The sequence below is a fragment of the Gastrolobium bilobum genome, unplaced genomic scaffold (assembly GCF_033153095.1).
Source record: "Gastrolobium bilobum isolate Gb01-03AN ecotype WA unplaced genomic scaffold, APGP_CSIRO_Gbil_v1 utg30690, whole genome shotgun sequence".
Lineage (NCBI taxonomy): Eukaryota > Viridiplantae > Streptophyta > Magnoliopsida > Fabales > Fabaceae > Gastrolobium > Gastrolobium bilobum.
In genome coordinates, this window is record NW_026896631.1 from 8042 (window position 1) to 152220 (window position 144179).

The window sequence follows — 144179 nt, forward strand, 5'->3', positions numbered from 1 at the left end:
AAGCAATAAATAAAGTGAACCAAAAACTTGATATATTGAAGACAACTATGCAAAAATGTTAGATAGCCTTTCTACCAAATTAATGTCTATGAAATATGGTTTTAATTGATGAGTAAAACACACAATACTATCCATTTACTAATATAATTGATCTCAAAATATAGCCCAATGAAGCTCAATAATCACAAGTATGAGCAGAGATAAAGGGAAAACGAATTCACACCAGAGATTTATAGGAGTTCATAACCCTTAAGTGCAATCGGGTCATTATGTTCACTCCCTAGGAATTGAAGCACAAGGTATTTGTTACCACTAACTTTTATCAAAATGTTTTTACAACCAAACAACTTTCAAACAAAAGCCTAGTGATAACCTATCAATTACCCTATATCAAAACTGGTTCCACCGAACCCTACACCAGCTCCAAGAGCTCACTTTCAAGCCAAGCAAGGAATCATGGTAGTGTGTGTGAAGAAAAGATGGTTAAAACAATCACACAAGAAGGGGGTGAATTGTGTGTTCCTTCTTTTGCAATAAAATGCATGACACAAACATAGATGCAGGACTTGTCCGATTGTCAGAGAATCGTCCTTGGGAAACAAACGGCAAAGGAGACAGCTCAACTACAATCTTATCGCCTTAAAATTAAAGTCCGTCGTAGGATTGAAGAAAGGAAGACACATCAACGATCCAATGGTGCAAGGAATGACTTTAAGTAATCACAAGAATGCCATTGGTCTTTCCCAGCCTATACATAAAAGATCATATAAAGGCACAAAAAGCTTTAGCATGTGGGTGTAACCTTGGAGCAACACTCTTCTCTTTTATATTCTTCCCTTGAGACTCCTAACGATCAAACTACCATCTTCTCCATTTTCTATTTTATCACTGTATTTAGTTAATGTGCTATTTCATTTTTTTGAGTTTGTAAACTACTTTTCTATCATTTTGTCTTCATCAGCTTGAATCTCAGGTCTATAGGATCTTAAGTTGTTAAGATTATGTTTTTATTTTTAGCCAAGTCTTCAAGCATGAGCTAACTTCTTTTTGGAATGGAATAACTGTGAACCTGTTAAATCTCTATGGCTAAATATCTCGTATCTATTTCAATAGGGTTTATGTTGTTTGAGTGAATTAATATCTTATATCAACAGAACTTGAACATGACTAAGAAAGGAATTTCCTTAAGGAAGGAATTTTAGACAGCTGAACAATAGGAGGAAGGTGAAAAGTGTGGAAACACTTTCATTGGTTGCTTTAGGAATAAGGAATCCCCTCGTTCACTAAGGTTCTTCCCAGATTAAACGTTGGGAATGAAGTCACCATAGGAATATGGGGCTTTGTATACCATTTAGCCCATGAGCTGAGGAATCAGAGTTGGCATCAAAGAGACCTGAACAAATCCTTTGGATGAGGTCTTGAGCCTAGGCTATAGCTGGTTTAATAGTGGATCAGTGTATCCATTCTTTTTCTTTAAATCGTCATCTTGTTTATCGTCCACTGTGTTAATCCTATTATTACTGCTTGCAACTGCTCATTTTATTTTATGCACATTTTATTTCGAAACCACACCACAACCAATATTTTTTTCTATGACTTGTCGCTCCTCCTTGAATTAGGAAGGACTTGAAAGATACAATGACGTGAGGAATAATTTTAAGGTGCTCTGCACCTTTTGTTACTGAGAGACATCACTAGGATATTGAGGAATGACCGACCAGAATAATTCAATATTGTTAACCCATTCTTTTATCCTTTAACATAGCTTGAAATTTAGTTTAACATACTTTCTCTGTGGGGACGATAATCTGGGACTTAAACACACCCATTTGCTACTTGATGCGTGCACTTACGCAATTAGTCTTCATTCGTGGGAATAAATGTTTCCCTTGACTGAACAGAAAAGAAATCATAATGTCATAATCTTGAGAACGAATACGCTTTCTTTGATAGGCTACAAGAAGACCAACAATACTTGTCAACAAAGGGTATTACAACTGAACACAATCTTGAGGGTATGGGTGTAAATAGACTAGGTTAGGCTAGACTTTGGCTTAAATAGGTCAGTCCTGTGTAAAAAATATTGGGTCTAGTATGGCCTGTTAGCCTTTTTAAGCCTATTAAACATTCAATAATTAAAAGAATAACTAAAATAATATTACTTTATTATTCAAAATTATTAAAATAATAATTTTATTTATTTTATTTAAAATAAATAATATGATATATGCAGACCTGTATGTTTATAGGCCCGAAATGTACAAAAAAATCTATGACATGTTTTCTAAATAGATTTTTTTAAAAGTCTAGGCATGTTCTACTTTATTATTTTTTGTAATAGATCAAGTTTGGCCTAATATAGACTAAGTCGTAGGCTCCTGAAGGCCGACTAACTCATTTACACCCATACTTGAGGGCAATGTACTCTTTCACCCACCGTTATCTTTTAAAAAATATTTTTATGTGTTTATTTTCACCCATCACTAAAATCGGAGTCAAATCTCTTCTTCTTTTTTAATAACTAAATGATTATAATTTATATCAACAAATTAACATCATAAATTTCAAGGAATTTACTGTGATATTTTTTTTTAAAAAAATACGATCCTATTTTTTTATTTTTTATGCAAATAATATAGCATTTTAAGTAACATAATCTTTTTAATGAATTTATAATTTTTAAGAAATAAGGATGATGAAAAAAAAAATAAATTGATGAAGAGAGAGCGAAATTGATACAATAAAATAGTATAAACTCATAGAGAAAAATTATAAATTTTTTAAAAATTACAAGAATTTTTAAAAAATTCATAAAAAATAACCATATTTAAAAATAAAAAAATAAGAAGGAAAAGAAGAATGAATGAAAGAATGAATAGCAAAGTCTATCCCAAAATTTTATCAGTCTCGTAGCCTGGTTAGAGAGTCAGAATTTATGAGGATTCTTAGGACCGACAAGAAAAAAATTAAGATTGGTATAATTTCGCGGGAAAAAAAGTGGGACTTGCTAGAAATTTTCGTGGAAATGGGACGCTCCGAGAAGAACGAGGGAAATGGGGAACGTGGCAAGTGGGTCTATTGTTCCCACTGCACCAAATATCAATTTGTCGTATATGGTCCAGTTTCATATATTCTATATTTTACAATGACTGTTCAGTTGTACCCACTCTTTCCTTGACCATAATAATTTATAATTCTTCTATAAAAATACTGGCCAATCTTCATTTTTGGACTAAATTTACATCGAAAGCGACATGAATTTTGAAGTCAAGGTCAGCAGTAACTCGGAAGATTCACTCGTGACTCTTTCATGGTTGTTGAGACTTGAGCGCATCATTTTGTTGGTTGTGTTAAGAAATTATTTTATCTATAAATATATAACAGTTCCATAGACCATAACTCCTAAGTCAAATATATGATACTAAACAATTTGCTTTGTACAATAATGACCATTAATTTTATGTATAATAGTTTTATTCTTAGTTTTATAACTTTCTTTAGATTGTATTTTAAATGGGGAAGAACTATTTTATACAAGAATAATAAATTTATATCCAATCTTAAATATTAATTTACTTATATTTAATGCCTCTAATTTACTATAATCTCACTAAACACTAGAGGCAAATGGAATTAGTGAGTAAAATTAAGATTAAAAATATAATTTAAATTTATACTAGTGGATATTATCATACCCATAATTTTTATCAACAATCATTAGAATTAAAAAAATTAATTTTTCGACTACTAAAAAATAATAATTATGAATTTTAGGTACTTTAGATATTTATTAATTAGCAGGACACGAGTAACGAAGTCATTTTTTTGGGTACAAAGTAACCAAGTCATTGATTGAAGTCAACTGATACTAGTATTCGAGAAATTATAGCGCAAAACATTATTAATTTTTTTTAAAAAATAACAAGATAACGTATTTATAGTTTTTTTTTTAAATGTTTATATTTTTAAATAATTAATTAACAATAATAGTTTTAAAACATATAAGTTAAAGATTAAAGTAGAAAATAATATAGATTAAACAATTTAAGAGACAAAAAAATATAAATCAAGTAATAAGCAAATTTAAATGTAACAGTTGAAGAAAATTTTATTTATTTATTTATTTATTTCATAAGACTAATTATCCCTTTAGGCGAGTCAAGTCACCCGATATCCCCAATGTCCATGTAGAGAAAATAGTCCGAATAAGTAAGAAACTAATCATAAATCAAAAGTTGTGATAATTATTCAGCTCTAAGTCTCTAACCCTAAATGTTCTCTCTAGGATTTGAATCCCTGTTTGGCAGTTTTTTGTTTAGGAGCTAATATTACCATTTCAGGGAACTCTCATGGTTGTTGAAGAACTACTCTAATGTGAAGGATTCAAACCTGTTGGAAAATTAGGCTATGCTAATTCAATTATGCATAAAATTAGGCGACTATTAATTAAGTAATTTCGTATCCTGTGCGTTTAATCACATGGATCAGGCAGATAGAACGTTATTTGGGTCCTTAGTTTAAGTATGAAAACTACATCGCACCAAACATAACTGACGTTGGCTTCACACTGGACCATTACTTTTATATAATTATGACCATTCAATTCAATACAAATCAAGTTACACAATCAGCAAATACTTTATCAAATTTAGTAATAATTTTATAAGCTAAAATGATAAAAATCACTTATTTATCTAAGAATGTATTATTAATAACATCAACTTATTTTAACCGAAATTCTAACAAAGATAATTTTATTAGAATTTTACTTTATTGTTGGAGATTATATGTAACAGTATATTGTTTGAATTCTTTGTAACGTATATTGTTTGAATTCTTTGTAATCGTAGGACTGTTTAGATAGAGTATTCATTTGTTTTAGTTTGTTACGTTGTTAGCTGTTAGCAAATCGCTGATCTTGTGCTAACCATTTATTGTATGTTCGCCTATTTGAAGGCTACCAATGAATGAGATAAACACACAGTTGAAATATCAAGTTTATCTTGGTATCAAAGCAATCCTAGTATACACGTTTCCGCATTCCCTTTCAGTGCGAAAGCTGGTTCATTTAACATGGCACCAGGTGGTGCCAGCAAGTCCAAAACAACTGATTCTAGTTCGCCATTTTACTTGGCTGGATCCGACAGTCCAGGTCTCTTGTTAACGACTGTCATGCTGCGTGGTGAGGCCAACTATGACAACTGGGCCAAGCTCATGAAAAACGCATTGAAGGCGAAAAACAAATTGGGTTTTGTGACTGGTTCAGTCAAGAAACCAGGAGAGGATGATGCCGAAGAGTGGCGCGCCTGGGAGATGTGCAATTCAATGCTCAATGGTTGGATTCACAACACCATTGATGCAAAACTTCAACCATTCATCAAGTGCTTTGATGACGTCAAGGACTTATGGAATGACCTAGAGGAAAGGTATGCAGTGCAAAACTTTCCAAGACAGTATCAACTGAAATCCAGTTTAGCCGATATCAAGCAACATGGAGATAGTGTTGGTGATTATTACACCAAACTCAGGGCTGTATGGGACGATCTGGAAGGCAGCAAAACTCGCAAGTCTTGCGATTGTGGTGATAAGTGTGCCATTGCCAAAGCAATCGAGGAGGAGCAAGAGCATGATCACGTTTATCAATTTTTGATGGGGCTGGATGAATCTACATTTGGCAATCTGAGATCCCATATCCTCAACACTTCTCCTCTTCCTAGTGTCAACAAAGTGTACGCAATTGTCACTCAAGAGGAGACCCATCGTAGTATTTCTTGCGTTCAAGATGAGAGGAGTCAGGTAGTGGGATACTCAGCCCAAACCGATTCCATGAAGCAGTCAGACACGTCCATGCAGCAGCGGATGGTTCCTAACAAACCACAAGACAGAATACCTTGCCCTCATTGTGGCAGGACCAATCACGACCCTTCCAAATGCTGGAACGTTCGTGGTTTTCCACCAAACAGGAGTGCTGGTCGCGGACGAGGAAGGGGAGGACGTTCGGCAGGACGTTATACGCATGCTCATGCGACGTTTGCAATGGATGCCTCACACCCAGTTGCTGCTAACTCTCTTCCTCCAGACGTCTCCCATTCTGCCTCTTCTCAAGTTGCTGCACACTCCGTTTTGACCCCAGAAATTGTGAACAAACTGTTAACATTGGTAGACCAGCCTCAGTCACATGAAAAATTATCTGGTAAGCGTATTCATTCTCAATGGCTCATTGATAGTGGGGCCTCACGTCATATGACAGGCACTTTGGCTTTATTAGCTGACATTACACATATTCCCCCTCTATCTGTGACTCTACCAAATGGTTCTATTACTTATGTTGCAAAACAAGGCTCGATGGTGTTTAATACAAACTTCAGCTTGTCAAATATTTTATATGTGCCTAACTTACGCTGCAATCTCATCTCTGTTTCCCAATTGCTTCACTCCAAGAGCAGTAGCGTTACATTTACTGATAAAAAGTGCATTTTGCAGGACCAAGTGCTGAAGAGGGAGATTGGTTTGGGTGAACTTCATGAAGGAGTCTATGTGTTTCAGCCTTCATGTGCTTCAGCTTCGGCAGTTCAAGCAGGAGAGTCAATTGACTTGTGGCACAACAGGCTAGGCCATGCATCCTATGATATCTTATCTCTGGTTCCAGAATTTAAAGCTTTGCAAAATAAAGTAGTATGTAAGGCATGTGAAGTTTGTCATCGTGCCAAGCAAACTAGATCAATGTTTCCTATAAGTTTTTCTCGCAGCAAAGAATGTTTTGATTTAATCCATTGTGACACTTGGGGTCCTTATCAACATTCTTCTTCTTCTGGTGCACGTTATTTCTTAACTGTGGTGGATGACTATAGTAGGCATGTATGGGTTTTTATGTTGGCCGATAAAAGTGAAACTTATGATCGGATGTGCAAATTTCTTGCTATGGTTCTGAACCAATTTGGTAAAACCGTAAAAATAATAAGGTCTGATAATGGTACTGAGTTCAAATCTAATAACATGGTGAAACTCTTGAATGAAAAAGGTATTTTGCAACAAACAACTTGTGTTTATACGCCTGAATAGAATGAGAGAGTCGAAAGGAGGCATAGACACATCCTTAATGTATCACGTGCCTTACTGTTTCATGCAAATCTCCCTGTTGATTTTTGGGAGGAGGGTATTCTTGCTGCTGTTCATATAATTAATAAAACACCTACAAGAGTTCTCCAAGGCAGGTCACCACATGAAGAATTGCATGGAGTTAAACCAGATTATACATACTTGTGCACGTTCGGTTGTCCGTCATTTGCTAATACAAGACCGAAACCAACTGACAAGTTTGCTCCACATTCGCGACGATGTGTTTTCATCAGATATGCAATAGGGCAGAAAGGTTGGAGATTGTTTGATATAGAAGCGCAACAAAGCTTTGTGTCCAGGGATGTAAAAATTTTTGAAAATATATTTCCTTTTCGCGAAGCTCCGGTACAATCTGTTTCTGCACCAAATTCTCGTGTGCTTACAAAGCCAAATTACTTTGACGAAGGCCAAATTGTCCATGACGGTTCTGATGCATCAAATGACAGCCCAACGCCTAGTGGATCATGTGTTCCTCTGGACGATAAGGGGAGTGTTTCGCTGGAAGTAACACCAACTAACGAAGTTTCCGCTAGGGAGTCCTCCTTACCAGAAAGAAGTTCGAGTTCTAGTGATGCATCAACCCAACAGCAGTTGCTGGAAGCAAATCTGCGTCAAACAGTCACACGCCAGCACCGTACCAGGAAGCAGCCATCTTATTTACAGGACTATGCATGTCAAGTAGCTGAAACACACACTCCTTCATCTCTCCCTACTCAAACCAATGTCACCTCAGGTACTCGGTATCCTATGTGCAATTATCTTAGCCTCACTAACTTTTCTAAGCAACATCAAGATTTTGTTGCAGCTATTGACACAGGTCATGAACCACGTACATTTCAAGATGCTATGGGAGACTCCCGATGGGTGGAAGCCATGAGGGCTGAAATCACAGCCTTAGAAGACAACCATACATGGTGCCTCACGGATTTACCTCCAGGGAAGCGTGCTCTTCCAAGCAAGTGGGTGTTTAAAATAAAATATCGTTCTGATGAAATGGTGGAACAGTATAAGGCAAGATTGGTGATTGCAGGTAATTATCATATTGCCGGAGAAGATTACAGTGAGACTTATGCACCAGTGGCAAAGATAGTGAGTGTACGTACATTGCTTGCAGTGGATGCAACAAGAAACTGGGAGTTGCACCAGCTTGATGTTCATAACGCATTCTTGAATGGAGAAATAAGTGAGGAAGTTTACATGAGATTCCCCCCTGGATTCAGTACTGGGTCTAAGCATAAAGTATGTCGTCTTACAAAGTCATTGTATGGTTTGCGCCAATCACCCCGAAACTAGTTTTCCAAACTCAGTAGTTCGTTGACGGCATATGGATTTGTTCAGTCAAAAGCTGATTACATGCTCTTTACTATGCAAAAAGGGGAGGTGTCTCTTACACTTTTAGTTTATGTCGACGACATCATCTTAGCAGGTAATAATTCACATGCTTGTCTTGCAGTCAAGGAGTATCTGAATCAGTGTTTTAAAATAAAAGACCTGGGTAGTCTGAAATATTTTTTGGGTATTGGAATTGCCCGCAGCAAGAAAGGAATATTTTTATGTCAGCGTAAGTATGCCCTGGACATTCTTTCTGATTCCGGGCTCAGTGGATGTAAACCGGCGATTTCCCCCATAGAACAAAATCATCGTCTTGCCTTGGATGACAGACCAGTATATGAGAACCCTGAACGGTATAGAAAACTCATTGGTAAGTTGATTTACCTCACTATCACAAGACCCGACCTGAGCTATGTTGTTCATATCCTTTCTCAATTCATGCATTCACCGCGCCTAGCTCATTATGAGGCTGTTCTCTGGGTTCTTCGATATGTAAAGAGAGATCTTGGTCAAGGACTTATCCTTAAATCGGATTGTGACCTAAAAATCCATGCCTATTGTGATTCGGATTGGGCTTCATGTCCTCTTACCAGACGATCTCTCACTGGTTTCTTTATTATGTTGGGTTCTTCACCCGTATCCTGGAAGACCAAGAAACAAGTAACAGTGTCTCGCTCTTCTGCAGAAGCAGAGTATAGATCAATGGCTGCAGCTACAGCAGAGATTGTGTGGCTCAAGTCGTTTCTCACTTCTCTTGGGGTCACTCACTCAAGTCCTATGGAATTGTTTTGTGATAACCAAGCTGCTTTACACATTGCAGCGAATCCGGTGTTTCACGAGCGTACCAAGCATATTGAGTTATATTGCCACTTTGTACGTGAACATATTCTAGCCAAGCATATTACAACAGCTCATGTGCCTTCTCGTTCCCAACTTGCTGATTTGTTTACTAAAGCCTTAGGACAACGCGAGCTTCTTAGTTTTCTTTCCAAGTTGGGCATTGCATCCTTACATACTCCAACTTGAGGGGGAGTGTTAGATATTATATGTAACAGTATATTGTTTGAATTCTTTGTAACGTATATTGTTTGAATTCTTTGTAACCGTAGGACTGTTTAGATAGAGTATTTATTTGTTTTAGTTTGTTACGTTGTTAGCTGTTAGCAAATCGCTGATCTTGTGCTAACCATTTATTGTATGTTCGCCTATTTGAAAGCTACCAATGAATGAGATAAACACACAGTTGAAATATCAAATTTATCTTTTATATTCATTTGTATTAATTTTATTCTTAGCTATACGTAATTAGTGACCAAGATATTTTTCACAATGTAGCGTGTGTAATCGTTCGTTCCAACACAATTTTTCATCGAGTGGTTCAAGTCTTGAGGTATCTGTGTTAAAAATTTAGTAAGAAAATTTTTGTCTCTCTTATAATTTGACTCGGTTTAACCGAATTAATCAATTAACCGATATATCAATGGGAAAAGAAAAATGTTTAAAAAACCATGTTGTGTTTTTGCTCTGTCAGATCTCCTTTTTTATTTGAGTAAATACCGTTTTAGATTTCTAAACAAAAAACACCATCCTCTATTTAGTTCTTTTCAAAAAAAATTGTAATTAAGAAATTTAAAGTGGACTCATTTTAATCTTTTTAAGAGATTAATGTGGGTCTTTTTTTGAATTTGTGAGGGACCACGATTTCAACTAACTGAGTCCACTTTAAATTTTTTAAAGACCTCGAGACTAATTTTTTGTGTAAGAGACTAAAAAAGAGATCATATTTTTTTTATTAAGAACCCAAAAAGTTATTTAATCTTTTTATTTTTTATTTTTTTCATGATGAACATAAAAAAAGCGGATGTGGGTCATCCCATTATAGGATGGCGCACTATATATGTGAGCTTGTAGCTTTAGGATCACACAGCATCTGCCAACCATTCTAAAACTGGCATTTTCCCTCTCATCCCTCTCTGTTTTGGTATGGCCCAATCACATGCCTCTCTGTTCTTTACAGTACGGAGGCATAAGCCAGAGCTGGTAGCTCCGGCGAAACCCACGCCTCGCGAACTGAAACTACTCTCAGACATTGACGACCAAGATGGTCTACGTTTCCAAATTCCAGTGATACAGTTCTATCGCTATGATCCAAAAATGGCAGGGAAAGACCCTGTTGAGGTCATTAGAAAAGCACTGGCGAAAACGCTTGTGTTTTATTATCCTTTTGCAGGTAGGCTTAGGGAAGGTGCTGGTAGAAAACTCATGGTGGATTGTACTGGAGAGGGTGTTATATTCATTGAGGCTGATGCTGATGTCACGCTTCAGCAATTTGGTGATGCTCTTCAACCTCCATTCCCATGCTGGGAGGAGCTCCTTTACGATGTTCCTGGTTCTGGAGAAGTACTTAACACTCCCCTTCTGCTTATACAGGTTAAACTTTTTTCCCATGATTCCAATCCTTTCATTCATTATAAAAAGTTGGTGGTTATAAACTTTAATGTTTATGAAAAAAAAATATTTATTCTTTTAATTGACACAACTTGTGTCATTTTCCTCTCTTAAGAAGGTGAGACCTATATCTTTATTATTTTTTTGTCAACTTTTTCTTTCTTTATCTATATCTTTTTTTTCTCTTAGAATGACACAACTATACCAAATGATGGTAGCTCAGTTGGCGCATGAGAGCTAAGCAGGTGAGGTGATAGCATGTATTCAAATATTCCCAGTATCACTTTTGGGAGGAGTTTAAAACCTTAATCCTGAATCCGTCCTGAATCGGATTAGTTGCAAAGCAATGAACCAATTGCAATATTTTCAAAAAAAAATGACACACTTTTACATCCTTTAAAATGACACACACGTTTCTCATCTTTTATATATGTATAAAAGTATAGAGGACTCTTTTTTTTGAGTAAATACCATTTTCGGTCCTCAACAAATTTTACGATGTCCGCTTTAGTCCTTAGCAAATAAAAAGGCTATTCGTGGTCTCTAAGAAATTCAAAGTAGACCCATTTTAGTCATTTTGAGGGACTAATGTGGGTCTTTTTTAATTTGTGAGGGACCACAATTTCAATTAAATGAGTTCATTTTGAATTTCTTAGGGACTACAAATAACCTTTTTATTTGCTAAGGACTAAAGCAGGTATGATGAAATTTGTTGAGGACCAAAAAAAATATTTACTTTCTTTTTCTCTCTCTTTCTTCTTTTCATATGACCTCATATGAGCTCTATATATTTTTATACGTGTATAAGATATAATTTCTCTTATACTACATAAGAAACATCATACTTTTATAACATATTTGTGAGTTCTAAAAAGTATTAATTGTAATGTCATTTTTTTTACCCTTCTTATGCAAAATCAAGATATATTATTGTTTAATTTTTTTAGCAAATTATTTATTAATTTAATGCAAATGAAACATGTACAAGAGTATGAACGTTTAAGTCGCGCATCAATCCTATGTGCAACTTATGCAAAAGGCAAATTGTGTTCGTCACGTATTGCGTCTTGCAAGACTTGCGCTGGTATGTGCGCGATTTGAACACGCGCTGTGAAGATGAATGCCTTTTATTACATTGATTTTTGCTCGTTCTGTGCTATATAGCACGGACACGGTCTTTTTCTGAAAATTTGCGTGTCGGACACGTGTCCGACATGGACACGCTCCGACACGCTCGAACACGCGTCCGACACGCGGTCAACATTTGGGGAGACACGGTTAATTCTCGGACACGTTCCGATAAGTTTTTCCGACACGCAGTCAACTTTTTCGACCAAACGGTCAACGCTCGGACACGCTCGAACACGTTTTTTATTTTTTTTTAAATCTTAATTTTACTTTGTTAACTAAATATAAAAGATATAATTTATAAATTAATTTTTTTCTGTTATGAAATTTGACATGAAAAATTAACAAAGTACGAAAAATTATTTATATTTATATTTATGTTATGAAATTTATATATTTGATTGGTTATATGACTTATTATGGACTTTTATATGTATTAAATATAAATTATATTATATATATTAAATTATATTATATATATTAAATTTTTTATTTAATATCAAAACGTGTCCCAACGTGTCGAAATATGACATTTTTTAGAATTAACGTGTCGGCGTGTCGTGTCGTGTCCGTGTCCGTGGATCATAGGATCTGTGTATAGAGCAAAATTTGGTAAATAATGCGCGACTTAAATGAATTCAGTCCCATACATATTTTACTCACATTAAATTAGAAAATAATTTCGCAAAAGAATTGTGTTTTTGTTTTCGTAATCATAAAGTTATACAAATTTGAATTGACAAAGAATAAAGTTCTTCCTGTCGTTTATATTAAACGTCGAATTAAAATATCTCTGTCGAAAGTACTAGTTTGGGGACCACGATTAGAGCAAAAAAAAAATTGGGAACAATTAAATCCTTTTTCGGTAGATAGAAAATGTGTTCTTAAAATTAATCATGACTTCTTGGTGGTCCTTCACCCGCTAATCGTTTTTATTTTTTATATGTCATCCCATATTTTATATAATTAGTATAATTAGTATAATCAGTAATGTTTTTGTTTGTTTGTCTATTAACGTCTTTTGAGATTTAAACTTAAATACAATTAATTATTCGATACAATTATTACTGATTTATTTTCAAATAAATCAAAATATACCATCACACACAACTATAAATATTTCACTACAAAATTAAATATTTTTCTTTCGTAAAAGAACAATTGTATTGGTAGAAACATATTTGGCCTTTTGATCCATTTAATGTCAAAAAGAAAACATTTTATCTCAGTTGATTCAAAAACTAAATATTTTGTCTTAATAATGCGGTGAGACACAAATGAGGTGTGCACATTCAAATCGTATCGGGGTGATACATGGTGTGTGAAAAAGTCAGGGCACTGCAAGATGCACACAATGTTATGGGTGTTCAAGTTATATATAGGGTGATACACACCTTGCAGCAGCAAGAGACACATGACATGCATGTGCTATTTTTTTTTCGCACAAGTCGCTCATCTCCCTCATACGTAACTTGAACATAAACAATTTCAATGTATTCTTTGTTTTGAGTCTCCTCAACCAGTTATCATTCGGACTAATCTACTTCGATTACTGTCAGACCCTAAGCGAGGGTGACTCTCCCAAAACTATTTTTAATGCATATTTGATTACATTATTTTGATAAAATATAAGACTTTTGAATAAGGACAAAAAATGTTCCGGTTTCACCTTAAATGGGTCTAAGGGCCAATAGTATTAATTTATCATTGATTATAGTAGTTGGGTTGGGTAGGTTCATGAAAAAATAACTGTGTTTTACAAACTATAATTGAAATGACAGGTAACACGGCTCAAATGCGGTGGTTTCATCTTCGCTCTCCGGTTGAACCACACCATGAGCGACGCAGCTGGTTTAGTCCAATTCATGACTGCTTTAGGCGAGATAGCTCGTGGAATGCACAAACCTTCAATCCTTCCAGTATGGTGCAGGGAGATTCTAAATGCAAGGGACCCACCAAGAGTGACATGTACCCATCGCGAATATGAACAAATACCAGACACCAAAGGAACCATAATCCCCTTAGACGATATGGCACATCGCTCTTTCTTCTTTGGTCCTACTGAGGTATCTTCCATTCGTCGTCTTATTCCTCATCATCAACAACAATGTTCCAATTTCGAAATCCTCACTGCATGTCTTTGGCGTTGTCGCACAATAGCATTACAACCAGACAATGATGAAGAGGTTCGCATATTATGCATTGTTAATGCACGTGGCAAATTTGACCCTCCATTACCAATTGGTTACTATGGAAACGCTTTTGCATTTTCTCCCGCGGTTACAACCGCAGGGAAGTTATGTGAAAATCCATTGGGGTATGCACTTGCATTAGTGGGGAAAGCAAAAACTGATGTTACTCAAGAGTATATGCATTCATTGGCAGATTTAATGGTCATCAAGGGAAGACCACATTTCACTGTGGTGAGATCATATCTTGTGTCGGATGTGACACGTGCCGGGTTTGGAGATGTTGATTTTGGTTGGGGAAATGCTGTTTACGGAGGACCAGCTAAAGGAGGTGTTGGAGCTATACCTGGTGTGGCAAGCTTTTACATACCCTTTAAAAATACGAAAGGAGAGGAAGGTTTAGTTATACCTGTTTGTTTACCATCTGAAGCTATGGAGAGGTTTGTAAAAGTCTTGGATAGCACACTCAACAACCATGTCGAACCTACTATGAGTGTTCCAATTATCAATTCTCCTTTATAGCTTTATAAGATTAGTGTGAGTATAGCATGTTGCAAGAGAAGAATCACAATAAACTAAGCTAAATTAAGCATCTACAAATGTACTACTGGTTGTGTTGCTTGATTTGTTAGCAGCTTGTGTGTCTAAATACTATTTTGAAGCTCTTTTTTTTTGAATCTTTGACCAAACCACTATATGTATATACTTTAATGATATGGCTAGTTTGTTGTTACTTAATTGTTGGAGTTGAAAATGAATTTTATTAATTGGCATGTGTGGGAAATATTAATACATGAGAATATGTGATATGCGGTAGTATTGAAGATGCGAAAGGGTAAACAAAAACAAATGACATTGATGGATATACAAAAAACAAAGAGATGATATTGATGGGAAATATTTATGTATGTATATAGGATAATATTAAAGTCACCTTAATTCTGGAAGGAAACTTGTGTAAGAGTTATAATATATAAAAAAAAAAAACTAATAAAAAGATACAACTTGTTGGTAGTTATTGAAGCTATATAAAAAGATTGTTTTAAAGTTATTTCAACTATTAAAAGAGATATTATTAATAGTCTCATATTGGTACAAGTTGTCTGAAAAGTTGATGTAAACAAAGATATTACGAACAACTAATTATAAAGGGATTAAAGTTTTTGATGATGTAGGATATATATATATATATATATATATATATATATATATATATATATATATATAAAAGTATATGAAGTTCATGTTTTATTTTTCTCTCTTTTTTATTCATATGGCCCCACACACTTATGTTGCACCGACTCCGACGCAGGACATATGACACGACACTCCGATACATTAATTCTAAAAAAATATTAGATTTTGACACGTTAGGACACATTTTGATATTAAATGATATTTTTAATTTACGTAGTGTATATTATATTTAATATTAAATAATTTAACAAAAAAATGAAACTAAACTTATTATCCATCAATTTTGCAAAGAAACATAATATGTAAATATTTACTATTATATTTTTGAAATGAAAATCTCTTATGCACTCCAACGAGATTCATTCAGTTTCCATTTTTATTTTTTATTATACCAATTTGGTAAAATATCAATCAATTTTTTCATGATATGTAATGAAATTTCAACCGTTTTGCATATACATATATTTATTTATTTTTTAGTCCTTTTCCCCTTCATTTCCCCCACTTCTTCTTGTCCTTTTCTTTTTTACTTTTATTTATTTATATATACAGGTATTTTTTTTTTTTATTTGTTTTTTTTTTTTTTTTTTGCTTTTTTACTTTTTTTCAACCATTTTATATCTTCCATGTGGGTTCATCTACCACCGACCCCAATTAATTTGGGATAAAGGTGTTGTTGATGTTGATGTAATGAAATTTCAAATATTATAGATGTCGAAACGTGTCAGAGTATCAAAAAGTTTCGGGGTGTCGGGAAGTGTGGAACACGATACTTCAGATTTTTTGAAGTGTCAGTGCAACATAGCCACATACTTATATATGTGTGTAAATAAAATTATTTCCTATAATTTGAAAAATAATAATCCCAATTATAAAATGTGCATAGTAATAATAATAAAGTTGTTGTAAAAGTGTTTATAAGCATAAGATTTCCTTGTAAATGACCATGAAAGCTGCATAGTGGCAGTTTGATATTGTTGATAAGAACTTAATAAAATTTAACAGTTGGAAATCAGAAAAGATTTTTTTTTTCTGTATATTGGGGATATTATCAAATCCCTAATTTTTTATAATAAGTTTTTTTTTTTCTATTTTTTTTTGGATATTTTTTTTTTTGGATATTAAAACAATTAAAAGAAGCTTTATTTTCTTTTATTAGGGGATTTTATTATTATTATTATTATTGAACCCGAATAGGGTATGTTTATATATGTGTAACCTATCATTGTTGATACAAAATTAACAATTCATATTCCTTTTTACTCTTTAACATTAACTCAAATAAGTAAATTGCAAATGCAAGTATGAACTTTGATATGATTTATGATCAATAATGTGCAATCCAACATAGGATTGAATGTTGACAAATTAGCTGAATTAGAGTGCTAAAATGATGAAAATCACTTATTTATCTAAGAATATATTATTAATAACATCAACTTATTTTAACCTAAATGCTAACAAAGAAAATTTGATTAAAAATTTTCATTATATTCATTTGTAGCAATTTTATTCTTTTTTTTATATATAGTAATTTTATTCTTAGCTATACTTAATTAGTGACTAACCTATTATAAATATAAATTTATATAAAAATTAAGGTTAATTCACTTAACACTTGCTCTACATTTTAAGGGAGGGGCGGTGAGGTGATCAACCCTAATCCCCTCCCTAGGTTCGCCAATGGCTAAGAGTTGCGCATAATGTTATGGGTGTTCAAGTCACGTATAGGATTATACACAATTTGTAGGCAACACTAGACATGTGACAAGCATGCGCTACCTTTTTGCATAAGTCGCTCAATGATTAGTTTTTATGATAATAAAGCACAACAAAAAAGCTCAAAGCTACACAAGCAAGTAAGTCAATGGAGAAATGAAAGAAAGGTACAAGCTACTGCAACAAGACCTAAATGATGATACAAAGGCAAGGCAACATGCAAAAGATAGCCAAGATGAAGACTTAGATTGGTATCTTACATAGGCTTGAATGTAAAAATCTAGAATTGATGACTTATTGAACTCTCATCTCAAGAGGATGCATACATGCCATATAAAATGTATATATGAACTCACATACCTTAAGGAAATAACATACAAACTCAAGAATTTATTCACTTTTGCTACAATTTAGTTTGGTAAAACTTCCACCACCCCCTCCCTTGGAATTGTGGAATGAAATTCTGAGTTTCAAGATATGGCCTCTCTTAAGTGTATCTCGATGAACTTAGGTTGGCGCTATATAGCATGTTTGCGACATTCACAATGTTTTTCTTTTCGAAACTTGCATTATAAATATAGTGGGCAGTTATTGGTGGATTAAGATGCAGTTTTAATTTTTCCAAAACTTGAGAGGATTGGTAGATGAACAACTTGAGAGGATACTCTGTCACTGCTAGGATCTAAGATAGAAAGAAAATTAAGAGGGAAAGAATGAAAACTGATTTATTTCATTGCATAATTCTTCTTAACAACAATGTGTTCCCCTTGTATACTTCAATATTCATATTCCCTTAACAACCTTTCCAACTCAATATAACATAATGACTAACTTCTAACTTGTAACCAATATGGTTGTACCATGTTCCCATCCAACTACAACCTACATGGAGAAATTAAATACGGGAAAACTATTTATGCTTTAAAATTAAGGACGTAAGCGGTGTCTTTTTAGTTTTTTTTACTCTATGTACTTCAGTAGTACATAGTTATAACATGAAAATTTATCTATTTTATCTCTTTCCTCAGTTACACGTGAAAAGTGAAAAGTGAAAAGTGAAAAAAAAATATAACTTCTCATGTTATAACAACTGTATGGACACAACTTACGTCCTTCCTTTGAAAGGACACACACTAAACTCATAAACTAATTGATAAATCAATGGAAAAAGTAAAAAAAAAAAACAATAAATGTTTAAAAAATCATGTTGTGTTTTGCTCTGTCAGATATGCTTTTTTATTTTTTTTCACGATGAACATAGTGGGTCATCCCATTATAGGATGGCGCGCTATTTATGTGAGCTTGTAGCTTTAGGATCAGACATAGCATCTGCCAACCATTCTAAATCAGGCATTTTCCCTCTCATCCCTCTCTGTTTAGGTATGGCCCAATCACATGCCTCTCTGTTCTTTACAGTGCGGAGGAATAAGCCAGAGCTGGTAGCTCCGGCGAAACCCACACCTCGCGAACTGAAACTACTCTCAGACATTGACGACCAAGATGGTCTACGTTTCCAAATTCCGGCGATACAGTTCTATCGCTATGATCCAAAAATGGCAGGGAAAGACCCTGTTGAGGTCATTAGAAAAGCACTGGCGAAAACGCTTGTGTTTTATTATCCTTTTGCAGGTAGGCTTAGGGAAGGTGCTGGTAGAAAACTCATGGTGGATTGTACTGGAGAGGGGGTTATATTCATTGAGGCTGATGCTGATGTCACGCTTCAGCAATTTGGTGATGCTCTTCAACCTCCATTCCCATGCTGGGAGCAGCTCCTTTACGATGTTCCTGGTTCTGGAGAAGTACTTAACACTCCCCTTCTGCTTATACAGGTTAAACTTTTTTCCTTTGATTCCAATCCTTTCATTCATTATAAAAAGTTGGTAGTTATAAACTTTAATCACTATCTTTTATATATGTATAAAAGTACACGGCATTTTTTTTTTTCTTTCTTTCTTCTTTTTATATGAACTCACATGAATTCTATATATTTTTATATTTGTATAAGAGATAATTTCATCTTATACTACATAAGAAATATCAAATTCTTATAAAATATTTGTGAGTTCTAAAAAGTATTAATTGTAATGTCATTTTTTTTTTACCCTTCCTATGCAAAATCAAGATATATTATTGTTTAATTTTTTTAGCAAATTATTTATTAATTTAATGCAAATGAAACATGTATGAAGAGTCTGAACGTTTAAGTCGCGCATCAATCCTATGTGCAACTTATGCAAAAGGCAAATTGTGTTCGTCACGTATTACGTCTTGCAAGACTTGCGGTTAGGGGTGATAAACGAGTCAGGGGCCTTTGGCTCGGCTCGTGAAGGCCTGAGCTTACATGCCTAATATTGGTTGTTAGAACTAGGCTTGGACTTGTATAAAAGCTCGTTTAGTAAAAAGGCATCAGGCTCTAATTCAAAAGTTCGGCCTTGGAGCCTCTCAGGCTGGCCTAGTATATTAATTTTTATTTTTATTTATATTTTTTATACTATTTGTAATAGCTTTATCTCTCCTCTCAATCCATTTCACCCCTATTTTATTAGTTAAACAGACTTTTTGAATGATTTTGTTCTATATTATGCTGTTTGGATATACATTGAATTTATGAATATTTATGGAATTACTAGTGTTGTTGATTGTATATTCTGTTTGGATAAATTTTTGTTGTCTTATTTTTTCTAATAGGCTAAATCAGGCTTTTATAATTTTTGTAAATAAAGCAGGACACAAGCCGATAATTATATTCGTAACAGGTAACAGGTAACAGGTAACGGGCTTGGTAAGGCCGACACATTTAAACACAGACTTAACCTTTTAAGACTAAAGTTCGACTCGACTCGACTCGTTAACACCTCTACTTGCGGTGGTATGTGCGCGATTTGAACACGCGCTGTGAAGATGAATGCCTTTTATTACATTGATTTTTGCTCGATCTGTGTATAGAGCAAAATTTGGTAAATAATGCGCGACTTACATGAATTCACTCCCATACATATTTTACTCACATTAAATTAGAAAATAATTTCGCAAAAGAATTGTGTTTTTGTTTTCGTAATCATAAAGTTATACAAATTTGAATTGACAAAGAATAAAGTTCTTCCTGTCGTTTATATTAAACGTCAAATTAAAATATCTCTGTCGAAAGTACTAGTTTCGGGACCACGATTAAAGCAAAAAAAATTGCACTACAAGAAAAAATCTTATCAGTAACAAAATTTTAGAAAATTTCGTCACTAATTCTTACGTCACAAGTAAATTTTGTCACAAATTCCTGTGTCGCAAATGTATTTGTGACGAAATTTGATTATTTGTGTCAAAAATTATCATTTGTGACAATATTTGTGACGAAAAAATTTCGTCACAAATAAACTTTTTTCTTGTAATGTTGGGAACAATTAAATCTCTTTTTTGGTAGATAGAAAATGTATTCTTAAAATTAATCATGACTTCTTGGTGGTCCTTCACCCGCTGATCGTTTTCATTTTGTTATATGTCATCGCATATTTTATATAATTAGTATAATCAGTAATGTTTTTGTTTGTTTGTCTATTAACGTCTTTTTGAGATTTAAACTTAAATACAATTAATTACTCGATGCAATTATTACTGATTTATTTTCAAATAAATCAAAATATACCATTACACACCACTATAAATATTTCAGTACAAAATTAAATATTTTTCTTTCGCAAAAAAACAATTGTATCGTAAAAACATATTTGGCCTTTTGACCCATTTAATGTCAAAAAGAAAATATTTTATCTCGTTGATTCAAAACAAAATATTTTGTCATAATAATGCGGTGAGACACAAATGAGGTGTGCACATTCAAATTGTACCGGAGTGATGCGTGGTGTGTGCAAAAGTCAGGGCACTGCAAGGTGCACACAATGTTATGGGTGTTCAAGTTACATATAGGGTGATACACACCTTGCAGTAGCAAGAGACACATGACATGCATGTGCTATTTTTTTGCACAAGTCGCTCATCACTCTCATACATAACTTGAACATAAACACTTTCAATGTATTTCTTTTCTGTTTTTGAGTCTCCTCAACCAGTTATCATTCGGACTAATCTAGTTCGATCACTGTTAGACCCTAAGCGAGGGCGGCTCTCCCAAGACCATTTTTAATGCATATTTGATTACATTATTTTGATAAAATATAAGACTTTTGAATAAGGACAAAAAAATGTTCTATTTTCACCTTAAATGGGTCTAAGGGCCAATAGTATCAATTTATCATTTATTATAGTAGTTGGGTTGGGTAGGTTCATGAAAAACTAACAATGTTTTACAAACTGTAAATGAAATGACAGGTAACACGGCTCAAGTGCGGTGGTTTCATCTTCGCTCTCCGGTTAAACCACACTATGAGCGACGCAGCTGGTTTAGTCCAATTCATGACTGCTTTAGGCAAAATAGCTTGTGGAATGCACAAACCTTCAATCCTTCCAGTATGGTGCAGAGAGATTCTAAATGCAAGGGACCCACCAAGAGTGACATGTACCCATAGCGAATACGAACAAATACCAGACACCAAAGGGACCATAATCCCCTTAGACGATATGGCACATCGCTCTTTCTTCTTTGGTCCTACTGAGGTGTCTGCCATTCGTCGTCTTATCCCTCATCATCAATAACAATGTTCCAATTTTGAAATCCTCACTGCATGCCTTTGGCGTTGTCGCACAATAGCATTACAACCAGACAATGATGAAGAGGTTCGCATATTATGCATTGTTAATGCGCGTGGCAAATTTGACCCTCCATTACCAATTGGTTACTATGGAAACGCTTTTTCATTTTCTCCTGCGATTACAACCGCAGGGAAGTTATGTGAAAATCCATTGGGGTATGCACTTGCATTAGTAGGGAAAGCAAAAACTGATGTTACTCAAGAGTATATGCATTCATTGGCAGATTTAATGGTCATTAAGGGAAGACCACATTTCACTGTAGTGAGATCATATCTTGTGTCGGATGTGACACATGTCGGGTTCGGAGATGTTGATTTTGGTTGGGGAAATGCTGTTTACGGAGGACCAGCTAAAGGAGGTGTATGAGTTATACCTGGTGTGGCAAGCTTTTACATACCCTTTAAAAATACTAAAGGAGAGGAAGGTTTAGTTATACCTGTTTGTTTACCATCTGAAGCTATGGAGAGGTTTGTAAAAGTCTTGGATAGCACACTCAAGAACCATGTCGAACCTACTATGACTGTTCCAATTATCAATTCTCCTTTATAGCTTTATAAGATTACTGTGAGTATAGCATGTTGCAAGAGAAGAATCACAATAAACTAAGCTAAATTAAGCATCTACAAATGTACTACTGGTTGTTTTGCTTGATTTATTAGCAGCTTGTGTGTCTAAATACTATTTTGAAGCTTTTTTTTTTGGGTAAACAATACTATTTTCAAGCTTTGACCAAATCACTATATGTATATACTTTAATGATATGGCTAGTTTGTTGCTACTTAATTATTGGAGTTAAAAATGAATTTTATTAATTGGCATGCGTGGGAAATATTAATACATGAGAATATGTGATATGCGGTAGTATTGAAGATGCAAAAGGTTAAACAAACAAACAAATGCCATTGATGGATATATCACAAACAAAGAGATGATATTGATGGGAAATATTTATGTATGTATATAGGATAATATTAAAGTCACCTTAATTCGAGAAGGAAACTTGTGTAAGAGTTATAATATATAAAAAAAAAAAAAGATACAACTTTTTGGTAGTTATTGAAGCTATATAAAAAGATTGTTTTAAAGTTATTTCAACTATTAGAAGAGATATTATTAATAGTCTCATATTGGTACAAGTTGTCTGAAAAGTTGATGTAAACAAAGATATTACGAATAGCTAATTATAAAGGGATTAAAGTACTTGATAATGTAGGATACGATTTTATCATATATATATATATATATATACGAGTAAATACCCTTTTTAGTCCCTGACAATATCCACGAAGCCCTTTTCAGTCCCTAGCAATAAAAAAGGGACAAATTGGCCCCTGAAATAACAAAAAAGAGGCCACATTCATCCTTCTGTTAACTCTCACCTAACGGCCCAACTAACGGTGCATAGTTAGCACGTTAGTTTGCTGACGCGGCTTGGATGTGGTACACCGTGGAAGACGAGACGACGACATTTTGTGAATGGCATGCATCTCCATGGTCGTGTTGCAACTCTAACGCTTGGGGGTAAAGTGGGAACCCTAAATCCCCCAAATTGCTCAAATGAACCCTAAATAGAAAAATCCCCCAAATTCTTCGGACGTTGATGACTGAAAATCGACGACAGTAGAAGACCTCTACCAGATTTGCTGGGGCGTAGGAGAAGATGAGTCTTTCTTCTGGCATGAGGGGATCAAGTAGGAGTACTTCAATAGGGGGAAGAACACTGACAAGGACTGCCGATCGTAGGTGCAAATGTGGGAGACAAAATATCGTCTATACCTCCAAAACTGAGAGAAACCCAAACAGGGCTTTCTTTGGGTGCCCTAATTTCAAGGTATACATGTGTAATCTGCCCTTTTATGAAGTTGAAACACTTGCTCATCGTGGTTTGTTATTTTGGCAGGAGAAGAAGTTGTTTTGTGATTTTTTGAGATGGGTAGATGACGTCTGTAATGAACGGATGGAGCTGGAAGATGAAAGAATACACAATGTGGAGTTGGATGTTGCTGAAATTAATTTCAAGTTGAAGTATGTGGATATGATGATGACAGAGCAGGATGTGAAGATTACTGAGCACGAACTGAAGCTTAATGAGCAGGAAAGAAAGCTGAATGATCTATACTTGAAGATGGTGGAGGAGTTAGATAGGATGGACAAAGAAATTAGGAATGTTAGTAGGTCAGCTAGGGTCTTAGTTGCTGCTTGTGTAGGTGTGATCATCATGTGTATTTTTGTTTTTAGTGTGGTAACAATCAAAACAAGTGACCCCAATGTATTTTTCCTTCAATGAAGTGTAATTAGTACTCAGTACTCCTGTTATCCAAATTAATGAAGAAGCTTTTATTATACGGCCTATTATGTGTTGGTTCGAATCTGTCTGCATCATATGCATCATATATTTGTGTATCCAATGTCATCTCAATGCTATTATTGTTGTAGTAGGGTATACTACATACTTAGGCATGGAATGAATGTGTCAGTTTGCTGCATTGTATCACAAACCACAATGTACATATATATGCCTAAATCAAGAAATTACTGTAACAGAAGTTCCATGTTGGACTGGATATTTGTTAATCATGTCAAAACATCGAGGGCCATTTTGGTCCCTGTAAAAATGCTCGAGGGCCTTTTTGGTCCCTGACAAAAATCTCGAGGCCCTTATTGGCCCCTAACCAAAGAAAAATAGGCACATGGCTTCAAAGGGTTTCTATGCAGTCCAATTTTGTAAAACCAGAAAATTTGTATGCAGTCCAAATTTGTTAAACCATAAGACAACACAGGATTTGTATACAGTCCAAATTGTTAAACCAGAAGACATGGATGTATAACAACTACAACTACATATATTAGCTAAAAAACATCAGAAATGGTAAACTTAAACATTCATCAACCCTGCCAAACATCAAGTTGGAACATGATATGAGTATCATTATATTTGAAGACATAGCATGGATGTACAGTAGTGCATTACAAAATAAAGCCAACTGCCATGAATTAAAAGAAAGGCCTCTAATACAAAATGACCTTTGTATCACTGTTGAGTACAATTCAAAAGGGTACAACAAATTGTTCCCAAAAAACATTGACATAATAAGGCCTCCAAATACATAATGGCCAGAATTTACAAAAAAAAGTCATTCACATAATTATAAACCTTTCTCAGTTGGCTCATACACTACTCCCAGGTCATATACAGCAACAGCTCATTTTTTTGAGGCAGGCCTTGGTGGCCTAAAACCAGGTGTGCTCATGAAGGCCAATAGTCTGCTTCGTGTGCCACTGGTTGCTGCGTTCATTGTTTCATTACTCAACAGTTCATTTTCCTGATGTGGATTTGATGGAGGTGGGCTGCTTCCTCTCAAGTTGCCTTCATGTGGCTGAGAACTACCAACTGCTGCAGGGCCTCCTTGACATAATGGGATTTCATCTACTGAGCTGGATCCAATCCTTACATTCATTGCTTTTTCTCGTCTTGCTTGTCTCTTCCCTTTGTTGGTAGTTGGTGGTCCCTTACATGTCTTTGCATAGTGTCCAGTCTGACCACATTTAGGACACTTGGCTGCATAGGTCCTTTTCACTTTCTTTGTACTGCTCCCTTGCTCTTCACTTGGGTCCTTCCTCTTGTGTTTCTTGGGACACCCAATTGGCCTTTTCAGTTTTGGAGGAAGAGGTTTGGGTTCATCAGATGAAGGCCAATATTTGTCTGAATTTATTGGGTTCAAGGTGTGTGCATAAGTGGCATGCAAAGCATCCACTGTAAGCCATTGATGGACATAATTCTCAAGAGGTTCATTTTTGTGACAAATGGCTGCTATTGCATGCTCACATGGCAGTCCAGTCAACTGCCATGCATTGCATGCACAAGTATGTGTTGTTAAATTAACTCCAACTCTCTCACCCTTCCCATTGACTTCATACATATCTTGGTGCAGATTCCCTGTCCAAGTTGGTGTCCATGAATTGCTCAGAACCTTTATTTGATCTAGTTTCTTTTGTTAAGCATGAGCTATTTTACCCCTGATAGTTCCTAGAACCCTTTGATGTGCTGCCATCCTCCTCATAATGTAGCAGCTCAATTCCTCTAAGAGAGTTATTATTGGTTTGGACCTATAACCAACAATCTTGGCATTCCATATCTCTGCCATGTTGTTTGTTATGTTATCACATTTGGGCCAGTGACTGAAATAAGCCTTTACCCAACTTGAGGGATCAATGTTATCCAAATACTTCCATGCTGCCTCATTCAAACCTTTCAAACGTGCCATTGACTTCTGGAACTGTAGGACAGTGTTGCATCTTGAACACTCTCAAACAATGCCTCTGATTGCCTTATCTTTCCACTGTTTTATAAAGTTCTTCTAGACATGTTGCACACAAAAACGATGATGTGCACCACGCATGACCTCTTGCAGTGCTGGAATCAACCCCTTCGCACAGACACCAAAGAACCAAAAAAACCATGACTAATATAAGGACCATTGTCAAATAAATAGAGTAAAAAATAAATTACTAACAATTGAATAAGCAATACATACCTTCTGTTGATCAGAAATAAAATTTCACCCATAGACTGAATAGTTGCCAATGTCTTCTTGTATCAGAGTTAAAAACCACTTCCAGTTCTCTTTTGTTTCACTATCCACCACTGCATATGCAAAGACATAGAAGCTCTTGTTCGCATCCTCCCCAACTGCACTTAACAATTGTCCTCCATAATATCCTTTTAAAAAACATCCATCCAGACTAATTAATGGCCTACAACTAGCTTTGAACCTTCTCTTACATGCATCAAGACAAATGTACAATCTGGAAAATATTGGTGGGGCTTGTGGGTCAGGTTGTGGTATGACTTGCATTTGACAAGTAGAGCTCGGATTGCTTCTCAAAAGCTCTCCTATTTGTTTCACTTTTTTTCCAGTGGCCTTAGCTATACACTCTAACTCTTCTTCACTCTCTGTTTGTTCTTCATAACCTGGTGGAGGAGGCTTATATGGCTCATCCTCCACACTATCATATGAGTCAGTAGAAAACTCATCACCATTTCCACTATCATATCCATCACCAGAGAAAATGTGATCAGATCCACTTCCAAATGAATCACCATGTTTCTCCTCATCATCACCACTCTCACATTCGAACCCATCACTCCCTTCTACAGGTGCAAGTGCTATAATATCAGGGATTGCAATGCAATCTTCAAAATATATTTCTATGAAGTTACCATTACATAAAGCAGCCTTAACCATCTCCACAATATCAGAGTCTGTACTCAGAGGCCTTAAACCTACGTCTAAATCCATTTCATTTGGCATGAGCCACAACATCTGTTTACAACTGTCATACCCATAACCCTTGAACAGAGTTTCAAGGTCACGCATGTTCACAAAATCAGCATCCATCTCAGGTAAATCAACTACTTTTCCATTTACATAGGTTAGGACCCCTTCATAATCTCTGACTAACACACCCCCCCCATGATGATACCTTATCACTATATATTCATCCATCTGTAAAAATAAAAGACCACATGACATTTACTTCACACTACCAAAAGGCTATTGCAATTTTATTTCACAACGTTAACAACTAATCAGTTTTTACAACAATATGAATTTGCATATATAACTCAACACTCAGGGAGAAACATACAGGGCAGTCACTGCCAAAAATATGTCACATTTACAAAATATGCATGCAATACAGGGACTAACATCAGGGTCCACAAAGCACTAAAAAATGGCAAAACACTACTGACACCGGGACCACATACATAAAAGGGTTTGTTTTTTCTAAACCCTAACAAAAAAAAAAAGGACCACACATGGGGGACCATATCCAACATAAAATACACAACAATTGTGAGGGGGGACCACATATATGGAAGGACTTCTGACAACATGTACCTTAGTGCATGTAATACAACACCCACAATCGAACTTTCCTGAACCACCAAAGAATCAGTCGTTCCAAATCCTTCACTGTCCACGCTTGATTGCCTTACCAGAAACCACCCCAATTGACCTGAGTAAAGCCCATATCCTTGAAGGCCCAGATGACTTAAGTCCTAAGGTAAACTCTATAAATAGAGGCTAAAGCCCACAGGTATGACTAATCTCTCTTTAACCTATTTATGCAATCACAGAGCACACACACCACTCCCTCTTTGGCTAAGGCCGTTATATCGTGTGTTGTGATTCGCTACCCCCAAGATACCTTATTCATAGGTATCTAAAGAGAGCATCAGATCCTACATCAATCAACTAACCTACGGTTAGACATCTCTGTCATTCAGGAAGAACAATATATATATATATATATATATATATATATATAAATATGTAAGGTTCATGTTTTATTTTTCTCTCTTTTTTATTCATATGGCCCTACACACCTATGTTGCACTGACTCCGACGCAGGACACATGACACGACACTCCGACACATTAATTCTAAAACATATTAGATTTTGACTCGTTAGGACACATTTTGATATTAAATGATATTTTTAATTTATGTAGTATATATTATATTTAATATTAAATAATTTAACAAGAAAATGAAACTAAACTTATTATCCATCAATTTTGCAAAGAAACATAAGATGTAAATATTTACTATTATATTTTCGAAATGAAAATCTCTTATGCACTCCAATGAGATTTATTTGGTATCCATTTTTAATTTTTATTATACCAATTTGGTAAAACACCAATCAATTTTTTCATGATATGTAATGAAATTTCTAATATTATAGATGTTGAAGCGTGTCACAGTGTCAGAAAGTTTCGGGGTGTCGGAAAGTGTGAAACACCATACTTTAGATTTTTGAAGTGTCTTTGTACAAAAAAAAAGATTTTTGAAGTGTCAGTGCAACATAGCCACATACTTATATATGTGTAAATAAAATTATTTCCTACAATATGAAAAATAATAATCCCAATTATAAAATGTGCATAGTAATAATAATAAAGTTGTTGTAAAAGTGTTTATAAGCATAAGATTTCCTTGTAAATGACCATGAAAGCTCCATAGTGGCAATTTGATATTGTTGATAAGAACTTAATAAAATTTAACAGTTGGAAATCAAAAGAGATTTGGGGATATTATCAAATCCCTAATTTTTTTATAATAAGTTTTTATTTTCTTTTATGAGGGGATTTTTTTATATTATTATTGAACTCGAATAGGGTATGTTTATATATGTGTAACCTATCATTGTGAATACAAAATTAACAATTCATATTCCATTTTACTCTTTAACATTAACTCAAATAAGTAAATTGCAAATGCAAGTATGAACTTTGATATGATTTATGATCAATAATTTGCAATCCAACATAGGATTGAATGTTGACACATTAGCTGACTTAGAGTGCTAAAATGATGAAAATCACTTATTTATCTAAGAATATATTATTAATAACATCAACTTATTTTAACCTAAATGCTAACAAAGAGGATTTGATTAGAATTTTTCATTATATTCATTTGTAGTAATTTTATTCTCTTTTTGTATATATAGTAATTTTATTCTTAGCTATACTTAATTAGTGACTAACCTATAATAAATAAAAATTTATATAAAAGTTAAGGCCAATTCACTTAACACTTGTTTTACATTTTAAGGATGGGGCGGTGGTCAACCCTAGCCCCTCCCTAGGTTCTCGCATAGGATTATACACAACTTGTAGGCAACAGAGACGTGTGACAGGCATGCGCTACCTTTTTGCATAAGTCGCTCAATGATTAGTTTTTATGATAATAAAGCCCAACAAAAAAGCTCAAAGCCACACAAGCAAGCATGTCAATGGAGAAATGAAAGAAAGGTACAAGCTACTGCAACAAGACCTAAATGATGATACAAAGGCAAGGCAACATGCAAAAGATAGCCACGATGAAGACTGAGATTGGTATATTACATAGGCTTGAATGTAAAAATCTAGAATTGATGACTTATTGAACTCTCATCTCAAGAGGATGCATACATGCAATATAAAATGTATATATGAACTCACATACCTTGAGGAAATAACATACAAACTCAAGAATTTATTCACTTTTGCTACAATTTAGTTTGGTAAAACTTCCACCACCCCTTCCCTTGGAAGTGTGGACTGAAATTCTGAGTTTGAAGATATGGCCTCTCTTAAGTGTATCTCGATGAACTTAGGTTGGCGCTATATATCATGTTTGCGACATTCACAATGTTTTTCTTTTAATTTCGAAACTTGCATTATAAATATACTGGGCAGTTATTGGTGGACTAAGATGCAGTTTTAATTTTTCCAAAACTTGAGAGGATTGGTAGATGAAAAACTTCAGAGGATCCTCTGTCACTGCTCGGATCTAAGATAGAAAGAAAATCAAGAAGGAAGGAATGAAAACTGATTTATTTCATTGCATAATTCTTCTTAACGACAATGTGTTCCCCTTGTATACTTCAATATTCATATTCCCTTAACAACCTTTCCAACTCAATATAACATAATGACTAACTTCTAACTTGTAACCAATATGGTTGTACCATATTCCCATCCAACTACAACCTACATGGAGAAACTAAATATGGGAAAACTATTTATCCTTTAAAATTAAGGATGTAAGTTGTGTTCTTTTAATTTTTTTAATTCTATGTACTTCGGTAGTATATGATTATAACATGAAAAGTTTTTTTTTTTTTCTCTCTTCTCAGTCATATCAGCTGACGTGAAAAGTGAAGAAAAAAATAACTTATCATATTATAACTATGTGCTGCGGAGAGTATATAGAGTAAAAAATTAAAAGGACACAACTTACTTCCTTTGAAAGGACATACACTAAACCCGTAAACTAATTGATAAATCAATGCAAAAATTAAAAAAAAAAAAAAACAATAAATGTTTAAAAAATCATGTTGTGTTTTGTTCTGTCAGATCTGCTTTTTTATTTTTCTTTTTTCTTTTCTTCATGCTGAACATAGTGGGTCATCGCATTATAGGATGTCGCGCTATTTATGTGAGCTAGTAGATTTGGGATCAGACATAGCATCTGCCAACCATTCTAAATCAGGCATTTTCCCTCTCATCCTCTCTGTTTAGGTATGGCCCAATCACATCCCTCTCTGTTCTTTACAGTGTGGAGGAATAAGCCAGAGCTGGTAGCTCCGGCGAAACCCACGCCTCGCGAACTGAAACTACTCTCAGACATTGATGACCAAGATGGTCTACGTTTCCAAATTCCGGTGATACAGTTCTATCGCTATGATCCAAAAATGGCAGGGAAAGACCCTGTTGAGATCATTAGAAAAGCACTGGCGAAAACGCTTGTGTTTTATTATCCTTTTGCAGGTAGGCTTAGGGAAGGTGCTGGTAGAAAACTCATGGTGGATTGTACTGGAGAGGGTGTTATATTCATTGAGGCTGATGCTGATGTCACGCTTGAACAATTTGGTGATGCTCTTCAACCCCCATTCCCATGCTGGGAAGAGCTCCTTTACGATGTTCCTGGTTCTGGGGAAGTCCTTAACACTCCCCTTATGCTAATACAGGTTAAACTTTTCCCTTTGATTTCAATTCTTCCATTTGTTATAAAAAGTTGGTAATTATAACATGGGTTTAACGATGGTAGAAGATAAAATTATTTTCTATACATAATTAAAATGTTTAAGGTTTGTATTTTCTTTTTCTCTCTCTTCTCTATATATGGTATCACCCGCACACTTTTATGTATGTGGATGATATAATTTTATCTTCGTCAAATCCTTATAACACATTTGTGAGTTGTAAAAAGTATTATTCCTAAGGTCTTTTTTTTTTTTACCCTTACGCAAAATCAAGACATTATTGTTTTAATTTTTTTAATAAATTATTTATCAATTTAATGTGAATGAAACATACATGAAAATTGTGGATATTTAAGTCGCTCGTCACCCATACGTGCAACTTATGCAAAAGCCAAATTGTGCTTGCCACATGTCGTGTCCTGAAAGACACGCAAGAGATGCGTGTGCGACTTGAATGCGCACTGTCGAGATGAATATCTTGCATTACACTGATTTTTGCTCAATCACGTATAGAGAAAAAATTAATAAATAATGTGCAATTTAAATGAACATACTCCCTCAAATATATTTCACTCACATTAAATTAGTAAATAATTTCGCTAAAAAATTATGTTTTTGTTGTTGGCAAAAAAAAAAGCCTAATCATAAAGTTATACAAATTTTAATTGACAAAAGAATAAAGTTCTTCTTATGGTTTATATTAAACGTCAAATTAAAATATCTAAGTCAAAAGTGCTAGATTGGGGACCACGATTAGAGAAAGAAAAAAAATAATAAATGGTAAATCTCTTTTTTGGTAGAATGAAAGTGTATTGTTAAAATTAACGGCTTTAGATTCATCATGCAATATAATTATATTTATTTTTCCTACAAAGAAAAGACAAGTTAAATAATAATAAAAAAAGTTAAAAAGACACACTATTCAATGACTTTACTTTGTCTTAAGTAGTTGCATGACCCTAATTTTGTACATGCAACATGATTCTTATTTATCCCTAAAATTAATCATGACTTCTTGGGGATCGATCCTTCACCCGCTAATCGTTTTCGTTTTTTTATGTCATCCCAGTTTTTATATAATTAGTATAACTTTTTGTTTGTTTGTCTATTAACGTTTGTTGAGATTTAAACTTAAATACAAATTACTCAATGCACTTATTACTAATTTATTTTCAAATAAATCAAAATATACCATCACTCACAACTATAAATATTTCACTACAAAATTAAATAATTTTCTTTTGTAAAAGAACAATTGTACCGAAACATAATATTTTGTCTTTGTCAAAAGGGAAACAATTTATCTCATTGATTCAAAAACTAAACATTTTGTCATAATAATGTGGTAAGACCCAAATGAGATGTCAGGTTGAAATCTTGTCGGGATGATGTGTGGCGTGTGCAAAAGCTAGCACATTGCAAGTTGCACAGTGTTATAAGTGTTCAAGTCGCCTATGACGTGATGCACAACCTGCAGCAGCACGAGACATATGACATGCATATGCTATCTTTTGCACAAGTCACTCATCACCCATACGTAACTTGAACATACATATGCACATTTCATTACATTATTTTGATAAAATATTTGATAGGTAACACGGTTGAAGTGTGGTGGTTACATCAACGCTCTCAGGGTGAACCACACCATGAGCGACGCAGCTGGTTTGGTCCAATTCATGACCGCTTTGGGTGAAATAGCTCGCGGGATGCGGGAACCTTCAATCCCACCAGTATGGCAAAGAGAGATTCTAAATGCAAGGGACCCACCAAGAGTGACATGTACTCATCGTGAATACGAACAAATACCTGACACCAAAGGAACGATTATCCCCTTAGATGACATGGCACATCGCTCTTTCTTCTTTGGTCCCTCTGAGGTTTCAGCCATTCGTCGTCTCATTCCACATCATCAACAACAATGCTCCAATTTTGAAATCCTCACTGCATGCCTTTGGCGTTGTCGCACAATAGCATTAAAACTAGACACTGATGAAGAGGTTCGCATCTTATGCATTGTTAATGCACGTGGCAAATTTGACCCTCCATTACCAACTGGATACTATGGCAACGCTTTTGCATTTTCTCCTGCGGTTACTACCGCAGGAAAGTTATGTGAAAATCTATTGGGTTATGCACTTACATTAGTGAGGAAAGCAAAAGCTGATGTTACTCAAGAGTATATGCATTCACTGGCAGATTTAATGGTCGTTAAGGGAAGACCACATTTTACTGTAGTGAGATCATATCTTGTGTCGGATGTGACACGTGCCGGGTTTGGAGATGTTGATTTTGGTTGGGGAAATGCTGTTTACGGAGGACCAGCTAAGGGAGGTGTTGGAGCTATACCTGGTGTGGCAAGCTTTTACATACCCTTTAAAAATGCTAAAGGAGAGGAAGGTTTAGTTATACCTGTTTGTTTACCATCTGAAGCCATGGAGAGGTTTGTAAAAGTCTTGGATAACACACTCAACAACCACTTCCAACCTACTATGGGTGTTCCATTTATCAATTCTCCTATATAGCTTTATAAGATTGAAGTGAGTATAGCATGTTGCAAGAGAAGAATCACAATAAACTAAGCTAAATTAAGCATCTACAAATGCATTACTAGTAGTGTTGCTTGATTTATTAGCAGCTTGCGTGTCTAAATAAAACTTTGAAGCTTTAACCAAACCACTATATGTATGTATATACTTTAATGATACGGCTAGTTTGTTGTTACTTAATTGTTGGAGTTAAAAAATGAATTTTATTAATTGAAATGTGTGGGAAATATTAATACATGAGAATATGTGATGTGTGGTAGTATTGAAGTCGCAAAAGGGTAAAAATAACAAAGAAATTACTTTGATGGATATATCAAAAACAAAGAGATGACATTGATGAAAAGTACTTATGTTGTGTGTATAGGATAATATTAAAATCACCTTATTTTTGGAAGAAAACTAGTGTAAAAGTTATAATATATATATATATATATGGAAAAAAAAGTATCTAATATTATTTTATATAACTTTGTCTATTGTTCACCGAAAAGACGTCGTTTTGGATTGAAAAATTAAAATTATAATAATAAAGACTATTATAACCCTGAAATACATTAAAATTTCAAACACACCACGATTTTCGCCTCAAAGCAACGTCATTTTCGTGAACATTTGACAGTTATCTAAAGTAACTTTAGAAAAAACGAATCATATATATATAATATATATATATATATATAAGGGAAAACATTTCTACAGCCACTTTAGATAATGTTGTCTACAGCTACCCCTTTTTAACTAAGTATTACCGGTCATACATTAAAATTTCATTTTCTCTCTCCACCACATCAGCCGACAGTGTCTGAGGAAAGAGAAAAAAAGAACAGCGTTATTGTTATAACTAAGTATGACCGGTCATACTTAGTTAAAAAGAGATAGCGGTAGATAACCTTATCTAAAGTGGTTGTAGAAATACTTTACTCATATATATATATATATATATATATATATATATATATATATATATATATATATATATATATGGGGGAGGATCATTTGACACCGGTGTCAAATTTTGAAATTTGACACCAAATCCTAACCGTTAATTTTCGTCAATCAACGATTATTATTTATTGGGAATTAATAATTAATTAATAAATTTGATTCCCAGTAAATGATAACCGTTGATTGACGGAAATCAATGATTAGGATTTGGTGTCAAATTTCAATGTTTGACACCGGTGTCAAAGGATCCTGCCCCATATATATATATATATATATATATATATATATATATATATATATATATATATATATATATACATATATATACTTTCTACAGCCACTTTAGATAAAATTGTCTACAACTACCCTTGACCAGTAAGACATAAAAATTACATTTTCTCTTTATGTCTTATTGGTCAGACTTAGTTAAAAAGGGATGGTTATCTCTAACATTCTCTCACATTAGCAAACATTATCTTAGTACATGAGACTCACATACACTATTAGAAAATCAATGACTAGTGACAGAAGTTAGCAATGAAAAATATTTTGTCTCTAATAAGATGGATTAAAAGACAAAAATATGTACTGTTATTTAACAACGAAATTACTCATTGCAAAAAACAATTATTTATAATTTTATCAATAATCAATGGGTGCATGGATGTCCTGTTATAGGTCATCGTGCAACAATTTTTAATTATATATGTACTCCCAAAAGTACATAATTAAAAAATAATTGCAAGAAAAAAAAACTCATTCTTATATCATGACAAACTGATTCCCATAATCAATACAATCAAGGCGCACAACTTTGATAAAACATACTTCTTTGTTGCAGTTCTGTAACTAATTTTGTTTCTAAATTGGGAAGTATAGTTATATATAGACGGATTTAAAGAATAAGTAGGTTTCATTGCTACTTTCTTCTCTAAATTATGAAACTACTGCTTAATTTAAGTCTGGCCAACTTCAACGATGGAGTAAATTTTGTTTCTACTTTCATCGCTAAATTATGAAGCTCTAGCTTAATTTAAGTCTGGCCTACTCCAACCGAGAACCTAGGATTTAATTTTCTGAAAAGGGATTAATTGGATCCAGAATCTCTCTGCCAAACAGTGTGTTTGATATACTCTTAGTAAACTCAAGGATGTTTCCACTACACACATCCACGTATCTGGTGTATGAATGGTGATTGGATCTAAACTTATATAGGGATATATCAATGGAAACTATTTGGATGTTTGAAAACATAGGTTGTTGTAGCGATCTAGATAATTGCTTTAAGATGCTATAATTAACAGAGGTTGAGTATTATGATTTAGTTTGATGTCTTTGGGGAAATCGAGACCTAATCCATTTTTAACACTGATAGTCTCCTTTTATTTTACCTTTTGTTATCGCTTTTAGATTTCTATCATTTTACTTACGCAAGCTACCATTAATTTCTAATTCACAACCGATCAATGGTTATTTCCTTGCATTCACTAGGAAGCTTTACATAGTCTTCCGCTATATTATCTCAGACTGATGAACTTAGATTGGCGCTATATAGCATGTTTGCAACGTGCACAATGCTTTTCTTTTCGAAACTTGCATTATAAATAGGGGCAGGTTATATTTATAAACTTTTCTGTTTACAAACTTTTACAAACTACATTATGTAGGACCGGTCCTACATTAATCACACAGTGTACGACCGGTCCTACATTAGTGTAATTGCAAAAAAAATTTGTAAACGGATTATGTTCCTTATAAATATACTGGGTAGTTGTTGGTGGATTAAGATGGCAGTTTCAATTTTCCATAAAGCCTTGGCTGACATTTTAATTTTAGCGGTCGGTAGATGAACAATTTGAGAGGATCCTCTGTCAGAGCTAGGATCTAAGATAAAAAGGAAAACAAGAAGTAAAGAATGAAAACTGATTTATTTCTTTGCATAATTCTTCGTAACAACGTTGTGTTTCCTTTTATACTTCAATATTTATATTCATTATCAAATGATGATAATTCAGTTGATAGTAAGAAAGTTGAATAAATGAAAAGAAAAGGGTCTCGATTCGATTTCCACATACAGAGGGATTTAACCTGCCTCACACTCTAGATTAGTCTTATAGCCAGTTCAAAGAGTGAAAATTTGTGAAAATATCAAGAAGAGTCAACTCACCTCAAAAAGACAATTAAAATTGGATTAAGTCAAAAAAAAATCATATTGCTTTAAGAACCTTCCAACTCAATATAACATAGTGACTAACTTTTAACTAATGTGATAGCACAATATTCCTAACCAAGTACAACATGGAGAAATTAGATACATGATATAAATTAAGGGGAAAATGTGTATCATTTTGAAAGATATAAAGTTGTGTCATTTTAAGTGAGAGAAAGAGATAGATAAAGGAGGAGAGAGAGTGGACAAAAAATATAAAGGAGTAGGTTCCACCTCTTTATGAGAGTCAAATGACACAAATACAAATTGTGTTGTTTAAGAGGACAAACATTTTTTTCATAAACGAATCGACAAATCGATGGAAAAAGAACAATAAAAGTTTAAAAAAAAACATGTTGTGTTTTGCTCTGTCAGATCTGGTTTTTTATTTTTGACTTTTCTTCCTGATGAACATAAACAAAGCAGGACGATGTGGGTCATCCCATTAGAGGATGGCACACTGCATATATGTGAGCTTGTAGCTTTAGGAATTCACACATAGCATCTGCCAACCATTCTCGATCAGGCATTTTCCTTCTCATCCTCTCTGTTTAGGTATGGCCCAATCACATCCCTCTCTGTTGTTTACAGTGCGGAGGAATAAGCCAGAGCTGGTGGCTCCAGCGAAACCCACACCTCGCGAACTGAAACTACTCTCAGACATATTACATATTACACATCATAAAACATAAATCAATCCTAGAATAGGCATATTGTCCTTTCATCATATTACATACTTCATGATTACATCAATTCATGTACAAATTACAATTCTTCTAAATGACATATTACACTTTACAAATTATAACCTTCAAATGACATAATACATAACCCAAAATAAACATGGTACACAAGACTAAACTTAGACAAAATATAAATCATGAACAAAATGATAATAACTCTCCTAATCATATGCATTGTTCATGACCTAAGTCTAGTCTAAGCCCAACGGCCACCAAAATGCAAAAACATATGTAAATCCTCCAGCTAGCCTACGGGCTTCTTGCCCGCCGCTCCGACTCCACTGCTACCTCCTGAAATAAAGCCCCCAAGATGGGGTGAGATATACGAATATATCTCAGTAACCCAGAGGTTCTGGAGAATACTCCGCCCAATGGCTCACTTCAATGCATATAAATAACATAACATAACATCCAAAAACGGGATAAAGCAAGGGATTTAGAGAAATAGGGGAGCATAAGGATACAAAATACGACGAAGCTGGAATGGTCGATGCCAAAATCACGCAACGTCCATCCTATTGGCTCGGCATATAAGCCTACGGGTCTCAACCAAGGCGTGTTCCCAGAACATCAAACCAAGGCACCCTCCATCCATATCCACCCGAGACTTCCTAGTGTGCTCCTATCCGGATCACACACCACGACCCCAAGTCAACTGGAACTCCCTCTCAGAGACCTATCCAGTGGAAGTCTGTAACGCCGGAAGGCAAAACGTCCACTGGCCAAAGACACGGTACATCATATGTACCAACACACATACTATATGCATGAATATGTTATCCTATATTACTTACATACACTTCCTATCATCACCTTCAACGGGCATGGTGGAACACACAAGGGGATCAAGCCCCAGTACCAAGAGGTTACCTGTATAATCCTATCCACGTAGCTCCAATGCAATATATTTACCGAGCTCGTCACACAACAGAAATGCCTACACAGAGGACATTCCCAATTAATTATCATTCATACTAACACATGCAAGTTACTAATTCTACAAGCATGGTTCCATAATACTCACCACAATCCCACTTGGTCCGAGACCAAGGGCAACCCACCGAGCTCACGGTATGGGGTTCAAATCCACGTACGGCAACCTACAATGACCATGTATAGATCATCAACACACGTTAAATCTATCAAAATCCAAAAACGTCAAATTCATCCCCTACACCTAGGTAGGTTCGACCATTATAGTGTTAATTTACAAATTATTTTTCTAAATTTTCTTTTCATTTTTCTAAGGCATCCCAAGGTTACCCCAACATCATTTTAGGTGCCAATTTGCATCCTACATCATTCAAACATCATTTTTCCAATTAATTTGCTCTAGGATCAATTATACAATTCCACACTATCCAATATTTTTCCATTGATTTTCCAACCTTCCAACCATCACACAACCCTTCTAATTACCATTTAACACACAACACATCGTCCAAATAATTTTACAACATCATATTCATCATTTTTCCCATTAAGGCCGAATTCACCATAGATATATACCAAGGGATTTTTAATCCAATTCAACTACTCCACACCTCATACAATCCTATTATTAACTCATACAACAATCCAATTACACAATCCTAACAACAATCTCCAACACAAAGTCATGACATTTCATCCAAATTTTCCTAAGTTATGAGCACATTTTCTCAATAATTTTTATTGCATTTATAGCTCCAACACATCATTCTAAGACATAATCATCTAATACACAATCTCAATTTGAGCTCTCTAACTCCATGAATCAAGCATACAAGCCCTAGGTTTCCATGAAAATAAATCATCAATTCAATCCATGAAAGGTGTTGAAACTTACCCACAATTAAGTCACAAGGCTCCTCTAATTGATCTCCAAGCAATGGCTTGAGCAAACAACTCCAAAATCACACAATTCCTCCAAATTTTCGTGGCTGATTTCTCCACTTTTCTCTCAATTGAGAGTTTTTCAAGGGAAACTAATCGGTGGAATGGGTTCGGGTGGTGGTTTCCATCAAATTTGATCACAAACTTTGGTTGATTTGGTGGTGTATGGAGGAAGTTAGAAGCAATTGAATTTTCAAGAACTCCCCCCTTATTCCATGGAGAAACTCAGCCCTAGGAGAGAGAAGAAGAAATAAAGTGATGATGAATAGTCCCTTGGACATGTGGCTTAAGTGGTTTAAGTGGGATGGGTCCCCCCGCCACCTCACGCGATTTCAAAATAATTCAAATTTCCCTCCGATTCCACTAAACGTCCATAAATTCATAACCTATTTAGAAACTCTAATTTTTAACATTAAACATTGTCCTTTAATTATCCTTGATCAGATGAATCCGGAATTTTCCGGTCGTTTGGAGAAAATGCAGATTTAAGCTGTTGCGCGCGTCGTAGGCACGCTTCCCCAAACTCACTAATTTCCGTCAAATTTCATCAGAAATCATATTTCCTAGTTCTATACACCATTTATAACTTATATTCAAAACCTAGAGCTCAAAGCTCAATCGGCACGTTTTACGGTGCAATCGTACCATAGAATTTTTTATCCGGTAAAAACACTATTCATTGAATTTTCTGAAACTTGCCTATCCACTCATTTTTTCGTTCTGAATCCATTTCCAGGGTTATTTTTATCATCCGAGACCTTCTACTTAGGGGTGTTCATAAACCGATCCAAACCGCAAAAACCGAACCGAAAAACCAAAAACCGAAATAACCGAAAACCGAAAAACCGAAAATCGAAAAAAACCGAAAATTTTTACTGGATTGGATCGGTTTTCGGTTTGGATGTTGAAAACCGATCCAATCCAAACTTATTTTCTACCAAATTGGGCTTATCCAAATAATAGTCCAAAGTTATAAACCCACCCATTAGCCCATCAGCTTTGAAGTGAAACCCAAAAAAATTCTAAACCTAATTCATCAAAACTTACTCTCTGGCAGTGCAGTTGCATATGTGGGTGAGGGTCTTCCCGTCGTTTTGCTCTCTCAGTCTCTCACCACCATATCATTTGCATCTTCCTGTCTATTTCGCTGTCCTCAGTCGTCGCTTCCTCAACATTGCTGCACTTATGTTCTTCCATAACTAAGGTCATTGCCCATTGGTCTTCACCGTTTGTTTTTGTATTTCATCTATGTTGAGAGCTTTATTAAAAATAAAAAAAATAAAATTCATTCTAAGCGTTCGTTTTTCGTTGTATATATATACAGAGCAAAATAAAAGAAAGTCATTGCACATTGATTTATTTTGCTCTGCACTTATATTTAAAATGTTGTATATACAACTCTACAACTGTATTTTTCGTTGTTTCGCTCTGATTCATTTTTTGGGTTCGTTTTTTCTTTCTTCTATTATACAAATCTTATGGTGGTGAATAATATAAATTGCATCTTTCATATTCTATTTGTAATCGTTATTAACATATGATTTCTAAAAGATTTTAGTGGTTTGCCACTAATTGTTTAGTCCCCCAAGTTTTGTTCTTCCACTAATCAGTTAAGTACGTTTGAAATGTTTTGAAACATCCTCATTTTTTCTAAAAATAATTCTTATAAGTTTTGTTTTTTTGGCTTTTCAAAAAATCGAAAACCGATCCAATCCAAACCGAAAAAAATTGGATCGGATCGGATCGGATTTGAAAAAAATATCAAACCGATCGGATGATGTAATGACCAAACCGAAGGAATTGGATCAGATGGTTTTTTGTTTCAAAACCGATCCAATCCAGACCGCGAACACCCCTACTTCTACTCAATTTTACTTCCCTAGGGTTGTGTGTTTGGCTAATTACTGTTTTACCCTTTCTTTTGTATTTTAGCCTAATTTCCAGGATTTGCATTAATCCTTCCCTTTAATCCTCATTTAATATATTAACATATAATTTAGAAATGCGAGGTGTTATATATATATATATATATATATATATATATATATATATATATGGTTATATTTATCTTATGTTGCATAAGATAAACAAGCATCCTACACACACAAAGTGGAGGTGGGTCCCACATTTACATGTGGGTCTCATTTGTAATTTTATGTCCTTAACATGAGACAACTATTTTCCTACAACATAAGATAAATATAACCCATATACGTATATATATAGGGCTTATCATTTCTCAAGCTGCTTGAGATAACTTTATCTCTGGCCACTAAATCATAATCGTACAAAGTTGGATCAATGGTGATAAAGAAAGAGAGAGAAAAAGAGAATCATAACCATTCTAAGGTGAATCAATTAATATAAGAAAATAAATAAACAAAACGACGTAATTTTGGGGTGACCAGAGATAAATATATTTCAAACAGCTTGAGAAATATTTTTCTCATATATATATATATATATATATATATATATATATATATACATATATATATATGGGAGATGTTATATTTACAAACTTTTTTGTTTACAAACTCGTACAAACTACATTGTGTTCTCCCGGGAGAACAGAGTGTAAATTGTAAAGCTTTTCAAAAAAAATTTGTAAACGGATTCGTCCCCTATATATATATATATATATATATATATATATATATATATATATATATATATATCGTCAATTACTACCAACAAATTGTATCTTTTATTAGTTAATATATAAAAAAGATGGGAAAAGTGTGTGTCATTTTAAATGATATAAAGTTGTGTCATTTTAAGTGAGCGAAATAGATAAATAAAGGAGGGGAGAACGGACCAAAAAAAATAAAGGTGTGGGTCCTACCTCTTTGTGAGAGTGAAATGACATAAGTTGTGTCATTTAAAAAGAAAAATATTTCCCCAAAAAAGATAATGCCAATGGTGTGATATTGGTACAAGTTGGCAGATCAAGAAAAGTTGATATCAACAAATTAAAGATATCAGGAATAGCAAATAATAATAATAATAATAATAAAGTTGTAAAAGGCTTTATTAAGATTTCCTTATAAATGGACATGAAAGCTGCACTGTGACAATATTGATATGGTTGATAAGAACTCAACACAATTTAACTCAAATAACTAATTGCCAAATGCAAGTATGGACTATAGTATGAGGTATGATCAATATGTGCAATTTTGCAGAAGATTGAATGTTAATAGATAAGCCAACTTAGAGGTTCAGGTCGTGATATAAAAATGATCAATACTCTGAGATCGACGGTAGGCGTGAGTAGGGTTGACAAAAATGAGCCAACACGTCGGGTTGGCTCGTAACCCTTTAAAAATGAGCCGGGTTGGGTTGGCAAAAATGTGCTACCAACCCGAGCCAACCCGACCCGAGCCAGCTCGGGAAGAAATGAGCAAACCCGCAGGTCAAACGGGCCAGCTCGCAGGTTGAGTTTTTTTTTAATAAAAAAATACAAAATGTAATATACAAAAATGGACAAAACCCATCACATGTTGTCATCGTCTTTCTTCCTTCTCTAAACCTAAGTCTCTAATCTTCTTACATCCCTACCATTTTTATATTGTTAGGTTGTACTGGCTCTATTTGGTTCAAATATCGCATTAATACTCCTGGTTCATTTAAATAGGCTGAAAATGAGCCAACACGCGAGCAATTTTCGAGCTAACCCGCGAGCCAACTTGCGAGCTATTTTTTCAAGCCAATCCATGAGCCATATTTTTGAGCCAACCCGCGAGCCAAGCCTAACTCGACCCGGGTCGGGTTGGGTTCAGTTTTCTAACTCTCTCTTTTTCAAGCCAACCCTAACCCGACTCGTTTTTTTCGAGTTGTATGCAGGTTGGGCTGGGTCGAGTCGGGTTGACCCGTTTTGCCCACCCCAAGCGTGAGACAATGGATTCCTTCGTGTGTACGTAATGAAGTAAAAGGGTGTTGTGTGGGTGTTGTGAGGCCTCAAGCGTGAAAGTAAGAAGGTTTGATCATAGTTTTGTAGAGTAATGATATGTAATATGGATGAAAAGTCCTTGAATCATTTGAATCATGTATGAACGTGTCTCTTATAGGCTGTCACGGTGCACATGCCAGAGGGTGTGAGGTGGAAGGTGAATCCCGTAAGTGTGAGGAAAATAAATTCCTTGGTCCCCTTCTCTCTCCTCCTCCTCCTTCCTCTCTCTCTCTCTCCTCCTCCTCGTTCCTCTCTCTCTCCTCTCTTCTCTCTCTCGCTGGGTGCATTGGTCCGGGAGCGTGGAATATTTGCTCAAGTGTGAGAGTGGTGTTAGGGGAATATATATCCTGCCAGAAGTTGTTATTTAGCATGATTTTTGACATATTTGTGAGAATGACATTTTGTCTTGGAGTAGGAAATTAGAATTGGGCTTGAATAGAGCCCAATGACGTTCAGAACAACTTTTTGGAGGGTAGGAATTGAGTTGTGCCTTGCATATAAGAATAGATGATTATCTGCTGGCCATATACCTCATTAGCTGTTTGATTCTATATTAAAAGTGGGATGATAGTATGTATTCAATCCTTTCAAGTATTACTTTTGGAAGGATTTAAAACCTTAATTCTAGACTTGTCCCGAACAAAATTGTCTCCCGTGGAGAATATTTGTGGTTTATCCAAAAAAAAAAATATAAGAAAAGAGATTGATTATCTCTAACAGTCTCTCGCAGTAGCAAACATTATCTTAGTCCACGAGACTCACATACACTATTAGAAAATCATTGACTAATGACAGAACTCAGAAGTTAGCGATGAAAAATATTTTGTCTTTAATAAGATGGATTAAAAGACAAAAATATGTATTGTTATTTAATAATTAAATTACTCATTGCAAAAAAAATTATTTAAATTACTCAGAAGTTATCTTCGTTGTTGCAGTTCTGTAACTAATTTTGTTTCTAAATTGGGAAGTATAGGTATATATAGATGGATTTAAAGAATAAGTAGGTTTCATTGCTACTTTCTTCTCTAAATTATGAATCTATTGCTTAATTTAAGTCTAGCCAACTTCAACGATGGAGTAAATTTTGTTGCTACTTTCATCGATGGAGTTAATGTAAGTCTGGCCTACTCCAACCGAGAACATAAGGGGGTGTATTGGATTCAGATTTCAAACGATTTTAATGGATTGTTTTTGGACAAAAACTCCGTTGGTATTCGATTAGGATTTTAATAGATTGAAAAAAAGTCACATGGTATTCGATTAGGATTTTAAAAGATTATTTTAGAATCCGTCCTAATCCGTTGGTATTTATAACACCTCGCAATTCTAAAACATGTAATTGTATATTAAATGTGGATTAAAGGGTAGGATTAGTGAAAATCCTGAAGTTAAGGCCAAAATACAAAGGAAGGGTAAAACAGTAATTAGCCAAACATGTAACCCTAGGAAGGTAAAATTGAGTAGGAGGTCTCAAATGATAAAAATAACCCTAAAAATGGATTCATAACGAAAAATTGAGTGGTTAGGCAAGTTTCAGAAAATTTAGTGAATAGTGTTTATACCGGGTAAAAATATCGCAGTACAGTTGCACCGTAAAGTGTGTCGATTGAATTTTGAGCTTTAGGTTTTGAATACAAGTTATAAATGATATATAGGACTAGAAAATATGATTTCTGATGGAAATTGATGGAAATTAGTAAGTTTGGGGAAGCGTGCCTACGGCGCGCGTAACAGCTTAAAATTGCAATTTCTCCGAACGACCGGAAAACTCTAGATTCATCTGATCAAGGGTAATTAAAGGACAATGGTTAATGTTAAAAATTAGAGTTTCTAAATAGGTTATGAAATTATGGACGTTTAGTGGAATCGGAGGGAGATTTGAATTATTTTGAAATCGCCTGAGGTGGTGGTGGGACCCACCCCACTTAAGTGAACCTTGCCACATGGCAAAGCCACCATTACATCATCATCTTCCTCCCCTCACTCCTCTCAAACTCGCAGCCATCACTATAGGAGGGCAAGTTTGCTTTCAAATTTTCCTTCCTCCATTACTCACTCAATACTCAACCAAATCAAGTGAAGTTTATCTTGAAACTTGTTGGAAATCACCTCCCAAACACAATGGTAGTAGTCTTGAGCCATGAAACTCATTAGATTTTGAGAACCCCCCCCCCCCCCAAACCCGCAGCCATTGTGTGTAGATTTGCACTCATGGAGTTGTTTGGTTCCCCAACGGTTTAGTATGATGTGGAGGAGTCCTAGGCCAAGCTATTGAGTAAGTTTCATCACATTTTATTGGTTGGATTAGTTGATTTAATTCATGAGCCCTAGATTTTATTTGTATGATTGATGTAGTTAGAGAGCTCAAATGAAAAATGTATATTAGATAAATATGTCTTAGAATGATGTGTTGGAGCTATAAATGCAATAAAAATTATTGGTGAAAATTATGATAACTTAGTGAAAATTTGGATGATGACATGAACTTCATGATTTGAATTGTGTTAGGATTGTGTAAGTGAGTTGTTGTATGGTTGTATGATGTAATAATGGGATTGTATGAGGTGTGGAATAGTGGAATTGAATTGAATCACCTTTGGTATGAGGCTTGGGACAATTCGGCCTTAATGGGAAAAATAAGGATTTGATGTTGTTAAATTATATGGTTGATGTCTTGTGTTGTTAAATGATGATTAGAAGGGTTGTGTGATGGTTGGAAGCTTTGAAAATCAATGGAAAAATATTGGATGGTGTTGGATTGTGTATTGAACCTAGAGCGAATTAATTGGTAAAATGATGTTTGAATGATGTAGGATGCAAATTTGCATATAAAATGGCATTGTAGTAGCCTTAGGAGGCTTAAGAAAAATAAAATAAAATTAAAGAAAATATTTTGTGTTTTTGCACTATAATGGCCGAACCTCACTAGTGGGGGGGAGGAAAAATTGATGTTTTGTGAAATTGATGATTTACCGAGTTCTGACGATCCGTATATGGTCGTTGTAGGTTGCCTTTCGTGGATTTGAACCCTGAACCGTGAGCTCGGTGGTTTGCCCTTGGTCCTGGACCAAAGGGGATTGTGGCATTTCTGTTGTGTACCTAGCTCGGGAAATATACTGCATTGGAGCTGTGGGAGAGGATTATATAGGTAACCTCTTGGTACTGGGGCTTAATCCCCTTGTGTGTTCCAATCCCCGTTGAGGGTGATGGTAGGAAGTGTATGTAAATAATATAGGATAACATGTTCATGCATATCGTATGTGCGTTGGTACATAGGATGTACCATGTCTCTGGCCAGTAAACTGTTTGCCTTCGGACGTTACGGACTTCCACTGGATAGGTCTCTGTGAGGGAGTTCCAGTTGACCTGGGGTCGTGGTGTGTGATCCGGATAGGAGCACACTAGGAAGTCTCGGGTGGATATGGATGGAGGGTGCCTTGGTTTGATGTTCTGGGAACACGCCTTGGTTTGAAACCCGTAGGCTTATATGTCGAGCCAATAGGATGGACGTTGCGTGGTTTTGGCATCGACCATTCCAACTTCGTCATATTTTGTATCCTTATGCTCCCCTATTTCACTAAATCCCTTGCTTTATCCCATTTTCAGAAGTTATGTTGTATTATTTATATGCATCGAAGTGAGCCATTGGGCAGAGTATTCTCCGGAACCTCTGGATTACTGAAATATATTCGTATATCTCACCCCGCTTTGGGGGCTTTATTTCAGGAGGTAGCAGTGGAGTTGGAGCGGCGGGGAAGAAGCCCGTATGATGTTTTGGACGTAGGACTACGTATTTTGCTTTTTGTTGGCCATTGTGCCTAGGCTAGACTTAGGTCATGAACAATGCATATGATTAGGAGATGATTATCATTTTGTTCATGATGTATTTTGTCTAAGTTTAATCTTGAATTACCATGTTTATTTTGGAGTATTTATTATGTTTTACTTGGAGGTTATGGTTTGTAAATTATATTATGTCATTTGGAAGATTTGTAATTTGTACATGAAGACTTGATGTAATATGAAAGTATGTAATATGATGAAAGGGAAATAGGCGTATTCTAGGATTGATTTATGTTTTATGTTGCAAGAAGCATGCAAATGAATATTGTGATTGAAATAAGTTAATTTGAGAAAGTAAGCATGAATGATGTATATTGATTGAATTGGATATAAACTGTGAAGGGTTGTAAGAGCACCAAGAAATTGCTGGTCCTTGTGTGCCACCCAATGATTTATTAGTAACAATTGTGGTTAGAGAACACATTGGCAAATTTGGGATTTATTGAAAAAACAAAGGAAACTCTCGCGAATTTTCTAGAAATGGACAGAATTTAGGAGAAATTTGGGAGAGCATATATCCCTCCACAGAGGTCCGATAGGGACGTTCCATACGCCATTTTTAAGCTTGAGATGTCCTCTATCCCGTGTCAAAATTTAAGGAAATTCTGGGTTGGGCATCGGCCTGTAGAAGGCAGGGAGCATGGACTTTCCATGTTGCCACTGCACATGTGGCAGTTCTGGAACGAGATTGGGAAAATTATTCCCGCTTCGTTTTTGGTCAAATTAGGTGTATGATATATCAAATTGAAGCTTGAGGTGTCTAGTGTGTTGTATGAAAATTTGAGAGCAATTGGTTGATTGGATTGTCCAGAATAATTGATTGAGTGAAGGCTGTTTGGAGCTGTTTTGGGGTTGGCTGGCAAATTTGCTTGTCCAACTTCAAACGGCGATATCCGGAGCAAACGAGAACTTTATGACTCGTGTGATAGCTTCCTAGAAATTTAATTAAGTCTAGAATAACATACTAAAAGATGGAAGGCGTGTAGAATGCGGTTTGTCCGCAGTAATTCAAAGACCGAACCATGTTCGGATAGGTAGAAAACGTAAAAGTGAGACTTTAACTAAGTGAGTTTATGGGAACCCCTTAGTGACTTGAGGGAAGTATTATATGGTATAAAAGTAGTTTAAGTAATTATTCCGCAAAGAGTTTACAGTTACGGTCACAGCTTTTATTTATTACACTTTTTATTGTTTTAAATGCTCGCGTAATAAACGGAAAAAGTTTACTCGCATTTTTTTTTTTTTTTTGATAACAACTCGCATTTTTATAAATGAATTGTTGTGATTGTAACTGCGCTTAATATCATAATTAATGTTAACAGTACCGGTGTACAATGGGCTGTTACAGTATTCAATCAGGATCTTAAACAGTGGAATCACAATCTCGTGGTATTCAAAAATCCGACGATTTTAATGGATTTTCTATTGGATTGGATTTCGTGAAAAATATAAATAGGATGTCTGTCTCACAATCTCACCCCAACCCCTAGGATTTCTTGCGATTCTTCTATTGCAGTGTTTTCTTCTTCCTTTGGTAGGTTGATTGCTCGAAATTGGGTTCCGCCATGGGAGCTTTGTCAAAACTAAAAAAAAAAAAATATTTTTGAGCGATTTTCATCACAAAACAACCCAGAAACAACAAATCAACAAGATTTTAATATAACTTATCTCAAAAATAACATATTTTTGAGCCATTTTTGAGAAATTTTGAAAGTTTAAAAAGTGATTTTTCAAGCTATGCGTCGCGGTTTTTCTTAGCACAAAAATGTGATTTTTGTATTAAAAACAACATAAAACAGTGAAAAAATAACAGGGGAACTAAAACCCTCAAACCAATTTTCGTTTTACATCAATGAAACAATATCAATTTAAAGAAAGAATGAAACTTTCATAATATGAACCCTATATTTCGTAACAATACATTAATGAACGAAATTTCTTCATTATAGGAAACGATTTCAAACTATTTTTGTGTCAATAGATAACTGAAAGCTTGTTTCTCAAAAGTCCCAAAGGAATTTAAGGTTTCTATGTATCGATTGAAAAAAAATTGAGAAATTTTCTAAACTTTCATGTAATTAAACCCAAAATTTCAGATTCATATGGTTAGAAAATTCCAAAAACCCCAAAATTTTCAAGATCAATTGCAAAAAATTTCAAACCAAATTTTATCATGAACTTTAGGTTCTATATGCAAGTTTAGAATTATTTTTATAATTAAAAAATGGGTCTTATAATCATATATGCGTAGCTTTGATACCGAATGAAGAAGATAATTTTCAACCCATTAGATATGTGAAAAGCTGTTATTTGGTAATTTTGAATGTTTGTTAAAAATTATATTATATTTTACAAATTGAGAAAATTATATTAGGTTTTACTTTTTTTATTAATTTCATTGCATTTCTTTGTTATTTTTTATGGGGAAGGTTATACTTACAGCCTATTTTTGTTTACAACCTTTTACAACCATATCTCAGCCGTTGATTTCCGTCAATCAATGGTTATTATTTTTGCAAATCAAACTCATTAATTAATATTTAATTTGCAATGAATGATAACCGTTTATTGACGGAAATCAACGGTTAAGATATGGTTGCAAAATAATGTAAACAAAAATAGGTTGTAAGTATAACCTTTCCCTTTTGTATTGAATCTTGTAATTTTGAATGTTTGTTAAAAATTCATATGATTTTTTAAAATCTTATAAATCCATATTGTCCTTTCAAATCTTATAAATTCTATTAAAATCCAATCTTATGAAATCTTGATTGTAAAAAAAGTCTTTAAAGTCTCTCTAATTCTAAAATGTCTTTTAAAATCTGTAGGATTTTTTATCTCAAAAAAGTCTTTTAAAATCCTAATCCAATACACCCCCCCTAAGATTTAATTTTCTAAAAACTAAGGGATTAGATCCATAATCTCTGCCAAACAGTGTGTTAGATATACTCTTAGGCTTTGTTTGGGAGTTTGGAGAAAAAGGGAAGGAGGGGGATCCAAGGGGGAGGGAGGGGGAGGGAATGAAGGAAATTGAAGGGTATTTCTTCCCTTGTTTAGGAGTAAAAAAAGTGATAAGGGAGAAAAACAGAGGGTTAATGATATATTTTTACCATTTTACCCCATTTTAAAAATTAATATAATTATTATATTTTACAAATTAAATTTAATTTAAAATTTCTAACAAAATTATTTACCTACTTTTTAGTATACTGAAAAATATCATATTTTCAACGAAATTTCTACGTTGCAAACGACAAAAATTTCATCACAAAATTATTTTTTTAGTTGGAATACTTTTCGTCGAAAAGCGAAGGAATTTTTTCTCCGATGAAAACTTTTACAAAAAAAAAATTCAATCAAAATTTTCGATGAAATTTAGTTTTCGTCAAAAGTTTTGATGAACATAATTTCCTCCATCAAATGTTTTAAACGAAAAAAGAATTTCGTCAAAAATTTTGACGAAATGTTTTCCGTTCAAAATTTCGATAGAAATGTGTTCTGACAAAAATTTCGACGACAATTGTTTTGCCAAAAAATTTGAAAGAATATTTTTTTCGTCAAAATTTTTTATCGAAATATTTTTCGTCAAAAATTTTACGAAAATATTTTTTGTCGAAAATTTTTGACAGAAATGTGTTCCGTTGAAATTTTGATGGAAATGCTTTTTATGAAAAAACTTGATGGAAATATTTTTCATCGAAAATTTTTTATGGAAATGTGTTTCGTTAAAAAATTTGATGGAATTTTTTTTGTCAAAAAGTTTAACGAAAATGTTATCGTCGAAAACTTTCGACGAATTTAAATTCTGTAAAGAGTTTTGATCCAATTTTTGTTCGTAAAAAATTTTCGATGGAAATGTGTTTCGTTAAAAATTTTGATGGAAATTTTTTTCGTCACAAATTTCGATGAATATGTTTTTTTATGAAATATTTTGAGGAAATTTAGATTCCGTAAAGAATTTTGACAAAAAAAATTTCCGTCAAAATTTTTTACAGAATGTTTTTAGTCACAAATTTTGATGGAAATATTTTTCTTCAAAATTTTTTGCGGAAAAATTTGATGGAAATATTTTCCGTAAAATATTTTGATGTAATTGTTTTACGTTAAAACTTTTCGATGGAAATGTGTTTCATCAAAATTTTGGTCGGAAATATTTTCGTGGAAAGTTTTGACGGAATTTAGATTCTATCAATAGTTTTGACTGAATTTTTTTTTCCGTAAAAAATTTATGTTTGTGATTATAACAAAATTTGGTTCTGTCTCTAATTTCGTCTTTAGTTTTAATGGAAATTTTTTGACATATATGATTTTCATCAAAAATTTCATCACTATTTTGGACGAAATATTTTTTCTGTCGATAAATTTTGTCAGTATTTAAGACTTTTCTAATAATGTCATGTTTAAAAATGATTCACGTTTATGTAGTTTTCACATTTTAATGCTAAGGGTAGATAAGTAATTTTAAGTATTTCCCCTTCAAACTCCTAATTTGGGGAAACTTTAATTTTAAAAAGAATGAGGGTTTTGGAGAGTTTAGTAAAAATTACCAATTTCTTCCCCTCGTTTTCTTAAACTCATAAACAAGTGAAGTACTCACTAAAATTCTCAATTTTCTTTCCTTTCTTTCTTAAAACCAACTCCCAAACAAAGCCTTAGTAAACTCAAGGATGTTTCCACTACACACATCCACGTATCTGGTGTATGAATGGTGATTGGATATAAACTTATATAGGGATATATCAATGGAAACTATTTGGATGTTTGAAAACATAGGTTGTTGTAGCGATCTAGATAATTGCTTTAAGATGCTATAATTAACAGAGGTTGAGTATTATGATTTAGTTTGATGTCTTTGGGGAAATCGAGACCTAATCCATTTTTAACACTGATAGTCTCCTTTTATTTTACCTTTTGTTATCGCTATTAGATTTCTATCATTTTACTCACGCAAGTTACCATTAATTTCTAATTCACAACCGATCAATGGTTATTTCCTTGCATTCACTAGGAAGCTTTACATAGTCTTCCGCTATCTAATTTTTTACATGGTAATGATATCCTTTCTCCTTCTGTATTATTTGTTGGATCGTGTGTACTTGTATGAGCGTTCATTTATTAAATTTACATACACACACTCCGAGCATATTTTAGCCTACCAAATAATTTTTTAGTATTTCTCAAAAATTCAGTTTCCTACCATATTATCCGAAATCATGATTTTAGGACGAAAAAAAAAAAATTCTCCCTGACCAAACTCTCTTAAATGTATCTCAGAGAGAGAATGGTGAACTTAGATTGGCGCTATATAGCATGTTTGCAGCAACGTGCACAATGTTTTTCTTTTGGAAACTTGCATTATAAATTTAGTGGGTAGATGTTGGTGGATTAAGATGCAGTTTTAATTTTCCTAAAAGCCTTGGCTAACATTTTAATTTTAGCGGTTGGTAGATGAACAATTTGAGAGGATCCTCTGTCTAGGATCTAAGATAAAAAGAAAAACAAGAAGGAAAGAATGAAAACTGATTTATTTCTTTGCATAATTCTTCGTAACAACATTGTGTTTCCTTTTATATTTCAATATTTATATTTAGGGGAGGTTATATTTACAAACTTTTTTATTTACAAATTCTTACAAACTACACTATGTAGGACCGGTCCTACATTAGTGTAATTGCAAAAAAAAAATTTGTAAACGGATCCTGTCCCTTATATTTATTATCAAATGATGGTAATTCAGTTAATAGCAAGAGAGTTGAATAAATGAAAAGAAGAGGGTCTCGATTTGATTTTCACATGCCACTTTGGAGAGGGGTTTAACCTGTCTCACATTCTATATTAGTCTTATAGCCAGCTCAAAAATTAAAAGTTGGTGAAAATATCAAAAAGAGTCAACTCATCTCAAAAAGACAATTAAAATTGGATTAACTCAAAAAAAAAAAATCATATTCCTTTAACAACCCTTCCAACTCAATATAACATAATGACTAACTTCTAACTTCTAACTAATATGATAGCACAATATTCCTAACCAAGTACGATACGGAGAAACTAGATACATGATATAAAATATGGGTTTTATTAATATAATGTTAAAGGAGATAAGTTATCTCATGTTTTAGAGACAAATTTGTGGGCTCCAACACCTGAAAAAAAATAAATAAGATGGCACAGTTGTCGAAGGGTGTGTCGGAAGAAAAACTTATCTCATATAAAGAATAGTTTTTCCCATAAACTAATCGATAAATCAATGGAAAAAAAAAAACAATAAAAGTTTAAAAAAAAACAGGTTGTGTTTTGCTGTGTCAGATCTGGTTTTTTACTTTTGACTTTTCTTCCTGATGAACATAAACAAAGCAGGACGATGTGGGTCATCCCATTAGAGGATGGCACACTGCATATATGTGAGCTTGTAGCTTTAGGAATTCAGACATAGCATCTGCCAACCATTCTCGATCAGGCATTTTCCCTCTCATCCTCTCTGTTTAGGTATGGCCCAATCACTTCCCTCTCTGTTGTTTACAGTGCGGAGGAATAAGCCAGAGCTGGTAGCTCCGGCGAAACCCACACCTCGCGAACTGAAACTACTCTCAGACATTGACGACCAAGATGGTCTACGTTTCCAAATTCCGGCGATACAGTTCTATCGCTATGATCCAAAAATGGCAGGGAAAGACCCTGTTGAGGTCATTAGAAAAGCACTGGCGAAAACGCTTGTGTTTTATTATCCTTTTGCAGGTAGGCTTAGGGAAGGTGCTGGTAGAAAACTCATGGTGGATTGTACTGGAGAGGGTGTTATATTCATTGAGGCTGATGCTGATGTCACGCTTGAACAATTTGGTGATGCTCTTCAACCACCATTCCCATGCTGGGAGGAGCTCCTTTACGATGTTCCTGGTTCTGGAGAAGTACTTAACACTCCCCTTCTGCTTATACAGGTTATACTTTTTTCCTTTGATTCCAATCCTTATATTCAGTATAAAAAGTTGTTAATTTATAACATATTTGTGATTTCTAAAAAGTATTAAACCTAAGGTTATTTTTCTTTTACCCTTCTTATGCAAAATTAAGATATATTATTGTTTTAATTTTTTTGATAATAATATCCATGTGCACGACGAGTATGTGTGTTTAAATCACGCATTTTCCCAATGTGCGATTTATGCAGAAGTCAAATTGTGCTCGCCAAGTGTTGCATCTTGCAAGACTTGCAGGTGATGTGTGCGCTATCCCTGTCAAAATGAATGTCTTGCATTACAAATTACAATGCTCAATCGCGCATAGAGCAAAAATTGGTAAATAATGCACACTTAAATGAACACATTCTCATATTTCACTCCCATTAAATTAGTAATTGAGTATTTTGGCAAAAGAATTATGTTTTTGTTTTTGCCAAAAAGCCTAATCATAAAGTTATTCAAATTTCAATTTACAAAGAATAAAGTTCTTCGTGGATTTACCTAACTTAAAAAAATGTTCCAACACACACATTCAAGAGGAGAGAGAAAGTGAAATGATGAAAAAGAAAAATAAATCATGTGAGTCCTACCTCATGAATATGTGTGTAGGAACATCTTTTTAGGTCATGAAATATGACAAATATAAAACCCTTATATTAAATGTAAAATATCTTGGTCAAAAGTATTAATTTGGGGATGATTAGAGAAAGAAAGAAAAAAAAATGGAAACATTCTTTGTGTTTCTTTTTTAGTATAACTCAGTCACTATCAACGTGCTTGTAGGACCCAACTATTTACCAATTGTGTCTGGTTTTATTGGTTAATACTCTTTTTTTGGTAGAATGAAGATGTGTTCTTAAAATTAATCATGACTTTTTGGTGGTCCTTCACCCGCTAATCGTTTTCATTTTTTACATGTCACTCCACTTTTTATATAATTGGTATGATCAGTAATGTATTTGTCTGTTTGTCTATTAACGTCTTTTGAAATTAAAACGTAAAAACAAATTACACAATGCACTTATTACTAATTTATTTACAAATAAATCAAAATATACCATCACACACAACTATAAATATTTCACTACAAAATTAGTATTCTTCTTTCATAAAAGAACAATTGTATGATAGAAATATAATATTTGGCTTTTGACCCATTTATTGTCAAGAGGGAAACATTTTATGTCATTGATTCAAAAACCGAACATTTTATCATAATAATGCGGTGAGGCACGGATGAGGTGTGCACATTCAAATCGTACCGGGATGATGTGTGGCATGTGCAAAAGTTAGTGCACTGCAAGCAGTGACGAACCTAGGATATTTTATGGTAGGGGGCGAAAATTAAAAAAAAAATTATAAATAAACATACTTACAATAAAATATGAACCTAATATAAAAAGCATAAAAAGATTTATATAAAAATCAATACGAGTTCACTTAACTCTTACTCTACGCTTTAACTTTTAAGAGAGGGGCAGTGGCCAACCCTAACCCCTTTCTAGGTCCGCCTATGGCTGAATGGGGTGATGCACAACCTGTAGGCAACATGAGACATATGACAGGTATGCGCTACCTTTGTGCACAAGTCAGCTTGTCACCCCATGCATAACTTAACATATATACACCCTTTAATGCATGCTTTGTAACATTATTTTGATAAAATTTTTGACTTTTGAATCAAGAAAAAAATGTTTCATTTTCACCTTAGATGGGTCACAGGGCCAATAATACCAATTTATCATTTATCATAGTAGTTGGGTTGCGTAAGTTCATAAAGAACTAACTTTTTTTCAAAGTCCAATTGAAATGACAGGTAACACGGTTGAAGTGTGGTGGTTTCATCACCGCTCTCAGGTTGAACCACACCATGAGTGACGCAGCTGGTTTCGTCCAATTCATGACTGCTTTGGGCGAAATAGCTTGTGGGCTGCACGAACCTTCAATCCTACCAATATGGCGCAGAGAGATTCTAAATGCAAGGGACCCACCAAGAGTGACATGTACCCATCGCGAATACGAACAAATACCAGACACCAAAGGGACCATAATCCCCTTAGACGACATGGCACATCGCTCTTTCTTCTTTGGTCCCACTGAGGTATTTGCCATTCGTCGTCTCATTCCACATCATCAACAACAATGCTCCAATTTTGAAATCCTCACTGCATGCCTTTGGCGTTGTCGCACAATAGCATTGCAACCAGACAGTGATGAAGACGTTCGCATATTATGCATTGTTAATGCACGAGGCAAGTTTGACCCTCCATTACCAATTGGTTACTATGGTAATGCTTTTGCATTTTCTCCTGCGATTACAACCGCAGGGAAGTTGTGTGAAAATCCATTGGGGTATGCACTTGAATTAGTGAGGAAAGCAAAAGTTGATGTTACTCAAGAGTATATGCATTCATTGACAGATTTAATGTTCATTAAGGGAAGACCACATTTTACCGTGATAAGATCATATCTTGTGTCGGATGTGACACGTGCCGGGTTCGGAGAGGTTGATTTTGGTTGGGGAAATGCTGTTTACGGAGGACCGGCTAAGGGAGGTGTTGGAGCTATACCTGGTGTGGCAAGTTTTTACATACCCTTTAAAAATGCTAAAGGAGAGAAAGGTTTGGTTATTCCTATTTGTTTACAATCTGAAGCCATGGAGCGGTTTGTAAAAGTCTTGGATGGCACACTTAAGAACCATATCCAACCTAATATGGGTGTTCCAATTATCGATTCTTCTTTATAGCTTTATAAGATTGATGTGAGTATAGCATGTTAAGATAAGAATCACAATAAACTAAGCTAAATTAACAATCTATATATGTATTACATGTTGTGTTGCTTGATTTATTAGCAGCTTGTGTGTCTAAATAATATTTTGGAGCTTTGACCAAATCTTATTATATGTATATATACTTTAATGATATGGCTAGTTTGTTATTACTTAATTGTTGGAGTTAAAAATGAATTTAATTAATTGACATGTGTGAGAAATATTAATACATGAGATTATGTGATATGCAGTAGTATTGAAGCTGCAAAAGGGTACAAAAATAAAGAAATGATATTGATGGTTATATCTATATAGGATAATATTAAAATCACCTTAATTCTGGAAGGAAACTCTTGTAAGAGTTACTATATATATATATATATATATATATATGGAAAACATTTTCTCCTTTTAAAGGAGAAAAATTTTCTCATGTTAGTGACACATTGTATAAGTGGGTCCCACAAAATAGTGGAAAGAGAAAAAAAATTAAAGGTGGGACCCACATATGCTTTGAGTCACTAACATGAGAAAAATTTTCTCCTTTAAAAGGAGAAAATGTTTTCCCATATATATATAGGATTTTATAAGAGTTATGTTGTAGGAAAAGTATTGTGTAATGTTATAGAGATTCGTTTTACGTGCCGTAATTTTCTTTTTCTTTTTTCTTCAAAAAGTTTGGGCCCCACAAAATGTTGTTTGTGTAGGAAAGTTTGTTGTGTCATATTAAATGACAAATGCAAACCTCGTGTATATATATATATATATATATATATATATATATATATATATATATATATAACTAATAAAAAAGATACAATTTGTTGGTAGCTATTGAAGCTATATAAAAAGACTATACTAAAGTTATTTCAACTATTGAAAGAGAGAATGCTGATAGTCTCGTATTGGTATAAGTTGGCCGGTCAGGAAAAGTAGATGTCAACCAATATATACTACAAAAATACAAAAATTCAGGCATTTTGTAGGGTAGCTATTGAATTTTCATATCGTGGGGTCTTTGACTCCCACAAAGTATATTGTGGCATCCACATCAACTTCTAGTTTTGCCTGCGCCACAACATATTTTGTGGCGTTTTTATGTGCAGCGCCACAATTTGTTGAAATATTTTTTGGAGGCTCCAGACCCCCACAAATGTTTCACTTTCTGAAGATTTAAGACCCCCACAAATGTTGTATTATTTTTGGAGGTTTATAACCTCCACAATACTTGACTTTTTGTCTTGAATAAACCCTTATCACTTCTGGAGGGCATAGACGGCTACAAAGTATATATTGAATTTTCATATTGTGGGGGTCTTTGACTCCCACAAAGTATATTGTGGCATCCACATCAACTCCTAGTTTTGCCTGCGCCACAACATATTTTGTGGCGTTTTTATGTGCAGCGCCACAATTTGTTGAAATATTTTTTGAAGGCTCCAGACCCCCACAAATGTTTCACTTTCTGAAGATTTAAGACTCCCACAAATATTGTATTATTTTTGGAGGTTTATAACCTCCACAATACTTGACTTTTTGTCTTGAATAAACCCCTATCACTTCTGGAGAGCATAGACGGCTACAATTTATTTATTATTTTGACAGGTTTAATCCCCACTAAATACTAGTTATCCAAATTTGAAAAGTTTATATAACATAATTTTGAATTGGACCCGTCACTTGATTTGTTAGCCAATTTATTATTTAATTTTTTGATATCTTAACATTTTCTTAAAAACAATTACTAAATATTAGTTATCCAAAAGCAACATTATAGCACACCAATCATAGTTCATATTCATGCTCGCACTTGGTTAATACTTTTTAAAATAAGTAAAAGTATAAATACACTTTAATATCCATATACTATAATATAAAGTTGAATTAATGTCTAACATAAAACAAAAATTTACATATTATTCTCTTATCTAATGGAGGATATAAAGGCAGTTATGGTTGAGTATGTCTCACTGTAATTGTACACATTTATAAAATATATAAGGTTGATTCAATATTGTATAAATGAGAAAGAGTAGGAAATTTACAATTATCCACAACAAACAAGAACACTTTAATACTCAAAAAACAAAAATTATTTCTCCCCATCTGTATATACAAAACTAATTACATAATAAACGACTGGTAAACTAAAATCACCATCAATGGTTTCAGGGCATCCAATCACACGTGTTTTCAAGTTTTTGCTCCTGCATAAATCCATATTAAACTAGTAAACAAACATTAGTTAAACAAACAGGAACACTTTACATACTCAAAAAACAGACACTGCGATACACATGCTTTTACCTTAATACTCTTTACCTTCTCAGCCGCATCATTGATTCAATGTTCTTATCTCTTAATGACTGAATATCCTTACTATATTTTATTACTAAACAGGTGTATTATATAATATCATTATTTATCTTATTCAATGCATACTTGGTGAAATAGAGACTTACTCTAAATTTTAATCCGAACAAAACTCAAGCCTCATCATCAATCACTGCACGTATTGGAAATATTATAAGAATAAGTTTGATTAATTCAAGCAGTAGTTTCCCTGACCAATTAAAATGAAATACATTATGTACCAAAATAATAAATAAAAAAGGAAATACATTATGTATTGGAATCCATGACATGGATGCTCTAACTGTACATAAAGGAACAAACTGTAGATATCAGCAAGAAGGATGTATGTTTTTTCAGCTTGTATATTATTTTTGACGTTGATCTTTTTTTGTTGTTGGTATTGAGTTTTAATTTATCTTATTTATCTTATTCAATGCATAATTAGTAACAAGAAATCACTAATTTATCCACGATGCCAAGTGCAATAAATATTGTACGTGGCAACCTTATTGCTAGATTAAGTATCTTATATCGTTTTTACAAATTCAACCTGATGCCAAACCGGTAGCTCCTCCTCCTGCAATTTCTCCAACTTAATATCAGGTCACATTTATGTGATCAATCAATTAAAATCAAGCATTGAAAATTAAAAACTGTGCCCAAGATAAGAAAAGCCAATTAAAAGTGGTATACTGTAGAACATTGACACGTTCAAAAAATTAAATAATATGTAACTGCTCTACAATATATCCCAAATTATCGGTTCAACTAATGTACTGCATCTGGCTGGTTATCTGGTAAAGCCATTCGGGAATCAGCTTTTTTTTTCTTAATCATTGCACGCAACCCTATATTCTCGCTAGTCAATATTTAATGCAATGGTAACAAGGGACCTAGAGAAGAAAAGAAGTAAATAAATACCATAAAAATAACATGAAGTTATAAGTCTAAACAAAAATGGAACAGAGCAAAATTCAAGACAAAGGAACTTGAAGGTAATTATATCAATAATTTGTAAACAAATTAAAATAGGTAATTCCAGAAAAAGATAGTAACAGACTAACAGTAACAACAAAGAGTGAGTGAGTTGTTGTAGTGGTGGGGTCAGGCAGAGAAAATCTGCTTCTCTCGCCTCATCACTTCTTTGAATCTGCAAAATAAAAATAAAAAAACAGATACCCCTCATTTTCACTAAGATAGATAAATAAGCAAAGAGACAAAGAGAGATAAAGAGAGGAATGCAATGCTAATGTTTCCTCCGTCACACTTTGTGAACGGACATCCAGAGAAGAACAACATAACGCTCCTCTTCCCAAATTTGAGGTTGCGCTTCATCACTCACTTCACTCCTTTACAATTTTATCGTTTTTCCAATCCTATTCCTGTTGACTTCGATTCTAGCTTTCATTGCATGTGTTTCATCGGAATTTGCTAAGTTCATCAATGATCATAATTCTGATGATCCAAAGCTGACAAGAATTTGCCAAATTGGTCAAGGGACAAAAGAAGAGAGAGAGAGGGGAGGGGGGGGGGGGGGGGGGGGGGGGTGTAATGAGCAACAGATGGGGGAGAATTTGATTACCAACTTCAATTTTTTTTTAATTTTAATTTGTAATCAGCACTTGTTTGCCATTATTTTTGCTCGTACCCCATGTCATAATTACAATAATTACTACAAGTTCTTGTTCGTCAAGGATGAGAATTTGATTACCAAGACCGCATAGCATAGAAAGAAATTAGCTACCTACATGAAAATTATCCCAATTGACAAAAAAAAAGGAGTAAAAAGTCACAATTGGATACACAAAACAAGTAACATTTGTAATAGTTACTGCAAATTTGAACCAGTTGAAGGATTTTACTTGAATTTTGATTGCCCTTGGAGTTTAAATGATGAGAGACTGCAAGAAATTAATAATTTATAAGATTTTGGAGAGAGGCGTATTTGCTACAAACATAGCATAGGCCCCAAACGAAACATAGCAGATATACTTATGGTATGTTTGGTATTCATGAAATATAAAAAAAAAACCTTCCTTTTTCAACGCAACTTTAACTAGGGATAAGAAAGAAGAATAAAGACCAAAACAAGACCTCGTGGTTCGCTCTGTGATGTGGAAAAAAGCTTGTGGCAAGCACCTTTGTTTGGTGATCATAGCCATAACGAAACACAGTTTGATACTCTTTTTCTATTCAATTTCAGATTTAAGACTCGTAAACATAGTCCTTAACTCAAACGATCCAAGTTTTACTTTTTAAAGGATTAAACAAGCTTAAATCATAAAAATGACAAAGAGGTGATCATGGTATACCTCCAAGGCTCAAAACTCCAAAAATGACACAGATTAGGAGTCCTTTACATAGCACTATGGTTCTGCCACTTCAAGACCACAAAAATCAACTACAAGCTTAGACCTTTCATCATTAAAATGGCTTCTTAAAGCCTTCAATGATAAGAAAATGGCTCCCACCAATGAGAACCACCAACTCAGCAACACAACCCCACAAACAGATGCTACAACTCAGAAATGAAGCATTACACACCCTCACAAGACCAACGCACACATAGCTATGGTGTTTAGGTGAAGGAACAATGAAGAAAAATGGTCTCTTGGTTGAGTTTTACCAAGAAAAGGGAGAGTGGCAAGGGGAGGCTCAAGGCTGCTGAAGCACCACCAGAAAACTCACGTAACAATGTAAACAAATAAGCCTAGGGTTTAGTGTTAAGCCTATTTATAGGCACATTAAGTTTTAATCACACTGTATTAGCACTAATAGTTACGCTTATCATTTTAATCCAAACTTAGGATTCTAAACCTAGACATTTTTCTAGGATTTGTCATATTTTTATATTAGAGTAAATATCATTTTTGGTCCCTGGCAATATCTACGAAATCCTTTTTAGTCCCTGGCAATAAAAAAGGACCAAATTGGTCCCTAACAACATGCAAAAAGGGTCACGTTAGTGACGGAGGAGTTGACATAAGGACTAATGTGGCCCCTTTTTTTATAATTTTAGGGACCAATTTGGTCTTTTTTTATTGCCAGGGACTAAAAAGGATTTCGTAGATATTGCCAGGGACCAAAAAAGATGTTTACTCTTTATATTATTTTTCGCAGTACTTTGCCGGTACGCGCTTTTACAAAGCCGATATCAGTTATAACACCAGTTCTCATTATTTTGACCTGAAACTTGTTATGCTAGTCCTATATATTATTCTAGTGACATATACACACTTTTCATAATTTTTTGGGATACTTCATCGGTACGCATTTATACCGTGGAGCAGAACCGGTATCTACACTTTTCGTAAGAAAAACGACTTTCAACATTATTAAACCCTTACTATAATTATTTAAGCCTTCTCATAATTATTAGGGTCAATTATGGAATTATCTCATAATTAATTAATTAAATTCCTAAATTAACGGTGCGGGTTCTTACACGGACCAGAAGAGCTATTATGATGTTAAGCATCGTCCACTGGAGTTCAGTGAGGGTGAGCACGTGTTTGTGAGACTTTCACCTGTCACCGGTGTTGGTCGGGCCCTTGGAGTGAGGAAGCTGAGCCCGGGATTCATAGGGCCATACCAGATTCTTGGTAGAGTAGGACCTGTTGCCTACCGGCTTGCCTTGCCTCCAAACTTGGCCAACATCCACGACGTGTTTTACGTGTCTCAGCTTCGAAAGTATGTAGCGGATCCTTCGCACGTGGTGCAACCGGATGATGTGGAGGTTCGGGAGAACTTGAAAACTCCCGTCGGACCACTAAAGATTCTCGATCGTGGCGAGAAGAAGCTTAGGATCAAGATCATTTCGATGGTCAAAGTGCACTGAACGAGAAGAACTCCTGAGGAGTGTACTTGGGAGCGAAAGGACGAGCTTCTCCGGCAATACCCCGAGTTTCGGGACAGGTATGATTCTAATTTTGCGGACAAAATTCTTAAAAGGAGGGGTGAATGTAAGAACACGCACCATTAAATCAGGAATTTAATGAATTAATTATGAGATTAATGAAATAATTCTATAATTGACCCTAATAATTATGATAAGGCTTAAATAATTATGGTAAGTAATTAATAATGTTGAAAGTCATTTTTCTGACGTAAAGTGCAGATACCAGTTCTGCTCCACGGTATAAATGTGTACCGAGGAAGTATCCCAGAAAATTATGAAAAGTATGTATATGTCACTAGAATAATATACAGGACTAGCATAACAAGTTTCAGGTCAAAATAATGAGAACTGATGTTAGTGAAAGAAACTGACCTTGAAGGTCGAGGCATGTGAGAGGGAAAAACAAAATTTTTCGAGCGGAATAACACATACCATATCAAGAAACATGCTTTAGGGCATGTATGTTACCTTGTTTGCTTTCCAAAACTGGAGGATGATCAAGATGAGGCTTGAAGATGCAAGTCCTCTAATGTTGATCCACATCACCCTTTGTCAAGACGGAAGAACTCTTCTTCAAGGCCACCAACGAAAACACCAATGGAGGCAAGCTATGCGCCCAATGTGTGAAGGAGGAGGCTAGGTCAAGGTATTTAGAAGAGTGTATATTCAGCAAGAATAGACACAAAAGTGGCGCATGGTTTTCTTTTAAAAAGGCTAGGTTATTTCGAAACTCTCTTAAGAAAAACCTCACAAAAGGAACCCATAAGGAGATGAGAGAATGAGTTAATTAAAATCAAATTTTTTTTCACTCAAATAAGGCCCTATATATAGCGCACACTAGGGGGGATGAGTGGAGTTGTTGCAAAATTCAAATCTTGTCAACAACCTCCTCTCACATCCTCATGATATCAAGTGAATATCTCAACAAGAATCTGACTCAACAACCATCATATGGCCAGCCATATGGTGCGCCCCACTTGGCCTCATAACAGTCCAGATACGTTGACCAGTTGCATTCAAACTTGAACCAACTGTCTCACTTATTCTCTCAACAAACCAAATCATCTCATGATCTCTTTTACTATGCATAGATTCCCGAGTCCTTGTAAATGTCATCCTGATTTCTCCAGTTTACAGATAACCTAATCTCTCACAGAGATTTGACGAATTCCTTCAGCTTATCACCCTAGCCATGTGCTCTTTCAGGACAAGCCCAACAGTATACCTATGAGTCTCCATGTTTCAGGAAGACGAGGTATACAGTCAAAGCATGCCTTCTAGAACACAATCTAGGTAATAACTTCTGGTCTTAGGAAAGACATGCCCAAATATAAAGAGACTACTCTAATGATACTCTCTGTGAGAGTTCCTCATAGAGTCTCTTAGTGGGTCTGTTCAGTGCGAGCTATACCCTTATAGGTCCACCCACGACTTTAGCTAAGACATCTCCATATCTGTAGCACATGAGGTCTATACCTTGTATCCATATACAAGTAGATAAGTCGTGCTAGTCTTACCCGAGATTACTGACCCCATTCTCAGTATCTATAGACTAGGAACATAAAATTAGGAATAAACATCCGGTATTCTTGAATCCTCATGATTGTGATCTCATCACAGATACTAAAGAGATACCTATTTTATTCCACGGGGTTTATCAAGTTATTCATAATATATTAACATTAATATCGAGACAGAATTATGAAACAAGATAAAGAGTGCTTTCTTTTATTTGCGACAATATTAAAAAGGTCTACATCTATGTCCTTATTTAATCATAAGATTGTCTCTAGGACACCCAAATACTAACAGTCAGAACTGATACTGACTTCGTAAAAGCGCGTACCGGAAAAGTACAGCAAAAAATAAAATAAAAATATGACAAATCTTAGAAAAATGGCTAGGTTCTGATTCCAAAGTTTGGGATTAAAATACTAAGTGTAGCTATTAGCGCTAATACAGTACGATTAAAACTTAATGAGGCTATGTTATCAACAACAACAAAAACTTAATGAGGCTATATATAGGATTGGCACATGATCCTAGGTCAGATATTTGTACCTCTACGTAGCATTTGCTGAAGCCTTTGAGCAGCCACCTTGCCATCTCCTTCCTCATCCTAAAAGAAGCCCAAGTGACCACCTTTCCTTCCATTCTCTTCATCAAAACACCTTGTGTGTGTGAACAATCATTGTGAGTGGGAAAGTTGTACCTTTGCTGGTTGTGGTTGCTATCTTGTGAGAGTGAGAGAGCTGACTTCTTGGCTAAGTGAAGAGGGAACCATTTCCTTGGTTGTGGGAGCTCCAAGTGGTGAGCTTTGTGAAGAAAGAGCCAACCTAGTTGTTCATTTTCGTGGTTGGGGGAAGTCAGACTTGAGGAGCTGCTGTGAGAGATCCAAGAGCATCTTTTTGCTCTATTTTAAGCTTTGGGTATGTTCTTGAACCTTGATAATGAGTTTTAGTTGTTTAAAGATTGAGTCTTGGCATGTTAATGAGTAAAATAGGTAACTAACCTGAACATGAACCTAAAAGTGAATAAAAATGCATGCTTGGATGTATTAATGGGTTAAAAATGCAACCTTGAAGTGATATCTTCGTGAAATGCAAAAACTGCATTCTGTCGCGAAATATCCGGATATTGATATCCGGATATGGGGTTGGAAATATCTGGATATGCCCCCGACAAATATTCGAATATTCTGGGAATTTTGAGAGAGTGACGGTTCTGTTCATACAGAACTGTATTTTTGGGTTTGTGGACCCATGCTTGATTAAGTTAAACCACTGTAATAATAAACTAAGTCAGAATCAAGTGATTAAGGGCTTATAGCTTTGTGAGAAGCCTAAAGACATGAAACATAAAAGGAAAGCGTTGTCTTTATGTCATATGATTGTAGATCATGATTGTTGATATTATTGTTGGTCTAAAACAGATTGTGATTTTGCTGTTTGTGAACTTCGAGCTTTTTTGGAATCTTGGTTGGATAGTTAGCTTGCAAGGTAAGCTTTCGTATCCTCAGTTTAGCCATTGTTGGTTCCACCATACCCCATGGGGGGATGGTTTATATGCATGATGTGTTTTCATGTATTGATTTTGAAATGCTGTTGAGCTGTTATGTGCAAGTGCTTATAATATGCATGTGTTGTTCCACCTAGACGGTAAGCCTGTGTATATATGAGACATGCCATAGGGTGATTCTGTGGGTGGGTGTAAGTAGTAACTTGCACTAAATGTAGGTAATAGAAGTATGTAAATCCTGCATTTCTCTGGCCAGTAGAATAGTTGACACACATGACATGATTATTCTGCTGTATTGCACTGGTTTTGGAACTTGTATTATATTACTGCTTTTTGAACTTATATTGCACATGTAAGTGAGCTTGGGGTGGAGAAATCCTTAGAGATCTCACCCCACGTTTGGGGCACATATTTCAGGTTCAGGTAACTCGGGGTTGAGACCTCGGACGGCAGGAGGCTGAGCTGATGTGATATGCTTGTTGTTTATCCTATTATTCTTAGATGCTGACATGCTTATATTTATTGTTATGTTGTTGTTGTTGAGACTCTGATGGGCTTTGTTGCCTTATTTGGTGAGCATGGGGGTTGTCCATGCCACATTGATTGACTATATCTTATTTGGATTCGAGTTGTATTATATGTATCAGGATTATGTTCGGACTACGTGTTGTAGATCTGTGACTTAGATACTCGCAGTTATTTATATATTGAGGTTATTCAGTGTATTTAGATTTATTGCAATTTACATACAGGCAATGTTTTGAAAAAGGATTACGTAATCAACTTGGTAATATTAATGACGTCATAATTGAAAAGAAAAAGTTATTCCGTATTTTTAATTAAGTGTGGCTTAATACGATGACATGATAACAAACCGGGTATACACGGGGTGTTACACTGGTAATGCAAGATTCATTGAGAACTGCGAAGTTAGTGAGAGTTCTAAAAGGGAAATTATGGAAATAAAGGAGACTGAGGTAAATGTTTCATTACCTATAATTGTTACTCCATCTACTAAATTCCCTAATGTTGTTCCAGTTGTTGTAGAATAAGATGACAACACTGAACAACATTTGAATGAAGAAGTACTCCCAGCAGATGCTAACTTGCAGAATGCTAATGCACAAGAACCACATGAAATAGAATTAAGAAGATCCCAAAGGGAACGTAGGCCAGCTATTTCGAATGATTATGTGGTTTACCTGCAAAAGTCAGATTATGACATTGGAATCAATAAAGATCAAGTTTCGTTTTCACAAGCCATAGAAAGTATAGAATCCGATAAATTGATTGAAGCTATCAAAGAAGAGCTAAAATCCATGGATCAGAATGATGTCTAGGATCTCGTCGAATTACCTGAAGGTTCCAAAAGAGTCGGTTGTAAGTGGGTCTTTAAGACGAAATGTGACTCTAATGGTAATATCGAACGATATAAAGCTAGACTTGTTGCAAAGGGTTATACTCAGAAAGATGGCATTGATTATAAAAAGACATTTTCACCTGTCTCGAAAAAGGATTCATTAAGGATAATTATGGCATTGGTGGCTCATTATGATTTAGAGCTACATCAAATGGATGTGAAAACAGCCTTTCTTAATGGTGACTTAGAGGAGGAAGTTTATATGGATCAACCTAAAGGTTTTTCCATGGAAAGTGAAAGAAAATTAGTGTGTAAACTCAAGAGGTCAATATATGGACTTAAGCAAGCATCTCGACAATGATATATCAAGTTCAATACCATTATTACATCTTTTGGATTTGAGGAAAACACTGTTGATCGATGTATTTACCAGAAGATTAGTGGGAGTAAGCTTGTTTTCTTAGTTCTTTATATTGACAACATCTTACTTGCTGCAAATGATTTGAGTATATTGCGTGAGATTAAAGATTTTCTCTCAAAGATTTTTGAAATGAAAGATATGGGAAATGCGTCCTATGTGATTGAAATAGAAATATTCTGTGATCGATCACAAGGATGTTGGGACTATCTCAGAAAGGATATATTGAGAAAATTCTAGAGAGATTTAATATGAGTAAATGCTCACCCAGGGTTGTTCCTGTACAGAAATGTGATAAATTTAATCTTATGCAATGTCCAAAGAATGATGTTGAACGGAAAGAGATGGAATCAATTCCATATGTCTCTGTTGTGGGCAGCTTAATGTATGCTCAAACCTGTACTCAGCCGGATATCAGTTTTGCGGTCGGGATGTTGGGCAGATATCAAAGTAATCCAGGAATGGAACATTGGAAAGCTGCAAAGAAAGTTTTAAGATACCTTCAAGGCACGAAGGATCACATGCTCATGTACAAAAGGTTCAATGAATTAGAAGTAATTGGATATACTGATCCAGATTTTGGTGAATGTCTTGATAGTAGAAAGTCAACCTTTGGCTACTTGTTTATGTTTGCTCAAGGAGCCATATCATGGAAAAGTACAAACAAACTATCGTTGCTTCATCCACTATAGAGGAAGAATTTGTGGCATGTTTTGAAGCCACAACTCATGCATTATGGCTGCAGAACTTTATTTCAGGGCTTGTGGTTGTCGACAACATTAGTAGGCTGCTAAAAATTTACTGTGATAATTCTGCAGCAGTATTCTTCTCTAAGAATGAAAGATACTCTAAAGGTGCCAAACATATAGAGTTAAAGTATTTTTCGTTAAAGAGGAGGTTCAGAAACAGAGAGTGTCAATTATGCACATCAGAACTGAACACATGATAGCAGACCCTTTGACGAAAGGGTTACAACCAAAGCTATTTAAAGAACATGTTGAAAGTATGGGCCTTGGTTGTATTAAAGATTATTGATGTGCGACACTCTGAGCTCACCTATGTGTTTCTGACATACATTATGTTTCCTTATTTTATGGTTGTATACACATTATGAATTTTGACAAGGAAGTCTTTGTAAGACATTATGTGGACCATTATGTTTCCTATATTATGAATTTTATATGATGGATTGTTGGTGTTGTAGTATATGGAAGGAAATGTACTGAATTAATAGCGCACTACCGCCATAACTCACACTTGACAATTTATCTTTTATGATGACTAACATTAGAGATGCATGTATATTAAGATTAATCGGGCCAAGTGGGAGAATGTTAGAAATATTAAGAATCAATCATAATATTAAAAGGATTTTATTATAATTATAATATTAAGATTCTTGATATTACCCATTAAACGTTATATGGCCCAATTAATTACTGATACACTTAATCTCAATCGTTGATTTGATTTGGTATATGATGGACTTACCAGATTATGAGTTATGGAATATATATATATATATTAGGGATGGTCCTCTCTCTCCTTCTACCCTAATGTCATTCTCTCCATCAAAATACATATCAAAGTAAAGAAGGCTTAGAGAGAGAAACTACCCTAACACAATTGCTCACAAGATGATGACTGTTGTTAATCCTTCATCATTATTTTCGGGTATGTCTTTATCTCTTATATGTATGTGAAAATCATGTATTACAAAGATCCCTTTATCCTTTTCTATTTTATGATTTATGAACATGATATATTACACAAACTAACATGAGAGTGGCAATGATTTAACTCTTAACACTTAATCAAACAAAAATAGAGGGAGCTTAATTGAAACCTTAATAGTGGTTTTAATTTATATCAAACAAAAAAAGGGTAAACAAAGCAAAAATTTTGTATAAAGACCCACAATATTACAATATGCTATAATAAATAAAATCATTAAGATTGATTATGAGAAGTTTGGATTATTTACATAATGATGTTATAGGTTTGAATCTCAATACATATATATAAGAGCATGATAAATGTCATTTGTGAGGCATTAGCTCTTTATTTCATTTTTGGTGACATGTACCGATAATCCATTCATTATTTATTTCTCTTTGATGTACATGCTGTTGAAACATGTCATAATGAGGAAAATAGATCTTCACATGTAGAAAAAAACAGGACATGGTCATGTGGGAATATCACAATCATAGAAAGGTAAATCAACGGTTATGATTTCGTAACTACTTATTATAATTTTTGTTTCTCTCTTCCTTTATTACCATTAATCCACCTTTGTATGATTATGATTCTCCACATGATCATGTCATGTTTTTTTTTTCATATGAGAGGATCCAGATCTCATTATCAGTAATGAGCTTTTTTTTTTTCTTGGTATCCGAGTAATGAGCCTTTAATTAGTTAATAGATTAACTAGTTATTAGTACAAATCCATTAGTTTAGAATGTTGACCCTGCAGCCATACATAAGAAAAATATATGAAAATCTTCCCGGCAATAATATTATTCCAAATGTTGGTAGTGGTTGGGACAGTGGACAACCTGATGGGGGCTGATGAAGGAACTCTATGCTTGAAATGTTTAGTTAAAACATTAAACTCAAACAACACGTAGACTATATATAGTGCCTGCCCCACCTGCCTTTTTCATATTCATTATTGTCACTTCTCTAACGAACGCGGTTTCATTCGATTTTGGAGTCAACCATTTTCGTTGATTCGGCGACTTGAACTCTTTAAGTTATCCATGTTTTGGTTTATAATCTCAACTTAAATCAAATTCGATACGGAATCACTTTGTGGCTGACAAAAGAATCACCATCCTTTAAGAAAAGAAGATTGCGTAAATCATTTTCTTGGTTAATATATGCTCAACATAGAATAAATATTTTTGATGTTATGAGCAGTGGTATTAAAATCGGCCCAATCCTCGGACGAGTTGAATTGGAAATGGGACAACTAATCGATCCAGTTTTCTTGTTGAGCTGTTTTCTTAAAATTATGACAAAATAATCCACCATTGCACTTTTAGAATTCAAACTCGGTACCTAAGGGAAAGGAAGTGAAATGTTAACCACCGAAGGTGATTACTTTGTTTGTCATATTATCTCTATTTATATATTTATTATATCTTTTTACATAAATTCAATTTAGGTCCACGAACTAGATACCCTGTCCAAGTCGAGGACTGGTTCGGTTTTAATAAAATTGATTAGAAGAGTACTAAACATTGGGTATATTTTTCATTAAATATTGAAAAGATAATATTTTAAAAATATTTTACCTTTATGAATATTTTCACCTATATTGTTTTTTTGGGGGGGTAAGGGAGCATGTAAACACTTAAATTATGCTTCTCTGTTCGATCTATTCGGGACAGAAAAGGGGAAAAACAAAGTTTATGAGAATTTCACGTTAAATATATATAAGCTATGGGAAGTGGGCATGGGACCTAGCTGATAGCTATTTTGAATTTGAGTGATTATGAAATCGCATAAGAATCTGAACGATGGAAAATGAATCTGCTCATATTTGGATTGAGTCTTCGAGATGACATGCTAACAACATTAGTGCTTCTGGCAAAATTCATGGTTGGCACATCTTCACAGCAAGTCTTTGTATCATTCAATTTAACATGGAAATTTAGAACATCAACCAAATATTACATAGGAAACTGTTGGAAGTAATTTTTCAAAAGAAAGAGTTATCGTTCTCAGGAAACGGGTTGAATTAATTTTCTTTTTATTTTTCTAGTTTAGAATTTCATGAATTGAAGCTTTATTTGGTTTTAGAACAACAAAATTTTGTAATCTGTAACAGTTATCAAAATGTAATCTAGAAGTAAGAAAATGATTTATGAATATTAAAAGACTTCTGGGTATATCAAAAAATCATGGACGACACCAAAACCTTTTTGCATTTCTGCAAATTTCGTACATTGCTGCAGCAAGTTTATCTCAATTTCTGAAGTACTACGGCAAGTTTAGTTGAAACTTTCCAGAATCAACATTAAAGTTCAAGAAGATCTTTTCCCAAAGTTTCTTGAAACTTTATAGAAGATTTATCAGAAATCACCCTTGATTATCCCTAATCAAGAGGTTCATTTAATACTAAACAAAAATGCATTTTCCAATTTATTTTTGTTGAATTTCCCAAGTTTCATTCCCATGAATTACTCGAGTTTTAAAAGTGAAAGAATTAAACGAATGAGATAAAGAAATTGTAACTAAGAACATCAAAAATTATTCATCCAATCATTTTGACAACCCAGAAAAGAAAAGAAATTAGAAACCCATATTCAGAAATATTGCAAATCTAAAAAGTAAAGAAACATGCATTACCAATATTCAGTAAAGAAAACTCAAAGTAAAAGTTTACAAACCGGTTCTTCAATAATCAAAGTTCCTAAACTAGAGCTATGAAGAAAACTTGCAGAAGTATGAAAACAATAGCTCGCATGCAGATCCGTGATTCCTTTCCTTGAAGGTGCGTTGTCAATGCACTTCGAGTGCAAGAATTGAAGAACAAGCATTCAGCTTTCAAGGAATTTCTCAACACTCAGATTCAAAGAAAAAGATTACAAAAGATTCAAGACGTAAAACTGAAAACTAAAAAAAACGAAAGTTCTCTCCTCGTGGCCCTAATGACTCAGACTCCTATTTAGCTAGAAACTAAAGAGCTCCAAGAAATTGCATTGTTGTCCATCCATATTTTTGTCCATCCAATGGTTCAGATTTGATCTCACTTTCAAAGAGTTGATCATATGGCTCTCTAACTGCAGTAAAAATAGTAAAAGAGAATAGTAAATCATCAAATTATCTCTTTCTCTCTCTTTTACCTTATTGGGCTGATTGGTACTCATTTGGCCCATTACCATGCACTTATATCCAGCCTTTGACTCAAATATTGTAAAAACAAAGCCATTAAAATAATCATAATTTATAGCTAACAGAAACTCAATTAGCATGAATATGTACATTATCACCAGCCATTGTGTGCAATTCAATCTTTAAAAATTGAAAATCCTAATCTCTTGAATGAAAAAACCCACAATTTGGGAACCCCCGGTAGTGTTTGATGCTGACTGATTTCGGGTTGGCAGTGGTTCACTGTTTGGGGTGGTGCAGATGATGGGTTAGGGGAGAGAGTGTTGAGGAGGGTGATGGCTAAGGCTGTTAAGTCTTTGATGGGAAAAAGATTGAGGCACAGTGGTGGTATGGTGGTGCTCGGTTGGAAGGGGAATGAGTTTGGTGGTGGGTTGGTTCAGTGGTGGTGGCTCACAGTGATTGGAAATAATGGGGCTGTTGGTTTGTTCTAAGAGGACTGGTTGTGATGTGGTGGAGGTGAATGGTGGAAGAGAAGGGAAGGTGGAAGATTGAGAGGGAAAGAGAGGGAGAGGGGGTCGACGGCAGGGGAGGGAGAAAATAGTGAGTGAGTGAGATGGGAGGAAATTAGGGTTCTTAATTTTTAAATTCTGATTTTAAACTAGCGCTAACAACGTGGAGTTCACGCTGTCAGCGCGGAGCGACTGGAACTTATGGGTTCAGTGGCGTTGACAGCGTGGATCTCACACTGTTGACGCGAGTCTTTCGTGGAATTATGGCGCTGTGAGCGCCAAACTGGCACTGAATTTTTGAATTATGGCGCTGAGAGTGCCAGGTTCGCGTTTTGAGCACGGTAAGCTTGATTTTGAGATTTTTGACGCTGCCAGCGCCAACTCCACGTTGTGAGCGTGGAGCTTCTGTCTCTTTGCATATTGTGGCGCTACTAGCGCTATCAGCGCCAATTCCCATATTTCAATTTTTTCAATTGTCTTCACCTCACCAATTAATTACTTGTAAATTAACCTAATAAAATTAAACAAAGAAGATTAAAATTTAATACTGGGTTTCCTCCCAGTTAGCGCTTGTTTAACGTCACGAGCCTAACGCAAACAGTTTAAGGTTCCGGTGAAGTTAAAGGGACATAAACCTTGTCCTTATTTACCTGTCCTCCATAGTACAATTTTAGCCTACAACCATTAACTTTGAAAGGATTATCAGTGTCTATAGGAGAAATTTTTACTGTGCCATAAAGAAATACTTGTTTTATGACAAATGGTCCCGACCAGCAAGACTTTAGCTTACTTGGAAACAATCTCAGTCGAGAATTGTACAATAATACCTGTTGTCCGGGCTCAAACTCCTTTGGAACTATCTTCTTATCATGCCATCTCTTTGTCTTCTCCTTGTAAATTTTAGCATTCTCATACGCAGACAACCTAAACTCATTAAGCTTATTAAATTGTAAAAGTCTTTTCTCATTAGCAGTTTTCACATCAAAATTAAGGAATTTAGTTGCTCACATAGCCTTATGTTCTAATTCTACAAGAAGGTGACAAGACTTACCGTACACCAGTTAAAATAGTGACATACCTATTGGGTCTTGTAGGCTGTCCGGTATGCCCAAAGCGCATCATCAAGCTTCTTTGACCAGTCCTTCCATAAATTTCACACAGTTTTCTCTAAGATTTGCTTCAGCTCCCTATTTGAAATCTCAACTTGTCCACTTGTCTGTGGATAATAAGGTGTCGCCACCTTATGATTAACTCCATACTTAGCAAGTAGACTCTGAAACTGCTAGTTGCAGAAGTGGGATCCTCCATAGTTTATGATAGCTCTTGGAACTCCAAATCTTGTGAATATGTTCTTTCGCAGGAAAGAGACAACTACTTTAGCATCGTTCGTCGGAAGAGCCACAACTTCCACCCACCTTGACACGTAGTCTACAACCACCAAGATGTACTGGTTAAAGTAGGAGCTGGGAAATGGTCCCAAAAAATCTATGCCCCACACATCAAATATTTCTACTTCTAGAATGCTATTCAAGGGCATATCATTCCTCCTTGAGATGTTCCCAGTCCTCTGGCATCTATTACATCTCTCTACGAAAATTCGAGCATCCTTAAATATAGTGGGCCAATATAATCCACTCTGTAAGACCTTCTGAGCAATACGATTCCCAGCGAAGTGTCCTCTGTAATCTAAACCATGACAATGCCATAATATGTTTTTCACCTCTTCTTCAGGTACACATCTTCGCATCATTCCATCAGTGCAAACAAAGTAAAGAAAAAGGGCCATCCCACAAATATCTCCTTGCATCATAAAGAAACTTCTTTGTTTGCTGCCAAGTAAGTCCTTGGGGAATTGATCTTACAGCTCTATAATTAGCAAAATCCGCAAACCATGGTAGGCAGATAAATCCCATTACTTGTTCATCAGGAAATGCATCCCGGATCTCTATTTCAGGTCCATCTTGTAGCTCCTTGACTTGAATTCGGGATAAGTGGTCGGCTACTATATTCTCCACGCCTTTCTTGTCCCGAATCTCTAACTCAAATTCCTAAAATAACAACATCCAACATAGCAAACGTGGCTTGGCATCCTTCTTATTCAAAAGATGCTTCAAGGCAGCATGGTCAGTAAAAACAATAACTTTGGACCCAATCAGATAAGATCGAAACTTGTCTAATGCATAAACTACAGCTAGCATCTATTTTTTAGTAGTGGCATAATTAACTTGTGCCTCATTTAAAACTTTACTAGCATAGTATATGACATGTAACAACTTATCCTTACGCTGCCCGAGAACTGCTCCAACAGCATATGCGCTTGCGTCGCACATAAGCTCGAACGGAAGGTTCCAATCAGGTGCCGTTAAGACAGGTGCGATAGTCAGTTGCTCCTTCAAAAGATTAAAAGCAGTTAGGTAGGCATCATTAAATATGAATTCAGCATCTTTGACCAAAAGTTGACTAAATGGTTTGGCAATTTTGGAGAAATCTTTGATGAACCTCCTGTCAAAACCTGCATGTCCAAGAAAACTACGAACACTGTTAACATTAGTGGGAGAGGGAAGTTTTTCAATAATCAATAACTTATCCTTATCCACTTCAATTTCTTTTCCAGAAATACGTTGTCCTAGAACTATGCCATCCCTTACCATAAAATGGCATTTCTCCCAATTTAAAACTAAATTAGTTTCTTGACAACACTACAAACACAAGAGAGGTTAGCCAAACATGAATCAAAAGAATCACCAAAGACAGAAAAATCATCCATGAATACCTCAATGAATTTTTCTATCATATCGGAGAATATGGAGAGCATGCACCTTTGAAATGTGGCTGGAGCATTGCATAATCCGAACGGCATTCTCCTATACACGAATATACCAAATGGGCATGTGAATGCAATTTTCTCTTGATCTTCTGGTGCAACTGTAATCTGATTGTATCCCGAGTAACCATCCAAGAAACAATAATATGAATACCCAGCTAATCTTTCAAGCATCTGATCCATGAACAGAAGAAGGAAGTGATCCTTCCTTGTAGCTGCATTGAGCCTTCGGTAATCGATGCACATTCTTCATCCTGTTATTGTACTTGTTGGGATTAACTCATTGTTTTCATTTTGCACTACAGTTACTCCACCTTTCTTTGACACTATTTGCACTAGACTCACCCATGCACTATCTAAAATAGGATAAATCATACCACCATCTAGAAGTTTGACTACTTCCTTTCTAACCACTTCTTTCATGGTTGGGTTCAATCTCCTTTGTGGTTGACGAACTGGCTTTACATCATCAGTCATCAGAATCTTGTGAGTGCAAAAAGAAGGTCTGACTCCTCTCAAGTTAGAGAATGACTAGCCAATTACAGACTTATGTTTCTTTAACATATTCACAGGCTTTGTTTCTTCTTCAAGAGAAATTTTTATTGATAATCACTGGATATGTATCATTATCTCCCAAGAACACATACTTCAAGTTTGCATGAAGTTCTTTCAACTCCAACTTGGGACTAGCCACAGAGTTATCTTCCGGTTTCCTAATCAGCTCAACTGACTATTCTTCTTGTGCACTTGAAACATCAATTGAGTCTATGGCTTTCACTACCTTAGTAAGCAAATCATCATTCAATATTTCAAATGACTGTAGGATTTTGCAAACTGATCGTCAATGGTAGAAGGATTTGCTTCCTCAAAAATATTTTCCAACACTGCTTCCTCTATTACATCAATTTGGAAGCAATGCCCTCTATCTTTAGGATGTTTCATGGATTCAAACACATTAACTTTGAATTCACCATCATTGATGTCCTAGCAGTTGCTAAGAACGGTCTCCCCAAGATGAGAGGCATATTATCATCTTCTTCCATACTTAGTACAACAAAATCAACTGGAAAAATATAATCATTTACCTTTACGAGGACATCTTCCAACACTCCTTCTGGCATCTTGATGGGTCGATAAGCAAATTGGAGAGACATCAAGGTATATCTCATCTCCGTAATCCCCAAAGATTGTGCAAAAGAGAGGGGAATCAAGTTGACATTGGCTCCCAAATCACATAGATCTCTCCCTATTTTAACATTCCCGATCGTACAAGAGATACTGAACCTCCCCGACAATGGCGCCAAAAACTTGTTGCGAACACGGCAAGTATACCGGTCGTACAAGTAATAAAGTGATTAAGTAAGAGTATCGTTCCTACGAGGACTAAATTCAAGCAATAGTTTTGCCGTTTTTATCTAAGTTAGACAATTCAAAAGTAATTTCGCAAGTAACCAATATTTAATTAAAAATCAAATAAAGATGATAGTAAAAAAAATTAATTAAAAAGGTAATTTGGAATAAAAATTGAGTTTAAAATCAAGAATAAAAATTGTTGCCAGGATACACTTCACCTCCGATATTCTCTTATATTCCTATATTGTATTTTATAATTAACTAATTGGTTTGCTCAAACAATTCATTATTTCCCTATACATTAGTTGAACCCTAATGTCTTAGTGATTCCAACCCTTTAACCCAATAAGAATCCTAATGTCCTAGTAATTCCTCTTAAATTAAGCATTAAGCAAATTAATTATAAGTCTGCAATCTATGTAAGCCTATGTCTAGGTCATGCACAAATTGTTATTCTACCCTTGTCCAGATTAAAACCCCAATATGTCTATTATGAGTCATAACCCTCAAAGCCTTATAATTAGAATGGCCAGTTCTAATCAGGATATGGAAAAATTAACACAGGCAAAATAAAACTAACTAACTAATTAACTTATAAAAACAATACAGGAAATATAAAGAATTCACATTGAGTCAATAATCCCAACTACAAAATCAAATTAGCCAGACATATTCATGTATGACTTAAACAAATTCAAATAAATATTGTTCATAAACGAAAAAGAAAAGAAGAAGAAGAAGGAAGCTCAATGGTCTTCAGTCTTCAACTCCGGTGGAATCTTGATCTGCAGCGCGAGTCTCCAAGAATTCTCTCAATTCTCTGATCCTCACAAGTCGCTCCAGCCAAAGATGTTTTTCTCTGAGAGTCTGAGTCTCTATTTATAGACTTTGTGCCTTGCTTAGAAATCTTGATTATATCTGCATCGTGTATCTTGGGTCCAATCTTCTCGTATTCAGTCTGAGATACGTTACTGATTTTTCTCGTACCTCCCACGCTACTAGCGTGAATCAGTGTGGGAGTTTTGTTCAAGTTACTGGAAGTTCACGCTACTAGCGTGGTTCCCACGCTGTCAGCGTGGTTGGCTTGAATGTCTGGGGCTGCTAGCACGAATTCTACGCTAACAGCGTGGAGGTTCTGGATGAAAAAGTTCTTCTGGCGCTGTCAGCGTGACACCTACGCCCATAGCGCGGGGCTCCAGGTTTATGCTTCCAATTTGGGCTTCTTTTTGTCCTATTTTCCCACAAAATCATAAGGAAATCAGCTACACGATCTCTTATTGAGATTTATCAATTAAATAACAATTCTAGCCCTTTTATCCAAGATTGATCAAGATTTATTTCTCTTTATTGCTTAAAATCATATATATGCTGGAGGCATATCATACATAATCAACTAGACTTAGCCAAAGTCTAGCCTACGCCAAGTGTGGCCTCAAAATGCAAAAATGCTCTCCAACTCCATAAGCTCAACCAATGGGCCTCTTGCCCATAGCTCATGTCCCGCTACAACCACTTGAAATAATGCCCCATAACTCAGGGTGAGATATACAAATATATCTCAGTAACCCAGAGGTTCTAGAGGATCACTCTGCCCAATGGCTCACTCAGATGTAAATGTACAACAATGAATGATAACAAAAGGGATAAACCAAGGAATTTAGAGAAGCAGGGATGTAAAAGGAGAAATATACCATGATGCTGGAATGGTCATAGCCAAAACCACGCAACATCTGGCCTATTGGCCTCCGCATATAGCCTATGGGCTCTCATCCAAGAATGTGTTCCCAGAACATCATTCATGGCACCCTCCATCTGATACACTCGAGACATTCCTAGAGTGCTCCTCAACGGATAACATCTTTACGGCCCTAGGCCAACTGGAACTCCCTTACGGAGACTTATCCAGTGGAAGTCTGTAACATCCTAAGTACCAAATATATATATATATATATATATATATATATATATATATATATATATATATATATATATATACATATGCATAAGCATGTTATAATCATATCATTGAGATACAACTTCCAACCACTACCCCAATGGGTATGTGGAGCACACACGAGGATTAACCCTAGTACCAAGATATTACCTTCTTGAATCTCCCAAGCTTGGTAGCTTCAATGCAAGTTATACCGTAACTTTGTCCAACCAGAAATGCCTACACAATAGGTCATTTCTATATACATTAGCATCATAAAGACCACTTAATTGGTTATAAACTCAATCATGTAATGTTACACGATTACTTACCCAAATCCTTTTGGTCAAGGACCAAAGGCATTCCACCGAGCTCAATTTTCAAGGATCACGTCCGTAGGAGGCAACCTACAACGATCACACATAGGATCATTAATTCAATTGTGCATCAAGTTGAAATACAACGCAAGGAACTCCCCCCACACAAAAGCATCATTTCGGCCATAAGGCCATTTTACGCATATTATGTTGTTAATTTTATTTCAACGTTACTATGGCTTCCTAAGCCCATACAACACCATTTCAAGTCCACAACCTCCTTAAACCACAACTCAACATCATTTTTCCTAAATTTCCTCTTTTAGGCCAAAATCAACACCTAGGCACATCCAATGATTTTTTTTCCAACTCACACGCATCACACAATCACTCAACTTATTTAAACTTGGTTCAAACCATCATGACATCAATTATAACAACTTTGCATCATCCTTCCTTATTTTCCATTATATGGCCAAATTGTACATGCCCCCTCACCGAAGGATTTTCCATTCAATTCCACACATTCAACACACCATACAACATACAATTAACTACTACAACTACTCCACAACTCAATTTTCCAATTACACAACAATCCATTTTCACAAATTTACAAGTTCATCATCCAAATTTTCCTAAGTTACAAGAATTTCCCTCAATAAATTTTATGGGCTCAATCATTATAAAACATCATTCTAAGACACATTTACCTAATACACAATTTCAATTTGAGATCCCCAACTACATCAATCCAAGAACACATACCTTAGGTTTTCAAATTTCAATCTCAACATTCAACCAACAACAAGTGGTAAAACTTACCAAGAATCAAGGCCTAAGACTCTTCAAAGTAATACCCAAGCATTAGCTCAAGGAAACAACTCCAAGAACCCCCAAACACCTTAAAATTTTGTAGCCATGGGTAGGGTTTTTCTCTAAATTTAGAGGGTTTCAAGAGCTAACAATGGGTTGGTTGGATTTGGAAAGTTGTTTACTTAAATTTTCATGACAAACTTTGTTGATTTTGGTGGAAGATTGACGAAGAATCAAAGGCACAAAGTTTGCCCTCTTCCATGGAGGATTTTCTGCCAAGAAGAGAGAGAATGAAGGAGGAAGAGATTAAATAGTAATTAATTGCTTATGTGTCTTAAGCCACTTAAGTGGGTGGGTCCCACTTGTCACCTCGCTCAATAAATTATTTCGAATCTCCCATTTAAACTACCAATCTCAAAATAATTCCTAGACTATTTCTAAATTCCAAATTTTAATATTCACCAATGTCCTTTAATTGCCCTTGAGTAGTTGAATCCGAAGTTTTCCGGTTATTCGGTGAAATCACAGTTTTAAGCTGTTATGTGCATTGTGGGCACGTTTTCCCAAAAACACTAATTTTAATCAAATTTCATCAATAATCATAAATCCTGATCCTACATACCTTTTCCAACTTATTTCCAAGCCTATAGCTCAAATTTCATTTGTCACACTTTTCGGTGCAACTGTACCGCTATATTTTTTCTAGTAAAAACTATTCATCAAATTTTCAGAAACTTGCCTAACCACTCAATTTTTTGTTCTGAATCCATTTCCAGGGTTAGTGTTCCCATTTGAGACCTTATACTAATATTTCATTATCTAGGGTTACGTGGTTGGCAATTTACTGTTTTACCCTTTTTACGTATTTTGACTCAAAACCTGGTATTTTCACTAATTCTGCCCTTTAATCAATATTTTAACTATAATTATAGGTTTTAGAATTACGAGGTGTTATAGATTGAAAATCCTAATTATATAACATCAAAGTAGCGCCTCCTCTCCTTCTACGATAGAAAAGTAGCGTCTCTCTTAACTATAAATCCTAGTCTTGGTCACCCCTCTCTCTTCATCTCTTCCTCCATCGTTGCTCCTCTCACCTAACCTTAATACAACATTACAGTCTTGAGAAAATAAACTAAACACATGAAAGCGTCCACATTGCCACAGCCTAGCAAGCTTCCAAGGAAAGGAGGACTCAAGGAAAAAGTGTTTCTCAGAAGCAACCAAGAGGTTGCCGTGAGGATTACCGTTAGAGGGAGTCATCTTCTTTGATTCCTTCAAGTCAAAAAGGTATGAACTTTAAACCCTACATGTTTTAACGGGCAGATCCTAATACATGAGGTGCATAGATTGTCTATGCTTTGGCATCAAAGACAAAAAAATTTCACCCTCATGTAGGCGCATGTTGGGTGGTTTGCTGATGGTGGAAAAATATAAGTTCTGCTAGGGGACGTTCCTCTGTTCTTAAAGAACACAGATTTGTTCCCTTAGTTCCAACCCAAGTGCGCAAGTGCACGCATCAAGTAATAAAGGGAGTATTAAGGCCCAGATTATCGTTCCCACGAGGATATAATCCTAATTATTGTCTTAAGTACCTGTTTTATAAAGAATGAAAATGAGAAGAAAAGTTAGTAAATGAACTGTCTGGTCAAACATTCCTTACTGTCTTGACAACATTCCTCAGGAACAATAGGTTCAATCTGATGGCAAAACAATTACTCGCTGCGTTATGTGTGTGATCCTTCCTGTTTAAAAGAAGGTGAGATAGTAATCATTGGAGTTTGATAGATACAATATTAAATAAAGTAAAAACTACTAAAACATAAATAACTATAATCAAGAGACAATAGGATGGTGGTTTTAAAACAGTTTAACAGAAGGAACAGATTCACTGCTCCACTCTTAAATAGCTGTTTTCTCTGCTCAAGACCCAGCACTTTTTGGCTTTCTCCCAGTTTCTTATCTGCTAACTCTGATTCCTCAGCTCATGGACTAGATGGCTCACAAGTTTCCATATTCCTATGGCTCCGTTGACTCCAACAGGTACTTAGTACAGAACCTTAAAATGAACGAGTTGGCCCCTTATTCCTATAGTGACTAGTAGTGTTTTTGCCATGACACTACCTTCCCCCAATGGCTAAGCTGTCTGAAATTCCTTCCTTAAGGAAGTTCCTTCTCAGTATGTGTTCAATTTCCATTGATACACAATGAATATAGCTTACTTAGCCAAAGAAATCCAAAAAGCTTCAGTCAAGAGTTTCGAAAACAGTTCTTTAAGAGTTTTACAGTTTATCCGTTCCGCAGATAGTTTAGCTCATGGCTGATAGTTTAAACAAAATCATTCCAAACTGAAATCCCATAGACCCGAGATTCAGTTAAGAGATAACGAATGAAACGAAGAGAAAAACACTTAATTTAATTCAAAAGACAGTTTACAAAAGAAACAGAAAATGGAGAAAGATGGTCTGATGCTCGTGAGGAGTCTTAAGGGTTGATACAGAGAAGAGAAGATAGGTTGTCGATTGACTACAGTTACAACTTAAAATAAAACTAAGCTACTAAATACTACTACTAGGTGATCTCGTTCTTTTGGACTTCAAACCCTCCAGGATTTGATGATGTTTTTGTGTGTGGGTCATCTTATTTATAGATGGAAGAGGAGTGGCAATCTTGTAAATCCTTGTGAGCTGGTTGCTTGAATGAGGGGACGGGACAGTGGCAGCAGAGTATGGAAATTGCGCAGATTGCTGGATGGAACAAGATTTGGTGATGATTAGCCGTTGTTTGCAGTCCTTCCCATGCCTTGCTTTCTTTTTCAGCCAATGAGAACTCTTCATTCTCTGCTCTTCACGTTTCCTGCTGCTCAGTTGGTGCACCGCCTCTGCTTTTAGAAGACTTTAAATCCACGTTACGTGCAAAGTGTACATAGGTATTAAATGAGTGGAGCAGGTGCATTAAATGCGTCTCAGTTCGTTCCCCTTTTAATATATTTTAAAGGAATACGTTACCATATGTTCCCCCACTGTGTTTTTGTCACAAATGTGTAAAACAAGTGATTTTCATGCTGAAGTTGTGCATCAAATGAGGGAACGTGCGGTATTTTTCCATCAAAATGGGCCTAGATGGGAACGAATTTACGTCCCATCAAACACCCCAAAACTAAACTGTTGGTTGTCCTCAAACAACTCAGAAATATTGTATTGGGTTGCCCAACTTCAAAGAATAGCTCAACAGAAAGGAACTTGAGCCAGTGAGTAATTGATGGGACGTAAATTCGTTCCCATCTAAGCCCATTTTGATGGCAAAATACCACACGTTCCCTGAGCTGATGAGCAACTTCAGCATGAAAATAACTTGTTTTACACATTTGTGACAAAAACACAGTGGGGGAACGTCTGGTAAAGTATTCCTTTAAAATATATTAAAAGGGGAACGGACTGAGACGCATTTAATGCACCTGCTCCATTCATTTAATGCCTCTGTACACTTTGCAGGTGACGTAGGGTTAAAGACTTCTAAAAAGCAAGGCGGTGCACCAACTGAGCAGCTGAAAACGTGAAGAGCAGAGAATCAAGAGTTCTCATTGGCTAAAAACGAAAGCAAGGCATGGGCAAGTCTGCATACTACGGCTAATCATCACCAAACCTTGTTCCATCCAGCAATTTGTGCAGCTTCCATACTCTGCTGCCACCATCCTGTCCCCTCATTCAAGCAACTTGCTCCAAAGGATTTACAAGCTTGCCACTCTCCTTCCATCTATAAATAGGACCACCCTCATACAAAAACATCATCGAATCCTAGAGGGTTTGCAGTCCGAAAGGAAGAGATCACTTAGTAGTAGTTAGTAACTTTAGTTTAATTTTCAGTCGTAATTATAGTTAAGCGACAACCCCTCTTCCCTTCTCTATAAACAACCATCAAGACTCCTCACGAGCAATTACCCATCTTTCTCCATTTTATGTTTCTTTTTGTAAACTGTCTTTTAAATTAATATAAGTGTTTTTCTCTTCGTTCCAATCGTTATCTCTTGACTGAATCTCGGGTCTATGTGATCTCGGTTGAGAATAATTATGTTTAAACTATTAGCCATGAGCTGAACTATTTGTGGAACGGGTAAACTGTGAAACTCTTAAAGAACTGTTTTCAAAACTCTTGACCGGAGCTTTTTGTATTTCTTGGGCTGAGTAAGCTATATTCATTGTGCGCCAATGTAAATTGGGTACATACTGAGAAAGGAACTTCTATAAGGAAGGGATTTCAGACAGCTTAGCCATTGGGGGAAGGTAGATGTCATGGAAAAAACGCTACAGGTCACCTTAGGAATAAGGGGCCAACTCCTCCATTTTAAGGTTCTGAACTAAGTACCTTTTGGAGTCAAGGGAGCCATAGGAATATAGAAACTTGTGAGCCATCTAGACCATGAGCTGAGAAATCAGAGTTGGCAGGAAAAGAAACTGGGACGAAGCCAAAAGGTGCCAAGTCTTGAGCTGAGAAAACAACCCCTTTAAGAGTGAAGCAGTGAATCTGTTCCTTCTGTTAAACTGTTTTAACCAACACCTTGTTGTCTCTTGATTATAGTTATTTATGTTTTAGTAATTTTATTTTATTTTATTTAGTACTTATAAAAACTCAAATGATTGTTATCTCACCTTCTTCTAAACAGGAAGGATCACATACATAACGCAGCGAGCAACTGTTTGCCATCAGGTTGAACCTACTGTTCCTGAGGAACGTTGTCAAGACAGTAGGGAACGTTTGACCAGACTGTTCATTTACTAAGTTTTCTTCTCATTTTTACTCTTTATAAACAGTGATAAAACAATAATTAGCACTCTATCCTCGTGGGAACGATAATTTGGGCATTAATACTCCCTTTATTACTTGATGCGTGCACTTGCGCACTTGGGTTGGAACTGAGGGACGAATCTGTGTTCTGCAAGAACAGAAGAACGTCCCCTATCAGAACTTATATTTTTCCACCATCAACAAACCACCCAACAAGTTTTTGGCGCTGTTACCAGGGATAGAAACACTAATTGTTGTTCTTATCATTGTTTTCTAACACATATACTGTATATCTGACTTTACTTTTATATTTTATTCTTTATCACTGAATCTGCTGTGCATATATATGCCCTGTGCTATTGGTTTATGAGTGAAGAGTTTGAAACAAACTCTAGCCACTCCATTGAAGTACCTGAGTTTCTCTTTGATCCTGAGCCAGAACGCACACTCCATAGGAGAAGAAGGAACCTCAGGGAAAGATTTCTTGAAAACATGGCTGATCACAATAATAACAATGAAGAGGTTCCCCCTGAACATAACTTCAGAACTTTGGCTGCTTCTTTCAGGAACAGACTAGATAGGGGAGAAATCCTTCCCCCTATAGCACCAAATTTTGAATTAAAACCTATCATGTTCCACATGATTAGGGAAGCAGGGGTCTTCAATGGACTACCTGCAGAAGATCCTTACATACACCTCACAACATTCCAAGATATTTGTGATAATTTTAAAGCCGAGGGTGTAACAGAAGAGAGCATGAGAATGAGGTTGTTCCTTCACTCCTTAGGTTTAAAAGCAAAAACATGGATGAAAACTCTCACCCCTGGGTCAATCCACACATGGGAAGAACTCTCTAACAAGTTCATAGAGAGGTTTTTCCCAATGTCTCGACAAGCTGGTGTTAGACCAGAAATCTCTAACTTCAGAATGTTTTATGGAGAAATTCTCTATGAAGCATGGGAGAGATACAAGGACATCATAAGAAAATGTCCAAACCATGGGGTAGAAAGTTGGGGAGTATTACAATCTTTCTATAAAGGACTTGATCATACTTCACAGTTTCACTTAGATTTTGCTGCAGGAGGATATTTTTTTACAGGAACACTTGAATCAAGATATGAAATCATAGAAGGGACTGCTGAAAGATGTCTCCAATGGCCAATAGATAGAGTGAGCCCAGTAAGGAAGCCAGGCATGCTAGAACTAGATAAACAAACAGCCATGGAAGCCCAGCTGGCATCACTCATGAATGAAGTGAAGAACCTGAAAGCTGACCAAGCAGCACCAAGGATGGATGTCTTACAACTCACAGCAGCTGAACCAGAACCATGCTCAGCCTGTGGTGACCTTCATGACTAAACAGACTGCCCATCCACTGCATTGGTGTGTTATGCAGAAAATTTTGGCAATAGAAACTTCACCAGAGACAATCAACAAGCAGGACGAAATACATATTCAAGCCCTGGAGGAACTATCATTAAGGATCAGAACCACAACACCCAATAGAGGCCACCCATTAACCAGAGACCATTCAACAATAATCAGCAGCAGTATCAGTAAGGTAGCAGTAGTGGAATGTTTGAACAACGGAGAAACAACTACGTTCTGTTCCACAAAAATGACCAACGCATCAACACCCTGGAAAATTATGTCAAGGAATATGTCACCAGGAATGATGCAGTGGTCAGGAACATTGAGTCCCATCTAGGGCAGATTGCTGCCAACCTTCAAACTAGAACACCAGGATCACTACCAGGGGACACTGAGGTCCCCTCAACCAATTCTGAAACCCCTTGAGAGGTAAGTACCATGTCTAGCTAAAGACATTAAACTAAGCACTGACTGGGAGGCAACCCAGTAGATACATTTGCTCTCTGACAAAGAGCAAAGTTTTGGGGTGGTTATCCATAACCACATAGCTCCCAAAAAGGAGGGAACGTCTGATGTTCCTCTCCAAAAAGTTCAAATAAAGTACATTCCGTTCCAGGAACGTAGTTTTGGGGTGGTCCCTGACCACACAATCCCAAAATAAAAAAAAATATATATATATAGATATAATTATATGTTTTGATATATGTTCATTTAGATTTATTAAATAATAGGTGATAGGTTAGTACGTCCCCTTTTCCTTACTCAGTACTCACTATTGCATGTTTTCTTATTATTTATTTCAGTTATTTATTTATTTATTAGTTAGGAAAAGACAAAGGGAACGTTCCCTGAGTTAGGAGATAAGAGTGACTGGGACACTTGTCCCTGCTGAGTCACTTAAAAAGATACCCAACCATATCCAATTTGCATTCATTGCAATTCTTGGAAACGCGTGCAGAAAAAGCAACCGTCTCCTCAGTCATTAAGACAACTGCACCCTTTCCTTTTCCCTCTCTCCCACATCTTAACCTAAACCATTCCATCTTCTCATACTCATCCCATCAGTAACTGGTCACCTACTGCTGACCACTCGTTTTGTAATGTCCCCATTCCACTACATCTTCAATCTCCTCTCCTTAACCTCCATGTCCCAGAAACCTTTCATTTTCGCACCCACAGTCTATTTAAACTGGGTCTCTGATTTCTTCAAGTTCTACTACTTCCATTCAACTCAGAACCCTTTTATCCCTCCTGCATTTGTGCCCTAACTCCCTTTCTGAACAAAATGACTAAGCTTTCGTTTAAAGTGACCCCTGTAGCCAACCGCGGCGAAGAACCAGAGCTCGCTGAACCCACCATCATTCTGTACCCAGAAAGGAACATTTCTCTGCATCAAGACAAGGTGGTTCTGCTCCCATTTGTGAAGAAATCACTGGACAAACTTCGGTGGTCTCTTTTCGCCACTGATGACCGTGAGTTGAACTTGAACTGGGTGGGAGAATTCCTATACCAGACGAGGAGGCTGCCCGAAGAGGAGGCACCTGATGTGGTCACAGTGAGGGGGAAAACAAGTATCATTTCCCCCGCTGATGTCCAGGAAGTACTCCACCTTCCATCCGTCACCAACTGTCCATACCAGGAGAATTTGGATAGTAGGGAGGTGTACAAATTTTAGAAGGATCTGAAGCAGACAGTAGCCCTGGACAATCCCAACTACTACAAAGGGTCCCTCTGCAAGGGGAGCATGAAGGACATAGCCAGGTTCTGGGCACTGTTTTCCAACTCCAACATCACCCCCACCTCTCATGAAGCCTCTGCTAGCTGGGGACTTCAAGTTCAAATTTACTGCATCATCAAGCACATCCGTTTTGATGCAGTAACCCTCATCTACAACAGCTTGCAGAGGGACATAAGGAAGACTAAGGTCTTCCTCCCCTGCCTCATCACCAAACTCTGCAGGAGAGCTGGTGTAGAGGAACACCCAAATGACACCAGGAAGGTGGCATCTGTCATTGATGCTAAGACCTGGAACGGTCTTAAAAGCACATACATTGACACCACCCAACCTATTCCTGCCAATCTCAGACGTTCCCCCACCAGAGATATTGAGGAGGAAACATCTGTGGCCTCACTAAAGGAGACCACCAAGACCACCCCTTCAAAATCCTCTTCCTCTGGTCACCATCTGGCCAGAAGAACCATCCCTCCTCCTACCAAGGTGAAGAAGGATTCCCCTGTTGCTACTGATGGCAAACAGGGCAAGAAGAAATCTCCTGCGAAGGCTCCCCCACGAAAAGGGGAACGATCAAGTCAAAGGCTGAAGAGAGCCTTCAGCACCAGCAAAAAGGCAAAGGAAGAAGGGATGGCAGTTCCTCCACTGATGGGGGAACATATTAAAGCAATACCCTCATCATCCAGACCACCAGAGGATGAGCCCATGCACGCACCTGAAGCACCTTTGACTGCTGGCAGCAGCCAACAGCAAAACCAGCAGCCGTCCTCCTCCCCTGCTACAGCAATCCTTCTCCCAGCTATAAAGAAATCACAAATTGGGATTGCTGAGATTTTTGAGACGATGGGGAAGAAAATAGAAAAGCTATTGCCAGCAAGGCAATCCGTTCCCCAGATTAACATTACAAGCACCAATGAAGAGCTGAAAGCTCTAAAGGACGGATTGAACCAATTCTCTTCATCCTTCAACCAATTCCAGGAACAACAGAAGGTAGAAAAAGAACAACAACTCAGCATCATCAAGACCAACATCCAAGAAGCCAACACTGCCTCTTATGCATCCGCACTCAAGGCTGTCAAAGAAGAAATCAGAAGAGCATCTTACTCCCTGATACTCTCAAACTCTCTGCATAACCATAGAGCTGAACTCCTGCTGAACAAGCTCCTCCTCAAGCATGCTGAAGAAAGGAAAGAAACCAAGGAAGCCCTCAGGGCTTTTGGAACATAATTGGAGAAGAAAATTTATCATCTGGAGATGAGACTGATAGATGTTAATAATGTGATTGACCACATTCGCCATGGCAGAACAATGATGAGGTCCACCATCAACTCCCTGGTTGCAATCATCAGCAATCTACTGAAAGATGCTGAGAAATGGCTCCCTGAAAATGAAGTTCTCAGGTTAAAAGACCTGCTTAGGAGGAGACCATCGACACAGGAAGAAGTTGATGAAGCAAAAGAAGCTGAGGCTGCAAAAAGGAACCCTTGGGACAGGACACCCCCACAATGAAAAGGAGAAAAACCCTCCTATTTATCTTAGCTTAGCTTATTTTCAATTCTATTTTTAATTTGTTTTCTGTCCGTTTCCTTTGTAATTGATCTTTTTGCAATGAAAAAGACTTTTTGATCAAACTGTTTGGTATCTACATACATTTCAGTTATAGTATTAAGATTGCCCAATATTTTCTGATTAACTCACATACATGGAACACAAAGTCACTGACTAATCATGCTTGATCTTTCTCTGAGTATTCAGATTAGAAAAATGCAGAGAATTTAATCCTCAGATTTTTTAAAGAAGCTGATCTGTGTGAACTCAAGCTGGTAAGGAACGGAAAAAGGCTAAACACCCACTTCTGAGAGCGTTCCCAAGGTGTAACCACAATGAAACTTCTCAACTTGCCTTAATGCTGTAAGTACTACTGAAGAGCGGATGAACTCCACTGCCAAGGACCAAACAGAATCACACACTCACCTCACATTCATCATACACCCCCTGGTCAACCAAAAAGAACAAGGAACAGATCCAAAAATGAATTAAAAGGACAGAAGAAAGACAAGCAAAGCAAAAGAGGAACAACCATTCAAAAGAATTCAAAAGCTATCAGAAAACCTTCCTCCAAAGGGGAAGAAAAAGGTATAAGAAAATGTGTTCTTTCAATAAGAAAAAGTCCAAATTCAAAAGCACAAAAGATAACATTCCTTGATCCCACAAGTCAGACCATCATCATTCCACACTTCCATACACTCATCCATCAAAGGTCCTTGAAAAGGGAAGACAGATGTACTTCATAGGAACGCAGCAGAAAGGCAAGTTCTGAAGAATCACATCCAGGAATGGACAGAGCAAATACCAACCCTTGAGTGACAGTGAGATAAAAGATCAGCAACCTTCACTGACCTGGGATTAAATTCTTCCTACCATTCAACTATGAAGAGTAGCTCATTTTCTGAAAAGTTCATGATTGTTCACTGGCTCAAGTTCCTTTATGCTGAGCTATTCTTTGAAATTGGGCAGCCCAATACAATATTTCTGAGTTGTTTGAGGACAACCAACAGTTTAGTTTTAGGGTGTTTGATGGGACGTAAATTTGTTCCAATCTAAGTCCATTATGATGGCAAAATACCACACGTTCCCTCAGCTGATGAGCAACTTCAGCATGAAAATCACTTGTTTTACACATTTGTGACAAAAGTACAGTAGGGGAACGTCTGGTAAAGTATTCCTTTAAAATATATTAAAAGGGAAACGGACTGAGACGCATTTAATGAACCTACTCAATTCATTTAATGCCTCTGTACACTTTGCAGGTGCCGTAGGGTTAAAGACTTCTAAAAAGCAAGGCGGTGCATCAACTGAGTAGCTGAAAACGTGAAGAGCAAAGAATCAAGAGTTCTCATTGGCTAAAAACGAAAGCAAGGCATGGGCAAGTCTGCATACTATGGCTAATCATCGCCAAACCTTGTTCCATCCAGCAATTTGCGCAGCTTCCATACTCTGCTGCCACCGTCCCGTCCCCTCATTCAAGCAACTTGCTCCAAAGGATTTACAAGCTTGCCACTCTCCTTCCATCTATAAATAAGACCACCCTCATACAAAAACATCATCGAATCCTGGAGGGTTTGCAGTCCGAAAGGAAGAGATCACTTAGTAGTAGTTAGTAACTTGGTTTAATTTTCAGTTGTAATTATAGTTAAGCGACAACCCCTCTTCCCTTCTCTGTAAACAACCATCAAGACTCCTCACGAGCAATTACCCATCTTTCTCTATTTTCTATTTCTTTTTGTAAAATGTCTTTTAAATTAATATAAGTGTTTTTCTCTTCGTTCCAATCGTTATCTCTTGACTGACTCTCGGGTCTATGTGATCTCATTTGAGAATAATTATGTTTACACTATCAGCCATGAGCTGAACTATTTGTGGAACGGGTAAACTGTGAAACTCTTAAAGAACTATTTTCAAAACTCTTGACCGAAGCTTTTTGTATTTCTTTGGCTGAGTAAGCTATATTCATTGTGCGCCAATGTAAATTGGGTACATACTGAGAAAGGAACTTCCATAAGGAAGGGATTTCAGACAGCTTAGCCATTGGGGGAAGGTAGATGTCATGGCAAAAACGATACTGGTCACCTTAGGATTAAGGGGCCAACTCGTCCATTTTAAGGTTCAGAACTAAGTACCTGTTGGAGTCAAGGGAACCATAGGAATATGGAAACTTGTGAGCCATCTAGACCATGAGCTGAGGAATCAGAGTTGGCAGGCAAAGAAACTGGGACAAAGCCAAAAGGTGCTAAGTCTTGAGCTGAGAAAACAGCCCCTTTAAGAGTGAAGCAGTGAATCCGTTCCTTCTGTTAAATTGTTTTAACCACCACCCTGTTGTCTCTTGATTATAGTTATTTCTGTTTTAGTAATTTTATTTTATTTTATTTAGTACTTACAAAAACTCCAATGATTGTTATCTCACCTTCTTCTAAACAGGAAGGGTCACATACATAACACAGCGAGCAACTGTTTGCCATCAGGTTGAACCTACTGTTCCTGAGGAACGTTGTCAAGACAATAGGGAACGTTTGACCAGACAGTTCATTTACTAACTTCTCTTCTCATTTATACTCTTTATAAACAGTGATAAAATAATAATTAGCACTCTATCCTCGTGGGAACGATAATTTGGGCATTAATACTCCCTTTATTACTTGATGCGTGCACTTGCGCCCTTGGGTTGGAACTAAGGGACGAATCTATGTTTTGCAAGAACAGAAGAACGTCCCCTATCATAACTTAGTTTTTTCCACCATCAGTAAACCACCCAACAAATTTTTGGCACCGTTGCCAAGGATAGAAACACTAATTGTTGTTCTTATCATTGTCTTCTAACATATATACTGTATATCTGACTTTACTTTTATATTTTATTCTTTATCACTGAATCTGCTGTGCATATATATGCCCTGTGCTATTGGTTTATGAGTGAAGAGTTTGAAACAGACTCTAACCACTCCATTGAAGTACCTGAGTTTCTCTATGATCCTGAGCCAGAACGCACACTCCATAGGAGAAGAAGGAACCTCAGGGAAAGATTTCCTGAAAACATGGCTGATCACAATAATAACAATGAAGAGGTTCCCCCTGAACAGATCTTCATAACTTTGGCTGCTCCTTTCAGGAACAGACCAGATAGGGGAGTAATCCTTCCCCCTGTAGCACCAAATTTTGAATTAAAACCTATCATGTTCCACATGATTAGGGAAGCAGGGGTCTTCAATGGACTCCCTGCAGAAGATCCTTACATGAACTTTTCAAAAACTAAGCTATTCTCCATAGTTAAACAGTAAGAGAATTCTGCTCCAAGATAAGTGAAGGTTGCTGATCTTTTATCTCACTGTCACTCAAGGGTTGGTGTTTGCTCTGTCCAGTCATGGATGTGATTCTTCAGAACTTGCCTTTCTGCTATTTTCCTATGAAGTACAGCTGTGTTCCCTCCCAAGGATCTTTGATGGATGAGTGTATGGAAATGTGGAAGAATGGTGGTCTGACTTGTGGGGTCAAGGAACGTTTGCTTTTGTGCCTTTGAACTTGGACCTTTTCTTTTTGAGGGAACACCTTTTCTTGTACCTTTTTCCTCCTTTGGAGGAAGGTTTTTTGATATTTTCTGAATTCTTTTGAATGGTTGTTCCCCTTTTTTTCTTTGTTTTTCTTTCTTCAGTCCTTTTAGTTCATTTTTGAGTCTGTTCCTTGTCCTTTTTAGTTGACCAGGAGGGGTATGATGGAGTGAAGGTGAGTGTGTGGTTATGTTTGATCCTTGGTAGTGGAGTTCATCGGTTCTTCAGTAGTACTGACAGCATCAAGGCAAGTTGAGAAGTTTCATTGTGGTTACACCTCAGGAACGCTCTCAGAAGTGGGTGTTTATCTTTTCTTTTTTTCGTTCCTTACTAGCTTGAGTCCACACAAATCAGCTTCCTTCAAAAATCTGAGGATTAAATTCCCTGCACTTTTTCTATTTCAAGTACTCAGAGAAAGAATAAGCATGATTAGTCAGTGACTTTGTGTTTCATGTATGTTGGTTAATCAAAAAAGATTGGGCAGTCTTAATACTATAACTGAAATGTATGTACCAAACAGTTTAATCAAAAAGTCTTTTTCATTGCAAAAAGAATATTTACAAGGGAACAGAAAGAAATTAAATTAAACAGTACAGAATATAAACTAAGCTAAGATAACTAGGAGGGTTTTTTTTTTAAATTGGGGTTGTGTGGTCAGGGACCACCCCAAAACTACGTTCCTGGAACAGAACGTACCTTATTTGGACTTTTTAGAGTGGAACATCAGACGTTCCCTCCTTTTTAGTAGCTATGTGGTTAAGAGTAACCACCCCAAAACTTTGTTCTTTGTCAGAGAGCAAATGTATCCACTGGGTTGCCTCCCAGTCAGCACTTAGTTTAATGTCTTTAGCTAGACATGGTACTTACCTCTCAGGTAGTTTCAGAAAGAGGGATATTTTCCTCTTTTTCATCGAAGGATTCATCATTGTATAGTTTCAACCTGTGTCCATTTTTTTGAAGGAACGGCCATGTTATGAGCCATGGATCTCAAAAGTTCCATTTCCTGCATCATTTACAATTTGATATGGCCCAGTCCATATTGATTTGAGTTTTCCTGGGAACAGTCTGAGTCTGGAGTTGAAGAGTAGCACTTTCTGGCCAATTTTGAGATCTCTGTTTCTGATCCTTTTATCATGCCACTTCTTCATCTTCTCCTTGTACAATTTATGATTTTCATACGTGTTCCCTCTGAATTCTTCTAACTCTTCAAGTTGTAGCAGTCTCTTTTCTCCTACTGCCTTTTCATCCATATTGAGGGCATGGACTGCCCAGTAAGCCTTGTGTTCTAGTTCGAGGGGAAGGTGGCATACTTTGCCAAATATCAATCTGTATGAAGAACATCCTAGGGGTGTTCTGTATGCAGTTTTGTAAGCCCATAATGCTTCATCTAACTTGAGAGACCAGTCTTTTCAAGAAGGATTGACTACCTTCTCTAAAATCCTCTTAACCTCTCGGTTAGACACTTCAATGAGACCACTGGTTTGTGGATGATATGGAGTTCCAACCTTGTGTTTGACTCCATATTTCTCCAACAAACTCTCGAGTTGGCGGTTGATGAAATGTTCCCCACCATCACTGATGAGACAACGTGGGGTCCCATATCTGATTAAAATTTTCTTCTTTAGAAATTTTATAACCACCTTAGCATCATTAGTGGGTAAAGCAACTGCTTCTCCCCACTTACTTACATAATCCACAGCCATTGATATGAATCTGTTCCCACAAGAAGGAGGGAAAGGCCCCATGAAATCAATGCCCCAGACATCAAATAATTCAACTTCTAGAATTGGGTTGAGGGGCATTTCATTTTGTCTAGTTAGGTTACCCTCCCTTTGACATTTATCACAATTTTTTGCATATTGAAGTGCATCTTTAAAGAGGGAAGGCCAGAAAAAACCTGATTGAAGAACCTTGGAGGCTGTCCTAATTCCACCTAGATGACCTCCATACGGGGACGAATGGCAGTGTAGAAGGATTTGGGGCTGTTCTTCTTCTGGGATGCACCTCCTTATCATTTGAACTGCACATCTTTTGAACAATAGGGGTTCATCCCAGAGTTAGTTCCTGCAATCATGAAAGATTTTTTCTTCTGCATTTTGTTTGCCTCGTAAGGTTCAAGCCCTGCTGCAAGGAAGTTGGCTATATCAGCAAACCAATGGACGTCCATTCTATGTGATTGATGCCAAACAATTGCTCGTCCGAGAACATCTCCTTGATTGGTAGTCCCACTTCAGTGTGTTCTAATCTGGACAGGTGATCTGCAATTTGGTTTTCACACCCTTTTCTTTCTTTGATCTCCAGATTGAATTCTTGCAGCAGCAAGATCCATCTTATCAATCTTGGTTTTGCTTCTTTTTTTGAGAAAAGATACTTGAGAGCTGCATGGTCAATATGGATAGTAATTTTTGATCCTAAAATGTAAGGGCTGAATTTTTTGCAGGCATATACTTCAGCCAACAGCTATTTCTCAGTGACTGTGTAATTCACTTGAGCTTCATTCAAAGTTTTACTGGCGTAGTATATGCTATGAAAGAGTTTGTCCTTCCTCTGGCCCAGAACTACCCCAATAGCATGATCACTTGCATCACACATTAGTTCAAAGGGCAAGTCTCAGTCTGGAGGTTGGATGACAGGCGTGGTAATGAGCTTGTTTTTCAAGGATTCAAAAGCTTTCAAGCAATCAGAGTTAAACTCAAATTTCATATCTTTTTCTAACAAGTAGCACAAAGGTCTAGCTATTTTGGAAAAATCTTTAATGAACCTTCTGTAGAAGCCTGCATGCCCGAGAAAAGATCTCAGGGTTTTTACATTCACTGGTGGTGGCATTTTTGCTATGGCTTCTACTTTGGCTTGATCCACTTCTAATCCTTTTCTAGAAATCTTATGTCCCAGGACTATTCCTTCTTTCACCATGAAGTGGCATTTTTCCTAATTAAGCACTAGATTAAAGGACATACATCTTTGGAGGACTTCTTCTAAGTTGTCCAAGCAGTGGTCATATGACGTTCCCAGCACAGAAATATCGTCCATAAAAACTTCTACTCCTTCACCTATTAGATCAGAAAAAATTGACAACATACACCTCTGGAACGTTGCTGGTGCATTACATAACCCGAAGGGCCTCCTTTTGAAGGAGAACGTTCCGTATGGGCAAGTGAAGGTGGTCTTATGTTGATCTTCTGGTGCTAGAGCAATCTGATTATACCCCGAATATCCATCAAGGAAGCATAAGTATTCCTTTCCTGCTAGATGATCCAACATCTGATCTGTAAAAGGGAGTGGGAAGTGGTCTTTTCTGGTGGCGTTGTTGAGTTTCCTGTAATCTTGGCAAATTCTCCACCATGTAACCTTTCTTACAGGTATTAGCTCATTTTTTTCATTTACCTCCACTGTTATGCCTCCCTTTTTGGGGACGCATTGGACAGGACTTACCCAGCTGCTGTCAAATATTGGATATATGATCCCTGCATCTAGCCATTTGATGACTTCCTTTCTTACTACTTTCTTCATTATAGGGTTCAATCTTCTTCGGTGTTCCACTGAAAAACTGTTAGGATCAGTCAATAATATTTTATTCCTACAGAATGAGGGACTGATACCTTTGAGATCTGCTATGGTCCAGCTGATGGCTCCTTGGTACTTTTTGAGCTTGCCAAGCAGCAGTTCTTCTTGTTCTTTGGTGAGAAATGAAGAAATGATCACAAGAAGGGTGTTATCGTTCCCCAGATATGCATACTTCAAGTGTTAGGGAAGAGGTTTCAGTTCTAGATCAGGAGGTTTTTCTAAGGAAGGTCTTTTGAGTTGCTTTTCCTTTTCAGTTCTTATCAAAGGTTCAGGCCTTCTTTCTTGCAGATAGCCACTCTGTTCCTCCTGTTGTGGACCTTCTTCTTCTTCCTTATATTCTTCCCCTTCTGTTTTTCTGCTGAACTGGTTGTCTAACAAAGTGAGGGCAGAACACTCTTCCAAATCTTCACCTTCATCTTGGAACTTCATTGCTTTAACGATATTGAATTTGATTTCATCATCATGAACTTTCATGGTTGGTTCTCCTTTTTGCACATTGATAACTGCTCCTCCAGTTGCTAGGAACGGTCTACCCAGAATGATGGGAACATTAATATCAGCTTCATAATCCAAGATAATGAAATCAGCGGGCAAGATGAATTTGTCTACTTTGACTAGCAAATCTTCAATCTACCCTTCTGGCTTGACAATGGATCTGTCTGCCATTTGTAAAGTTACCGTGGTCAGTTCAGCTGGTCCAGTGGATAATTGTTTGAAGACAGATAGAGGCATGAGATTGATGCTGGCCCCTAAATCACACAAGGCTTTCCCTCGGTACGTGTTTCCTATAATACAAGGAATGGTGAAGGTTTCTGGATCTTGAAGCTTAGGTGGAAGTTTGCCCAAATACTGGAAACTTTCTTGTGTCATTTTTACAGTCTCATATTCCGTTATCCATATCTTTTTTTAGAGAACATCTTTCATGAATTTTACGTACCTGGGCATTTGTTCTAGTGCGTTCACCAGAGGAATGTTGATGTGAATTTATTTTAAAATGTCCAGGAACTTTCCAAACTGCTTATCCTCCTGTTGCTTCTTTGTTCTCTGAGGGAACATAATTTTTGTTGGTATTTTCCTACTTTGAGTTGGATTGATTGGTTGACTTTTGTCTACCTGGTCTTTATTGGTTTCGGCTTCTTTTTCAGGCTCTGGTTGTTGCTCATCTATGGCCGGTGGTTGTTGTGGTGCTTTTGGAGCTACTTCAGATGCTTTAGTCTGTCCCTTTTCCTTTGCCAGAGTCGTGGGTTGTGCAGTGGCTTTCCCACTTCTTAAGGTGACATCCTTGATTTGCTCTGAAAGGGAAGTGAGTGCTTCCTTTGGTGAGGTTGTTGAGGGAACGTCAGTACTCCCTGTTAGTGATCCTAGTGTTTTGGTTTGAAGATTGGCAACAATCTGTCCCAAATGGGACTCAATGTTCCTGACCACTGCATCATTCCTGGTGACATATTCCTTGACATTATTTTCCAGGCTATTGATGCGTTGGTCATCTCTATGGAACAGAACGTAATTGTTCCTCCTTTGTTCAAACGTTCCACTACTGCTGCCTTGCTGATACTGCTGCTGAGTGTTGAATGGTCTTTGGTTCATGGGTGGCCTCCATTGGGGTTTATGGTTCTGATCGTTGGATATAGTTCCTCCAGGAACGGAATTGGTATTTTGTCCTACTTGCTGATTGTCTCTGGTGAAGTTCCTGTTGCCAAAATTTTCTGCATAACACACCAATGCAGTGGATGGGTAGTCTGTTGAGTCATGAAGGTCACCACAGGCTGAGCATGGTTCTGTTTCAGCTGTTGTGAGTTGCAAGACCTCCATCCTTGGTGCTGCTTGGTTGACTTTCAGGTTCTTCACTTCATTCATGAGTGATGCCAGCTGGGCTTCCATGGCAGTTTGTTTATCCAGTTCTAGCATGCCTGGTTTCCTTACTGGATTCACTCTGTCTATTGGCCATTGGAGACATCTTTCAGCAGTTCCTTCTATTATTTCATATCTTGATTCTAGTGTTCCTGTAAAAAAATATCCTCCTGCAGCAAAATCTAAATGAGATTGAGAAGTATGGTCAAGTCCCTTATAGAAAGATTGTAACACTCCCCAACTCTCTACCCCATGGTTTGGACATTTTCTTATGATGTCCTTGTATCTCTCCCATGCTTCATAGAGATTTTTTCCATAAAACATTTTGAAGTTTGAGATTTCTGCTCTAACATCAGCTTGTCGAGACATGGGGAGAAACCTCTCTATGAATTTGTTAGAGAGCTCTTCCCATGTGTGGATTGATCTAGGGGTGAGAGTTTTCATCCATGTTTTTGCTTTTAAGCCCAAGGAGTGAGGGAACAACCTCATTCTCATGCTTCCTTCTGTCACACCCTCAACTTTGAAATTATCACAAATATCTTGGAATGTGATGAGGTGTGTGTAAGGATCTTCCGTAGGGAGTCCATTGAAAACCCCTGCTTCCCTAATCATGTGAAACATGATAGGTTTCAGTTTAAAATTGGGTGCTACAGGAGGGAGGATGACTCCCATGTCTGGTCTGCTCCTGAAAAGAGCAGCCAAAGTTCTGAAATTTTGTTCAGGAGGAATATCTTCATTATTGTTATGATCAGCCATGTTTTCAAGAATTTCTTCCCTGAGGTTTCTTCTTATCTTATGAAGTGTACGTTCTGGTTCAGGATCAAAGAGAAACTCAGGAACTTCAATGGAGTGGTCAGAGTCTGTTTCAAACTCTTCACTCATAAACCATAAACACGAGTTATATATGTACAGCAGATTTAGTGACAAAAAAAATAAAAATAAAAATTAAAGTCAGATATACAGAGTATGTACTAAAAACAGTAAATAAGAACAAATTTTAGTGTTGCTATCCCCGACAACAGCGCCAAAAACTTGTTGGGTGGTTTGCTGATGGTGGAAAAATATAAGTTCTGCTAGGGGACGTTCCTCTATTCTTAAAGAACACAGATTCGTTCCCTTAGTTCCAACCCAAGGGCACAAGTGCACGCATCAAGTAATAAAGGGAGTATTAATGCCCAGATTATCATTCCCACGAGGATAGAATCCTAATTATTGTCTTAAGTACCTGTTTTATAAAGAATGAAAATGAGAAGAAAAGTCAGTAAATGAACAGTCTGGTCAAACGTTTCCTACTGTCTTGACAACGTTCCTCAGGAACAGTAGGTTCAATTTGATGGCAAAACAATTACTCGCTGCGTTATGTATGTGATCCTTCTTGTTTAAAAGAAGGTGAGATAGTAATCATTGGAGTTTGATAGATACAATATTAAATAAAGTAAATACTACTAAAACAGAAATAACTATAATCAAGAGACAACATGATGGTGGTTTTAAAACAGTTTAACAGAAGGAACGGATTCACTGCTCCACTCTTAAATAGCTGTTTTCTCTGCTCAAGACTCAACACTTTTTGGCTTTGTCCCAGTTTCTTATCTGCCAACTCTGATTCATCAGCTCATGGACTAGATGGCTCACAAGTTTTCATATTCCTATGGCTCCCTTGACTCCAACAGGTACTTAGTACAGAACCTTAAAATGGACGAGTTGGCCCCTTATTCCTAAGGTGACCAGTAGTGTTTTTGCCATGACACTACCTTCCCCAATGGCTAAGCTGTCTGAAATCCCTTCCTTAAGGAAGTTCCTTTCTCAGTATCTGTTCAATTTCCATTGATACACTATGAATATAGCTTACTTAGCCAAAGAAATCCAAAAAGCTTCAGTCAGGAGTTTCGAAAACAGTTCTTTAAGAGTTTTACAGTTTATCCTTTCCACAGATAGTTCAGCTAATGGCTGATAGTTTAAACAAAATTATTCCAAACTGAAATCTCATAGACTCGAGATTCAGTTAAGAGATAACGAATGAAACGAAGAGAAAAACACTTATATTAATTCAAAAGACAGTTTACAAAAGAAACAGAAAATGGAGAGAGATGGTCTGATGCTCGTGAGGAGTCTTAAGGGTTGATACAGAGAAGAGAAGATGGGTTGTCGATTGACTACAGTTACAACTTAAAATAAAACTAAGCTACTAACTACTACTACTAGGTGATCTCTTCCTTTTGGACTTCAAACCCTCCAGGATTTGATGATGTTTTTGTGTGTGGGTCGTCCTATTTATAGATGGAAGAGGAGTGGCAATCTTGTAAATCCTTGTGAGCTGGTTGCTTGAATGAGGGGACGGGACGGTGGCAGCAGAGTATGGAAATTGCGCAGATTGCTGGATGGAACAAGATTTGGTGATGATTAGTAGTTGTTTGCAGTCCTTCCCATGCCTTGCTTCCTTTTTCAGCCAATGACAACTCTTGATTCTCTGCTCTTCACGTTTCCTGCTGCTCAGTTGGTGCATCGCCTCTGCTTTTAGAAGACTTTAAATCCACGTTACCTGCAAAGTGTACAGAGGCATTAAATGAGTGGAGCAGGTGCATTAAATGTGTCTCAGTCCGTTCCCCTTTTAATATATTTTAAAGGAAGACGTTACTATACGTTCCCCCACTGTGTTTTTGTCACAAATGTGTAAAATAAGTGATTTTCATGCTGATGTTGTGCATCAGATGAGGGAACATGCGGTATTTTGCCATCAATTTGGGCCTAGATGGGAACGAATTTACGTCCCATCAGCGCAACAAGGTTTGACCAAGGTGAAGTGTTTCTTCACCTTTCAGGTCATCCCGATCTCTGGTTCTAAATTTCAATTTGATCCTTCAACACTTTTGAAAGTAAAATGGCCTTGAAGGCCGTAGCATGTGAGAGGCAAAAACAAAATTTTTCATTTGCGGAATTACACATGCAATCAAGAATCATGCTTTATGGCATGTGATGTTACCTTTGTTTGTGAGTTCAAAACTCCAAGACGATCAGTGTTAGGTTTGAAGGGTTCAAACCCTCTAACGTTGATCCACACCACCCACGTCAAGATGCAAGAACGTTTTCTTGAAAGCCACCAATTGACCACCGCAGAGAGGCTTGCTATGCGCTCAATAGGTGAAGAAGGAGGCTAGGTATATGTGTTTAGAAGAGTAAGTCTCCAGCATGAAAACTTCACAAGAATGGGAATGGAATATAGGAGAATTGGCTAGGTTCTTTTGAAAATCCTTAAGGAGGAACTCACCAACTAGGCGCACAAGGGAGGGAGAGAATTAGTGTATCAAATCAGAATTTTTATTTTACTTATAATGAAAGTGGCACACAAGTGAGTGAGACAAAGGTGGAGTTGTTGTAATTCAAAAATCCCAACAACCTCCCTTTGAATCCTTATAAGACTAGGTCTTTATCTAGTCAAAATTCTGAACCAATGGGCATCATATGACCACCAATTCATGCGCCCCTATTCAGCCCAAAAGGGTCCAGATACATTTGAACTGTTGCATTCAAGTTTGAACCAACTAGCTCACTGATTCTCTCAACAACCAAATCTGATTGGAGCTTGTTGGTTTGACAAGATGACAATCATCTCCCACCAAAATGACGCCCCAAATCAGCCCTTGGAGATCTCCATAGATCTTCTCTTGATACAAGGGATTTGTTCCAACAAGATCTCATCTTATCCTTTTGTTATGAAACAACTTTTCATAGCCAATTCAAATTTGAATTCAAACATTTAAATTCAAACGTTCAAACATTTAAATTCAAACGTTCAAACATTTAAATTCTAAATTCAAATTTCAAATTCAAATTCAAAATTCAAATTCAAAATTCAAATTTCAAAATTCAAATTCAAAATTCAAATTTCAAAATTCAAATTTCAAATTTCAATTTCAAATTCAAAATTCGAATTTCAAAATTCAAATTCAAAATTAAAATTTCAAATTCAAAATTCAAAATTTAAATATTTGATAATTAATTTAACTAATTAAATTAATTAGTAATGTCTTGGACCATCCAAGCCCATTAACAATACCATGCGCCCTCTCCCTCTTAGGTGGGCTTCCAAACTTCATCTTGGGCTAACAACCATTATTAGGCTCAATACCTTTAATGCTATATCATCATGACATTAAGGTGTTAGTGTGTGACCCATTAGGTCCAACATAGCCACTGACATAAATGGGCTCAGGCCCAACAAGCCCACAACTCATTTAATGACAACACAGAGCACTAGCAATTCTTTGTTGCCCCAGAGCTAGTTAGATTAATGACTTGATCATCCTATTACACATATTTGCTTGTCGTATGTATTTCTTTTCGTCTCGGTTACCTTCCCATAAAACATAGGGTAAGGAAGCGTATCAACCCTTGCGGTTTAGGGTAAGCTTTATTCGAAATAGGGAATCTTCAATTTACTGACTCTAAAGGCAGATCATATCATGATCTCTTTTACTATGCATAGATTCTCGAGTCCCTGTAAATGTCATCCCGATTTCTCTAGTTTACGGATAACCTAATCTCTCAGAGAGATTTGACGAACTCCTTCAGCTTATCACCCTAACCCTGTGCTCTTTCAGGACAAGCCCAACAGTATACCTATGAGTCTTCATCTCATGATCTCCTTTACTATGCATAGATTCCCAAGTCACGTAAATATCATCTCGATTTCTCCGGTTTACAGATAACCTAATCTCTCACAGAGATTTGACGAATTCCTTCAGCTTGTCACCTTAGGCTTGTGTTCTTTCAGGACATGCCCAAAGGTATACCTATGAATCTCCATGTTTCAGGCAGACGAGGTATACAATCGAAACATGCCTTCTAGAACACAGTCTAGGAAAAACTTCTGGTCTAAGGAAAGACACACCCAAATAATAGGAGACTGCTCTAATGATACTATCTGTGAGATTTCCTCATAGAGTCTCTTTTCCGGGTCTGTTCAATGCGAGCTATACCCTTTATAGATCCACCCATGACTTTAGCTAAGACATCTCTATATGTCTGTAGCTCATGAGGTCTTTACCTTGTATCTGTATACAAGTAGATAAGCAGTGCTAGTCTTACCCGAGATTACTGATCCCTATTTTCAGTGTCTCTAGACTAGGAACATAAAATTAGGAATAAACATCTGGTATCCTTGAATCCTCATGATCGTGATCTTACCACAGATACTCAAGAGATACTTATTCTATTCTATGCGGTTTATCTAGTTACTCATATAATATATTAACAATTATATCGAGACAAAATATGAAACAGGATAAAGAGTGCTTATGATTTATTTGCGACAATATAAAAGGTACACATATGTCCTAATTGTAACACCCTTAATAAGGCCATCAAAGGTGTAACATTGCTTGACATTCAATGCGCGGAATCCATGTACTTAAGCGTGGTTAACTTAAGATTTACTAATGGGAATTAATTTCGTTCATTCCCCTAACTTATCTATTCCTCTAGTCATGAGTTTCTCTTTTTCTTTGTCTACGGTCTGCTTACAAATTAATCTCTACTTGGTTACCCTACTTATACTTATGCGCTATTTTAGGAGCTCACTTACATGATCATAATTTTAGTGTTGACTACTACCCAATAGGTAGTTACTTAAGTGTCTTATGCGGATAGTGACTTATGTTACTTAATCTTTCCTACTAAATTCATAAGTCCATAAAACATAAACATCCCAAAATATCGTACTTCAAAGGCATATAAGATGTTCAAAATAGTCTAAGTGGCATAGTGTATTACAGTCATCCCAAATTAGAACTTAGGTACACCCTTAGGAAGGTGCCTCTTCAAGCCACATGGGCCCAGCTAGAGCAGATATAAGATAGTCTGCCTCCAAGAGCTTTCCTTCGGCTAGTAAGTTCCTAAATATCTCCATTAGTTTGGAGTCATCATCAACTGCACGTGGTTGCGCAGGTTCCTCTTCAACTCGTACCAGTCTCTTTCCCTGCCTTACCCATTTAGTCATTTTTTTCCTGAAAGTGGGTTTCCCCAAAGAGGGGTGAGATTGGGGGTCTCAGTAAGGACTCACAGTTGGAGCAACCTCCAAACCATGATGCTTACTCCTGCAATAGTTACATAATAACATGTACAATAATAGAATGGCAAAACATTGGAAACATAGTTTGGAAAATAATCATGCTTTCATATCATCATACCAATCCTGCCATGGCAATTACTCTCCATGGTCTTATGGACGAATACCCAGGGTCCTCGTCAGGTTGCCTCTGTGGTATTAGTGCACAGGCCATCTTACAAAACTTGCATGAATAAACATTAGTTCCAAACAACCAAACATATCATGTAATGCATCATATAACATATTGCAGTCAAACCTCACTTTAACATAAAGGGGTGGCAACCATAGGGTAGCCGCTTCAACAACCATAAATCACTTACGAATTTTTTCTTTGTAAATTCTTCCCGTAGGTGATGGATTCGGCCAAATGAAGGTCCTAGTATCTTGGATCTCTTTTCAAGCTTTGGTTTGTCCTAGTCACATATTCAACCTTAGTACATGGTTCTAAAATTAAAAGATCTAAACTTTAATATTCTTCATGTCATAGGTTCGGCTCTCTAAAAATGCCTAGGAGATAATTTTTACTAATTGTTTTCATGCATAAGTCATATTCTATGGCATACATTTCGGCCACACATCATGGTATTAAGAAAACCTTCACATATTTCCCTTTTAGGCTTATTAGGGTTCGGCCATTTAGAGGGTGCATGCCTAGGGATAATTTTGACAACATGTTCATGGGTCTAATACTCATCAAGTTCGGCCATTTAGGGTTAATGCCATTTAGGTGGCGATTCTTAAAGTAATGCTTTCCTACGTGTTGTTTAAAACATCTACTTCAACACTTTTCATATTACCTTAAAGAACATATTCAATATCTAGTCGGGTACATATAGATTCGGTCATTTAGGGTTAGGTTGCTTAGTAAATATTGTGAATATTTAGAGGGTGCATGCATACCATTGAGGTTCGGCCACTTAGAGATGATATACTTAAGAGGTGATTTTAAAGATGAAAGATGCATGCATGGCTTTATTAGTCCAAGATCTAGTCATATAAACTAGTTAGAGTTCATTCTACTCACTTGAAGGGATGAAGGGCTCATAAAATCTTACCTCGAAGATGATGTCTAAAATATAACTCCAACTTGATCTTCAAGTAGTCTTCTAGGATCGAGAATTGCTTCCAACCACTTCTTAATCTCTCTTTACATAAGTCTAAGAGGAGAGGAGAGGTGTTGGTTCACTTGTTTCTTGTTTATGAGTGGGTGGCCGACGCTAGAAGTGAGGGAGTGTGTCCTTGCTTTGGTTCTTTAGGTAGTGTACGGCTAGGAAGGGGAGAGGCCTTTGTTTGTACACCTTTTTATTCAAGTCTCCCTAATCATCATGCCTAGGATAGGATAGGCTAGGTCTTGAGTGTGGGGTAAGCAAGTCTCCTCACATTGTTCAAGGTTGTCATAAGCATGGGGAACTCTTGCATTCCTACCTAGAAACCAAAACTTCATCATTATTCCCCTTAGGAAGTGGTGCGCGTGAATCGAAGGGGTTCTTTGTGTGTAGCGCCTAAGTGGAGGGAAGATAAGGCTCACATTAATTGCTTGAAGAGTGGTGTGCATGGGGAGAAGAACTTTTGTATGACATGCCTTGGTTAGGGAAACGAGGTGCATCCTTAATTACTTTGGGGAGTGAGGTGCATGGGAAGGAGGGAGGTCTTTGCGTGTACCAATGTTAATTGCTTTAATCATCATTGAAGAAATGTTGGTTAATGTGTAGGGCCTTTTGTCTTTTAGCTTTCCATAATTGAATTCTAGGATAGAGTGTCTTTGGGACTTCCCAATGCATGGGGTTTGGGAATCACCTTGAGTATGTCACACTCATCATAAGGTGTGTAAGAACAAGTCTTCCCTTTTTATGCTAATTATTGCGCCTAGGGAGATGGAGAAAAGGTGGCTTCACCTTTTTAATCATGCATTGGGGAAGACTTGTGCGCCTAGGGAAGAGGGAAAATGAGCCTACTTTTATGAAGGGAATCTTGGTTTATGTTCTCTTGATGTGTTACCTTGGGAGATGGAAAGACTTGTGTCATGCATGGCTTGAGTGTGTAAGAAGGAAGCTTCCTTTTCCTTGTCATGAGTGCGCCTAAGGTGGGGAAAGCAATCTCATCCCTTTTTTTCTCTTTGCTAGGTCGAAGTGGACATGTGAGGAGGGTGAAATCTTCATTCAAATTGTCCAATCACGTGTTGCCACCTCACTTAGGGTTTATTTTTGAATTGGGTTGGGCTTGGTGAGTGTCTTGACCCATTAAGTTAATAAGTGTTGGACCATTTGTAATTGGGTCAAGGCTAGGTGGTGTGGGCTTGGATCTTGGTCTAGATACTAATTGGGCCATTTCTTATAAAATGGCCTTGCATTGCTTTGGGCTTGAATCCTTTAACTTAGTCATATTCTTAGTAGGTTGGGCTTTAACTTTATTTGGGCTTTAACCCACATTGGCTAAGTTATTAATTATCTTATTTAAAGTGGGTTCTAACTTAGGATTAATATTGCTTATTCAAAGCTACTCGTTCACTGAATATGGACTTGATCCCTTTTCATTTCATTTCATTAGGCTAATTTCGAGTATGTGATTTTTGGGTTATTACACTAATCTAATCAAAAGATTGTCTCTAGGACATCCATATACTAACACGTATCACATTGCTTTCTTTATTAATACTTAATACGTTTCAATCATCAAAGTCCAATTGCACGCATTTGCTAATCATACACTTAATCATAATCCTAAAATAGGCTTAAGGCCCTTCCATCATATTACATCAAATATCCATGTATAATTACAACATCTCATTTAAATATTACAACTTACAAATTCATGACTTTAAATTACAACCTGAAACATAAGCTTAAAATGACATAAACTACATGTACCTAGACTTAGGCAAAAATAGCTTGAACAAATATGACATGAAACTCATCGTAACCACATATATAATGTTCATGCCCTAAGTCTAGCCTAGGCCCAATGGCCATCGAAATGCAAAATATAAAGAGTCCTCCAACGACTCATCCTACGGGCTTCTTGCCCGCCGCTCATGTGCCACTGCTACCTCCTGAAATAAATTCCCCAAGACGGGGTGAGATATACGAATATATCTCAGTAACCCAGAGGTTCTGGAGAAAACTCTGCCCAATAGCTCACTTCGATGCATATAAATAATATACAACAACATCTTGAAAAACGGGATATAGCAAGGGATTTAGAGAAACTGGGAGAATATAGGGATACAAAATACGACGAAGCTAGAATAGTAGCTACCAATACCACGCAACGTTGTGCCTAATGGCTCGGCATATAAGCCTACGGGTCTAACCAAGGCGTGTTCATTGAACATCCAACCAAGGCACCCCTACCATCCACATACACCTGAGACTTCCTAGTGTGCTCCTATCCAGATCACACACCACAACCCTAGGTCAACTGGAACTCCCCCTCGGAGACCTATCCAGTGGAAGTCTGAAACGTCCGAAGACAAAACTGTCTACTGGCCAGAGACTCGGTACATCCTATGTACCAACACACATACTAAATGCATGACCATGTTATTCTACATTACTTACATACATTTCCTACAATCACCCTCTACGGGCATGGTGGAACACACAAAGGGATCAAGCCCTAGTATCAAGAGGTTACCTTAATAAGCCTCTCCACTTAGCTCCAAAGCAGTATATTCTCCGAGCTCATTACTCAACAGAAATGCCTACACAAAGGACATTTCCAATTACTTAAAACTCATACGTACAGATGCAAGTTACTAAGTATTCAAGCATTGTTCCAATCACTTACCTCAATCCCACTTGGTCCAGGACCAAGGGAAATCCATCGACTCACGGTTCGGGGTTCAAATCAATGTATGGAAACCTACAACAACCATGTACGAATCATCAGTACACGGCAATTCTATCAGAATACGAAAAACGTCAAAACCTCCCCTACACCCTTGTAGGTTCGGCCAAACATGTGTAAATTTGAGATTTATTTTTCTAAATTTTCTTTCTCATTTTCTTAGGCATCTTTAGGTTGCCAAAAGGCCATATCAAGTGCCGTTTTTCATTTTACGTCTTTTAAACGTTATTTTGCTCTATGTCCAATCACACCCTCAACACTCTCAACTATTTTTCTATTGGTTTTCCAACCTTCTAACCCCCACACAACCCATCTATTTACCATTTTATTACACAGCATCCAAATAATTTTTCAACACAATTCCCTCATTTTTCCCCTAAATGGCCGAATTGCACCAAGGCAATTCCCAAGAGATTTATAATCCAATTTCATTATTCCACATCTCATACAATCCTATTATAACATCACACAATCATACAACCACTCACAAATCCAATGCTAACACATTTTCAAAACTCAAAGTCATGACACCATCAATTTTCCTAAGTTAAAATTCATATTTTTCACCAATAATTTTCATTGCATTTTGGCACTAACACATCATTCTAAGACATTATCATCTAATACACATTTTCCAATTGAGCTCTCTAAACACATCAATAACAAAATCCCCCTTTAGGGTTCATGAAATTAATCACAAGATTAAATCGTTAAAATGCAAGGAAACTCACCCCAAAGCTTGGCACAAGGCTTCTCCTAAACATACTCCACCATTGGAGCATCTAAAAGCTCCATGAACTCAAATCTATGCAACTTGGCCACGGACATAGGGGGAAGATATCTCACAAACTATTAGCTTTCAAGGCTTAGGAGTACCACCAATTGCTTTAGAAAACAATTTCCAATGAATTTCAACACAAACTTTTCATGATTTGGTTAGGATTTGAGTGATTTAGCAAGGAAAGAAAAAGCTTGGTGTGTGTCCATGAGGGGAGGGGGTGCCGCGGGTTCAAGGAAGAGGGAAGAGAGAGATGATAATGAACAATGGTGTTATGCACATATGGCATGTCCTACTTAAGTGGTGTGGGTCCCCCGCCACCTCACGCGTTTCAAACTTATTTGAATTTTCCCCCAATTCCACTAAACGTCCATAAATTCAAAACCTATTTAGAAGCTCTAATTTTTAACATTAATCATTGTCCTTTAATTATACTTGATCAGACGAATCTGGAGTTTTCCGGTCGTTCGGAGAAAATGTTGTTTTTAGCTGTTGCGTGCGTCGTTGGCACGCTTCCCCAAACTTACTTATTTCCACCAAATTTTATCATAAATCATACTCCCTAGTTCTATAAACCATTTATAACTCATATTTAAAACCTAGAGCTCAAAACTCAATCGGCACGCTTTACGATGCAACTGTACCGCGATATTTTTACCTGGTAAAAACACTATTCACTGAATTTTATGAAACTTGCCTAAACACTCAACTTTTTGTTCTGAATCCATTTCCAGGGTTATTTTTATCATTTGAGACCTCCTACTCAATTTCCTTCCTAAGGTTGCGTGCATGGCTAATTTACCGTTTTGCCCTTTCTTTGTATTTTGGCCTAACTTTCAAGATTTTCACTAATCCTTCTCTTTAATTCTCATTTAATATATTAGTATTTAAACTTATAAATGCGAGGTGTTATACTTCTCCTATAAATAGGACGTCCCAGCACGAAGACATCCATCGAATTCCTTAAGAAGAGATCACTTAGTAGTATTTAGTTAATTTGTAGTTTAATTTTGTATAGTGGTAGCTATAGTTAAGTGACAACACTTCTCCTTTATTCTATAACATTCACTTGAGACTCCTCACGAGCATCAACCATCTTCTCCACTTTATATTTTGTTGTAATCTTTCTTGTTTCATTTCAATATAAGTATTTCTTCTCTCATTTCCACTCGTTATCTCTGAACTGAATCTCGGGTCTATGGGACTTCAGTTTAGGATAATTATGTTTAAAGTAACAGCCATTGGCTAAACTATTTGTAGAACGGATAAGCTACAAATTTCTTAAAGAATTGTTTTCGAAACTCTTGTACTGGAGCTTTTTGTATTTCTCTGGCTAAGTAAGCTATAGTCATTGTGTATCAATGAAAATTGAACACATACTGAGAAAGGAACTTCTTTAAGGAAGGGATTTCAGACAGCTTAGTCAGTGGGGGAAGGTAGTGTTTTGGCAACGACACTATTGGTTACCTTAGGAATAAGGGGCCACTTCGTCCATTTTAAGGTTCTGTACCAAGTATCTGTTGAAGTCAAGGGAGCCATAGGAATATGGAAACTTGTGAGCCATCTATTCTATGATATGAGGAATCAGAGTTGGCAGTTAAGAAACTGGGACAAAGCCAAAAAGTGCTAAGTCTTGAGCAGAGAAAATAACTATTTAAGAATGGAGCAGTAAATTCGTTCCTTGTGTTAAAACTGTTTTAAAACCATCCACCTTGTTGTCTCTTGAGTATAGTTATTACTATGTTATTTTTAATCTATTCAACCATTGTATCTATCAACCTCCAATGACTATTGTCTTGCCTTCTCTCATCAAGAAAGATCACATATATAACGACGCGAGGAGTTGTTTGCCATCAGACTGAACTTACTGTTCTTGAGGAACGTTGTCAAGGCAGTAGGGAACGTTTGACCAGACAATTTAATCACTAACTTTTCTTCTCATTTTCATTCCTTATAAAATAGTTTAAGGCATTATTTAGAGTTCTATCCTCGTAGGAATGACAATCTAGGCATTAATACACCCATTATTACTTGATGCGTGCACTTGCGCACTTGGGTTGGAAGTAAGGGAACAAATCTGTTTTCTCTTGCTAATTTAGAATAGAGGAACGTTCTCCGTCATGCAGTCCAACAAATCTCCACCAGCAACTGCATCAATAGTTTCTTTGCGTTATGAGCTTAATCCATGGTAAAAAGGTGTGAATGATTCCTCAATCAGAAACTCTATAGCTGGGATATCTTCTCAGCAAGTCTTTGTATAGCTCCCAGGCTTCATACAAGTTTTCACCGTCATATATTCGGAAGGACGCTATGTATGCTCCCAGTTGAGCTTACTCTGAATGGGGGGAAATGTGCAATGAACTGCTCCGAGAATTGCTCCCAATTTGTAAATGAATTTGGGGGCAAAGTCTTCAACCATTCTTTAGTTTTGCCTACCAAAGAAACTGGAAATAATATCATATGCATTTTTCATCAATAATTCCCTTAACTCTAAAGTTATCAACCAATTCAATAAAGTTTTACATATGGTTATGAGCATCTTCTAAAGGCAGTCTATGAAATTGTCCAGCATTCATGATAATCTGAAACATTACAGGCTTGATTTCAAAATTAGGGACATTCAATGCAGGTATAGTGTATCCTCTATTAGGACCATGTCTTAAAGGTACTGTCATATCATTCAAAGATGGTCTTTTATATCCATTTGGTCTTCTTCCATTGTTATTATTAATATTTTTATTTCCATTGTTCCCATCATCATCATTGATATAAACTTCATCCCTTGATTTCCTATTCCTAAATGTTCTTTTAGGTTCTGGGTCAAACAATATTAAGTCAAGAGTAGGTTCTTTGACTTCAATGTTCATACAATTATAATAAATTAGGAGCAATAGAACAAAACAGTAAACATAAATAAGAACAAAATAAAGATGCAAACTTTACAAAAGCAATAAAGAAAAACACTTGTTGGGTCGAGATGAGCTCAAGGAAATGTGAGAGCAAAATATGTGAGGAAAAAATGTATGATCAAGGAGCAAGTAATCATATAAGAGAAAATCTACCCATACTGCGCAATCGTATGCATCAAATAATATAGGGTTTAAGAAAAGAAAGTAAAGAACAATTCACTTCAATGAACTAATTCGTTCTCAAACCAAGGTTAGCCATAAAACACTTGTCACTAGTTGATTGAACAGAGTCAAAGAATCAGAGTGATTAAGAGATTGATTTATCCCTGAAATTTTATTGAAATTTGTCTTGAAGAAAATTGGAAAACGTGGGAGTTAGGAGTAATGAACAGAAAGTAAAAAGATCGAGAGCAACAGTTGGAAATCAATAATAGTGACAATAGTAACCAGACAGAGAGCAAAAGAGAAAAAAAAAGAGAAATATGGTTGAAAAATGCTTAAGTTCATCAAACAAGTGACAAAAGAGAAATAAAATAATGTAGAATCAAGACTAAAAAGATGTAGGCTCAGGTTGATATTTTTACCCTATTGGTCGTTCCTACAATTTCATCTACTCTAAGAAATGAAATATGCTCCCAGCAATCTTTCAGGTTATAAGGACAGATTCCTCTGTCTTCATGTTTTTCTCCCTAGGTACATTGAGGCTAAAAGGCCTTATCTTCTCTAAGTCACCTCAAGAGTCTCTTATGTTAAACTCAATGGAGATTATGTTGCCTTCTTCAAAGAAGTAGGCTGAAGGGATTGCTAGCAAAAGCAATTTACATACAACAGTGCTCTTTACTTCTGGATATCCCTTTTAGTGAGAGAAAATACCCTAAAACTTCTGTTGATGTTCCACACTACCTTGTGAGGGTTACTTCTACTAGGGGTTTGGCCTAGGATGACTTTACATTCACAAAATTAGAACATTAAACCATGGAACAACAAACATTTCATTAAAGGAAACAGATTTACATAACAAGTCAAACCTAAGAGAAAGAGGACTACTTCTACTTTACCTTTGCCTACTAAAAATACTTAACTCAAACTAAAGAGCTTAATAAAAGCCTACCTACAAAAAAAAATGGAAGAACGGAAGAAAATCCTATGGAGGACGATGAGTCCTCTCTAAAAGTGCCAAAAGCTCCTAAAGGTGGTGATTTCTTCAATATTTATAAATGAAAGGTCCTCCTTCAGTCAATCATGTCCCTTGATTTAATCATGGTTCAGATTTCATCAGCTGCTCCCCAATCAAGGACATGCTCTCTGCCAAGTCAGCCCTAAATATTCCCTTGAGCTTTTTTTTCTTCATTCTTTTGCTGAATTTTATGTGTTGTGATGTTGCAAAACATTGTGCCATTCACCTCTCTGCTCTGCTGACATGTCCACCGGCTATAGGTTTCTTTTTCATGAAAAGGACTATTATAGTTGCTTTTTCTGCTTTATTATCTTTCTTGTCTCTTTTTTATCTTTTTCTTCTTTCTTTCTCTCCATGTTTGCTTCAATTCTGAATTGGGCTCCCTTCAAATAGTTATTGGGCATATTGAATATGCAAAATATTCCATTAAGATTATGGAAGTAATAGAAATAAACCATTAACTGTAGTTTTTGGTTCGGGGGGATGAAGGGCTGATCAGGCTTTTAGCCCATTATAGAATAGACCGAGTCCACGTCATCATGGTGTTAGCAGTGAACTGTCTATGTCTTTAGAGATTCCATTAACCTATTTGCACAAGAGCCAGGCATATCCATTTGGGGCCTTTTTTGAAATTTTCTGGTTTTTCCACTTGTTTTGTCTTTAACCATATGATATTCTTCTGATCAGCGTACTATATATGAGTTTCTTCTTAGAGCCCTGTCCCGGTGTACTGAAAAATCATTTTCCATTGACACCAAAGTACCAAAGGTATGTGTTACTATACAATTAAATTTTATTGCAAGCCCCTTCTGCTACTAGCATTATGATTTCTAGTTGAAAACAAAAATTACCAAAGTGGTTCTACACTTCTAGTTTTACCATCCTCTAGCGTCACTTTTCCTCCTATGTTCTTAAACTGACACTGAATTTATTTGGAAAAAAAAAATCCTTCCACATATAGAGAGTTAGGGGATCATTAACTTGTATGATGCGAGATTAACATCTTTCACATTTTTAATTGAATTAAAAGAACTGAAATTTCAATTTCATAACAACAGAACAATAAATAACATTAGTCATAAACATGACACAAACAAAACGTTCTTTGTTCTAGTTACCCTAGAGACACCTTAGTATCACTAGTAGTTTTACTTCATCCCTTCTCTTTCTTTTTCTCATTAGTTGTTGAGATACCGATCACCAGTTCAAATAATTACTTTAAGCAAACTATAGACAGAGGATAAAATAAAGTGATCAAGAGGAAAAGAGAAAGAAGACATGCCCTTGATTCCGTTTTTGGTCTCTCACGATATGTGCCCATAATCCATCCATTATTTATTTCTCTTTGATGTACTTGCTGTTGAAACATGTCATAATGAGTAATGAGCCTTTAATTAGTTAATAGATTAACAAGTTATTTATTAGTATAAATCCATTTGTTTACAATGTTAGCCCAGCCCTACATAAGAAAAATTAATATATGAAAATCTTCCCCACATTTATATCGTTCCAAATGTTGGTAGTGGTTGGGACAGTGGACAACATGGTGGGGGCTGATGAGGGGACTCTTTGCTTGAAATGTTCAGTTTGAACTCAAAGAACACGTAGAATATATAGTGCCTGCTGCCCCACCTGCCTCTTTCATATTAATTATTGTCCCTTCCCTAACGTACGCGGTTTCATGCGATTTTGGGGTCAACCATTTTGGTTGATTCGGCTACTTGATCTCTTTAAGTTAAGTTATTCATGTTTTGGTTTATAATCTCAACTTAAAATCAAAGACGATACCGAATCACTTTGTGGCTGACAAAAGAATCACCATCCTTAAAGAAAAGAAGATTGCGTGAATCACTTTCTTGCTTAACTAGTCTATGACCGTGCCTTCATACGAGATAGTAATAAGTAAAAAGTATAAAATAGAATTAAAATAAACAGTAAAATTACATGTACATTATGTATTATAGCAAACTATGTAAATTAATGTAAAATAGTTCAACAAATAAGATAAATTAATTTATTTCAACCTTTATAAAATTTCTTTGAACATAATGTTTGTTGTAGTATATATTAACAACTATGTCATAATCGTCAAGTATGAGAAGTTTTAATCTCTTCTTACTTTTAACCCTAAAGAGAGCAGCGTACAATTCGTCATGAGCAACATTGCCATTACTCATAAATAAATTCACTTTTTTACCAAAAAAAAATCACTTTAAACTATTTCTCGCTTGGATTTGAACTTATCTCCCCTAAAGTCGTGTGGGGACCCAAGCCAAACGGATGCTGCATTATAACATATTATATAATTATTAATTGTTTATTAAAAAATTATGATTAAATGTTTTCACATAATATCTTTTTTTAATATCACCATCACTATTATCATCATTGTCTCTCTTATTTTCTTAACACCAATCCTTCATGCTATTATAAAGGGGATTCTCTCATTTAATCTTTTATTTTTTAACATACAATAATAATTATTTAATTAAATACAAATATAAGAAAAGAGTAAAATTGTGAATACTTCTTATGTATATATTTCTTCCTTCTAGATGACGAAATTCCTTTAAAAGTATTTGTCTACATTTTGATAAGTAGTAGGAATTCCGCAAACCAATTTTTTTGTTAAGATTAAGATGACAAAAATTAATAATGAGTAGTCAATTATAACTTCAAAATCTTACAACAAAAAGATATTTTAATTGCAGGATATGAAGTTGAATAATGTTTCTGAAAGCAATTGCAAGCATAAAGCAAATGGTATTTACAATTTTCATTTTGTAATATTTAAATTTAATTAAATAATTGTGATACTTAAAAAAGCTTTAGACACCAATTGAGATAACACCAACACAATGGATTCATGTTTATATAAATTCAGGTCAATTTTTAACTATAAAATGTAAATTTAAAATAATATATATTATAATAGGAAGAAAATTCATGTTTACGGATTATATATATAATAATTTATAATTTATAATTTATTTAGAATTTAAATTTTTAGATTAATAAATTTTAATAATCTTATTTAAAATAAACTTATAATTGAGATATTTTTATACTCAAAGTCACACAAAGTATATATGAAAAGAAAAGATGGTTAAACAAATACATAAGAAGGGGAGTGAATTGTGTGTTACTTAAAATTCAAGAAACAATTCAAAAATCAACCTTTTAACATACAACTTCAACCAAAACGAAATTTATTGATCATAAAACTTTTTCCCAATACAAAACAAAATTAAAATAATTCTTATGACATCAATTCAGAGGCAATATGTAGCAGATCAAATTTGAAAGGGAAAATAGAATAATTTCAAAGTTTATGCTCACCATTTTTCAAGAATTCATGCAAGAACGAATTAGGACATAAAAGTAATGATCATATAAACCCTTATACAGATATATCATATATCAAGAATCAAAATTGTTCTGTCTTAGAGACAGAGATGTCCAGCCCAATAGACTGGTATGTTGATCTTGGATCTGGTGCCCTCTGCAAGGTATCTATGAAGGAGATACCCTTGAGTCAAGCAGATCACTGTGCACAGTAAACGAGTAACGGCTTTGACAAAGGGGGTGTGTGTGTGCGCACGTGATAGCATAACAATAAGAGAGAGAGAGCGTAACGTACCTTTAGGGTTTACCTCTAATTTATAGGAGTTACCTGTGGGTAATATGATGTGGACCTTTAGTACCTCTGATGAGGGCCCAGGCCTGTCTGCCATGCTGTCATATTAGGATTAGTATCCTTGATGGATACTATCCATAATTATACTTGATTTAAATCTTGGATTTCCCCTTATTGGGCTTGTCATTCAATGGGCCCTTTATACAGGTCCATGACAATTTTCCCTCAGCCAGGCTACCTGGGTGTCCGGCGTGAACTTCCTTGCATTTTGCTTCAGGTTTTGTGCTGAGCGGAGAGCGTTTGATTTTTTATTAACTCTTTGCATACATGTTCCTTGCATCTTGGGATTTTTCAACCAAGGTTTACCTTGCCCCTTATATCGACGGGTTAAGCATCAACCCAGGAAGATATATCACGTATCTCCCATACCAAGTTAGGGATGAGTGTTGTGCAATTGTGTACCCCTTTTATCAATTACACATTATGCAAGTGCACGTGTCAACAAGTAATAAAGTGGATGTGTGAGTCCAGATATCGTTCCCACGAAGAAAACTATAAAGTTGGGATCAATGTGAAGCAATAAAGTAACAATGTTTATGAATTAAGAGATAAGAGCTAAAATAATACTAACTACTGACTAATAACTAAAAGCAAAGTAAAAATAAACTAAGAGTGCACTCAAGAACAAAGAAGTCAAGTAACAAAGTAGATTGGGATCAGTTTCTCCAATATTGCAATTTCACCAGAATGCAGTCACAATGCTACAACAATCATCCAACCAGTAATCAGAAAACTAATGCATGCAAGGGCTCTCACCAACAATACATGTATACTAAGTCCCACATCTCTATGGCCAACATAGTTATAAATCATTAAATTCAAGTTCCATATGATTTTGTGGTGTGAATATCTCTCTACCCACAATTAACCAATTTTACTTAGTTAAACCACAATGTTTAATAACTTTCTGAGCTCACCTATATCTCTATAGCCCAAACCCTAAGTATCTTGCAGCTCTCTCTGGATAAGTCAACAAGAATAAAGACAAATTAAACACTTTATTAAACAATTGAAAGGAAAATTGTAAGAACTCACACCGTTAATTAAGGAAGGTGATCAATTAATTATGTGAAATTAGGAAATAATTCCATAATTGACCCTAATAATTATTGTGAGGCTTAAATAATTATGGTAAGTGAGTAATAATGCTGAAAGTCGCTTTTCTGACGAAAAGTGCAGATACTGATTCTGCTACTCGGTATAAATGCGTACCGATGAAGTATCCCGAAAAATTATAATAAGTGTGGGAAAATTACTAGAATAATATATAGGACTTGTAAAACGAGTTTTAAGTAAAAATAATGAGAACTGGTGTTAGAACTGATATTGCCTATGGAAAAGCGCCTACTTGAAAGGTGCTGCGAAAAATAAAATAAAAATATGATAAATTTTACAAAAATGAGTAGGTTTAGAATCCTAAGTTTGGGATTAAAATTCTAAGCGTAGAATTTAGCGCTAATACAGTGCGATTAAGACTTAAGTGGCCTATATAAGGCCTTGGCACATGATCCTAGGTCATTTGTGTTGCCCCCTACGTGAGTTTTGCTGAAGTTCAGTCAGCCATCTTGCCACCACCTCTTCTCCACCTCTTGTGAGCCAAGTTGTCCAATTTCTTCATGAAATCTTCTTCCAAACACTTGGTGTGAGTGAGAGTCTTCATTGGGAATGAGTTGTGACCTTGTGTTCTGAGTTGTGTTGCTGTCTTGGGAGGGTTTTGGGGCTGAGTTCTTTGCTTGGGTTGTGGAAGCCATTTTCTTGGTGGTTGGTACTCCAAGAAGCAATCTTTGTGAAGAAAAGACCTTGCTTGCTTGGTATTTTCGTGCCTTTGTGAAGTCAGAACTGTAGAGGCAGTGTGATGAGCTCCAAGAGCCTTGGTTACTCTGTTTTGAGCTTGGGTAAGTGTCACCAACCAAGACCATGTGTTTTCATAATTAAAAATAGAACCTTGATGTATGTAACTAGCTAAAGATCATAACTTAAGGTTGGGTAAGGTTAAACACACCTATAAATGCATGTTTAAGCTTCTGGAATCGGTAAAAATGGAACCTTTGGATTGATATCTCGCGAAATGCAGAATCTGAGTTATGCCGCGAAATATCTGGATATTGGGTTAGAAATATCTGGATATTGATATCCGAATATCGATATCCGGATATGGGATTCTGAATATCTGGATATTGATATCCGGATATTTCTAGTCAGATATCCGGATATTGATATCCGGATATGCCCCCAATGAATATCCGGATATTCTGGATTTTCGAAGAACAGTAGCTGCACTGTTCATTTAGAATATTGTTATGGGTTTGTGGACCCTAGTTTGATGAAGTAGGACTTCTGTAAAGATTAATCTAAGTCAGAATCAAGTGATTAAGGGCTTGTGGCTTTATGAGAAGCCTTAAGACGTGAAAAGTAAAGGAAAGACGTTGTCTTTATGTCATATGCTGGTATGACGTGTATTGATATGATTATTGGTCCAAAACAGATTGTGATTCTGCTGTGTTTAGACTTTGAGATTGGTTGGACTCTTGGCATTGGATAGTTAGCTTGCAAGGTAAGCTTTTGTGTCCTCGGTTTAGCCATTGTGTGGTTCCACCATACCCCATGGGGGAATGGTTTATATGCATGTTGTGTTTACATGCTTTGATAATAGAAAATGTTGTTGAGCTTTATGTGCAATGGCTTTTAATATGTATGTGATGTTCCACTTCGACGGTTAGCCTGAGTATGTGGCGTCATACAAGAGGGTAACACCGTGGGTGGGTGCAAGTGGCGTCTTGCACTAGTGTGGGCAATAGACGTATTCCTGCATTCTATGGCAAGTAGATTAGTATTGACACACATGACATGATTATCTGCTGCATTGCACTATTTTAGAACTTATACTGTTGAACTATTTTAAAACTTATATTGCACATGTAAGTGAGCTTGGGGTGGAAGATCCTTGAGGACCCCTTTCCTTACTGAGATTTCTGTTTAGAGATCTCACTCCATGTTTGGGGCGCTTATTTCAGGTTCAGGTAACCCAGGGGCCGAGACCTCTAGCGGCAGGAGGCCAGAGCTTAGTTGATTATCATGTTTGTTGTTTATGCTGATGCACCTACTTGGTTTTATGCTTTTACCATTACCATGCTGTTTGTATTGAGACTTGATGAGTATGCTGTTTATTTGGTGAGCATGGGGATTGTCCATGCCACATTGGTTTGACGATGTTTTAGTTTGTTTGCGTTGTATAAACTATCAGGGTTGTCCGGTCTACATGTTGTAGTTCCGCGACTAGAGACATGTTGATGTTAATTTTGTATTGAGGTATTTCAGTTAGCTGTCTTTTGCAATTTACATACAGGCAATGTTTTGAAATGAATTAAGTAATTCAACTTGGTAAGGATAATGACGTCATAATTGAAAAGAAAAAGATATTCCGATATTTTAATTAAGCATGGCTTAATACGATGACATGTTAACAAACCGGGTATACACGGGGTGTTACAAAAATCATGCAACAAAGTTTAGGCAAACTGATTACATCACAATAAGGGTACTTTATCACCCAATCCTAACAATTTAGTTCATAATTGGGTGGAAGGAAACAACAAAGAAAGAATAAGATTTCATAGATCTAAGATAACCAAAACAGGGACGTTGTTGTAGCACTACTCTCGCAACAACCGTGAGCTCCACCACCATTAACCTTGCCTCAGTCGCCGGAACAGTGCAGAAAGTCATTGGATTCAATGATCTCTCTATTGAACCCTAGCTCCTTGCTTTGATTCGCTGGATTTCTCTCAACGAACCCTCAAATCTCTTCCAAGTGTTCCCCCACTTTCTCTCCAAAAGAGAAGCTGTCTAGCCTCAAAGAGAGACTCTCCAACCTGTTTGATGTGTAGGCTTCTTCTTTTTATAGACTTTGATGAATTGGGCTCCAATTAGCTTTTCAAATCCATTTCAAATCATGTTCAAATATGCTCTGTTTTGCTGCAGCAATGATTGAAGATACAACTTTGTTTTGCTGCATCACTGATTGGAGATTCTTTCCTTATTTGCTGCAGCGTTGAGTGGAGATACAACTCTGTTCTGCTACAGCGCTGGTTGGAGATTCTTTCCTTATTTGCTGCAGCTATGATTAAAGATACAGCTATGTTTTGCTGCAGCACTGATTGAAAATTCTTTCCTTATTTGCTGCAGCGCTGATCAGGGACATCACATAATGCTGCTGCATATCTTCTCCAAATCTTTCCAAATATACTTCAGATTTGATTTGGATTTGTGCGCGCTGATTTGTGGGATATTTGATTAGGATTCTTGAAGATCCTTGAGTGATTATTCATATCAGAATATCTATTTTCGTGCTCAGAAGCTTCCCTCCATTAATTTGGGTGTGGGTCCATAGCTTGCTGGTGATGATTTCAACCAGACATGCTGTTGACCTCATCTTCGATGCTACAACACTACTTTTCCATGCTACAGCATTGACCTGCAATAAAATAGAAAATGAAATAAATGGTTATTACACTCAAATTATCTTCAAATATCAACACTTAGCGTATTTCTCATTCAAATCATGAAAATATAAAATTCATGCAGTAATCATGAAAAATCAAGAGAATTATGCACAAGTATGGCACCAAATTATCACATATAAGCCTAAAAATAACTCTATTTTATAGAGTTATCACACTCCAAGCTCAAAACGTTGCTCGTCCTCGAGCAACAAGAGACTTCTTAGGCTTAACAAACATCAAATCAGTAACTTTTGTATCAGAGACTATTGCTGAAATTCTCCACATTGCAGTAGCATTGCTATAGCATAGTTGCATGTGATTGTTGATCTTCAGCCGTCATCCTTACTTCAACTTCAGTATTCCTTGTTGGCTTCTTCTTCTTAAGGCTTCATAGCTTTTGGACAGATCAGTGTGTGTGTGCTAGGAACTTCCTTCTCGGGTTGATCCACCTTGGTGCTTGAAACTAAGAGTCCTAAGGCCTAGTTGCTTGACTCATGCTTTGCCAAGCCTGAATCTACACCCATGTGAACAATACTTGAAGGAACGAGTGTCCACCTTGCATTTTTAGCTTTGCCTTCCTCTTTTGTCTTGTGCTTTTGCACTTATTCTATTTTTGGGGTTTTCACCTTTTTTTTTCTTTTGATTCCATTTTTTCTGAGGAAGAATTCTTTATGCATTGGCACTTTGTTGCTTGGCTTCTTTCACCCTTATAGCCTTGAAATTTGTTTCATGTGGTAAGATTCAAAGTCATCAAATTTCTGAGTCCTAAGCCTTCTTCCGCAATTAACTCCTTGGTTTCTCTTGCCTCCAATTGATCCCTTGTGCTTAGATGATCCCTCCATTGGCCTTTCACCTTTATTGGTTTCTGCTTTCAAGTCCTACTTTGGTATCCATTTAGACTTTGGCCTAAGATCACTGACGTTCATTCTTATGCTAAGTCCTTTAGCATTCTTAACTCAGCATCAGTACTGAGTTTCCTTCTCATTTTTAACTCAGCATCAGTACTGAGTTTGCTTGTTGAGTCCCTTATTTTCCTTTCATGTTTTGCCTAACTTCTTTTATTTGCAATAGAAAGAAACCAAAACCTAATTTAAAAAATTTTAAAAATTAAATCTACGTAGCATACAGATTCCTTACTAATATTTTTCAGTAGGTATAAAATGATATAGACAAGAAATGAACAAGACAACCTGGATTATCATTGAATTTTCAGATTGGTGGAGTCCCTTTGTTGTTGGGACTCCAAACTCAATTTCTTGAACAAGGTTCTTGCTAAAATGCTTTGAGGGACTCCAAACTCAGCTTTTTGCTGAGTGCTTTCAGGATTTCATTCAAGAATTAAACTTGACTTTTTTTCCCGTAGCACTTTATCCCTTCTGCCACAGCTATAATGTAGCAGTATTGTAGCAGTGGAAACTTAATTATCCATAAATTGCACCTGCATCAATAAAAATAATTAGTGTAGAATCTTTTTGCTAATCTAACATAATATAAAAATTGAAATTCAGAAATTTAAATGCAATAAAACTAAAGAAAAGTATAGAAATATCCTAATTGATTTGGGCTGCCTCCCAAAAGCGCTTGTTTTATAGTCTTCAGCCTGACTTTGATTGAAGATCAAGGTGGCTTAAAACAAAGGAAGAAAAACAACTTTGAATCCTTGGTCAAATTCTTCTCGCATGTAGACTCTTCCTTCATCTTGACCTTTGGATTGTCTTTATCTTGGTCTCCATCCATTTCAAGAATCAGCTCACTCTTCCACATATCTTCTGTAAGAACCCGCACCGTTAATTAAAGAAATTAATTAATTATATATGAGAATTAGGAAATAATTCCATAATTGATCCTAATAATTGTTATGAGGCTTAAATAAGTATGATAAGTGATTAAGAATGCTGAAAGTCGTTTTTCGGAAGAAAAGTGCAGATACCGGCTCTGCTAGTCGGTATAAATGCGTACCGAAAAAGTATCCCGGAAAATTATAATAAGTGCATGATAATTCCTAGAATAATATATAGGACTTGTAAAACGAGTTTCAAGTTAATGTAATGAGAACTGGTGCCAGAAACTGATACTGGCTATGAAAAGCGCGTACTGGAAAGGTGCTCCGAAAAATAAAATAAAAAAATGATAATTCTTGTAAAATTGAGTAGGTTAAGAATCCAAAGTTTGGGATTAAAATGCTAAGCGTAGCAATTAAAGTTAATATTGTGTGTTAAATGCTTAAGTGACTATCAATAGGCTTATTAAGGCACAAAACCCTAGACACTCAGATTTGCTATGTGACCTTGTGGCTGATCAGCCCTCTCCCTTCTGCTCCATTGCCATCTCCTCCTTTTTCTTGGTAAACCTTAACCAAGTGACCACTTTTCTTGGTGGTTTCTTCATCAAAACACCTTGTGGTTGTGGGGAGTAGCCTTGTGAGTGAGTGAGACTCCTTTTTCTGAGCATCCAGCTGCTGTGAGGGAGTGTGGCTGAGTTGTGTTCCTTGTTGGTGAGGTAGGGGCCTTTACCTTGGCTTTGTGGAGCTTCATGGAGCTTTCTTTGTGAAGAAAGGAACCACCTTGGTGTGTTATTTTCGTTTTGTGTCAAAGTCAGAATCTTGAGGAGCTGTTGGTGAGCTCCAAGAGCACTCTTTCCTCTGTTCTTAAGCTTGGGTAAGTGTCACCAACCTTGATCATGTGTTTTGTGCTCTAAAGATGAAGTCTTGGTATGTTAATAGGTTAAACAAGTAACTAACCTTAACATGAACCTAAAAACGTATAAAGATGCATGCTTGGACGTTGGAATGGCTTAAAAATGGAACCTTGGAAGTGATACTTCGTGAAATGCAGAAACTGCATTCTATCGCGAAATATCCAGATATGATATCCGGATATGGGATATCCGGATTTGATATTCATGTTGTGTTACATGTTTTTGATGTTTTGGAAATGCTATTGAGCTGTTATATGCTAGTGCCTTTATGATATGCATGTGTGTTCCACCTATACGGTAAGCCTGAGTATGTAGTACATACAATATGGTGAGGCTGTGGGTGAGGTACAAGCGGTGTTCCTTAGGTAATAGACGTATTCCTGCATTTCTCTGGCCAATAGAATAGTATTGACACACATGGCATGAATATATGTTGCACTGCATAGTTTTGGAACTTATATTGGAAATTACTGCTTTTGAACTTATATTGTACATGTAAGTGAGCTTGGGGTGGAAGATCCTTGAGGACCCCTTGTCTTACTGAGATTTCTGGTTTAGAGATCTCACCCCAGGTTTGGGGAATGCTTATTTCAGGTTCAGGTAATGCGGGGGTTGAGACCTCTAGTGGCAGGAGGCCAGAGCTTAGCTGATAGATGTTGCATGTTTATGCTGCTTATGATGATATGCTGCTATGATTGGAGGTGGGATCATATTTACTGTCTTATGCTTTTAGCTTCAGTTTATGGATTTCTCTATTGCGACTATGTTGGTTACACTGTTGATTTGGTGAGCCTGGGGATTGTTCATGCCACATAGACTTGATTATGTCTTGTTTCTGTTGGAGTTGTATTAATGTATCAAGATATTGTCCGGACTATGTGTAGTAGATCTGTGACATAGATACTCACTTTATCTATATTATGAGGTATTCCAGTTAGATGTCTATTTGCATTTTACATACATGCGATATTTTATGAAATTGATTAAGTAATCAACTTGGCTAAGTATAATGACGTCATAATTGAAAAGAAAAAGATATTCCGCAATTTTTAATTAAGCGCAGCTTAATACAATGATATGTTAACAAACCGGGTATACACAGAGTGTTACATCTTCCATAACCTTTGGTTCATCATGGCATGTCTCTTTGAGATATTGAGAAATAATTGGGTCCTTCTTCATGTCAAGGACTGCAAAATCTAATGGTTGTGCAGAGTTGCCTATCATCACATTTTTAACAACATCAACTGATATTTTTAGGACTTGACTAGGCACTTACAAAGTCATCTTTGTAGACCTTATGCTCTTTATTCCCATCTTTTCTAGTAGATTCATGGGCATCAAATTCGCATTAGCCTCAATATCACATAAGGTGCTATTCTCTGGCACATCATCTTGTTGCTTCTGAAGTCTTTGAGGGAAGGGAGGTGGTGGTCTAATTGTCCTGTTGACTTGCTGACAGTGTTGTTGCTTTGCTGGAGCATTCTGTTCTGTGGTAGCAACTTCAGGTGCAACATGTTGTTCTTTTAATTCATCTTCCACAACAACCTTGTCTCCTTCCTTCTGAATTTCAGCTTCCTCCTTCAGCTTGTGGTAGTTCTCTATGGCCTCTGGTCTATCTACTGCTTCTCATTCTTTAATGCTACAACTTTGATTTGCTCATATCCAATGCTTCTTGGATCTTCAATATTGTTGGGCAGTGTTTTATATGATATATCTTTCATAGCTTCCACCAACTAACCCATTTGAGTCTCTAAGTTCTTGATTGATGCAGTTTGGTCTTGGATAAGAGCATCACTTCTTGCCATAAAGTCCTTCAGCATACTCTCCAACGCATCAGAGTTGTCAGCTTGCTGTTCAGGCTGCTGGTAATGTTGTTGTTGTTGTTGCTGTTGGAATGGTGGTTTGTGATCTTGCAGTGTTGTAGCAGACGCTGACCCTTGTTGTTGCCCTTCAAAATAAGAAAAATTTGGAAGATTCCACCAATCTGAGTTGTAGGTGTTTGAATACGGATCATCCATGTTATAATTTCCTGCAAAACAGGCAGATTGAGGATTTTGGGGACAATCATCATAAACATGTGGGCCATTACAGAAAACACAAGATACAACATTATAAATTGAATGTGCTTGTTGTACTCTAGCATTAGCAATAATGCTGAGAGTCTCTATTGTATTATTCAGAGAGGATGTATGTGCTGCTAATGAAGATATAGCATCAAGCTCCAGTAATCTTGCAGCTTCATTCTGTGCAATTGACCTCTCTGTTGGCCATTGGTAATTGTTGTATGCCATCCTCTCTAGGATCTCATATGCTTCAGTTGTCTTGTCCAAGAGGGCTCCTCCAGATGATGCATCTACTATATCTCTCGTTTTTCCATTCAGCCCAAAGTAGAAAGTTTCCATCTGGATCCATTCGGGTATGCCATGATTGGGGCATCTCCATAGAAATTCCTTGAATTTGTCTCAGCTTTCATATAGTGATTCTCCATCAAATTGCTGGAACATTGATATGCCATTCCTTAATTGAGCTGCCTTGGTGGGAGGAAAGAATTTGATCAAGAACTTTTCAGCAAGGTCCTCCCATCTTTTGATTGAATTAGATGGTAGAGTATTGAGCAATGTCTTAGCTCTATTGGAGACAGAATAAGGAAACAACTTCAGTCTCAGTGCATCAGATGTGACTCCTAGTATCTTAAAGTTGTCTGCCACGTCCATGAAGTTCTTCAAGTGTAGATGTGGGTCTTCACTTGGCTACCGATTGAACTAGCCAATAGTTTGCAGCATGTCAAATATCACTGGTCTAAACTCAAAATTATTTGCTGCAACATCAGGTTGCACAATGGCAGAATGAAGATTGTTAAGTGCTAGCATTCCATGTGCCCTGATTCAGATTTCATCCTGGGTTTGGACCTAGTCCATCAACACCAGAACTTGTTATTCTTGCTGCCATGTCAGGTAATGCTGTAGCAATGCTCTGTCACTGCTGCCTCTCCCTAGCTTGAAGTGTTCCTTCAATTTTTGGATCAAAGAATACTTCTGTTTAGTAAGGGGAACTGTTCATGTACTACTGCAAAACCTGAAAACGGAAAGAAGAGGGATCAAATATCACTTCACAAAGAAACTAACTTTATAAGTTTTCCTCGGCAACGACGCCAAAAACTTGTACAAGTGTGTACCCCTTTTATCAATCACACATTACGCAAGTGCACGTGTCAACAAGTAATAGAGTGGATGTGTGAGTCTAGATATCGTTCCCACGAAGAAAACTATAAAGTTGGGATCAATGTGAAGCAATAAAGTAACAATGTTTATGAAAGTTTATGAATTACGAGATAAGAACTAAAATAATACTAACTACTGACTAATAACTAAAAGCAAAGTAAAAATAAACTAAGAGTGCACTAAAGAACAAAGAAGCCAAGTAACAAAGTAGATTGGGATCAGTTTCTCCAATATTGCAATTTCACCAGAATGCAGTCACAATGCTACAGCAATCATCCAACCAGTAATCAGAACACTAATGCATGCAAGGGATCTTACCAACAATACATGTATATTAAGTCCCACATCTTTATGGCCAACATAGTGATAAATCATTTAGTTCAAGTTCCATATGATTTTGTGGTGTGAATAATCTATCTACGCACAATTAGCCAATTTTACTTAGTTAAACCACAATATTTAATAACTTTCTGAGTTCACCTATATCTCTATAGCCCAAACCCTAAGTATCTTGCAGCTCTCTCTCGATAAGTCAACAAGAATAAAGACAAATTAAACACTTTATTAAACAATCGAAAGAAAAATCACGCAACAAAGTTTGAGCAAACTGATTACATCACAATAAGGGTACTTTATCACTCAATCCTAACAATTTAGTTCATAATTTGGTGGAAGGAAACAACAAATAGAGAATAAGATTCCATAGATCTAAGATAAGAAAAACAGGGACGTTGCTATAGCACTGCTCTCGCAGCAACCGTGAGCTCCACCACCATCAACCTTGCCTCAGCCGCTGGTACAGTGCAGAAAGTCATTGGGTTCAATGATCTCTCTATTGAACCCTAGCTCCTTCCTTTGATCCGCTGGATTTCTCTCAACGAACCCTCAAATCCTTTCCAAGTGTTTCCCCACTTTCTCTCCAAAAGAGAGGCTGTCCAACCTCAAAGAGAGACTCTCCAACCTGTTTGATGTGTGTAGGCTTCTTCTTTTTATAGACTTTGATGAATTAGGCTCCAATTAGCTCTTCAAATCCATTACAAATCATGTTCAAATCTGCTCTGTTTTGCTGCAGCAATGATTGAAGATACAACTCTGTTTTGCTGCAGCACTGATTGGAAATTCTTTCCTTATTTGCTGCAGCGTTGATTGGAGATACAGCTCTGTTTTGCTACAGTGCTGATTGGAGATTCTTTCCTTATTTGCTGCAGCTATGATTGAAGATACAGCTCTGTTTTGCTGTAGCACTGATTGAAAATTCTTTCCTTATTTGCTGCAACGCTGATCAGGGACAGCACATAATGCTGTTGCATATCTTTTCCAAATCTTTTCAAATATACTTCAGATTTGATTTGGATTTGTGCGCGCTGATTTGTGGGATATTTGATTAGGATTCTTGAAGATCCTTGAGTGATTATTCAGATCAGAATATCTATTTTCATGCTTAGAAGCTTCCCTCGATTAATTTGGGCTTGGGTCCATAGCTTCCTGGTGATGATGTCAACCAGACATGCTGCTGACCTCATCTTTGATGCTACAACACTACTTTCCGATGCTACAACATTGACTTGCAATAAAATAGAAAATGAAATAAATGGTTTTTACACTCAAATTATCTTCAAATATCAACACTTGGCATATTTCTCATTCAAATCATGAAAATATAAAATTCATGCAGTAATCATGTAAAATCAAGAGAATAATGCACAAGTATGGCACCAAATCATCACATATAAGCCTAAAAATAACTCTATTTTATAAAGTTATCAATGAGCTTAGGTAGTTGGGATCCAACTGGCGGGTTGCCCCAAGCATCATCCCTTACGCACATGCTCTGAGTTTGTAGCTTTCTTTCTGGGACCGATAATGTTTCTCTCATCCCTTTATCTCGGTGGTTGAGCATCAACCCGGCAAGATACTACACGTGTATAACCGGGTAACGATGAGCTTGAGTTATTGGGATCCAACTGGCGGGTTGCCCCCAAGCATCATTCCCGTAATTCGGCCAAAAGTTGTTGTGTACACGTGTCTTGAGTTTTACGTGCCGACTTATCATCAGCAATCATTTCATTCTGACACATGCTGATGGTCGCGTGTGTTGCGTGCTGCAGTCGTTTTGTGCTATTTTCGCATTTCGTGCACTTTTATTAGGAGTGTCATTTCAGGCATCTAATCATTGCTTTTCAAGTTAAATGACAGTGGTGGCTAGGGGTGTAAATGAGCTAAGCTGGCCTACAGAGGCCTACGGCCTAGCCTATATTAGGCTAGACTTGGCCTATTATAAGTAGTAAAATAGAATAGGCCTAGGCTTTTAACAAACCCTAGCCTCTCACGAGACGATGAACCGGTTTTCTCTGAGGGAACTTCAGAAGAGCCTTGTTTCTTTTTCTTCTATCTAAATGTCGTGACTCAACTCGGCATTATGTTTCCTTTCACTGAGTTCCAGATCGACATCCTAAATCACCTTCACATAGCTCCCACCTAACTTCACCCCAACGGCTGGGGTTTTATCAAGGCGTTCGAGCATTTTTGTGCATACCTTGCTCTTCCGCCTTCTGTTTGTGTTTTCTTTTTCTTTTCCAAGTTATAACCCCTCGAACTGGCCGTGAACCGCCAGAACGAAAAGGTTGGGTTACCATCCAGGGTATCCTTGATCATAAACTTTTCCAAGTTTACACTATGTCTTTCAAGAACTTTAAAGACAAATTCTTTAAAGTTTCTACGCATTGCGGTAAGGAGGTATGTTTTCTCAATAACTGTGGCTCCGAGGATGTGGCGGGGAAATTTCCCTTATACTGGTCATCTGACCACCATCACTTTCCTTCTTCAAGTTATCGTTTCAAAGAGTCTGAGTTGAACCCCATTGATGTCGATAGTGTAATTGCCATGGGTACATACATCCAGTCGCACAAGCATGCTAGCGTTGCATCCCTTATCTATAAGTCCCAAGAAGAACTTGATGCCGAATTAAGTATGTTTTACTTTCACACTTATATGCACGTTTGTTATACTACATCTTATAACTGACTTCATTGTCTTTGATTTGTAGATCCCGACATGGAAAATCAGCAGAATGAGCAACCCAGCTGGCTTGTTGTCTTGAGCCAGGGAAAGAAGGACCCTGTTGTCGATTCGACAAGCAGGAAGAGGAAAGCCTCAGACCTGAAGGCCAAGAAGCCTGCTGCTGACAAGGCGAAGGGGATCCTGGTTGATAAAGGCCATGCTTTTGCTATCAGCAGTAAGAATAAAGGTGTCCCTACTGATACTGGTGCCCCTACCTCCTCTCAACAAGTGGTTAAGACTCATCCCCCTCCTCCGTCTACCGCGCTGGCCAAACATGTTGTATGGCAGTCTGGGATAAGAGATGTTCTCCGGTATGCTATCTGCCCTCTCGAACCCTTCTTCAGCTCATCTCTTTTTACTGCTTACCAGATTAAGGAGCTAGAGGAGATGGAACTCAGCTATGTGAAGATGGCCGGACTGGCAAGGCCTTTACTTTCTCTGAAGCCCAAATATATTCTCACCCTCAATGAGGCTGCTGCATCTCGGAAGGAGAAGGTGAAGACGGTTGTAGAGCTGCTTAAGGTGAAGGAGGATTTCTCCTCCCTCAAAGAGGACCATGACCAGACTGTTGCTGATCTGGCCAAAGTAAAGGATAATTTCACCAATCTTCAATGGGATAACAACCAGCTTCAATATCTGCATGCCAGCAACTACCAGAGTATGAAGGATTTTAAAATAAGATATGAGGAGTTGGAGGGGAAGTTAAAAGAAGTTGAGGATAATGCCCAGCTCTACCGGGGTGAACTTGAAAAATCCATCGCCGGCTCCTTCAACAATGCCTTAAGCCAACTTAAGGTCCTCATTCCGGATCTGTAGTTGAACGTGGTCGGCCTGAATTCCCGGGCATACGTCAGCAATGGCCGAATCATTCCTCCTCCCTCTGCATCTCCAGCAGGTGACTTGGTCACTCAAACTGAGGGGGAGGTGATTGTTGTTGAAGAGGGTGAGGAGGCAACCAATCAGCCCGCTGAGGTTCCTGCGGCGCCAGGGGAGACTCCTGCCATCCCAGGTGAATGAAGGTCCAGGATTCCGGTTAACCTTGTACTTTGTTTCTTTTTAATTGGGGCTCTTGAGCCCCTTTTCGATTTGTTTTGAATATTGTTGTGGTGCTTCCCGATCTTTCTTAATATTTTGAAGTTCTTCATTTGCCGTCATAATTTTGTATTTTGCATTGCATATTTCTTTAACAGCTTAGACGCATTTGCCTAAGTATTTAAGGTTCATAATCTTTCTGGATTGCCTGAAGTATTTATTAAATACTTCTTAGTACTTAGCATTCTTCCTTATTTTATAAACAGATTTGCATATCCATTATCCAGGTTTATAACTTAGACAATTTCCCAACTTTTCTTAAACCTCATTCGTGTTGCCCCCCATCCAAGATGGGTTATTCTTAACAACTCAAATATATTCTCACTTTTGCAACTCGTGCATTTTACAAGTGCAAGTATACTGACCTGGCCGAGGTCAAAGAACATTATACGGATTCCTTTTTTTGTCATTTTCTATGACACATGTTTATTTTGACTTAACCATTTTGGCAAGCCTGCATTGGTGATGGTAATAGTCTTTGTTGACCTAACCGTTTCATCATAACCTGGATTTTGTAACCCGGTTTTACCCAAGGTAAAGGCAGTTTTGTCACTTGTCTCCCTTAGGTCTGTTGATCGAGGTAAGGAGCATTTCGACTTGGTCAGAGTCAGTATGACAAATTGCACTTGCACCTCAGAATGTGTATTGATGCATCACAACTGAATAAGAATGAATCTTTAAAAAAGAAAAATTCCTCACTTCTTGATATCAAACTTGTCGATTACATGAATTTGTCGGCATATTCGGCTTTAGTCGAGTTCCTATAAAAAGAAAATAATTTGCTTAAAAAAAACTTCAAATAAATTGAAATATTTCAAATCTTCAGAAGGCGCATCCCCAGATTTAGCTGTAATATATTTTCAGCCTAGCCGCATTACAGGTTCTCTTGATTCCTTTGTCTTCCGTTGTTTCCAGGACATAGGCTCCTTTTCCAAGCTTTTCTTTAACTCGGTAAGGACCTTCCCACTTTGCAGCTAGCTTCCCGTCTCTGGCATTCTTATTGCCAATGTCTGATCGTCTGAGTACCAAGTCATTTTTCTCAAAGACTCTTGGTCTCACTTTTTTGTTGTATCGGGTTGCTATCAGTTGTTTGGCCATCATATCTTGGCAGTAAGCTGTGACCCTGGCTTCATCGACGAGATCCAACTCAGCAGAGAGCAGTTTACTGTTTTCTTGTTCATCTACTTAATAGCATTCATTCTCCTCCAAGAGGGTTCTCCAATTTCTACCGGGATCATGGCTTCACAACCATATGTTAATCTAAAAGGGGTTTCCCCTGTTGCAGTCTGGGTGCTTGTTCGGTATCCCCACAAAACAAAGTATAATTGATGAACCCAGCTTTCTTTGGCATCCATCATTCGTTTCTTGAGCCCGTCAACGATTACCTTGTTTGCAACTTCAGCTTGCCCATTTGACTGTGGGTGTTCCACCAATGCGAAGCGGTGTTTGACCCTTAGGTCTTTCATTAACTCCTGGAACCTTTTATCAGCAAACTGTGTTCTATTACCAGTCACCACCTCAGCTGGTATTCCAAACCTGGAAACAATGTTCCTTTCAAAGAACCTTTGTACCCTGGCCGAGGTTATTGTGGTAACCGGTTCTGCTTCTATCCAATTAGTGAAGTAATCCACAGCCACAATTAGCCACTTCAACTGTTCTTCAACAGCTTTGAAGGATCCCAGCAAATCCATCCCCCATTTGAAAAAGGGCCCTAGAGCTGATATATATTTCAATTCTTCTGGTGGTGAAAGAATTAGTCTTCCATAGTCGGCCAGTAGTAGCCAGCTCGGAGAGCCTTTCTAGCCAAAGCTTTACCCCTCGTGTGTTGGCCATTAATTCCTTCGTGTATCTCAGCCAGCATATATTCTGCTTCTTCCGAGTTGAAGCATTTCAGCATAGGGATATGCAATCCCTTTCTATACAGTTGATCTTCAACTATTGCATATTGCGTTGCATCTCGAACCAGCTTCCTAGACTCCAATGGGTCCTTGACACGAGCTGTCGAACTCGCGCAAATTAAAAATTATTTTTTAATTAGGGTTCAGAAAATTTGCAGTAAAGTGGAAACCCTATTTCGTCTCTCAAGGAAATTGTTTTGGTTAAAATCGCTTATGAGAACAGAAAATTAAAAGGGGGTTTTGAATTTTTGTTTGAATAATTAAAAGACAGAATATAAAAATTAGGATTAAAAACTCGTAATTAAAAATTAACCAACCTAAGGTTAGGGTTCCTAGGATGTCCTTCCTTGGATAAAAATTACCAAATTCGTAATTAAACTCAATTGAATCAGAATCTTTATTTTCAATTGAGAACAATCTGATCATCAAATCTGATGATCATTCTTTTCCCATAATCGCAATCGCAAACCTCAGATCGAATATCCACAATCGCACGATATCGATCTGAGTTAGGGTAAAGAAACGAATCTGATTGGAGAGTGATCGTGAATCCTCTAGACAGATCCATGGAATCCCTTCCCCTTAGGTTGATTAAAGGGGTTTTAGCCTAGCATGGCTAGGATAAACACGATTAAAAATTAAAATAAAATAAAAAGAAGAAGAACAAGATGAAGAACGCGAAGAACGCTTCAGAGAATTTGCTTTGATCCTCAAATTCAAAAATTCAGAATAAATAAAAGTTTCCTACTCTGCGGTCATATACCCCTACCCAAATCGGGTTAGGGCTCAGTTCTGATCGGCTCATCTATCTATAATACGAAATAAAATAAATAAAATAAAATAAAACTAAAACTTGGCTTTGGGCCACTTAAGTAATTGGGTTTTAATTTAAATTACAAGTCCAATAATCAAATAAAACTTCAGCAAAACGCGTCCAACTTGGCGTCCGAAATCAACCTTCTTCCAGTTCGAATTGGGCTTCGATCTCCACATAAGAATTCTAGCTCTCTGTGTTGTCTGAAAAAACCAACAAGAACAGAGTCAATTCGACAAATATGGACCGAGATATGACCAAAATACAGAAGTAACGTAAAGCTGAAAAATTCTGACGAAAATAAATTAAACCCAATCTAAAACCAAAAATCTAAATTAACTCTAAAAATCATTATTTTATTCAAATAAATCCTAAAAATACTAATCAAGAGTAACAAATAAGTGTAATAAAATATGAGTTATCAAATTCCCCCACACTTATCTTTTTGCACTCCTGGGCAAAAACTATAATAGAAAAAGAAAGCAAAGAAATAAGAAAAGAGTGAAGATTAACTTATCCTTCCTAATAATTAGCAAGTATACAAGAGATAACAAAAATCACAAGTCTTGAACAGATAAACCAACCAGGATAAAAGTTCCTTAATCTCAAATCACAAGACCTGTCAATTTCAACTGCAACTGCTAACTACACAAAAATGGTTCCTCACAGGATGCTCTCAATTTTCTCTCAAGTGTATTAGTTAATTCAGTATATCACTCAAAGCAACTCAAGAAAATCATCCTACCATAGGCTTGCTCAAGTTCTACTTCTCCACTGCTAATAACACATGCATGCACAAATCAAGAGGGCTTTATGCAGGGTTGTAATGGGGCTGAGGTAAAGGTATGGATGAATATGGAAGAGAAAGCTAAACACTCCAGAAACTTACAAAGAGCAAAAGTTAAGAACTAAACTAAGAACATAAAACAAAGATAATGAAAAGATAGAAATAAACACAATTTTTTTTTCTTTTTGCTTTTTCTCCCTTTTTGTTTTTTTTTGTTTTTTTTTTAGAAACAATAATACAGACAAAATATCCAAATGGTTACCCCCCACACTTAAACTTTGCACGTCTCGGGCAAACCCCCACACTTAAACAAAACTCTACAGTAAAACCAATGATCAGTAAATCTCAAGGATGTGGAATTAATTGGTTTTTCACTTAGGCTTGTAATGTGGCTAAGAAACATAGGTGACATAAGGCACAAAAGGGCTAACCAAGGGAATACAATGCAAGGATGGCTATTTGGCTAAAGTGGGAAAGAAAAGAAAGAATGCCTCAATCATATTCATGCATGCAAGTGAAAAATGCAGTTTCAAAAAGAACAAGAGCAAGTTCTAGAGGACAACAATCAAGAACCGAATCACACAAGAAAGAAAGATTGACCTACAGATGAAGACCATGTCTACAGGCTCAAAACCTCACAAAGGTATACCAAATCATGCAATCAGCAGCACAATATCAAGTAACAAGTAATGCAATCCAAGAATCAAGAACCAGAGCCTAACAGACTATGCTATCAAACACTGTGATCCAAGTCTACTTCATGTACCACTCAATAATTACCAGAAAGAAGAGAAAAATCTACCTATGAAAGTCAAAAACTAAAAGGAAGAAAGGAAAAGAAAAATAAAAATGCAAATAACAGAAAGAAAAGAAAAAGAGGGAAGAGAACTCCCTAAGGAGAATAAACAGCATCAAGTAGCTTGATTTCTTCCTCACTGGTTTAACACTTTCTTCAAGCAAAATGCGGTGCATGCATATGGAAGGGCTGTTTTCCACATTATCTGCTAAAGTCCATCCAATTGCCTTCTTATTTTCTTTCAGCAATGTCAGAAGCTTTTCCTCCTGCTCAGGTAGAAGGTTCTTGGCCACTATCACATGTAACTGCTCATTTTCCTCCAGATATGAATACTTCAGATGGTCAGGCAGAACCTTTAGTTCCAACTTAGGTGGCTGCTCAGTGCATGGGAGAAGTCTAGTGGGAACAGGTTCTATAGAAAACATATTAACATCTATGCCTGCAATCAAATTCTCAGAAAAAGAATCATCAATAATTTCAACTGGTAATTCAGAATTCAACTTCAATGTAGAACCACTGTGTAAATCATCATTCAATGCATGATTAACATCAGAACAGCACACCGCTATTTCAGCACAAACAATACAATTACTACTATCGGTACAACCACATGACAGATCAAAATCAAGGAATGATGATAATTCTGGAAATTCAACAGTTAAGTCAGCAGATATATCATCAACTATTTCATCAATTACATCCATACAGAAAATCGAATGCTCTTCCCTAGGAAATCTCATGGCATCAAAGATATTAAAATTTACCATGCTATCACCAAATTCCATTAAAAGAGTACCAGCATGCACATCTATCTTAGTCCTAGCAGTTTTCATGAAAGGTCTACCAAGTATAATTGTACTACTGAGAATCTCACCCTCCATCCCTAAGACATAGAAATCAGTAGGAAAAATCAGATTGTTCACCCTAACTAATATATCTTCAACTACACCAGAAGGATGAACACTACTCTTGTTGGCTAACTGAACAACAATACCAGTAGCACGCAAGGGACTAAGACCAAGAGACTTATACACAGATTTAGGTATAACATTAAAGGATGCTCCTAAGTCTAACATATAATCATGAAAAACAGAATTTCCAATAATGCAAGGGATAGTAAATGTCCCTGGATCTTGGCACTTCTTGGGCATGGGCTGGATGAGTGCTGACACATTCTGGCTGACGCTGACTCGTTCATCTCCTTTCAGCCTCCTCTTGTTGGTGCACAACTCTTTCAGAAACTTAGCATATCTTGGAATTTTCTGAATCGCATCCAAGAGTGGGAGATTGACCTCTACTTTTCTGAAGGTGTAAAGAATCTCTTTATCTTGAGCTTTTGCTGCTTGCTTTTTAGACTGAGTGGCTCTTTGAGGAAAAGGTAACGGGATGTGGACATCAGAAGTATCAGTATTCTGCTTCCTTGAACTAGTGCCACCTCCTTGAGATGACTTAACAGCAGATTGGTTTGGTTCCTCCAGTTGCTTGCTAGACCGCAGAGAGATGGCACTAACATTGCCGGTTCCCTTTGGATTTGGAACTGTCTGTGACGGAAGGGAGCTGCCACTTGATTGTTGATTCTGACTCATTGATGTTGCAAGTTGGCCAATCTGTGTTTGCAGATTCTGGATGGAAGACTCAGTCCTCTGCTGGAACTGCAGATTGTTAGTTGCCATCTGCATTGGCTGTGGAGGTGCAAATTGTTGAAAATTTTGCCTCTGCTCTGAAGGTGCAAATTGCTGCCTCTGCTGGAATGGTGCACTTTGCTGGTTCTGATTCCAATTGAGATTTGGATGATTTTTCCAACCAGGATTATATGTATTAGAGAAGGGATTGTTTTGCTGCTGCTGCATCTGCTGGTATTGTGGCTTTGCAGGAAAAACTGCAGCAACAGACTGATCAACTTGGAAACCACTGTCTTGTAGAGAAGGACAAGCATCCGTGGGGTGAGAAGGATCACAGCAGATGCCACACAGGTTGCTTATCTGTTGAGCATAAGGTTGCACAGTCTGTGTCACTACCAACTGCCTCACCATTGATGTCAACTCATCAGGTCTGTTCTCCATTCTCTGGTTATTTGTGCTTGATGCTCCTTCAGCAGTCAACTCTTTTTCCTCATCAGGTGTTTTATTTACCAAGACTCCTCCACTAGCTGCATCTAAAAGCTTCCTATCCATAGGCAGCAACCCTTCATAGAAGTAAACAATCAGGAGATTGTCTGGAATCTGATGATGTGGACAGCTTGCACAAAGCCTTTTAAACCGCTCCCAATACTCATGCATGTTCTTCCCATTAGCCTGTCTTATGCCACTGATCTCCTTTCTGATTGTGGTGGCCCTGGATGAAGGGCTGGATGAAGGGAAGAATTTCTCCAGAAACAATCTTGACATATCATTCCAGCTTACAATGGAGGAAGGTGGCAAGTAGTACAGCCAATCCTTAGCTCCACTGTCCAAAGATAAAGAAAAAGCACGCAGCTTGATTTGCTCCTCCTCTACCCCTGTTGGCTTCATAGTGCTGCAGACTATATGAAATTCCTTCAGATGTTTGTGAGGATCCTCACCTGCAAGACCGTGAAACTTGGGAAGCAAGTGTATCAGTCCAGACTTAAGCTCAAAAGGTACAATAGGATTAGCATAACGAATACACAGGGGCTGCTCATTATCAACAATAGGAGCAGCCAATTGCTTAAGTGTTCTATCACCCATGATTTCAGAATCCAACAAACTACCAAACGAATAAACACTATGTAAAGGACTCGAACAAACAGACTCAACAGACTCGGACTCAATAGACACAAACTCAACAGACTCAAACTCTAAGGTAAGCTCAGGAACAGCTCTACTGTAAGTCAACCTACGAGCTCTACTAGCAGCATGCAATGATCTCTCTATCTCAGGGTCAAATGCATATAAATCGTCAAAACTGGTAGTACTCCTAGTCATGCATCATAGGCAAGGGCATACAGTAGTAAAATCACAAAACATACGATATGACACAAACATTTGCCGAAAATAGCAAACAGAAGCAAAACTAAATCTATGAAAAATACCAAATGACCTCAGAATGCTATGAGAACAACTCTCCTAAACTCTAAATGACCTTACGAACTCAAAAATCAAATAAATTTTTTTCAAAAAATAAAATAAAATAATAAACGAACGAATTCGGCGAAACTAGGGTCTGATACGTGGGGCATGGCCCCACGACTTTTGACAGGGATGATCGTCTTCTTCAGGTCACCAATTTTCAGATCGATCAAAGTAAGTCAAACAAATCCAGAAATACCCGACACGTCCTGAAACGACAAAGAAACAGCAAAAACGGTTAGTAAACGACAGAATTTTGCAAAAATAAGGGTTACCTCACGCCCTTTTAGGTCGTGACTTATGCTCAGAAGGTCGAATTCCTTTGGGAATAGAACTCTTGAATCCAATCTCTCAAACAGAAGTTTTACCGATTTCCCCAAAACTGCCCAAAACGTAAACCGAAATGCAAAAAATTCAAAAACTGAGAAAAGATGCCTGTGCAGAATCAAATTCTGATGCAGAATCAAAGGTGCAGAAATCGGAATCAGAAACACAAACGAGTACAAACGCAGAAACAAGACAGATGCGCAAATATAATTTTTTTTTTTTTTTTAGAAACAGAAACGAAAAATAAAGAATAAGAAGAAGATGATCAAATTCAGAAAACGATTTAGACCGATGCAATTTCCCCGGCAACGGCGCCAAATTTGACACGAGCTGTCGAACTCGCGCAAATTAAAAATTATTTTATAATTAGGGTTCGGAAAATTTACAGTAAAGTAGGAACCCTAAGTCTTCTCTCAAGGAAATTGTTTTGGTTAAAATCGCTTATGAGAACAGAAAATTAAAAGGGGGGGTTTTGAATTTTTGTTTGAATAATTAAAAGATAGAATATAAAAATTGGGATTAAAAACTCGTAATTAAAAATCAACCAACCTAAGGTTAGGGGGTTCCTAGGATGTCCTTCCTTGGATGAAAATTACCAAATTCGTGATTAAAGTCAATTGAATCAGAATCCTTATTTTCAATTGAGAACAATCTGATCCTCAAATCTGATGATCATTCTTTTCCCATAATCGCAATCGCAAACCTCAGATCGAATATCCACAATCGCAAGATATCGATCTGAGTTAGGGTAAAGAAACGAATCTGATTAGAGAGTGATTGTGAATCCTCTAGACAAATCCATGGAATCCCTTCCCCTTAGGTTGATTAAAGGGGTTTTAGCCTAGCATAGCTAGGATAAACACAATTAAAAATTAAAATAAAATAAAAAGAAGAAGAACAAGATGAAGAACGCGAAGAACGCTTCAGAGAATTTGCTTTGATCCTCAAATTCAAAAATTCAGAATGAATAAAAATTTCCTACTCTGCCGTCATATACCCCTACCCAAATCGGGTTAGGGCTCAATTCTGATCGGCCCATCTATCTATAATACGAAATAAAATAAATAAAATAAAATAAAACTAAAACTTGGCTTTGGGCCACTTAAGTAATTGGGTTTTAATTTAAATTACAAGTCCAATAATCAAATAAAACTTCAGCAAAACGCGTCCAACTTGGCGTCCGAAATCGACCATCTTCCAGTCCGAATTGGGCTTTGAGCTCTCATAAGAATTGTAGCTCTCTGTGTTATCTGAAAAACCCAACAAGAACAGAGTCAATCCGACAACTATGGACCGAGATATGGCCAAAATACAGAAGTAACGTAAAGCTGAAAAATTCTGACGAAAATAAATTAAACCCAATCAAAAACTAAAAGTCTAAATTAACTCTAAAAATCATTATTTTATTCAAATAAATCCTAAAAATACTAATCAAGAGTAACAAATAAGTGTAATAAAATATGAGTTATCAGTCTTTCAGGCAATGTCCCTTTCTCAAGGTATGCCATTATAGGTTGCCTCTAGTCATTTGTCGAGGTGATTATCATCACACAACTCGGCTCTCTTCTGCTTTGTTGTACCACAGTTCTGTGGTTTCTTGGAGTTTTTGTACTTGCCAATTTAGAGAACATGTCAGCTCGGCTATTTTCCCTCGAGGAATATGAGTAACTTTCACCTCTTCAAACTCGGCCATCATTTCTCGGAACTTGTTTAAGTATTTCATCAACAGAGGGCCTTTGGCCTGATATTTTCCTTCTATCTGAGAAGTCACCAATTGGGAGTCACTGAAGACTTTAACCCTTTTGACCTCGTGTTCCTTAGCCTGCATCAACCCGACTATTAGGGCTTCATATTCTGCTTGATTGTTTGAAGTTGTGAAACCCAGCTTCAAGGAGTGTTCTATTGTCACCCCTTCTGAACTTTTAAGCATGATCCCAGCTCCACTTTCTTTATCATTGGAGGATCCATCTACATATACCCTCCAAGTATCTTCAGCTTCTCCCATTTCTGGGCTAACCGGGGTGAGCTCCATTATGAAGTCAGCCAAAGCTTGTGATTTGATGGCCTTCCGACTTTCATACGTTATACCGTATTCAGAGAGTTCAATTTCCCAATTAGTCATTCTTCCTGCCAGATCCAGTTTATGCAATATCTGTCGTATAGGTTGATTAGTGCGAACTACTATCTGGTGTCCCTGAAAGTATGGCCGCAATCTCCTCGCCGTAATTAGCAAGGCAAAAGCCATTTTTTCCAGCCTCTGGTACCTCAACTCAGGACCTTGCAGGGCCCTACTGACAAAGTAAATTGGCTCCTGACCTTTGCTCGTGTCCTTGCTCAGAACAACACTTATTGTCTCTTCCCCCATAGCCAAGTACAGGATCAGAGTATCTCCTGGTTCTAGCTTAGACAGTACTGGTGGGGTTGCTAAGCATTTCTTAACCTTGTCGAACACGGATTGACATTCTGGGTTCCAACCTTGCACAACTTCTTTCTTTAATAATTTGAAGAATGGGAGAGCATTTTCAGCTGCCTTGGGTAAGAACCGGGTTAGTGCAGCCAACCTACCAGTCAATTGTTGAACCTCCTTCTTGCTTTGAGGAGCTTTCATATCAAGCACTTCTTTGCATTTGTGTTGTGCAATTGTGTACCCTTTTATCAATCACACATTACGCAAGTGCACGTGTCAACAAGTAATAAAGTGGATGTGTGAGTCCAGATATCGTTCCCACGAATAAAACTATAAAATTAGGATCAATGTGAAGCAATAAAAGTAACAATGTTTATGAAAGTTTTGTGAATTAAGAACTAAAGACTAAAGTAACACTAACTACTGACTAATAACTAAAAGCAAAGTAAAAATAAACTAAGAGTGCACTCAAGAATAGAAAAGTCAAGTAACAAAGAAGATTGGGATCAATTTCCCCAATATTGCAATTTCATCAGAATGCAGTAACAATGCTATAGCAATTATCCAACCAGTAATCAGAACACTAATGCATGCAAGGGCTCTCACCAACAATACATGTATACTAAGTCCCACATCTCTATGGCCAACATAGTTATAAATCATTAAGTTCGAGTTCCATATGATTTTATGGTGTGAATGATCTCTCTACCCACAATTAACCAATTAAATTAGTTAATCCACAATGCTTAATAATATTCTGAGTTTACCTATATCTCTATAGCCCAAACCCTAAGTATCTTGCAGCTTTCTCTCGATAAGTCAACAAGAATAGAGACAAATTAAGCACTTTATTAAACAACAAATTGGAAAACCACATAACAAAGTTTAGGCAAACTGATTACATCACAATAAAGGTACTCTATCACCCAATCCTAACAATTTAGGACATACTTGAATAGAAAGAAACAACAAAGAGGGATAAAGATTCCATAAGCTAAAATAAAACAAACTGGGGCGTTGCTGTAGCACTGCTCCCGCAGCAACCATGGGCTCCGCCACCATCCACCGTATCTCGGCCGCCGGAATAGTGCAAGCATCCACCGGATTTAATGATCTCTCTATCAAACCCTAGCCTCACCCTTTGATCTGTTGGATCTCTCTTAACAAACCCTCAAAATCTCTTCCAAGTGTTTCCCCTACTTTCTCTCTCTAAAAGAGAGGGTGACCAGCCTCAAAGAGAGGCTCACCAACCTATTTGATGTGTGTAGGCTTCCTCTTTTTATAGACTTTGATGAATTGAGCTCCAATGAGCTCTTCAAATCCATTATAAATCATATTCAAATCTGCTCTGTTTTGCTGCAGCTATGATTGAAGATACAGCTCTACTTTGCTATAGCACTGAAGATTCTTTCCTTACTTGCTGCAGATATGATTGAAGATTCTTTCCTTAATTTCTGCAGATATGATTGAAGATTCTTTCTTTATTTGCTGCAAATATGATTAAAGATTCTTTCCTTATTTGCTGCAGATATGATTGGAGATTCTTTCCTTATTTGCTGCAGCTCTGATTGGAGATACAACTCTGTTTTGTTGTCATGCTGACAGAGTATGCTGTTGCATATCTCATCAGATTCTTTCCAGATTTGCAATTCAGATTTGAATTGGATTTGTAATCTTTGATTTGATTAAGATTAGTTT

The 144179-nt window shown here is 36.5% G+C and overlaps 6 protein-coding genes and 2 non-coding genes across 10 annotated transcripts; 6 read left to right on the forward strand and 2 right to left on the reverse strand.

The window, feature by feature from the left end:
- The first annotated feature begins 10391 nt into the window (after nt 1-10391).
- Nucleotides 10392-14955, forward strand: LOC133301141 (benzyl alcohol O-benzoyltransferase-like). Of its 2 annotated transcripts, XM_061500750.1 has the most exons (3): nt 10392-10881; nt 13809-14093; nt 14413-14511. In XM_061500750.1, exons 1-3 carry the CDS (start codon nt 10435-10437, stop codon nt 14416-14418), a joined length of 738 nt encoding a protein of 245 aa, XP_061356734.1. In that variant the 5' UTR covers nt 10392-10434; the 3' UTR covers nt 14419-14511. The 2 variants fall into 2 exon arrangements, with proteins under 2 accessions (XP_061356734.1, XP_061356733.1); XM_061500749.1 differs by having other exon boundaries at nt 13809-14955.
- Nucleotides 14956-18478: 3523 nt separating this feature from the next.
- Nucleotides 18479-22530, forward strand: LOC133301148 (benzyl alcohol O-benzoyltransferase-like). The gene is made up of 2 exons (XM_061500758.1): nt 18479-18961; nt 21456-22530. The coding sequence occupies exons 1-2, from the start codon at nt 18515-18517 to the stop codon at nt 21777-21779; spliced, it is 771 nt and encodes a 256-aa protein (XP_061356742.1). The 5' UTR covers nt 18479-18514; the 3' UTR covers nt 21780-22530.
- Nucleotides 22531-30914: 8384 nt separating this feature from the next.
- Nucleotides 30915-33901, forward strand: LOC133301143 (benzyl alcohol O-benzoyltransferase-like). Its single transcript, XM_061500753.1, has 2 exons — nt 30915-31361; nt 32972-33901. The coding sequence occupies exons 1-2, from the start codon at nt 30915-30917 to the stop codon at nt 33899-33901; spliced, it is 1377 nt and encodes a 458-aa protein (XP_061356737.1).
- Nucleotides 33902-53945: 20044 nt separating this feature from the next.
- Nucleotides 53946-57211, forward strand: LOC133301146 (benzyl alcohol O-benzoyltransferase-like). Of its 2 annotated transcripts, XM_061500757.1 has the most exons (3): nt 53946-53981; nt 54231-54430; nt 56268-57211. In XM_061500757.1, the coding sequence occupies exons 2-3, from the start codon at nt 54263-54265 to the stop codon at nt 57195-57197; spliced, it is 1098 nt and encodes a 365-aa protein (XP_061356741.1). In that variant the 5' UTR covers nt 53946-53981; nt 54231-54262; the 3' UTR covers nt 57198-57211. The 2 variants fall into 2 exon arrangements, with proteins under 2 accessions (XP_061356741.1, XP_061356740.1); XM_061500756.1 differs by lacking the exon at nt 53946-53981 and having other exon boundaries at nt 53984-54430.
- An 11313-nt stretch (nt 57212-68524) lies between these two features.
- LOC133301144 (secreted RxLR effector protein 161-like) lies at nt 68525-68965 on the forward strand. Its single transcript, XM_061500754.1, has one exon. The coding sequence runs from the start codon at nt 68525-68527 to the stop codon at nt 68963-68965; it is 441 nt and encodes a 146-aa protein (XP_061356738.1).
- Nucleotides 68966-74909: 5944 nt separating this feature from the next.
- On the reverse strand, nt 74910-75374 carry LOC133301145 (uncharacterized). The gene has a single exon (XM_061500755.1). It carries the CDS (start codon nt 75372-75374, stop codon nt 74910-74912), a length of 465 nt encoding a protein of 154 aa, XP_061356739.1.
- Nucleotides 75375-86552: 11178 nt separating this feature from the next.
- On the reverse strand, nt 86553-86659 carry LOC133301149 (small nucleolar RNA R71). The gene has a single exon (XR_009750145.1). It is a non-coding gene; the product is annotated as a small nucleolar RNA R71 (small nucleolar RNA).
- A 12863-nt stretch (nt 86660-99522) lies between these two features.
- Nucleotides 99523-99629, forward strand: LOC133301150 (small nucleolar RNA R71). Its single transcript, XR_009750146.1, has one exon. It is a non-coding gene; the product is annotated as a small nucleolar RNA R71 (small nucleolar RNA).
- Nucleotides 99630-144179: the final 44550 nt, after the last annotated feature.

What these genes read in the sequence shown, in the direction of transcription:
- LOC133301146 (XM_061500756.1), top strand. Translation starts at nt 53,984, where the DNA reads ATGGCCCAATCACTTCCCTCTCTGTTGTTTACAGTGCGGAGGAATAAG. An exon ending in CTCCCCTTCTGCTTATACAG is followed by an intron (nt 54,431 to 56,267) that starts GTTATACTTTTT and finishes TTGAAATGACAG; the next exon opens with GTAACACGGTTGAAGTGTGG.
- LOC133301148 (XM_061500758.1), top strand. Translation starts at nt 18,515, where the DNA reads ATGGCCCAATCACATGCCTCTCTGTTCTTTACAGTGCGGAGGAATAAG. An exon ending in CTCCCCTTCTGCTTATACAG is followed by an intron (nt 18,962 to 21,455) that starts GTTAAACTTTTT and finishes ATGAAATGACAG; the next exon opens with GTAACACGGCTCAAGTGCGG.
- LOC133301144 (XM_061500754.1), top strand. Translation starts at nt 68,525, where the DNA reads ATGAGTAAATGCTCACCCAGGGTTGTTCCTGTACAGAAATGTGATAAA.
- LOC133301141 (XM_061500749.1), top strand. Translation starts at nt 10,435, where the DNA reads ATGGCCCAATCACATGCCTCTCTGTTCTTTACAGTACGGAGGCATAAG. An exon ending in CTCCCCTTCTGCTTATACAG is followed by an intron (nt 10,882 to 13,808) that starts GTTAAACTTTTT and finishes TTGAAATGACAG; the next exon opens with GTAACACGGCTCAAATGCGG.
- LOC133301145 (XM_061500755.1), bottom strand. Translation starts at nt 75,374, where the DNA reads ATGCGAAGATGTGTACCTGAAGAAGAGGTGAAAAACATATTATGGCAT.
- LOC133301143 (XM_061500753.1), top strand. Translation starts at nt 30,915, where the DNA reads ATGGCCCAATCACATCCCTCTCTGTTCTTTACAGTGTGGAGGAATAAG. An exon ending in CTCCCCTTATGCTAATACAG is followed by an intron (nt 31,362 to 32,971) that starts GTTAAACTTTTC and finishes AATATTTGATAG; the next exon opens with GTAACACGGTTGAAGTGTGG.